Source organism: Mercenaria mercenaria, chromosome 6 (genome assembly GCF_021730395.1).
Source record: "Mercenaria mercenaria strain notata chromosome 6, MADL_Memer_1, whole genome shotgun sequence".
NCBI classification, from domain to species: Eukaryota; Metazoa; Mollusca; class Bivalvia; order Venerida; family Veneridae; genus Mercenaria; species Mercenaria mercenaria.
This window is the reverse complement of record NC_069366.1, coordinates 83963060-84107238: the sequence shown is the minus strand read 5'-3', so window position 1 is coordinate 84107238 and position 144179 is coordinate 83963060. Positions and strand designations below refer to the sequence as shown.

At 34.5% G+C, this 144179-nt stretch overlaps 2 protein-coding genes and 2 long non-coding RNA genes across 7 annotated transcripts; 1 reads left to right on the top strand and 3 right to left on the bottom strand.

Moving 5' to 3' along the window:
- Nucleotides 1-52879: 52879 nt before the first annotated feature.
- LOC128557890 (uncharacterized) lies at nucleotides 52880-71598 on the bottom strand. 3 transcript variants are annotated; one of them, XR_008371471.1, is made up of 5 exons: nucleotides 71460-71598; nucleotides 70719-70881; nucleotides 66327-66467; nucleotides 62279-62316; nucleotides 52880-53169 (listed from the first exon to the last, which is right to left on the bottom strand). It is a non-coding gene; the product is annotated as an uncharacterized LOC128557890 (long non-coding RNA). The 3 variants fall into 3 exon arrangements; XR_008371470.1 differs by lacking the exon at nucleotides 66327-66467; XR_008371472.1 differs by lacking the exon at nucleotides 52880-53169 and having other exon boundaries at nucleotides 60566-62316.
- Nucleotides 71599-71688: 90 nt separating this feature from the next.
- Nucleotides 71689-117389, top strand: LOC123549892 (neuropilin and tolloid-like protein 1). 2 transcript variants are annotated; one of them, XM_053546506.1, is made up of 9 exons: nucleotides 71689-72184; nucleotides 96925-96981; nucleotides 103538-103702; nucleotides 108355-108609; nucleotides 111713-111742; nucleotides 112058-112203; nucleotides 112681-112933; nucleotides 113522-113641; nucleotides 114216-117389. In XM_053546506.1, the coding sequence occupies exons 1-9, from the start codon at nucleotides 72160-72162 to the stop codon at nucleotides 115037-115039; spliced, it is 1875 nt and encodes a 624-aa protein (XP_053402481.1). In that variant the 5' UTR covers nucleotides 71689-72159; the 3' UTR covers nucleotides 115040-117389. The 2 variants fall into 2 exon arrangements, with proteins under 2 accessions (XP_053402481.1, XP_053402482.1); XM_053546507.1 differs by having other exon boundaries at nucleotides 71691-72184; nucleotides 112681-112927.
- A 4578-nt stretch (nucleotides 117390-121967) lies between these two features.
- On the bottom strand, nucleotides 121968-124605 carry LOC128558105 (uncharacterized). The gene is made up of 3 exons (XM_053546942.1): nucleotides 124464-124605; nucleotides 124009-124191; nucleotides 121968-123796 (listed from the first exon to the last, which is right to left on the bottom strand). Exons 1-3 carry the CDS (start codon nucleotides 124603-124605, stop codon nucleotides 121968-121970), a joined length of 2154 nt encoding a protein of 717 aa, XP_053402917.1.
- Nucleotides 124606-135287: 10682 nt separating this feature from the next.
- Nucleotides 135288-140204, bottom strand: LOC123548358 (uncharacterized). Its single transcript, XR_008371469.1, has 2 exons — nucleotides 140090-140204; nucleotides 135288-137267 (listed from the first exon to the last, which is right to left on the bottom strand). It is a non-coding gene; the product is annotated as an uncharacterized LOC123548358 (long non-coding RNA).
- Between the last annotated feature and the right edge of the window lie 3975 nt (nucleotides 140205-144179).

Sequence of the window (144179 nt, the reverse complement as noted above, 5' to 3'; positions counted from 1 at the left end):
CAACAGGAAAAGCCACGTTCAAGGAACCGCCCATACAGCTCTTCGCATGGAAATTTGGGTATGAGAAATTATATATACGAATTGACTGAAAACACAAGCGAATGTAATAATAACAGGGAAGTAACAATTAGAAACAAGAAAATAATAAGAAGGAGCACAGTAGGGTACTGCACTATCCAGAACGACCAGTGGCAAAAACACCACTGTGCAGTTTACACTCGTTTACTGGCATCAGACCTCACTCTTTAACCCTTGCAATGTTCCTAGTATATCGTATGACAGAGTAAATAAAATCACTCCACGTACGTAAGAGTAACCACAAGAACAAATTGGAAAACAACAAAATATGCTTATGTAAAGATATCATTAATAAAACCCATGGAAACGTGAATATATGTACGCGAAGACTTTGCAGAAGTCAAGGCACGAATTAAAACACTATTACGGATACGACAAAGCAGGACAGGAGACAAAAATTAAACCATTCCTGTTCCAGACGGAGGATTAAATTGCTAGTTGCCATGGAGTCCCTACACGTGTGGCGTAGTTGTACAATCAAACATCAAAGCGTAGTGTCGGACTGTAAACGGGCTGAACACTATACATGCAGATTGTCTATGAACAATACGGTCATAGTCTCTTGGAATAAAACGTGACGGTCTTTCCAGGAGTTGATAGATCATTCCAAGTGAGTGAGTTGGGTTTTACGGCGAATCGACACAAAATGGTCATATATCGCCGAGGGAGATCATTCCAAAGTTCACAGCCAAAAAGCGCTTTAGGTATCGCAACAGTCTCGTATAAATGTTTTGTGTGATAGGATGAAGACCATTTCCATGCGCGCCACAATTAGATAAACTAAATAATGTTTTCCGTAATTTGTCCCAGGCATTTTAATATATACTAGTATATTTGTTGCACACTATCCCTAGATGAGTGTAAGTTTCCGTCTCATTGACTTGATCGGGACCTAGGCTCCATTTACGTGAAGTGTTTTGAAAGGAGGCATGTGTCTCGTTAAAAAGAATAACATTACTTTTTCTAACATTATATTGATAACGTTCTTTCTTCGAGTAATGATAACATAATTATGTTCATAACATTATCTAGTCACGATTTACTATAAGATATTTGTACCATATCATCGGCATGCGAAGGGCAGCCATATCTCGTTCCATACAACGTCATTGAATTTTGTGAATTGTCAATGTTGTCTAATAGACTGTCGATGAATACTATAAAGAGCAGAGGGCTGATGCACTGACATTGTCTTGTTCCTTGGAGAATTGGGGAAAAAATGGAAATATGTCCCTGTGAACGTACGCAACTGAAAACGTCATCAAACATGTTCAGGATTACTTTAAAGATGCAGTCATTTATGCCAGTTTTATATAATTTTAACATCAAAATATTGTGGTTCACATGGTCGAACGCCTGCCGAACGTCCAGAAAACACGTGTACAGTTTGCTGTTGTGGTCTCGTGCGTGATTTATACTTTCACGTAACAAAAATGAGGTCATAGTATATGTTTATTTCTTGTTATAAAATCTGTAGAATCTCTAAGGATATATTGGTGCCTTACCAACCATTTCTTCGGGATTCTGTTGATGTTATTACACAAAAAGCATATGCGTTATCCTTGCATTCAAAAATAATTTTATCCTGCAAAGATTAATTGCTCCTATTTTGTTTTCAAGTTTTCCACTATACAATGTATATGAAAAATAGTTGCAGGTCGGACAGACATTATTCAAATAGATACATGTTTCAAAATATATAGAAACCACTGTTTAACATCGTAAACTGTGATTCCTAAATTACGCAAGTGCATTGCTTGAAACTGGAAATAAACATCTATCATTTTTTTGAGCACGAAGTGAAATAAAAACAAAATGCAAATGGAATTAATCATAAAACAGATTAAAAATTTCCTTATTCGTTTGTTATACATTAATACGAAACACTTTGCATGACACAACTCTTCTAAAATAACCTTATCACAGGGGACCCTAAAGTTTAAAAAGAAAGACACTCTTAAATTCCAAGCTTTCCAGCATACTCAAATATGAAAAAATAAGGACAAGCATTGATGTCCTTGATAAAAGACATACTTCAGCTGACTTCTACTTGATAGACTTTATTATCAGATACACGTGAAATTAAGAAATTAAGTTGTTTCAATAACGAAAGCATTTGCAAATTTTTAACCACAATTTCATCGCTAAATGTATGTCATTAGCGTAATGTATATAAAATCAAGTGATATTTCTAGCTGGTATTAACTATCTGGCATTAAGTGGCACCTGCTTCTGTTACAAATACATTGCACAGACATTTTCGTAGTTTACCAAGTTATGTTAAACATATTCTTAAAACAAATTAAAATTTTATTTAGGTTTAAACATTACTACCAGACACTTAGGTAAAAAATCACCGAACGGCAACGTCTTTTTTTTTCCTCTTGACTACATATGTACCACTTTTCCCAAAACCGTCTTCAATTCGCCCATTCATTCATATGTTCATTCTTTCCTTCTTTCTATCATTCGTTTATTTCATCTTTATTCAATCCAGCGTTTCCGTTATCTCATTCTCTCTGTCTTTAATTGATTTTTTCTTTCTTTATTCATTTTTCCATTTGATTCGTCCAAAGTAACTAGCTGCTGCACAGCCTTTTTAATCAAATGTAAATGCGATATTTTTGGATCATGACGTTACAAAACAGGAAAGTAAAATTATGACCGGCTGTAATCAAGAAGCATAATCTGGAAGGGGATGCCGTCATTCAGCGCAAAAAAAAAACTGCGAGTTGTCGGCGATATTCTCCTGTTAATTTTAAATCGCCCTTAGGCCACACCAAATTGATAAGTTGTTCATCGGATTTTTTTCTGAAAAATTTGAGGCGGCGAGCGAAAAAATAATTTAAATACTTTTTTTGGTTTTTGAGAAAATCAGGAGCGAGCGAAGAGCGAAGAAATATATTTGTCTTCATTTGGCTCTCGACTGACTAATAAAAACCTTAAAATAGAATGTATAGCCCTTTTAAATTAAAAAGTAAGTCCCCAGGGATTGTGAAAATCTAACCCGCAGAGGCACAACAAAGCGAACTCGTGAAAAAAGGTAATAACGTTGTCATACAGTACACTGTAATCAAATATCGCATCGAATAATATATTTGTCTTCATTTGGCTCTCGACTGACTAATAAAAACCTTAAAATAGAATGTATAGCCCTTTTAAATTAAAAAGTAAGTCCCCAGGGATTGTGAAAATCTAACCCGCAGAGGCACAACAAAGCGAACTCGTGAAAAAAGGTAATAACATTGTCATACAGTACACTGTAATCAAATATCGCATCGAATATTTACTGCTATGAAAATGTAGCATTCTTAGCTGACTTTACAAAGTTTTTGATACATCAAATATCTATGTGAGTGTTGCTAGATCTATTAAAGCTTCTGATTTGAAACTTAGAATAGTTATTTACTGTCAAAGTCTACACCAGGAGAAACAATACTCTTAAGTCTGAATCTAGACAGAGTTATGCCCCTTTTTAACATAGAATATTTTTAATTAAGTTTTATATAATGACCAATAGCTCTGTACTTTAATAGCTTCTGACTATTATGCCCCTTTTACTGGCAAAGTTCTGATTTAGAAAAGTCGAGCATGATGTCTTATGTACAGCTCTTTTTTCTAACTTTAAACTTTCATAACATATTAAATTTGTTGAAACAAAGTCTCAATTAAAGTCTGAAATGGAGATTAACGTGCATTAACATTAGTCTACTAAATGACTGGAAAATTTGTAAATCAAAACTGTCCTGAAAACAACTCGTAATATAAATTTCTTACCCCACCAACTTTTGTATGCAAATGCTGATCATTTGGACAGGAAAAAAACAGAAAACAGATAAGTGATATGCATCAATAAGTATTTACCCTTACCAAAATAATGTAGATTGATGTTATCAAACAAATAAGTATGTTTTTCTTCATCCAGTTTTCAATGAAATAAACCGATTTTTGGAGTACGTAATTTGGTAAACATTTGAAGAAATTGGCGTAAATGCATAAAGGGGAAATAACTTTAATGCAACTAAATATAAGTATTATGATTTATTATAGAAGATGTGTGCGTAGTATGTATTTATTTTGATTAAAATCCATTTGAGAACAATCTGGGACTGGAAGTATAAGCATTTATACACTTTTACGTCCGTAAAAAGTAGCGCACCAAAAAATTTTGGATTGATTTTTTTTCAATGGGGCGAGCGCAAGCCAAAAACAAAAAAAAAAATATTTTTTTTTGTGTTTCTGAAAATATACGAGCGGCAAATCCGATGAACAACTTTTTAATTTGGTGAGGCCTTACCACTCATCAACATTAATTTCTTCATGGTATTAACCGTCTGGCCTTTGCAGCATAGCAATTGTTCATGACTGTGATTTTTGAGTAAAAGAAAAGCACGTTATCGATATCTTCAAAAAATGAATAGGTATAAGGGCAGATTTCCTGGAGGCAATGACCTCAGCAAACCAGCTAATAGGATGGCATCTGGGACGATCACCATGCCTGCTAAACATGTAAATGGACATAATAAGTATTATTAACAATTTGTTTGGCTAACATGTAAATCTGAGTAGCCGAAATTATTAAAAAAAAACGGGAACGGTCACCCATCCATGCATGTAGATTCAGTTCCAATTTGCGAAAAAATGTATGAGGATATGAGACACTCTCCTTACTTCCACATCATACTATTCAAATATGCATCCACATAAACGCAGTCATTGACAAGATAGATCGCATTGGGGCCATTTTAAAACATTCAATGTTCTGAAATATATACTCAACAATTTTCTGCCACATTAACGTCAGCAGACAGAAACTGATTTTTCTCGCACTGGATTAAAGCGAATTATCAAGTTTACTATCCCTTTTCCCATGTGGAGGAAATAAGTACAATTCAATATATTACACAGGGATATAATGCTAATAAAAATATATCACCCGAATGTTTAGACTTGTGTTCTTATGTTGTTTGAATTCCTGACTTCATATACAAGAAAGTAAAAATATATTGTTACAACATCCTATATTCTGAAAAAAAGTAGGCCTTCGTGGTTGATGGGTAAGGTTACTTACTTCGAAACACTTGACCTTCATGGATGTTGGTTCGAAACCAAGCTTGATGTGTGCCTGAGACGTATTGTACATGTATACATATGTTTAAAGTTCGTTAATAATTATAATCGACAGTTAGAAATACGCGTGAACTCAACCAACTTCCCACATGCAATGCAATGCACGTGTCTAATTACATTTTTCTACTTGAAATAAATTAGATTTAATACGAAAAGCTGAAAAATATTCTCTATCAGGGTGTACCAAAATCTAGTGGCTGCATGGATGCTTAGGTCTGTACATGTATAGACAAATACACAGCACTTCATATCCTTAGGCACCTGACTTCAAAAGAAGCTGAATTTGCAACGAGGGTGGGATGAATGCACCGATGTGCTAGGATTGAGCTTGAAACAATGCCTGGAAGGGCAATACCTCGGATTCACCATCAGAAGCTGGAAAAATCGTCAAATTGACAGTGACATATATAAGGCCAAGACAATGTGTTTAATGTTTAAATATATTATTAAAAAATGTAGTAGTATGCACAGTACTTGATGAATTAGGATGAGTTTAGACCACACTTTGTTTCTACAGTGTAAGTTATTATTCTATGTTTAAAAAATTATACTGAAAAGAGAATGACTGGATAAGTTTGCAGATGAAGTTGTGAAAACACATTAATTCAGGGAGGGCCTTAATTGTCTGCATGTCATCTTGTAGTCTACGAATAGCTGTATGATACCAACATTATCAGAGTGATATGAAGGAAGTTCAAGTGGGACTAAAATGTAGGTCACTAGGTCGTGGATGGTCTATAAGACAAAACACGTACTTCGATTTGTAGCAATGTTTGTGTAAACTCGTGGCCTGACCTTCAAAGGTAAAGACAGCAAGGAAAAAGGAAAAAGGCATACTATTTAATCCATAAACGCAACGTAAGAAAGTTAAAATGGATAATCAGAAAAAGATCAATGTTTACCACATACTTGTCTCCTTCCTCCTGTAAAATTTGAAAATGAAGTATTCCTTGGAACTGACAGGTATTAATAATCAATCCACCATTCCGTTGAACCTGGAATCCATTCAGAAAATAAATACCTGTCGTGTTGTTAACAAAAGATGTGTTTAACATATGTTTATAAAGTATATGTACTTTAATGGTCTGCGTTTAAAGTATCATTGAAATCTACTTCCCTCTTCTCGTGCGTATCACGTATCAGCTTCTTCTTGTTTATATTTGATTATCAAATTTTACTGTATAACATGGATTCTAAAGCTGAGAATAATGACATGCAATTTAACCTGAGCAGAGAGAAATCTACGCACTCAGGTAGTATCCTGCCAATTTAGTAGAAGTGAATTACACATCTTTTAAAACTCATACAATAGGCATATTTGATAACAAATATTCGAATCGGTAGTTTACCAATAAATGGCTACATGGATCGAATCTGTGTACGATCGATTCTAAATACATCGATTTGACAAGCTTGGCATTTGCTGATTGGTTAGTCACATTTTAATCTAAAAATCTGAAAAATAAGATATACATCACTGCGAGTTATTCCATTTCTTCATATGTATATTGTGCGTTTTCTTTCAAATTTCCATAACATGACTCACAAGATTATGACTGCAATATGTCGAATGTTATTGCGCTTTTGAATTCTAACATCGCTATATCTTATAAATCTCTGCTCGGTGCTATAATATTATTGAGTGTCAATGTTTCTCAATTTAAGTTTAAAATCGATGGCAATTTAACCATTATTTTGATCGCATTAGTATAATATTACATACCCAGTGAAAGTTCGGAGTGTCGGCCTTCCAGTGACATTGAAATCGTGAAACTCGGTCCTCTTGCTCAGTAACAGTAGACATTGGTCAAATCACCATGTTCAGGACCACGGGACAGAAAATGATAAGGACATAATGCACATTTCTAGCCACAGACTAGAACAATACATTAGAAAATCTCTATTACATCAAAAGACTGCACTTAGCAGCAGGTTACAGGATCATGTTACAATTTCGTGATTTAAAAGATCAAATTGAACCAAATTAAGGTCTTTATTGTAACTGCACGACTGATACTAGAATCAAAACTTTATAAAATCACTTTCCATTACCTCTCATGAACAGACTCAATCAAACCGAGTCTGCTAATATTTTGCTTGGTTGCATTCTGTGCTTTCAAAGGATCTTCTTATAGGTTGTATTATACATTTGAGCCGTGCCATGAGAAAACCAACATAGTGGGTTTGCGACCAGCAAGGATCCAGACCAGCCTGCGCATCCGCGCAGTCTGGTCAGGATCCATGCTGTTCGCTTTCAAAACCAATTACAATTAGAGAAACCGTTGGCGAACAGCATGGATCCTGACCAGACTGCGCGGATGCGCAGGTTGGTCTGGATCCTTGCTGGTCGCATACCCACTATGTTGGTTTTCTCATGGCACGGCTAAATCTTCACTAAAAACATATTTACGAGTTATAAACTTTGGATATACACCATAATGTATCTCGATTTTACTTTTGTTCTGACGTTGTGATCATTAACCAATCAAAACAAATACCATCGTAAAATGTAAGTCTTGAAGCTGATATTTTACGCATCTTTTGTACTCATTCTGGGAGACGTTCTCTCTGTAAAACAAACAGAAACAGAAAATATATAAGCAAATGAGAAATATAAAGAAAGGGGCGTGAGGGGGTGGGTGCAGATATCAGATACGTTTAGATGTCAGATAAACGTCAGGATTAATATATGGATCATGGATCCGAATGAGTAATATATATATCTAAAATGTACACAGTGGTTTTCATAACACTACGTCCGTTTGTTTCAGCTGCTCTTTCTTCTTGAAGTATTAAGGAAATTCTTACTAAAAAGTCTGATATGAAGCTGATTACACAGATTTAATCATAATCCGGTAATTGTAGACAAAAATTCAAGTCAGTTTGTTTAGCTTGGTTTCAATATGCCAGACAACTTTTTACAAGGAAAATTAATGTAAATTTAGTTATCGAACAACTGTTTTTGTCATAATTTCCGTCATAAAAATCTGCATCTATACATGTATGTGCTTAATACCCCAACAAGATATTGTTTGAATAAAACAAATGAAAATGAATGTCCTTGAATTGCTCCGTAGCTATTGCCCAGTATGCCCGGTAGGAGGCTTTCTGTTTTTGTTATCAATGAACTTCACAACTTGTTTCTTATCACGCGTTTAGATTACCTTATGTTTAAGATAAAATATTTCAGATATTATCCCCTTTCTGTTGTTTTCCATATCATATCTAAAAGCAAGAAACGTAATGATATGAACTTTTAATAATTAGCCTAGAAAAAATCGAGTCAGTGTAAGCTTAAGGAAAAACTCAAAAACAGCTACTCCAGCAATCGTACATCAAATGGTGCAAAGCTATTCTAGCAATCGTATATCAAATGGTGCAAAGCTATTCTAGCAATCGTTATTCTAGCAATCGTATATCAAATGGTGCAAAGCTATTCTAGCAATCGTATATCAAATGGTGTAAAGCGACTTTAGCAATCGTACATCAAATGGTGCAAAGCTATTCTAGCAATCGAATGGTGCAAAGCTACTTAAGCAACCGTACATCAAATGGTGCAAATCTATTCTAGCAATCGTACATCAATAGTGCCAAAGCTACTCTAGCAATCGTATATCAAATGGTGCAAAGATACTCTAGCAATCATCAAATGGTTCAGAGCTACTCAAGCAACCGTACATCAAATGGTGCAAAGCTACTTAAGCAATCGTACATCAAATGGTGCAAAACTACTTCAGCAAATGCATATCAAATTGTGCCAAAGCTACTCTAGCGATCGTAAATCAAATGGTGCAGAACTACTATACTGATCGTACATCAAATGGTGCACAGCTACTCATGCAATCGTACATCAACTGATTCAAGGTTACTCTAGCTATCGTACACCAGAACAGAACAGAACAGAACAGAACAGTAATTTATTGATATAACTTGAACATTAGCAGTTCATCGTTATATATCAAATGGTGCATATTCTAGCAATCGCACGTCATATTGTGCTAAATCTACTCAAGCAATCGTACATCAAATTGTGCAAGCTACTCAAACAATCGTACATCAAATTGTGCAAAGCTATTCTAGCAATCGCAAAGCAAATGGTCATATTCGAGCAAACACACATCATCAGGTGCAAACGTACATCAAATGGTGCAAAAACTATTCAAGCAATCGCACATCAAATAATGTCATCACTGCTTTAGCAAACGCACATCAAGTGTTCCGTTATTATTTAGAGACTAATACAGTTTCGTTTTCAGCGTCATTTTAAGTTACGGATAATAAAAATCAAACACGTAATTTCGAAAGGGCACCGAAAGGGACATCTTGGGCAACCAAAATCATAACTGTATAATGGTTGTTCAAGTTAATTTGTTGTTAATTGGCTCGTATTATGTGGCCATTGTTTGAACACATCTACATTCCCAGACATTTCTGAAAAGCCATCATTTTAATATTAAGACCTGTAAAAGCGATTTGTGACAGCTGACCGTTCAAATTTATTTCAGTACAGGAGATTACTATTCTTACGTCTTTTCCTATTAGAGTTCTGTAGATTAATTGCCTAAAGTGCAAATAAACACCTGTCATCTTCTGTAAACGAAATGTAGAGAAAATCCCATTGAAAAATTCTTTGATTTTCCTGGAGTTAATAATAAAACTCATTACAACATTTCATTAGTCGGTTATTCATTAAATGAAATGCAAAACAGTTGGAGAACGTTATTCCCCTTTGCTAACCTTGCTGGGAGAAACTTTCCTCGGAATGAACTCAGTTTCTTACCAAAATATGTGGGAAAACTCATTTTTTTATTAAACCTCAACAAATAAAGAATCTGAAATATTTTACGTGTTGCAAGTGCTTGAATGATTTGAGGGGTAAAAATGATGATGTAAAAGTCTTTTCTTACAAAATCGTACACATGTACATATAAAATTCAATCTTGCTTATTTTTATAGAGATATTGTTTTTGATGTTTAAATGATATTCAATATATTTTTTCAACAAGTGTTAAATGTTCCAAATTTGTTTGAAGATATTCTGTTATAAATTTGAATAAAATACATCGGTTTTACTAACAGACATTATTACAATTGGCTTATGTTCACGCACTTTCATTTAACATCTTTAAAATTTAAAATGTAAGGCGTCAGGAAGAAAACATTGTTTTCCCCTCCTTTTTCCTAGTTATTTCATAATATGCCATATAATACATTTATTCTCTAAACTGTTCAATAACACCTGTTATTGTGTGCCCACGAAATGTAAGAAAATCTCTCTTCATTCCCTTTCGATATCTGTCGAGAATTAATCATAAAACACAATATAATCTATTTTAAGCCTGTTATTCATTAATAATAACACTTGAAATGCATTAATCGTCTAAGAAGAAATGCAAACGTTCTTGGAGAACGATTTCTTTTATTAAAACCATTTTCTTTCGTTTCATGGTATTTCTGTACATTCACTGAATCTTGCTAAGCCGTGGAAATTTATGGAATGGAATCCGAGTTACAAATATCCGTTTGTAGAGTCTCTGGTAACAGGCATACTTCTGATGAATCAGACAGATTATATCATGATATTATAACAGGCACTAAAGGGAAAAATTTGCAAAGCTGTTTTAATAATTAAGTCACTTTGAAAATGCAAACCGCCATTTAATATTTTAATGCTTGCCATTAGCGAAATATACGAAAAAATGGCATATCTAACTGGAATTAAATGACAACTGTTTCTTTGACAAATACATTGCTTTTATTCGTCTTTTTCGTTCGTTATTTCATTACTTTCTTTTTTTTAATTAAATCGTTCGTTACATTCTGTTTAAATCTGATTTGTTATCTTTATTTTCTTGATTTTTTCTTTAATTATGTGTTAGTCTATATTAAAGTTAAAATACCGGCCAGCGAAGATTACGTAGCGATTTTTATTGGAAGGCCATTTTTCTACAGCAAAGCATAAAACATCCGTTCACGAAGACATTGACTGGATAAATTTACCTGTAAATTGACAGATTCCAACGATAGAGGCGGATATAAAAAAAAATGTTACTTTCGGTTTCAGTGACACAACCGCCATCATTCGGATACGTCCGTGACTACGCTAAAGGAAGTGGGCTAATCGTACGGTCCCGTATGAATAGTGAAATAAACCGCAGGTGGTTATTCGCACGAAAAAGGCTAATTTTATGTCTGCATGCAATATTGTTGTCATCGTATGACACATATGCAGTAAGTGTGAAAAATAAAAATGTCATCTATAGAAGTTCACATCATCGTTTGAGTATCATGTAATATGCTTACTTTTTCTTTCATATTTCGGTTGATAAGACTATAATTAAGTATTGACAATAATAAGTCTTCTCTCTCTCTCTCTCTCCGTGACTATTTGATAAATGACATTGTGTCTGAAATCATTAGTCCTCCACCTCTGATTCATGTGGGGAAGTTGGCAGTTACTTGCGGAGAACAGGTTAGTACTGGTACAGAATCCAGGACCACTGGTTAGGTTAACTGCTCGCCGTTACATGACTGAAATACTGTTGAAAAACGGCGTTAAACCCAAAACAAACAAATCTCTCTCTCTCTCTGTCTCTCTCTCTCTCTCTCTCTCTCTCTCTCACTGAAAGACGCTGCTAAATATCTGAGCGTAAAACTAAGTAAATAAATGTACACAATGTATCTCATTTGGTCAGAATATGTTGATAACATCACATCAAAAGTAAAAAATTCACTTAGATTCATCAGAAGGGGAATAAACAAAAAACAAGAACAAAAAAAAAAAACAGCTTACAACACAATGTCCGCCCACACCTTAAACACTGCTCCTCTATAAAAATGAGACTAACATTTACATGTCTTCACTTGGTATCAGCAGTGTTCCACAAGACTGGGAGACGGCTATCGTTGTCCCTGTATACATAAAGGGCCTACGAAGCCAAGCCAGCAATCACAAACCTATTCTCTTACTTGCAATTGCTTAATTCCAACTGATAAGGCATGTTTTAGTATCCAATATTATAAAATTTGCCTAATTCCTTCCAACATAGCTTCCGCTCAAAACACAGTTGTGAATCTCATTTCTTATTAAATTTTAGTCAAGAATTTTTTATTACCTTGAAGCTAGTAAATAGACAGACCTAACAGTAATGGACTTTATCAAATCGTTTGTCAAAGTCGATCACAATCGTCTGGTCTATTATTATTATTATTATTATACCAGATTTATATAGCGCCCTTTTCATTATCAATTTCACGTTCAAATGCGCTTTACATAGTTCAAATGCAGCCACACAGGACGCATAATTCATCCTCTATTAGTACAGACACAGAGCGATATGACCACAGGGACAGAGTGAGATAAAGCCCCCCCCCCCCCCCCCCCCCCGACAGAGAGATCAGAAATCAGATACCTTTAAATACAGTACGAACACAAAAGGTCTTCAATCAGATATACCACATTTGGTATTAAGGGTACCACAAGGGTATGTCCTTAAGCCTTGCCTTTTCTTAACATGTCCGTCACCTGCCAGGTTCACTAAAAACACCGTAAGACTCGTTGTTGATGATACAGTAGTATATCTAACTATAAATATCATGCATGATTGTGAGACTCTCTTGCAGTACCTCCATAAATTAGAGCTGTGGAAAAAGACCCGGTCAAAGGAGTTGAATTCCGATAATGCGAAGTGATAAGGGTATATAAAAAGAAATAAAAAAACATTACTTTTCGCTATAAGCTACATATCCATGAATTTAAAACTATAAAAATGCTTAATATTTAGGCGAACCAGCAGTGTTAGATCACAAAAAAAGACAAACAAGACCCTAAAATACATGAAAAGAAATGATCAAACAAATGATAAATATACAAATTTAAGAAACTCCGTATAGGACATGTCCAACCATAATTGGAATATTGCTCAACTGTTTGGCATTCAACAATCTCTAACATATGGAATTGAAAGATAAAGAAAGGCTGCCGCCAGATATGTTCAAATCAAGTATGTCTGTAGATGAAGCATCACAGAAATGTTAACTGTACTGGCAAATGTTAAAACAGAGAGAAATTTCACATCCTTGCATCCCTGATTCTTTTATATAAAATCCGTCATTCGTCCATTGTTTCATTTTTTTGTAGATCAGTACCGGCTAGACTCTCAGGACCTTCACTTTTATATTCCCTTCTCTCGCACCCATTATCAAGAGAACTCATTTTCCCCCCAAGAACCATTAGACTCTGAAACAACCTACCACATCATGTTAAATCTAGTGCTACTCTTAAAGAGTTCAGGAGTGTTGAATATTGAATGAATTATATGTGAATATATTTAGAATGTTATAATGCGCATGCTCAGTATCATATAGCCGGTAGTCAGTAAAATTTAGAACTATCAACACGTGTTTGTGTTCTCTTTCTAGCACACAATCTGTGGCTATATTAGATCTATAACATAATAAACACCAAATACAACAAGGAATGGCCTAGATTGTTCAAACCTGAAATATCTGTTTTATCATCTTTTAACCTGTAACTTGTAATATAATAGTGCTGATTTTAATATTGCACACTAATTTGTGTTTTCAATGAAGGCTGGATCTAGGATTAGGAGGCGTGGGCCGTGTTGCATTTTCCAATACTGCTCATGAACAGACTCAATCAAACCGAGTCTGCATTTTTAACTGTTTGTATTGTTCTCGGTGCTTCCGAGGGATCTACTTTTCAGATTATATTAAATTAATCATCGGTGTCGACCAGACAGTCACCTCCCAGTCACAGTCAGTCATTGACATTGGGGACTATCTAGTTCTGGCTAACATAACTTAACTGACACTGTTTTTATTTTCTGATGGTCACATTCATTTAGTTATGGCGAAACCCCATTTTTTAACTAACTAGTATCAAACCGCAACATCTCGCACAGTCTCTCGTGAGAAACTCATGATGTCATGCAACAGTTCAGAGCACGTGGTTATTCTTGAAAATCAGTATCAAAATTTTACCTATTTATGAATTTATATAATCACATAAAATCTATAAAACAACATAAAATTTCTCAGAAAATGTCAATAAATAACGATTCTCTACAGCCTATTGGTTTTCAAAATAAAGAGTACCCTGACCAGGCGACAACTGAATGACGGACAAAATATTGCAGACAGGGATACCAATTTGAAACTTGTGTTCAAATTATGTTACATGGATTATTTATGCCAGATCAAAAGGAAAATTGAATAGAAATATTGTATAGTAAAAGGTGAGTCCATTGCATTTGATAAAATTATAGCACGACAGACTTCTGGAACGAAGGTGTTAGGTGTCAGTACGGGATTCATTTTAGCTCAGAGATCCGTAACAGCATATTATATAAACATCTCTGAGCTGAACTTTTAGCTAGGGACTACTGTGCAGACGTAGACAAATTGATTGTGAAACGTACGGGACCGTAATACTAGCCACGGTAAATGATTGTTCGTACGGGACCGTACAAAGAGCCACACTAATCTATTTTAAGAAACAAAACAACAACATGTTAAGCACATTCGTATCGCATTTTCTGGTAAACTGTCTTTCCTTTTATTTAACAACAGGCTAAATTTTATAGCATTAATGCATTTTTGTAGAAATGGCATCGAAAAGCAAAATATTTGTAAATTTCTGCATCTATCCGCCGTTTTACACAAAATCCTATCACGGCCGACCAGCCATTGTTGTTTTCGACGTATTTAAATTTTTGTCACGTGACACTGTCTTCGTTGGTTTACGGAATTCGGCGAAGCCTGACGAGTGAATTAGTGTAAAGCTGGTCATTAAATATTTCATGGTTTTATATCCATTCGTATCTCAACAATATTTGGCCATCCAAGTCTAACTAACAGGCGAATTTGTTCATTAGACTGTCTTCTACAAATCTACAAAGTTATTTGCTTTATTTTAACGGTGATTTTTACCGGTATTATAACTTTAAATATATTTTTGCAAGTCCTACGAAAGTCATTATACATTTGTTACCCCACCAAAGTATGAAGTCGCCGTATGGCGTATATTTTGTCGGTGTGACTAGAAGCTCAACAGCAACGTCACTAGACACAGTTCTTTGACCTTTATGCATATTTGTTGTGATCAGTTATAACTTAGAAACAGAAAGCTAATTCGTATTTAACTGGATGCAGAAGGTTATAATTCGTATAGCTTCGCATCTGCTAAAAAATTAGAGAACCAGAAAATAGCGAGTTGAGGAAAAGTAATCTTGAGAATGTTCATTGAATAGTAGGACGAACGTATTATACATGCATAGCATATCACCGCATGACGTCGTTTTACGGCGAAAACAAGATAACTACAAAGATGGTCTATTTCTGTCCAGTATTAACTGCTAATAAGTGGATATATATTTTTATAGCACGAACCCAGTTATAAAACAATGGCAGTGAGAAAAGTAAATTGTCTCCAAATTATGTTATTTCGCAAAATTATACTGAATCTACATTGATGGTTGACTATTCCCACTTTTACTGAGATTTGGCATCCAGACAGGTTGTCTTTTAGGAGCCAAGCACTTTATAATTTTGCACAAAATTGCTCATTCGTGGGAACTCTTATACATACAGTCCTTATATGCAAAGACACTTATTCAGATATCTATAAGATATTACATTTACTCATTTTATTTTATTTTTAAATTACCATGCAAAGTAAGCAAATTATATTCTTGCACACCGGACTGGCGTTTCCGGTGATTTTACCCATGCCGGCAAAACCCATCTGGCACCCCCCATGCCAGATGACTCTCGTGCCGTTAATGACAACTAGTGGTTCATGCACTGTTAATGTATCGTTTATGTAAAAATACGAAAAAAGCAGGTACCTTTATAGTTTATCTCCGTTCCTTTTAGTGTATTTCTCGATTCAAAACATAAAGTTACGCTACAAACGATAAAACTAAAGTGGAACTTTGTTATTGTGTGTAACGCAAAACATCACTTCTGCTTACGGACATTAATTTCCCGCGCTCTACTAAAGAAAGAGTGCTACAAAGAAAGTATTTCTACCTGTTATTTGTAAAATACGGTATGCAAGAAAAATAATCTGCTAGAATAAAATGCTAACATGTATACGATATGCAAGAAAAAAAAATCAGTCATGTGCAAGCCTCATTACCGCCCAATGCGCAGGTGCCCTCGAGACGGATATTTCTATCCGATTCGTAAACACATGACAGATATTATTATTCTGTCATTGGTTTGTTTTTGTTATTGTAAGTCATTCTATGTTGCGGATAAAGTATTGAAAGCAAACATTGAGTGGATATTGTCATAAATTTTTCACTGCCTTTTTTATGTGTTTGATACATTTTAACTTCTTACCACAGAAAAAACTGTAATGCATTGTGTGTAATCTGTATATCCAATATCGGCCTTTCATTCATAAACATATTATGCAACACATAAGTTGTAGATTAATCGGATTGGATGTTGCTGGGCGCCGTTGCCATGTCGATGTAGGTTCGAGTACTGCTTGCGGTATTGTTATAGTACTTCAAATGAGGCAAATATGAGTTGAATTATGAACTGCGTTTGAATCAATTTGATATCATTTTTATAGAGTCTGGGTTATTGTCAAAACACTGCGTTTTCACAGAACTTAATTTACACCTGTAATTGTTTTTATAGAAATGCCATAAAATATCCCGATAGAAGAGGATGGATAGATTTTAGTATTGAGTAATGTCTGAAAAATTGAATCATGATGTAACACAGCAATTTCATGTATGATAAGCAAATAAAATGAATGAGGAATCTGTCATAAATTGTATGAAATTGATAGCTTTACATGATACAAATAGTAGGTACCTTCAATTTTTGAATCATCATTTACCTTTTATTTAAACACAAGTTATCACTTTATTTGCTTCCTTGTCATTTATAACATATCTGTCTACACAGATAAAATAATCACTATAGTGTCTTTTCAATGCCTTGTCCACGTTGTTTTATTGTAAGGACAAAAGATATGGTTTTCTAAACCGATTCAAGTTACAGGTTGTGCTTAATTTTATTTGTTTACAATGTTTTGTAGAAAGCAATATCACCAACGAAACTAACTAAATTCCATGTGGGTAATATCAAAAACAAAAGGGATAAATGGGAAGATTTTATATTGCAATCGCTTTCTTTAGATATTGCGGAAATATGTAACAGACGCTGATCACTTAAACTAAAGCTTTAGTTTTTCTTGCAGTTCCTTGTAAATTCCTAGCCTAGCCTTTATATGGAAACAGCAAAGGTCATGAACATACAATATAATGCATGGACATCACGTTTAGTAATCTTCAACGTTGAATGTACCCCCTGTAAGAACTGACAATAAAATACTTCTCTACATTTGACAGAAAGCAGAAAGCCTTTTCATTAACTTTGAATCTTACAGGTATTAATAACCCTTTGACCTTTCGTCTACACCTGGAATCTATAAGAAAACTATCAAGCAGTGAAATCATGGTGCTGATTACAAGATAATGTGTTTCTCATATGTTTATAAGTCTAAATACATTAATGATCGGCAATTAAACACATTGATGAACTAAGTTCCCCACCCCTCATTCTATGCACGTGTCTATATTTTTCTCCTATAATAAAAATCAAATTTACTATTTATGACACTCGAATCCAAATACATCTTGGTCATACTGACAGGCACTCATCTTCTGTACTATGTGACAGAATAATCAAATTTGGAACAAACGTTAATTAGGTGTACCTGAAAATTTTAGTTTTTTGTCGGACTTGACGAAATAAGGTAGTTGCCCCAAAGTACCAAAAACTGTCCAGAAATGTTGACTGGCAAATAGTTGTTTAGTACTAGTAATGACCCTTACCTTAGAATATAGGCATCATGTGTGAAATATTTTACACTATGAAGTCTTTAAAAGCGCAACATAACAAAATGTCCTAAATAAGCCACGTGGTCCATGTTGTATAAAAACACCGAGAGAAGCTATATACGGAACAAAGCTACAGGTGTTCCGTTTATAGCTCCGGTTTTAGCTCACCGGGGAACTATATCCGAAGGGAGCTATATAGGGTGTGACAATCCATACACGAACGAATTCATGCGGACGAATCCCTACACGAACGAAATCCTGCAACGGTGTATGTATAAATGGATGTGTAAATGATATAGCATAAAAATACAGAGACATCGTAAAATGTTTGAAACCATTACATAAATGAACGTAGTGTGGCCTTGGAACGGCCAGAGGCAAAATGACTCTTTTTTAACTTGATGTTCAGTATTTTACTTGCGACAAGAATAGAAAGTTAACTATGTAGGTCAATGGTCGGTGAAAAAAAAAGATACTATGGTCAAATATATTGGGAACAATCTAACAAGCCGGACAGTACGACTTACTGAAACGTTTGAATAGATTGAAAAAAAAATGTTATCTAATGCAGATGTTGATATTTAGTTACAATTGAACTTAACTTCATTTATCAAAGAGAGAGAATAAAGCTGTTACAACCCGGACCGCGTGCAGCGGCGGAAGGCATATGTTAAACTTCAGTGTAATTAGAAAAGACATTTAACTGACCAAATAAAACCGTATCTGACAACGGTCTCTAACCTTAGACCCCGGGATTATTATTGTAATTGCCGAGGGAGAATGAGCAGATCTTTATAACGCTAGCTGGTCATTTATCTGTCTTCGCTTGTAGCGTATTTTCGGGTTATATACCCTACACACAGATACCATCAAATATCTCTATTGTTCCTTTCTCTGACAATTAGGTTCATTAACCATTCAAATATTTAAGATAACGACCATAAACTGATCGTCCTCAAGCTGAGAGTTTATACGCATATTTTGTGTTCTTTATCAAGGTGGTCCTGACAGATGTGTTCTTTGGAGAAAAAACACTTTGAAAATGTACGAGCGTTATACTGTAAAAGAAATCTTGGAAAGGTAAAAAGATGGGGGATTTTAGATTAATAAGAAAAAAAGAATGTTTTCTTGGTTATATTTTCATCTATAGATTTAAACTTCACATAGACTGTAATCATTATTCAAGGCAAACTGATTCAGTTTGTAACACTTATCTAAGATGTACACAACAGCTTCTGGTTCACAACTCTGTTTATGTAAGATAAAACGTAATGAACATCGCTTTCTTGTATATTTAGCCAATACTCTTATCGAAAGTGTGTATTTTGTTTCTATGATAAATACAGTTATTCTTAACTTAACAAAACAAAGAACGTCGGTGCCGTCTAACAAGTTAGAAATATACCCGCTTTTTCATATCTAGTTCGTTTAAAATAATTCACTGCAGAACAACTAAAAATTCATACTAAATAAGTAATCTAATGATGCAAAAGATTCATAGTTCATAAATCTACCTTTGGCTCGGCTCTGCTATAACGTTTCCCCTGCATTTTGTATGTAATAGCTTTGCAAAGTACTCTTTAATCATATATGCGCTTCATTTGATACCGACGGGGAAATATATGAGCTGTCGCACTTTTATCACGTGCTTTAAAACTCCAGAAAACTTACTTACCTGGCATTAATCTTCATTTAAAAATGTTCAGGCAATAAGGCACTGCCTAGAAATGATAAAAGTTCTTGATATTACTTACAATGGTAAACCTTTTCATTATTATGTTTATTTAAAGAATGCTAGATTTCTAAATGACTGTTTTCAAACTATTTTTATTTCAAACAGGGCTTTTAGGGGTGCTCCGTTCTTCCGGGATATATAACCTTACTTTTTGTTCCTTGAACAAATAAGTCAAGTGTTTCGCTTTACATTGCTTTGTGAATACTCTACCCTCATACTTCTGTGTGTCATGTTAACGAATCTGGTAATATAATCGTGCTATGTCCATAATTATGTTCATCTAAACGTTTAACAAACACATTATGAAAAATCTCTGTAAACGTTTAAATCTTGTTGTTCGTTTGTTTGTTTAGGGTCCAAAGCCGTTTTTTAACAGTATTTCAGTTATGTAACGGCAGACAGTTAACCTAATCAGTGCTGGATTCTGTACCAGTACAAACCCGAATAGGGAAAAGAGAAAGTCCTACGTGTTCTCTATTCGTAAATATTTAAATAAGATATGAAAATGATCCGTATATTCAATTCAAAACCATTCATTCGTCTCATATGCTTTATGTAGATGAACAATTTAAAAGTGTTTATTGAAATAAATATGTCCTTATATATTCGAAAAAAAAATCAAAAGAAATATGGAAATGTTCCATATTTGCTATTCATGGAAATTCGTTTGTTTTACTGATATAATGTGTATAAAAATCTAATATTCAGTTTTCCTAAAGTGCATTTTATAGCTATTTTTGTCTAAAAAAATCTTGAAAAAAAACCTCTCATTTTTAGAAAAAAGTGATTTTCATAATATTCATTTAAATGTTAGTGCTGGAAAACGATATCAAAATAATAGATAGGTAACAAGTGTATCACGGTATACCTTGTTTAGATAACATTCAAGCATTCTGGAGGAGAAAAGTCAAAGTTAATTAATGTTCCTTGAAAACGAAGACAACGAGAAACTTTTAATCTCCCTACTTGCTTTTAGAAAACGTTTAATCTGGAAGTAAAGTTTTCATCAGTATCAAAAGTTCAAGACAATCTAAACTGTTTCGAAATAAAACATGGCGACTGAGTGGTGTTACAGAGGAATCTGGTTCCACAGTTATATACTTGCGTTTTAGAAAACAAGTCTAAGAATGAAATCTTGTTTTTAGGTTGCTTTTAAATAATACTACAAAGTAGCCGTCGGATGCTACATTTTGTTAAATTGAACCAGGTATGTTACAACTCATCACTGATTTGAAACGAATAGTTCATGCCGGTCGATTCTTCTATACTTCCAGTAGCCTTGATACATACTGATATACGTGAACCACTTCAAAAATATTTGCAGAAGCAGTTGTGATGAAAATTTAAAGTCCTGGAGTGCCAAAGATTCATATTTCGTAAAAGGTATCTGACTCTTGGTATTGGCTTTTATTCTCACAGTGTGACACCAACAGTTTGATATCACTGAGCTTTCATATGTTCTTCTAAATGTTGATAAGCTTATGTTATAGATAAATGATTTCAAATGCAAAGACAAATTAAAGTGATTTAAGTAAATAAATATTAGTCCAGATATAATTATGTCAGATTTAATAATCGTTAATAAAAGAAACAAGTTTTCAGAACAGCAATTTGTTTACTTATCTCCAAACCTACGCTTGGAAACTAGGACCAGTTACCCGTACCCATTGAGAGTCTATTCCTTGAATTAAGCTATTCTTCTGTATGCTCTTTCTTACAATTGAGTACAGATTTTAATTGATTGTCTCAAATTCTTGAGAACACTACAGGCACTGTATTTGTTTTTTTCAGTGACTTGTATATGCATGAATCATGATATTTTAACGGCTGCTTATGGATAAAATTAATTTCATTTATGACTACGTTTGCTGCATGAACATGTCAGACATTTTCTATTTTTTCTAAATTATGTATTTATTATTTGCATACAAAGACAGACTCCTTTCATCAGTCTAGATGTCCCTGGAATTAATCATAGAATCCATGAAAAACCCTAGTATAAGATTTAGGAAGAACAAAAAGCTCTTTAGTTGTAATAATATTACTGTTCACTAGTAGTATTGTCTTTTGTATATTAGAGACAAGTTTATCTCGTTTAACTTTATCTTCTTTGTTATCATTCTTATACACTCAATTTCTTAAAAGTTAAACAGAATGAATAATTATGCTTTAACAAAATATAAGAACGTTTCTTTTCTCAGTGTCACATCCTTACTCATTTGTGCACAATAAAACGTGTTTATATATAATCTTATTTAGGGTTCGTCATAATTGAATATATTACCCGCTGTTTCACTGTCGGTGAATGCAAATGTCATGATATGTGTAGCAATTTTCATGAACGTCTATAATATCTTGAAATACGATTCAAAGTGGAATTTGTCATGGAGTGGAATAAAAATTCTTAAATATTGGACGTTGGTTTCCAGTGATTTCACCTGGGCTTTAAAAATCCATATTACACACCGGGGTGTTAGACGACTCTCTTGCTATAAATAAACAACGACATACATTTACATTGTATGTAGTACATTTGTGTAGTACTTTTTTCTTTTGTTTTCTACCTAAGACCTGTTTAAATAAATACGTTGATAGCTATCTTTGATCCTTGTAGTATTTTTATCATATAATTTATTTATATCCAGTAGACGTTATTTGGAGAAAGACATATAAGTTGCGAAACAAAATCGGAATCCAACGTTGGTATATGTTTTTGAAAGTCATGACGTCACTCTACTTTACGGACGTTGATAGCCTGTGCTTTGTCTCTGTTTAAAAACAGCGCTATAAAGAAAGGCATACACTAGGAATTATTCTTACTATTATGTGTTGAATATGGCATGCAAAAGGAATATTCCGTCACTGACTAGGTGCGACTGAAATATTCGACCCTTGGGTAACTGTTTACGGTCTCGTTACCGCGTAGACAGATACTCTCCAGCCAGATATTCCCAACTGCATCTACAATCAGTGAATAAATTTTATACAATACTTTGACAGGAATTGATACATTCTCCTAGCATTACTTTAGAAAATGAGCCGTGCCATGAGAAAACCAACATAGTGGGTATGCGACCAGCAAGGATCCAGACCAGCCTGCGCATCCGCGCAGTCTGGTCAGGATCCATGCTGTTCGCTTTCAAAGCCTATTACAATTAGAGAAACCGTTAGCGAACAGCATGGATCCTGACCAGACTGCGCGGATGCGCAGGCTGGTCTGGATCCATGCTGGTCGCACACCCACTATGTTGGTTTTCCCATGGCACGGCTCAAATATTTACGACTCAAATATTTGCGTTGATTACACGAAAATATGTTCTACATGTGTTTAAGTGTATAAACATGAAAAGCCAACATTTAGCTCCTTTCATTTGATTTTATGCAAAGCTCCTGTCTAATTATACTTTTGTCCTGGATTTAAAATAACGTTTGCAATTTCAGTAAAATCATATATAATTTTTTAACGGGGTAAAACAATATGTGCATTTATTCGAAGATTAATGGTTAATGACAGCGGACACAATAGTTTCGTTGTTTTATGCAGTTGTAGCTTTAAACATTAACTTAACTGAGTGCAGCAATTGAGAGCATGTGTTTAATTTCCAGAAAATTAGACAAGACAGTATGATGACCACACCAATCCGTATATGACAAAGGTCTATAACCTAAGACTTCCTCCTCTCTTCATTAATATGAAGAACTTTATAACAGCCGTTTATCTGTCTTCGCTAGTAACGCATTTTCGGCCAAAATTCCATCAAATATCTCTGTTCTTTCCTTTTACTTTAAGGTTCATTAACCAGTCAACTTTTCAAGATTACGGTCGTAAAATAATCCTCGTCAGGTTGAGGGTTTTACTTCTTTTACATTGTGATCTTGACAGACGGGCTTTCTGTGTAAAATGCAAAAGAAATACTTTAATATTATTAATATTCACGAGCAATTAATTTTCGTAGATTTTTGGTTGAGTCAATCCAAGAAATTGAATCCCCGTGAACAAGTGTAAGTCCAGTCTATTCCATGTTGGAAAGTTGCATGTCACGAATTTATACCTCTTGGCCAAAACCACGAAATTCGTGCCCAGGAAATTAAATGATTTCACAGTATACAGTATTAGCAAAAGATGATAAAATATTGAAATAATGGGGGAGTTTATATTTTACATAGTTTTAGATCTTAGACGGATATCTACAATTCATATTCTAGACCACGTGATACAATTTTGTGATAATCATTTTGGATGTCAAGAATGGCTTTCGGTGGAAAACTTCTGTTTGCTTCTGTAACCTTCCATCACGAGTGAATCACTGACAGGCACCTTTTCTTTTCCAATGTTGTTGTTTTTTAATGACTGCGCTACATCCCAAAACTGCTGAAAGCCAATAATGACTTACCTCTATTAACCTTGAATGCGTCACTACGTTACGCATATTGACGTCCTAGAAATAAAAGATATTTTTTCGTACATTGTCATTCAAAATAAACATTAAGGCATTTAGACATTGACCTTCAGTTTTTAAAGTTTGAGATGCAGCCTAGATCAAGAAATGATTAGATCTCTCAATTTCTTATTAATACGGTACATTGTACATCTTTTTATTATGAAATATCTTATCTTAATCAAGACTCTTTTATAACTTTACTCTGTAAGAACAGAGCTATTTACAATACTCTATGTTTACACTAGATGATTTTGTTTGCGTTTAGCATTTCAAAATAAAATATTACTGCAGTGACCAATAAAATCTCATAGTTAATACAAAATGTCTCAAATGTATCATATTCTTATAAAATACACATCATGTGTAATCTAAGACCAGCGTCACGTATCCATCGTCAATGACTAAAAGGGGGTATTTTTCTGCTTTGTCTATATCTTTTACGTGAGTGTAGAGCTTTGAATTCCAAACTACGCAATCAATGTAATTGTTTGATTAACCATCCTTCGAAAACAAGAGGGTCATGATGACCCTGGATCGCTCACCTGAGTAATATGAGCTACATGTCTCAAATGTCAAACTGATGATCTTTAGAAATTTTTTGGAAGATTTTCCTATGTAGAATCAAGTAACACCTGGGCAGGGGCCAATTTTACCCCAGGGGTCATGATTTGAACAAAGTTTGTAAAAGTCTACTAGGTAATGTTACAGATCAAATATCTAAGATCTAGGCCTTCTGGTTTATTTTTAGCAAATTTTAGAAGATTTCTCTATGTACAATCAAGTAACCCCTGGGGCTGGGTCAATTTGACCCTGGGGGTCAAGATTTGAAAATAAAATGTAGAGGTCCACTAGGCAATGCTACATGTCAAATATCTAAGCTCTAGGCCTTCTGGTTTATTTTTAGAAAACTTTGAAGATTTTTCTATGTACAATCAAGTAACCCCATGGGGCGGGGTCATTTTGACCCCGGGGGTCATGATTTGAACAAATTTTGTAGAAGTCTACTAGGCAATGCTACATGTCAAATATCTAAGATCTAGGCCTTCTGGTTTATTTTTAGAATTTTTTTGAAGATTTTCCTATGTAAAATCAAGTGACCCCTGGGGCGGAATCAATTTTGACCAAGGGGGTTATGATTTGAACAAATATTGTAGAGGTCTACTAGGCAATGCTACATATGAAATATCTAAGCTCTAGGCCTTCTGGTTTATTTTTAGAAAAATTTTGAAAATTTTCCTATGTAAAATCAAGTGACCCCAAGTGCGGGGGTCAATTTTGACCCCCAGGTCATGATTTGAGTAACTTTAGTAGAGGTCTACTAGACAATGCAACATATGAAATATCTAAGCTCTAGACCTTCTGGTTTATTTTTAGAAATTTTTTGAAGATTTTCCTATGTAAAATCAAGTGACCCCAAGGTCGGGGTCAATTTTGACCCCGAGGTCATGATTTGAACAATTTTAGTAGAGGTCCACTAGGCAATGCTACATGTCAAATATCTAAGCTCTAGGCTTCTGGTTTTTGAGAAGAAGATTTTCTAAGATTTTCTTATGTAAAATCAAGTGACCCCTTGGGCGGGGTCAATTTTGACCCTGGGGTCATGATTTGAACAAACTTGGTAGAGGTCCACTAGGCAATGCTTCGCACCAAATATCTAAGCTCTAGAGCTTCTGGTTTTTGAGAAGAAGATTTTTAAAGTTTTTCCTTTCGGTTACCATGGCAACCAGAGTTCTGCATGGAATTCAATTCTTTGAGCAATTTTGAAAGGGGACTACCCAAGGATCATTCCTGTGAAGTTTGGTGTAATTCTGCCCAGTGGGTTTCAAGAAGAAGATTTTTTTACAAATTGTTGACGGACGACGCACGACGGACGACGCACGACGGACATCAAGCGGTCACAATAGCTCACCTTGTCACTTCGTGACAGGTGAGCTAAAAAGGCAAAGCAGTGGTGTATATAGTTAACAAAATCAAGGCACGGTTCAGATAAAACCTTTTTTGTGCCTTATCAGTTTTATTTCAGTACTTTCTCTAGCTGATATATTACTATATGCGTACGTCTATTCATAACTAAATGAAATTTACACCTGTCATTTTGTGCATGCGAAGTGTAGAAAAAAGCTCTTTTTACACGTCTTTGAAATCCCTAGTGGTAATCAGAAAGTCTATTACAATAATTTATTAGTTGGATAACATTTGTAGGGCGTAATCTTAGAAGCTAATGCCTGAGGAAACGCAAACTTTCTTGAAGAATGACTGCCTTTGAATTCCGCATATACTCACGCTGTTAATAGATCCTGTGAAGATATTAAAACATGTAATTAGAAATATTGCGCATGCATGCAACTGAAAGTCGTGTTTATAGATTTATTAATGATGCATGGGTAAGTTGAATTACAAATTACTATACATGGATTAAGGAAAGAATAACATCTATTCACAAAGATAAAACTGTAAATTACGGTTACAACATTAAAGTATTTAATGTCTTTTCAGCATTGGTTAAATGCTCTTAATAATCTTCGATGAGCATTGTGTATAATAATAAGTAGTATCATACAATTGCCTTTATAATGCACACGCTTTTCTAACAACTGCGTCACTCAACTATTTCCATACTAAACTGTGGTGTCCAAAATTTCTGAATGCATATTATTTTTATGCATTTCTTTTATTTCCAAACTAATGTTGCCATGGGCAAACATAATAATATATAGGAATTTGTGTTAGGGAGAAAGACAACCTGATCTCATATAAATAGTAATTCTGCATACATTTTCTGCAATTTTGCAAGTATATGGATTCTACTTTTATGAGTGTTTCAAATTGCATGTTATAATAGTAGAAATTGACATCTTTGCCTCTTACTTTAGCTTATTTGAATTTCAGATGCATTTCAAAATTGTTCTAATGACTCACGTACACCTGCAACTGATTGTACTGTTATCGTTTTATTTGTGTATCTGTTTTTCATTTTAACATTTAGATGACTGCAACGTTTTGAAATTACAAATTAGAAAATAAAAGAAATAACATACTCTCGGTGCCCCTCAACGTTGTTTCGTTATATAAAATAATCAATTTGTGTTCCATGAAACATATTTCTGTATAAATTTATTCACATATTATTCGTTGTTTGTCATAATAAACAAAATGATAGCCTACAGTTAAATGCCATTAAAAGCATACATACCTAATAGTTTTCTATATAACTATTTTACCTAGAAAGATATTTATTTCGTGATAGAATATCAAATATCTTTTTAGCCCAGCAAAAGCATCTCTATGACAAAAAAAATATGAAGCTTTTCTTTGCTTGGCTAGGGTTGCTGATATCTTGTAGCAAAGAAGGAAGAATCCAACAAAATTATAGATGAAAACAAGGCAATAATTGTAAAATTTCAATCATGCGTTTTTAACGCGCACTATATTTTTATTGCATCCAAAGTGAAGCCCCTGTTACTTTTTTTTCGAATGGGAAATGAGAACGCTCGCCTCATTGGGCATTCGGAACGAACAAAGCCGAGAGAAATATGATTATGTCCTCTAGAGGAGATTCAGTGAAATTCATTTAATATACAGGTATATAAATATAAAAGTCTTATAGTCATTGAAATAAATGTTTGGAAAACGATATCATACTGTTAGGTAACAAGTATATTATTGCATACTTTTCCAAGATAACGAAAGCAGTCATAATTAATGCTTCTTTGAATAGAAGACAACGAGAAACTGTTAAACTCCCTTCTTGCTTTTACAAAACGTGTTTAATCGGGAGATAAAGTTTTCATCAGTATCAAAGGTGCAAGACTATCTAAACTGTTGCCAAACATAACATGGCGATTGCCTGGTGTAACAGAGATGCTATTGCAGAGGAATTGTAGAAAACAGCTGAAAGGACAAGTCGAAAGATTTCCTGCGGCCAGAAGTTATACAGACCAGAAATTGTTACGGATGCATGTGTGACTACATACAAAGTAACTTATGGGTAAATAGCGTGCTTGTTTTTTATCATACCATAACGCTTTAATGTATGAATTATTACTCCATTCTACATGTTTTACAAGTAGATCTATGAAATATGTATTTCTTAATTCTGAAAGTTATTGTTTTGAGCAAAAATAACTATATTTCCCTTTCATGTATAACATTTAGCTCAACTGGTCACATTCCTTGACTATTGAATGCACAACTAGGTATCAATATTGATCATTGGTAATAGTTTGAATAAATTATATGAAATAATGAATGAGGAATTCAGGTCAGAAGCATTTCTCTATACATGTATATCATATAGAGTGCCAGCTATATTGCGAAAACGGCGTTCCATAAATGCGATAAGTCAATCGCATATCGGTAAAAAAATCAAGTGAAATCAACCTCCGTTGTTGCTTTCAAATATACCTTGTTAATCGGTTAGTGTTTATATAGGAATATTATATTTATATGGAATATACCTGTTGTATTTGAAGTTATATTCAGACACATGAAACTTTAAGATAGTTGTTGTTACTTGCCCGGCAATATTCTTGTCAAATTTTATAATCAACTGTTTAAAAAAACAGAAACAAACTTTCAGAGCAGTACTTACTGTGCCTTATCTTCGAACTATATTCCCGTTTACAGTCTGTGACTTGAAATAATTATACATTTTTCTCTCTAAGATCTTTCTTTCTCTTAAGTGAGTACTTCAAATTCTTGAAAGCAGTACTTACACTGTATCTGCTTTATGCAAGGTAGGTTGCACATGCATTGCACAGGTCAGCGAATCGTGGTAGATAGCTAAAATTAATTTGATTTGTGATAATGTTTATTCTATAATTATGTCAGAAACTTTTCTAAATTGTTCGTTGATTATGTACAAAATGCTCTATAAGCACCTGTCATATTTTGCATACAAAGACTCCTTTTATCAGTCTAAATATCCCAGGAATTAATATTAGAGCACATTGCAATATTTCATTAGTCGGTTATACATAAATATAAAAAAAACTGGGAGGAAACTTTCTTGAAGAAAGAATTCTTTTGAATTCCCATATTTCTTACAAAACAAGTATATGCATGTATTCGATATATCTCGTTTAGATATGAAGAAAAATGAAATTAGAAACGTTTCACTTGCATAAATCGAATTCCTTGGTTAAAATGCAGACATGATTTATTACAAAATATTGCATATGAAATTAAGAGAAAAACAATAGATCTCATATAGACAGGACCAAAAAGATCCCATTTTGTAATAATATTGTAATAGTATTATTGTTCAACATATATTTTCATAATAGGTATATCATACAGATTAACAGGTTTATCACGTGTAGCTGTAATGTGTTTATAGTGCAGTTATATAGTCAAGGAATTCGAGTTATCAAGGTTCAGAGTTCATATGCACAGGATCTGAATCACATAAGCATCTAAAAGATAAACCGTGGTAAACACAAAAAGGTTTCGATTGTTTTCATTCTTACATGATCATGGAAATATTTTTATGATAATTACGCGGGACTTCATTCATCCGAGAAGTGATTTGTCGGACGTCATGTAGTAATTTGACGTCATAATTGGCGTCGTAATACTCTGTTACCGATCCGGACGTCAGTCATTGTTTATCACAGAATATATGGCTCAGTTTTCTTCTTTATTTAACTGGCAATCAAATCGCACCATGTTTGAACTATAGCTTTATCTTCTTTGTTATCATTTCAATAAATTCAGTTTCTTAAACAGTAAAATTAATAAATGTATTTTATCAAAGCTTAGGGGACTCACATTAAGAATTCTACGCCTCAAGTCAGGCTCGAACCTACATCGGTGAGGGCAAGTGATTTGAAGTCAGCGACTTAACCACTCGACCTAGGAGGCCCCCTTCCTCATTACCGCCAAAACAGATGTACTCTCGGGCCGGATATTCTCATCTGCAGTTAAAATCAGTCATTGTGAAAGAATCATTATAGCAAGGTAATGAAAATACTATTTAATGTATGCGTTCAGTCATGTGCTCAACACCTTCTCAATACAATTGAATCTGACATGTATTAATAATCAGTTCTCCTGGTATAATTCTGAAAAAGAAATCCGACTGACAAATCTTGGCGTTGATTACAATAAAAGATGCAAATACATGCGTGAAAGGCTGGCAGTTAAAATATCCGTGAACTTAACTTTTAATGCAAAGCTCGTGTCTGATCATACTGTTATCGACCTATTGATTTGGTGCAGTTCACAACTGACGGGTCACATTTCATCTCTCCTAGTAATGCTGGAACTACCGGCGAGTGGTTATGTGTATGTGGCTTGCGAGCACACGTAGGTAAAATCTCCAGTGAACTGACGAAAACGTTAAAGCATACAAAGAAACAGAGAATCCCATTTTGAATGAGATTAATTATGCCATACTGTACAATATTTATTTCGATTTAAAGATCAGAGCGAATGTGTCATAACAGGGTTTAACAGTATTTTTATTTTTCGTAAGTTGTCAAAGTTTTCTCTCCAATTCCGTAACTAAAGTTTTGTCATTTTGCAGGCATCTTTAAACTAAACCAATCCGTATCTGACAAATGTCTCTAACATAAGACCCTAAGTGCATTATTGTAACCACCCACAATTAATGTGAGTAACTTTTACAACATCAGTCTTAGCCGTTTATCTGTCTTTGCTTGTAACGCATATTAACTCTACATAGATACCATCGAATATCTCTGTTGTTCTTTTCTTTGACTTTCAAGTTCATTAGCAAATCAACTTTTCAAGATTACAGCCATAAAATGGTCATTGTCAAGTTGAGGGTTCACGCATCCCTAATATTCTTTTGCAAAATTGTCTCGAAGGACGGGTTCTCTGTGTAAAAACGCTAAAGATATACTTTGAAATAATTGATATGCATGGACGTTTAATTTTCGTGGCTTCAAGATTGAGTCAATTCAAGAAATTAAATTCCAAAGAACAAGTTTTTACCTCCTATTGATGTTATGTTCAAAAGTTAAAATTCATATCCTGTATAAAATGTTAAAAGACTGAGGGAGTTTAGAGTTTGCGTACTTTTAGGTTTCAAATTGATGCCTATGATTCATTTTCTAGACCAGGTGATCTAATTTGTTATATTTACATAAGATATATACAACTGCTTCCGGTGCACAACTTTAAGTTTGTTTCTGTAACTTTAAAGATAAAATGCCATGAAAAGTGTTTCCACACCAATATCTAGCTTATTTATCCAGTATTCTTAATTAAATTGAACAATTCCCTTTTAACATGGTGACTCACAAATCAGAATTATACTCGCAAGCACCGTTTTTTATCCAGTATTTTCTAAATAACTGTCTGCATAACATTTCAAAATTGCTGAAAAAAATTTACATTTATTATTGAAGTAAATATCTGATATTTTTATCTTTACGGGTATGAGAAACACTTTTTTAAACAAATTTAAATTAATCGGAAATTTTCAACACGGGCATAGCTCCCAACCACAGCAAAATACGACCATAAATTTTGTTAAGAGAGATGGACCAATGGTCAATATTTTGTGTTTCAAAAATGCCAATTTTCTCAAATATCTGTGATTTCAGCATTACTCAGTTACATGTTTTGAACAAAAGTAATTCTGTTTCTAAACATCTAATTTCAGCACTGAAGATAAACATTCTTGTATCAAACAATGTACGTTTTTTTTCAATTATCACCAGTTTGAAATATTTTGAAAATGCATAGGTCATATCAAGCTTAAGTGAACCATCTCGTACAATATGCTTACATAACTTCTGCTCAATAAATTACCGTCAGTGCTCTCAGTAATCTATAATATTAGCTTTGGGGTTACAAAATGTATAATACCAGTTTTGGTGTGAAAACTGCCAAACAAAATGAACAACTTTTCTCATTTTCTCATTTACTACCTTTTTGTTTCCGGAACGTCGCGATATATTACAAAATCAAAGCGCTGATGATGGCTGCTAATCAATGTTTTAATTTTTATACATATATTTGTATCAAATCAGATATATTGAACCGCACCTTAAGAAAACCAACATACTGCGTTTGCGATCAGCATGGATCAAGACCAGCTTGTGTATCTACGTAGTCTGGTCAGGATCCATGCTGTTAGCTTTCAAAGCCTATTGCAACTTGAGAAACCGTTAGCGAACAGCACTGATTATGACCAGACTGTGCGAATCCTCAGCTTGATCTGGGTCCATGCTGGTCACAGATGCACTATGTTGGTTTTCTCATGGTGCGACTCAAAGGAATTTAGCTGAAGTGAACAGAACAGAATAGGTGGTCAAATCTGTTATCCGACGACTTGCTATAGAGGTTATAACACACTAAATAGTTGTTGTTCTTTATCCTATATAAAATTGACCTATTTCCAATGACCGCAGCACACATCAGGACCCATTTTAATGTCTGTAACTTACATTTTCTTGAAGAATATTGTCAGTGCTAACTAAAAATCAAAAGAAAAGTGGGGGTCATGTTTGATGCAAGACAAATAATTTCAGTCAAACACACAAACTGCAAAATCAGCTAAAAAATGAGACCCCAAATTATACTGGTGGTGTATGATCTACGTTTCCATGAAAAATTTTGTCATGTTGTTATTTCATTATGAAAATGCTACCTATATGTCAAGCATAGATCTGTCATGTGATTTTAGCAAAAAAAATGCAAAGAAAATAAGGAAAATTGCTCTACAGAGCAAAAATTCAGGACTATTTGTATCCGCCATTACGCGACTATCATTTTTTTCGCGCCATTTTTCTATTTAGTGTCTGTATGCCTAGACTGCCGTTTCAAAAAGGCGAGTATTAATATCATCGTTAACTGGCAGTATCAACGCCTGGGGAAATCCATATCACTGCTGATTATCGATTTTCTATAAATAGCCTAATTAACATTTGGTCATCTTTTCGCGTGTTTGAAACGAAAACGAGACAATGTTGACATTCTTAGATCACTAGGGTTGCATTAATATATCTTACAAGCTGATAGCTATGACGAACATTTAAGTTTATTCTGACATATTTGAAAATTGTTACAACTTGCTGGAAAACCTATGGGAGGTACAAACTGATATTGTCTATGGACCGGAAATGTTTGGAAACTTTTCCGTTGAAGTTCCGTTTCTATTTCTACCTGTGGATTATTGCTAGCAGAAGTCATCGTTCTTTATCAAATACAGCCTAACATGTGACACTGCGGTTAGGAAACATGTATGAATTTTCAGTCTAGATTCCAAGGCTAGGTTTCTACCTTTTCTACGTTATAAGCTACGTGAACTCTATGGCAGTACTATGCAATAGGTAATCAATACCATCGCTCCAGTTCACATGACATGAGGTCATCGTTTATTCACGTGACCATAAATTTGCATATTTGTATTCATACACGTGGTTGTTTTAATTAAAACGTTGACTTCAGTTTGTATTGATTTTAGTCGTCGAATTCACATTAAAAATGATATTAAGGCATAGTGTCTTTGGAACATGGTGAGGGTAAGAGTGAGGTTGGGTGCGCACCATAAACCGGTTTAAGCTCCCCAGTGGTGTTTTTGCCACTGACCGTTCCAAGGCGGTGCCCTACTGTGTTCCTTAGTTTGTTAGTTTTGTCCTCTTGTGTAGGCTTTGTGTGTGTGCGCGTGTATGTGTGTGTGTTCCTTAGTTTGTTCGTTTTGTCCTCGTGTGTTGGCTTTGTGTGTGTGCACGTGTATGTGTGTGTGTGTGTTTGTGATGTGCACGTCTGCGTGCTGTAGGTTTCGTTTTGGGGAGGCTGCGATTTTGGTACGTGGCATTCCCTGTTTGATATTTGTCTTTGTATATATATTGTAGCATTGCATATTATGCACGTTGTGTAGATAATTGTTTCCCTGAAAAGCTTGGAACTATTTTTGGTTGTGTTGTTAGGATGGTCTTAAGAACTGACAAGATTTCTCAAACTGAGTATTCTTTTTGACACTGGTGGCAGCAGCCACCAACAATATGAGCCCAAATCTGCTACTTTCTATACAGTCTCGGACAAAATTATCTAAAAAGTGTTTTGCATTTATAATAAAAATATTAAGGTAGTCACCAGTAAAACAAAACTTATATCTTATATGTAACATATTTTCATTTAAACGTATGAAATACACACTGGTAGAAAATCAAATCTCCATTCACGTAAATGATTTTGGTAGGATAACACTACCAAACATTCATTTCTCTATTGTAACGGACATATGTGTCTAATTCCAATGTTTTAGAAGGATGTTCAGATGTGTAAAGGGCAACAAAGCAAAGTAAACTATTCATGTTGAAAGATTATAAAGAAACAAGCGTTTGATGAAAAGGAAGCTGTCATAATTTATATCCCATTTTTTCCTTTTCAAATAGGAAAAATACAATATTGATTTCTTTCCCTATCAGGAAAAAAATAAAAGGAATATGGAAATGCCCTTTATTCGCCTGAAATTCATTTGCTATTTTACAAGTATAATTTAAATAAACACCTCACATGTCAGCGCTTAGAAACGATTTTATAACAAAAACTTAAGGAAACAAGTGTTTCATGGCATATGTGTTTCAAGTTCTGTCGAAGGAAAGTCACACTTAATGCATTAATGTTTCTTGTAAATTAAGAAAACGCCCTCCTTGTTTTAGAAAACTTATTGTGAGATGAAGTTTTCGTCAGTGCTAAAGGTACATTACAATCTCAAATGTTGCAGAAAACATGTCATCTGTGTGGTGTTACAGAGCAGATGCTATCACACCGTTATAAATTTGTTTAAATTATATCAAATAATCTCTTAACCGTTGTTTTTCAAATATCAATCCCCACTCAGATGATTTTGATGTCGTATTCTGTAACTTCTTTTGATAGATTTTATAATTAATATTGTAAACATGTGACATATCTAAATTTAGATGTAGAGACAAAAAGTCATTTTCAGAATCAGTTCAACCTTACATATACAAGAACTTCGAGATTGCATAAAATTAATTTCGTAATCCAAGAACAGTGCCCCGTATCCATAACTTCAAAATGGCATTTTTGTTTGGTCTATGTTTTACATAAGTACATTATTATTTTGTGCATATGAAGTGTAAAAAGAAAACTCGTTATATATGTCTTTGATATCCCTGGAAGTAATCATAAAGTCTATTACAAGATTTCATTTGTGGGTTAAACATGTGTAGGGCGTTAACGTTGCCAGAGGAAACAAAATTCTTCTTGAAGAATGACTTCTTTTGAATTCACGATTTTTCTTATAAACGTCTGCTCACGCTCGTAACAGATCTTGTTAAGATATAAAAACATGTAATTAGAAACACTGCACATGCATGCAGTTGAGTGCCATGATTAAATATCTATCACAAGCCATTACACATGGAATTAAGAAATAATAACATCTATTCACAATGAATGAAAAGGCATTAATGTGCGTTTACAACATTATAGTAAAGTTAAATGTTTGAAATTTTGAACAATATTAAATGGTTTTACAAAATTGCCTCAAAAATGACGCACGTTTTTCGAACAGTTTCGTCACGTAATATACGTGTAGTAAAATTTCTAAATGCATACTGTTATGTTATGTACTTTAGTAGGGATAACGCATGATTTTCGTGTTGTAAGATCTGCAGAATCCCGAGGGATTGGTTGGTGTCCACGTCCGGTAGGGAGAGGGTACCAACGTATATTGAGGGATTCTGAAGATGTTATAACATGAAATGATAATGCACTAACTCTTTTCTAGCATAAAACACTTACAAGCTAATAAATGAATATACTGACCCTCAACGTAATTTAATTTACATGAAATGCATGGGAATGTCTGAGTTGTTGTATCATGTTGACGTCATTTCCTTTTGAACTATTCTTTTTTTGGGCCGTAATACGTTTATGCTTCGCCATGGAACTCGCATGTTTTAACAGCATGTGAGCACAAGAATCTTTCTGTTAACACACGTTTACTCTCCTATTAAAGCATCCCCGAAAAGTGACAAAAGCAGCAGTTTTATACTAGAATTCATTTTAAAGCTAATGTTGCCATACAGGTTACATATTGTTGAGCATTCTGTGCTAGGAGGGAGAAAGATAATAATACGATTTCATATAAATAATGATACAAAACATGATTCTGTATAACTTTTCTGCAGTCTTTCACACATGTAGATTCTTTGTTTATCTGTGTTTCAGGGTGCATGCTTTAGTAGTAAGTTTGACCACTTTGTCTCTCACAACAACACCTAAATATTCAACTGCAATTGCTTGTACGTTACATTGCTTATCGTTATATGTGTTTATCTGTGTAACTTTTATCTATTTCATAATAATGAGAACATTAAAAATATGTATGTTTACAAATAACTGACTGTAGTGCTTGAAATTTACATAAAAACCACTTGCAATAGTTTCGGTGCCATTCAGCGTAGTTTCATTGCAAACATAAAATAATCATTTAGTGTTCCATAAAACAAACTTCTATTTAATTTTGTTGAAATATTCTTCGTAGTTTGTCATAATAAAGTGGTAGCCCAGAGTTTCCTTTTTATATATTTTATCAATTTAACTATCACAACAGTAATCGGATTCAGTGTTGTGTATTTTCTGATCCTTTGGGATCAAGGAGTCAATTCAACAGATGTGTAATAGTTGTTCGCTTATGCCGGTGCTAGGGGGTGTAGGAGGTGTTGTACATTTCATTACCTCTCATGAACAGACTCAATCAAACCGAGTCTGCTATTATTCTGTTGCATTCTATGCTTCCATAGGATCTTTTTACAGATTTTATTAACTGTCGTTAAAACATACATACGTATATGATTTTTTATTTTGACTATTTACCAGTAAAATACATTTTTGTCAGAAAAGAATAATGGTGATTTATTGGCCAATCAAAATGTATCTCTATGTGCTCGCAGAACATGGCTTAAGTCTCTGATATCTCCTATAACAAGGTTTTGAAGAACACTGCAAAGCTATTCGAAAAATATCGCATTTCAGTATCAGAGTACTGACGGAAACAACGCAAAAATTGTAAAATTTAAATTCATTATTTGTCCTTGCTGCTTAGAAATGTTCCGTAGTACATCGTTCTTTACTTGAGAGCTTGCAAATTTGATGGAAAGTAATTCCAAATTTTCTCGTAAATTTTAAGCTCATATGAATGATAATGAATTTATGAATATATAAATATTAATTGTCAATACGGCAGAAATTCTGATATCGTATACTTCATCGCCTGAATTTATCATCGGGCCATTTTTATATGGGGACCACACGCCGCTTTTCATGGAATTGCACACTGTGCATCACAAGGTTCCATGTGCACCGCCGTATGAATACATCTGCGGATGTCTCTTAAATTATTTTCTGGCACTTATAACATGTGTAAATGTTGTGTTCTGCTCAACCCGGTGCTAGAGGACGTGGACAGTAGCTTGCATTTCCGCTACCGGCCAAGAACAGGCTCAATCAAACCGAGCCTGAAACATTTTCGTTTCTGTCGTGTTTGGCTCTTACTTTAGAAGTTTTAAGGTCTGTGTCTCCGCCTTAAAAGGTCAGCCCGTACTTGGGCTCAATTTCGTTCCTAAAATTCCTGGTCCTTTTGAATCACGGGGTCCAATAAAGAATAAAGAATGATTTACGTTATGTTAATATTGTGTGAAAGGCATTTTCCGACCATTTTGAAATACAAAAGGAAGTTTTCAATTCAAGGAAATGAATAGCCTTGGTGGCAGTCAATTTAGTATTACATACTGATTAAATATAAAAAACAAACATGCATGCACATTTCTTTCAAGCTGAGAAATTAAATTATTTCTCCTTCAGCAATAAAATATGATTAAACTAAATGTCGTTTAATATTGAACTCATCAAACGAGTTATGTCGAGCTTGTTATCATTTTTATTCAAAGAGTTTAATAAGTTAAATGTGGAAAGGCACATCTATGATACTCTTTTAATAACATGTTAGCATTAGTTGTTTTAACTATTATAGATCCAGTCAACTGGACCAATGACTGCCATACTTACAACGATGTCAACTTCAAAGTATGCAATGGCCTTATTTCACTCTAACGACGTCAAGCATGTGAAACAGTCGTTTATATCACTCCGTGTGTGTATTTGAAATGAAGTCGTAAAACATAAATAGACAACACAAATAATAAATAGTGCATCGCCTCCTCTTTATGGCCAATAACTAACTGATAGTAGGTTGAAGTACCTAACTACTCAACTCGCCTTTTATGCCACATCTTACTCGTTCATATAATCCATCAACAATGTGTAAAACATCATTATATACAAAACGGCCACTTATGATCACTTAGGACCACTTGGCTAAAGCGTTTCTTCGAAAATTTATCAGCAATCTAAGGTCATAAGCGAAACGCTAAAGCCTGAATGAACATTTTTATAATTAGAAAAGATATTAGGCATTAAAGTCAAGTAGCGTGTTCTCACTGAGTTCCATTTACTCTTTTCTGACCAAAGTATAAGTTTAACTTGTGCCCTGGTGTGTTAAGCAGTCTCAAAATTAACATTTACGGATTGTGCTTTTAAACTGGCCTCCCTCTCAGACTTATAAATGTAAGGTAAGATATTTTCCCATCGTTATTTTTCAGTCTTTATTTCATACAGTGTGTCATTGACGTTTCAAGAGTACATTCCATAAGTATAAAATGGTTCAACAATATTTCAAAAGTGCAGCTATCTTGCACAAAAAAGGACAAACTGCATTTTTATGTCAACTAAGTCTTTAATGTTAGACAGTCGTTTCCTTTAGTTAAGTCGAATAACATTGGCCGAAACGTGAAAGAACTTGTTAACTTGAATGGAAATGGTTCTGTTTCTTTGCAAATACAAAAAAAATGTATTTTTTCTGTTGACAGAACATTTGGGAGACAAGATTTATAACTGACACTATGTTCCTTCTGAGACCAAACGGAAATATGCGTTCAGCATTGTTTGTAAGTTCAGGTTATCCTTACATTGCAGTTGCATTTTTAAAATGACTTCTTGGACTAGCAAAGGCTTACTTGATAATACCATGTCCATTGGTTGTTAAGATCTGTTTGTTCTCTTTGAATAATTTTCCACCAATGCTCAATATTAGTATATTTCATCAGTCGGTTATACATTAACACGAAACACTTGAAGGGCGTTAATCTTAGAAGCTATACTAGCCGGAGGAAACGAAATATTCCTCTTTTGAATTCTTCATATGTTACAAATGTATGCGCATGTTTATAGAGTATAGAGTTATCAAAATATTTCATATGCAAATGGACAAACAACTGATACAGTGGACATGATTGAGGAAAAAACATTAAAACGTAGTCTTATAAAAACTGTACACAAACTCAAAAAATGCTGTATTACATAAATAACAATACTTTTACTTCGAAAACAATGTCAAATTTTATTCTGCAAAGGTTGGTCACCTATAAGTAGCATTAAATTAGGCCCATGTTTCTTTTACATATACTATGCATAAAGATTCGCGTACTTATTTGAGTTCTGGTAAAAGTCTTCTTTTTTTCAAATTTTAATACTAAAGTATCCATGACCTTAATTGCTATCTATCATAGTTCTTTTTTTAATTGTTGTTTTTACGTCACTCACATATGGCTTCCTATTGACTCTTTTGTCTAAACATTTTGTCTAAACAGTGTGCTACGCTCCCCTTTGATTATTATTAGCATTGCGAATAATTACATCGAAACATTAAGTTCGGAATATTTAATAAGCCATGCCTCCAGACGCCCCCTTTTCCCAACTTAAACAGTTGTTTTTTCAAATTTTATATACATTTAATTTTGTCTGTTTATTGTTAAAGCATTCTACTGAAGCAAAATGTTCTCCCCAATATTTTAGTCATTTTGGAACTTTCATCGAATAATCTTGTATCAGATAATTTGGTTCTGTCAGTTCAAGTCGTTCAAGATGGTGGATGTGTACTGTTGTCATGCCAAACTTGTAAACTGATGAGTAGCACCCTAAATTGGTTTTGTTCCTGTGACTAACAAATGTGAATATATCATACAAATATGCAATGACAATGAGGATAGCGGGTATTGTTTTCCTTAATAAACATGCATATGTTTAGTAATTAATAAAAACATTGAGTTAAATGTTTTATGTAGATTTTGAGTTCATGATTTTAACAGTAAACATGGCCATAGTGAGCAATAAACAATAAACAAATGAGTGCATTGACTTATTGTTTTCAAACCCGTCATGTCTGACTCGAAATCTGTTAATTCCGTTAGAAAATTGCCAACTAACGAAAGCTTCGAGATTTGTAACTTAAACATAATCCATGTATTACAGTAAATCAGTACCGTACACAATATTTTATTTGATTTGCACCACATGAATTCAAGACTGAAGAATAAGCTCTCTACCATATCAAAGAGAACGTTTAACAAATTCCCTTCTAAAATCATGTCTGCTTGCTTTCCATCTAATTGCTATAATATTTTACTGCAGCATGCCTACTTGGAAGCATCGAGAAGTTGGCACTGACATCGAAGATCAAAAATCGAAATTAAATTTCTAGCCAGCTTTAAACTTCGAGCCAGGTCGAAGATCGAAATTCAACATTGAATATCAATTTCGTGCTTGCTTTGAACTTCTAGCCAGCTCGAAGATCGAAATTCAAGATAGAATTTCGAGCTGGAGTTGAATTTCGAGCCATCTCGAAGATCGAAATTCAGATTTTCAAAAAGTTGAATATCGAGCTGGGGTTGAATTTCGAGCCAGCTCGAAGATCAGAATTCAAGATAGAATTTCGAGCTGGAGTTAAATTTCGAGCCAGCTCGAAGATCGAAATTCAGATTTTCAAAAAGTTGAATTTCGAGCTGGGATTGAATTTCGAGCCAGCTCGAAGATCGATATTCAGATTTTCAAAAGATTGAATTTCGAGCTGGGGTTGAATTTCGAGCCAGCTCGATGATCGAAATTGAGATTTTCAAAAAGTTGAATTTCGAGCTGGTTATGAATTTCGAGCCAGCTCGATGCTCTACTTGGAGCTAATACTATAAAACACAAGCTTAGACAAGTCCATAAAATCTCCCGATAGGCGGAGATAGCTCAAGAAGGGCTTAACAGGTAATGAGAGGTTTCTAAATAAATGGGATCATTGTGTAACAAGGCGATTCTACTTAAGAAATGAAATGAATGAAAATAGGATTATGGTAATCGCTTGAAATTCAGAAAATTCTGAACATGTTTAATAAACAAAGGAAAGTAGCCGGACTAACACTTTACCGTTTTACAATTTGGTGAACGTTTCTCCTGTTCTTCCGGTATTTATCATATAAATCTTGTTTCCGCATGTCACAGGGCTAAATATATTAGCAATCCCGGCGTAGGTTCTACTCTCTTTATTATTCCGTTACATAAAAAGCCTAAAACATATAATAACATGAAATTAACAATCATGGTAAAATAAAGATAAAATAATACAAAATTGCACAAACATTAATTCACGCGTCGGGTCAAGAAATACAAAATACAATATTAATGAACAAGAGATCTAAATATTTCTTACCACAGCGTCTGGTGAATTAACTGAGGATTATCAGATAAATTCAAAATAATTTGAATTCTACTTTAATGTTTTCCCATCTTACTCGTAAGAGAAGAAAGACTGCACTGAGGGCCGAAGGATTTTGGCGGTGAAAAGTGCAAAGAGGATAAAAAGAACAGACCAATGTATATCTTTCTCTCATTCTATCTCTCATTCAATCATGTAAGACAAACAAGACGATTGGACAAACATGACAAGTGTTCACAAAACTGCACGGACAAACACATGGATGAATTGCCTCGGAAACTTCCGTTAATATCCGTGATATTACGTACATTACCGAGAAGCCCCGATTCAATTAAATAGCAGACGATACAACATAATAAAAACCTGACGGACACTATCGGAATTTTGGCGCATGCGCGAGGGTTAAGTATCATTTTCCCGCTCTGGAAAAGACTTAATGCACGGCGCAAGTTACTATTAAAGATGAAACAGTCTATAAAAATTACGACCCGTGACACGCATATCTAACTCTTCGCCAGCGAGGCAATCTCCTTTTTTCGAAATTCATAGAGGTTGAACTGAATGAAGCATTTTTCTTTCTGGAAAAGTTACCACATAAGACCATCATCATCATCATCATCATCATCAACACCAGCAGCAATAACAACATCGACAGCATGATTAATCTTTATGATCAATTTCAATGTTCTACTATTTACAGAAAACCAATGATGAATATTCAACAGGGAAACCATGTTCAAAACACGCAGCCTCCCCTAACCGCAGTCCAGCACGCGGACGTGCAATCGACCAACATACAGCAAGCACACGAAGAAGAAACGAACAAATAAAGGAGCACAGTGGGGCACTGTCTTGGAACGGCCTAACCTCCCTCTTTCACCATGTTCCAAAGTCGCAATACAGTCACAAAAATGTTCTTGTAAATTTATATAAAAAGCAATCCTTAAGAACCAAAAACGCATGCACTAAATGACTTTGCAGAAGATAAAGCAACGAGGGAAATATCTTTAAGGACCCGACGGAACAGGCCAAACGACAGAAATCAAAACAGTTCAGTCCCGATGGGATTTAGGAACTACCTATCACGGACACAATCAAGGAGGAAAGCGTATCGTCCACCTGTAAAAGGGCTGTACACCAAACAGGCGGTGTGTTTCAAAACAGTTGGGTCATATCCTATTTTACCAAAATTAAAAAGTTGAAAACCACAGGTCGTCCAACACAACATAACAAAAAATGTTGCAAGCTTGGTTTGATCGAACCTGTTCATGGACGGTAATGGGGATGCATGCTACCGTCCACGCCCTCTAGCCCCGGGTTGAGCAGACATTTACTCATGTTATAAGTATTAAGATATAATTTAGAGACATCCGCAGATTTATTCATACGGCGGTGCACATGGAACTTTCAATGATGTACAGATTGCAATTCCATGAAAAGCTGCTATAGTCCCCAGATAAAATAATGGCTTTGTCCTAAACGAGAAAACAATGGACAGAACTTAATAAACTTGAATTTAGAGAGAGATCTGTGGTTATGGAGCATGCATATCACAGAAACTGCCAAAAGACAAATTTGAAAAGCAGACACCATATCCAAGGGGTGGTGAAACAATACCCAAAGCTTTTAAAGCGGGAGTGTTGGAACCGCCCAAGCCGAAATATTCAAGCTGAAAAATTAAACAGTACACTAACACAACATAAATGTCGTGCTGAACGATCTGAAGACTTTATAACTTTACTAAATGCAACTGGAAAATTGCCAGTTCCTACAGGATAACATTCATTAAGCAAACAAAACATAGAGATACATTACAATGTTGGTCTTCAAACGAGCATTAACTTTAGTGTTATCAAAAAAACTAGTACTGACAGGTATGCTAGAAGCTTGTACAGAAAAAATACATTTTTGGATAAAGACTTACGAGGATGTTTGAATGTTGCTGTGTAAATAAAATCTGAAAAGTAGATCCCTCGAAAGCACCGAAAACAAGGCAAACAGTGAAAATTTGCAGACTCGGTTTGATTGAGTCTGTTCATGAGCAGTAATGGAAAATGCAACACTGCCCACGCCCCCTAGCACCGGCTTAAGCAGTATTCAATCTTCCAAATCTAAATGAGTTGAAATCAATGATCCCGAAGGAACAGAAAGTCTAGGTATGGGGTGAACTAAAATTCTTATCTAATTAAGTCCAAGACAATCGTAAATATTGTGAAGAAAACATGGTAATGTCTGTTACAATTGTATATTTCAGACATGAAAATTTAACAAAACATATCCTCCTTGTTGCTAAAAACCAGGAATTAGTTAATAATTAGCTACAATTTACTTGTGTCATATGTTTAAATCGAATGCAGAAAAAAATGAATATGATTTATGTTTTTGTTTCAATCTTGTTCATTATCATTATCAGGAGCTCTGTCATTGTTAAGCTCAATTTGTTCTTGAATTTTGTACTTGACTATCTAAGCAAAGCAATGAAGGTATGGTGTCCCTAATTGTTGACAATTTGAAAGCAAAGGTTCTTCTATTACTTTCAAACATTCAAATTATGTTAAAAACATAACTGAGAATATAATTTATTCATTATAATTATATTATCTGAGTTGTGAAAAGAAAATTGTCAATTTAATATAATTTAAATGAAGTTAATCTGAAAATTGCAGGTAAGATCAGTAGCTGACATTTAAACAGAGACTCGGGCTAGCAAAGGCTATCTTATAAAAACAGTGCGTGCTGTTCTGAGATTTATTGATTTGCTTTGCAATTATTTCCCTAAATGCGAAACCTGATGCTTTCGTGTCTTACGAACTGTAAACATGATAAATGTCAATGAATCATTATATTTTTTGCGTCAGTAGCTATATATATAGTTGAATTAATTTTATTTCAGGACCGGAAATTAAAGTTTTGCTGCATGAAGCATCTCCGGCTGATATTTAGTTGACCCCCCCCCCCCCCAACACACACACACACTCTCTCTCTCTCTCTCTCTCTCTCTCTCGGCGATATATGACCATTTTGTGTCGATTCGCCGTAAAACCTACACTCACTCACTCTCTCTCTCTCCCAAAATATTGCAATATTTGTTTAATCGGTTACACATTAAAACGAAACACTTGTTAGGTGTTTATCATCAACATGTACGCCTTTCTTGTCGGAGAAAATGCATTTCTTTTTTATATATCTCCGTATTTCTTACTAAAGTATGCACATGTTCTAAATATATCTCATTAAGACATGCAAACATAAAGAATTAGAAATATTCCACATGTCTTCTGCAAATGAAGTTCTCGAGTAAAGTTGACAGGTTTTATTACCAAATATTGTACATGTAATTATGAAGAAAGCACTTTATCTTGATCTCTATATGAAAAGATATGATGTGCCTTGGTGTGTACAAGTAGTAAAATGGATGTGCGTAACATTTAATGATGCATTTGTTTTACTAAATAACTTTAAAATGGGCACCTGTTTCTCTTTCAAATATATTGCATGGTAACTCCTGTAGTTCCTTGAAGACTGTTTGAAAGCGTTTAAAGCTTGGTTTTCCCATCATTTAGATGTTAATGACAAAGACACCTTCTCCATATTCGACATTTATCGTTTTTGTTTTATTTTTGTTATATACAAAGTGTGTAAATATTCCCTCTTTCTTTCTGTTTTCATACTTTAATTTTCCTGATTATTTGTTCTACAGAAGCACAGACTTCTCTCGTATCTTTAATCAATTAAAACTCTTACGCCACCTGGGTGATAAACGGTTTTAACTGGATAACGTCGTATGTGTTCCTATGTTCCGGTCATGTTAGTCGCCCAAGATAGTGGATAAGGTATGGAAGTCTTGCCAGCTTTGTGTGGTTCTTAGCGCTTTTTTGTGAGATCCTAAAACCGCTTACAAACACTATGTGAGGCTTCCATGTTAGTTTGACACGTGTGATGTTGTAGTCTGACATAATGTATGTCAAACTTTAATGGTGTAGGAAGACTCCATGTACGCATCCAGTATTATTTCAGACCCAGGGGCTAACTAGGGAAAATGCAAGCCGGTATGCTGCCTTTCTCGCATGACGACACGAGCAGAGTAGAGACCCACCGACCTCTGACAGTGACCTTCACCTTTGGGTTAGGGATACGGGGTTGCCTAAGACAAGTGACTCGAAGTCAACTAGACTATTCAGAAGGTGCAGGAGAACAAGTAAGCCATTTTTCTTTCTAAACTTTCATAGGGCATCATTGAAAGACATATTTATCTTCAATCGATTCTTTCAGTTTTTTACTACAGATCGTCCGAAATGTGTTAGAGAAATATAATACTTACCTAAGAACACTTTTAAAACTTGGACTTACACACCCGGAATACTATGGAGATGTAGTTTATAAAATTCGGAAAATTAAACATAGTCCTCATTTTAATCAGATATTTGTATACGATGTGAAAATCACAAAGCACATTGCATGTTTGGCGATTGATCCTCCTACAGTTAATCGCTACGCTTTCCTATTTGATGGTGCGATGACTTATAAAGTGTAAGACTCCATGATGCTTTTCACCTAAATCCTACATAAAACGGACGGAGGGAGTGGAATTTTGTCTTGCAGCTTTCTTAGTCGTGCCCTTAAAAGTTAGGCTCTTGGTGTCCTGACTTCAGACAAGTTGCTGAGTACATTGGTGTAATTATACCTTAGATTTCCCTTAATTTTATGTTTTACTTCATATGATCTGGTCTTTTTTTCGCTAATGTTAAAGTCTTTCTCAGTGGGGATTTTATTAACATTGTTTTGTCTAATTGTTGAAAATAGGGTAAGTGCGAGGTTGGCATGCCCTAATCGCGCGTTTACCCCCCCCCCCCCCCCCCCGAAGTTACCTTTATAAAGGTTACTGACCGTTCCAAGGCGGTGCCCCTATTTTACACTTGTTCTCTGTCTGTCTTGTATTTTGTGTTGCATATGTTGTCTTGTTTATTGTTAGCGTTTCTTTCCTTTTTCTCCTCACTCCCCCTATCGCCCCCATTATTTCGCCTTGCAATTGCGCTCCCTTGTTTTGGCATCCCCTCCCTCTTTACTACTTAATTTTGGCTACCGGAATCCTAAAGCCGATTGTTGTTTTTCCCTGCTTACATGCGTTACGTGCGTTTGTGTGCTTGTGCGTCTGTGTGTCTTGGGCGGTGCGCTACAGTGTTGTTATATTTTACTTGTCTGTTTATCTATGTTAGTTGTGTGTGTGTTTGTCTTTGGTACATGAATGTCTGCGCTAGTGTGGTTTACGTTGTAGTGTAACTGTGATTAAGAAACGTAGCATTCCCTTTGTATGTTCATTCTTGTTCTTCTTTCCCCTTCAGCCCCCACCTTCTTTCCTACCCCTTACCCCTTCCCCTCCACTCTATCTATATGTTGCATAAAATTAAAATGTAAAATCGGTACTTGTTGGATTTTTAAAGCAACCCGTCTGTAATAATTTTCCGTAACAGCTTCTTTTTGTTAAGGGCCTACTTTGCAAATGCGTGGCTCTGAGGCTGTGTTTATGGTGCTCTGTGCTTCCGAGAAATCTGCCCTTACCTATTATCTTTTAATGTAGTGTATAGTGTGCACTGAATATAATATATTTTGAACAACTGACATCAGATTTTAAACATGTAATGTTTACCAAACCAAAACATATATCTAAACCCCATTTAAAATCATCTATGATTTCTTTCGTCTCGTTGCAGATAGCTTACGAGGAGCTAAATACAAAAAAGAAATCAGCTAACGGAAGTCCATAAAATATCGGAGATACCTCAAGTAGGGCTTATCAGGTATTAAGAGGTGTCTAAAACGGAATCATGATGCAACAATGCGAGTTTAATTAAGAAATGAAATGAAGCGAAATATTGCGAGAGTGTAGTGGTGACGGTCAGAAATTAAGAAAATTCTGAACTTGTTTCAAATGATAGAAGCTCTAAGACCTGACAGATATATATCTCTCCTGGCATTTATGATATAAAGCTTGTTTGGTATTTTTTCGCCAGCGAGCAGATTTGATTCTGAAATTCAAAGGGGCTGAATTAGAGGATACATTATTTTTTCTTCTAAAAATTGCCACGAGATATCATCATTATCATCATCATCACTGCTTTTTATCATTTTCAATATTTTAATATAACCAATCGGCATCGAAACATCAGCGGTTTTAACACAAGATTCCTTGAAATAGCCGATTGCATATTGCAGGGAAATTAAATAAGACATTAAGATGCCCAAAGGCTTCAAGCATGATTTTTTCAATTATTACGAATATTTGTGATTGTTGCTGTGTAAGGTATGGTGTGCACTAGAATTATTATCTAATATCTTGTCACCTACATCATATCAATACAAAGAGCAAAGCTGACCAAGATAAGACGTTGTTATCAAAGCAGAAAATCATTTTGAAAATTACATTATGTGTATACGGTTTAATATATATATTTATACGGTTTTCGTACAATTTCTGTGAATTTTAGTGGTTCTTGTTTGTAATTGTGGGTAGAGCATTTTCAAAATACCAATACCAGTACCATAATATTTTATTACACAAAACATTATTACAATGTTCATAATGTTTATAGTAACATGTTATGACCAGAGAGAAAACATGGAAAGACAAGAAACTATAAAAACCATTTCCTGAAGGGTACTCTTCAAATAATTTTGTTACTTCTGCCATAGCATATCCTGATCATTGGATCTTCTTTAGCATTTTCCCTCGCGTTTGATTGATGCAGTATTATATTTTATTGTAACTCATGCAAATAATGTAATGGTTTCATGCCATGGTATGACGACAAATGAGTTATTTGCCAAAGAAAGGAGGGGTTTTAGTTTTCTAACAGTTAAAGATTTTAGATTGATTATCAAATATATTATCTTGTCCATTAAATTGAATTAGCAATATCAATGTTTGCTATACACAGGTGTGTATACTTGCTGTGTATGAATCATTTGATTTTGTCAGGTTTGTCACACGTGTTCAATCTAACTATTATTGTAGCAAATACGTTCTTACACTGACAACATCGGACATTTTAACTCTTTCAAGGGCTACAATTAAAGCTTATTAGAACGATGTTTACATCTCAAATTTCTAATATTGTTGATTGAACAGCATCTCAAAATAAAATGTTTGACAGTCAAATATTTATGACTTTGATGAAACTACTGCGCGTCTGTTCTGTCAATGAAACGAGTACCTTAAATCCGTCACTACGTCCCGTATATCACGGTTTCTATTGAGCTCGGCGCTGCTGTAACTATGCGCTCAATTAAATACCGACGGAGAAAAATGAGAGCTGCCACATTTTTATCATTTGATTTAAAACTTGAGAATTCAGACGCACCTGAAAGAGAAATGAATCGAGGGCTTAAAATTATATAAATAAATGTATACAGTACATCTATTCACAACTGCATGCTTTTTGTCATTGTTTTAAGCAAATCATCGTTTGTATGACGTTCCTATGAGGTTCTTGTTTCACATCAAAGTTGATGTTAACCTATCGGGTGGGACAAACTTTACATAAGGATGTTTTCTTCGTTTGGGTTTTGCTTCATGTGCAAGTCACAAATTCTTGCGATTCAGATTGCCATTTTAGCAATCTGTGGGTGGCATGGGGTGTTTGGCTGGTTCCACAACATGCATATTGTTACGAATTAAAATAGTGACTACCATTCTTTAAACTGACATTTCATACAGTACAAAAAATATTTAGAATAAAAAAGAGAGAATTGACTAGCTATAAGCTTCTTTAGAAATTATCTTTCTTTACATGATGAATTTTTCAACGGTAACAATAAAAATCATCCTCGCACATGTTCTGCTTGCCGGTATTTGGTATGAGACATAATTTTTTCAAACTGTAGTATGCAAATAGATTGGAAAAAGAATTTATTTTTTAATATTAAACTTTTAACATAAACTAAATTCTAAAGTTGTAACGATTTATAAAATAAATTGTGGACATTCAGAACAATAACTAAATTATTATTAGCATGATACGTAGTAACACTCTCTTTGATAACGAGCATTATAGCTTGTCTATGTCTTTGGATAACTGATGTAAACTAATGTTCTACTGCGGCAAAAAATAACGTATTGCTTTACAAAACCTATTCATTCTTGAGATAAAGTTTTCACCAGTAGTTTAATTTCAAAACAATCTTCAATGTTGCGAAACAAACAAGGTGAGAACTGTTCCAGAACTGTCACAGTTCCAGTGCTAATGATCCGTGTTGAGACATGTCTGTCCTGAAAAGAAAACAAACATTTTAAATATTATTATCTTACTGTATCATGTTAGAGTCGTTGTTCTTTATTCAGTGCTATATTTCAAACCCAGCTTGCATATTTATATACGAAGGACTTTATTCTGCCTAGCATTTTCAACACTGAAATATATGAGCAACTATATAGCAACATAAACAATTATTTTTAATCCAGTGGATTAAGAAAACTTACTAACAGAAAATTTATACTTAATATATTTATATGTTCGACAGTCTTGTACAAGAAAGATGGATGAAACATGAAATTTTCAAAGAATTGTTTCTCTAACCCATCGATAAATGATTCCCGTGTGTATTATCTTTGCACTGTTACTGTTCCAGAACACATTTTAAAATATAAATACGAGCGAGCCACTCGGTGCTATGATTTCCATTTGCCAGAGGGTTTCAAACTGTTATCAAACTTGGTTTTCGTTAGTTTGAAAAGTTTGTGTTTTGGATACAAATATTAATAAAATTTATCTCATCCCGGTTGTTTTTGACGTCATACTGAGGACCACGTTTCAAACAATAATAAGCAATGAAATATTCATGTCACATGTTAAGATCGACTGTGTGAAAACGTTCTGTGTATTATAACTTACCTATTTGTTTATATCTAAATGGATTCACAAATTTAACTAAAGCTATTATACTAACATTGACATTTTCTATTATTTTTAAACTTAAAATTAATAGTTATTAGCATGCGTTCATAAGCAAAGACAGGTGAAAGGAGAGAATTTTTCATTTCTTTTGAAAACAGTCTGAAACCTGAATTTAGACCTTTTTTGAAATCAGAAAAAAACTAAATTTACTCCGTGAAAACTATTTCCCGTATTATTCCTGCTGATGTGCAATGAACTCTAAAACAAAATCCCGATGGCAAGTATCTCCCACTTGCATACGCACTAATATAAACTCAGACTGCCTCAACAAATGCACTGTAGTAGTGTTTTATAGCATTTTGTTTGCCCACTTCATGGTATAGTATTCATACTTTAATCCGGCATGGAGATACATGTAAAATGTTATATGAATGCAATATATGTTTAAAACTTTATTCTATATAATACCTGTATTTTTGTCAATGCTAATTAGTAGTGCGTGTTATTTATTGCACCTCGTTACGTCACGATATCATTGTCACCTACATCATATCAATACAAAGAGCAAAGCTGACCAAGATAAGACGTTGTTATCAAAGCAGAAAATCATTTTGAAAATTACATTATGTGTATACGGTTTAATATATATATTTATACGGTTTTCGTACAATTTCTGTGAATTTTAGTGGTTCTTGTTTGTAATTGTGGGTAGAGCATTTTCAAAATACCAATACCAGTACCATAATATTTTATTACACAAAACATTATTACAATGTTCATAATGTTTATAGTAACATGTTATGACCAGAGAGAAAACATGGAAAGACAAGAAACTATAAAAACCATTTCCTGAAGGGTACTCTTCACATAATTTTGTTACTTCTGCCATAGCATATCCTGATCATTGGATCTTCTTTAGCATTCTCCCTCGCGTTTGATTGATGCAGTATTATATTTTATTGTAACTCATGCAAATAATGTAATGGTTTCATGCCATGGTATGACGACAAATGAGTTATTTGCCAAAGAAAGGAGGGGTTTTAGTTTTCTAACAGTTAAAGATTTTAGATTGATTATCAAATATATTATCTTGTCCATTAAATTGAATTAGCAATATCAATATTTGCTATACACAGGTGTGTACACTTGCTGTGTATGAATGATTTGATTTTGTCAGGTTTGTCACACGTGTTCAATCTAACTATTATTGTAGCAAATACGTTCTTACACTGACAACATCGGACATTTTAACTCTTTCAAGGGCTACAATTAAAGCTTATTAGAACGATGTTTACATCTCAAATTTCTAATATTGTTGATTGAACAGCATCTCAAAATAAAATGTTTGACAGTCAAATATTTATGACTTTGATGAAACTACTGCGCGTCTGTTCTGTCAAGAAACGAGTACCTTAAATCCGTCACTACGTCCCGTATATCACGGTTTCTATTGAGCTCGGCGCTGCTGTAACTATGCGCTCAATTAAATACCGACGGAGAAAAATGAGAGCTGCCACATTTTTATCATTTGATTTAAAACTTGAGATTCAGACGCACCTGAAAGAGAAATGAATCGAGGGCTTAAAATTATATAAATAAATGTATACAGTACATCTATTCACAACTGCATGCTTTTTGTCATTGTTTTAAGCAAATCATCGTTTGTATGACGTTCCTATGAGGTTCTTGTTTCACATCCAAGTTGATGTTAACCTATCGGGTGGGACAAACTTTACATAAGGATGTTTTCTTCGTTTGGGTTTTGCTTCATGTGCAAGTCACAAATTCTTGCGATTCAGATTGCCATTTTAGCAATCTGTGGGTGGCATGGGGTGTTTGGCTGGTTCCACAACATGCATATTGTTACGAATTAAAATAGTGACTACCATTCTTTAAACTGACATTTCATACAGTACAAAAAATATTTAGAATTAAAAAGAGAGAATTGACTAGCTATAAGCTTCTTTAGAAATTATCTCCCTTTACATGATGCATTTTCAACGGTAACAATAAAAATCATCCTCGCACATGTTCTGCTTGCCGGTATTTGGTATAAGACATAATTTTTTCAAACTGTAGTATACAAATAGATTGGAAAAAGAATTTATTTTTTAATATTAAACTTTTAACATAAACTAAATTCTAAAGTTGTAACGATTTATAAAATAAATTGTGGACATTCAGAACATTAACTAAATTATTATTAGCATGATGCGTAGTAACACTCTCTTTGATAACGAGCATTATAGCTTGTCTATGTCTTTGGATAACTGATGTAAACTAATGTTCTACTGCGGCAAAAAATAACGTATTGCTTTACAAAACCTATTCATTCTTGAGATAAAGTTTTCACCAGTAGTTTAATTTCAAAACAATCTTCAATGTTGCGAAACAAACAAGGTGAGAACTGTTCCAGAACTGTCACAGTTCCAGTGCTAATGATCCGTGTTGAGACATGTCTGTCCTGAAAAGAAAACAAACATTTTAAATATTATTATCTTACTGTATCATGTTAGAGTCGTTGTTCTTTATTCAGTGCTATATTTCAAACCCAGCTTGCATATTTATATACGAAGGACTTTATTCTGCCTAGCATTTTCAACACTGAAATATATGAGCAACTATATAGCAACATAAACAATTATTTTTAATCCAGTGGATTAAGAAAACTTACTAACAGAAAATTTATACTTAATATATTATATGTTCGACAGTCTTGTACAAGAAAGATGGATGAAACATGAAATTTTCAAAGAATTGTTTCTCTAACCCATCGATAAATGATTCCCGTGTGTATTATCTTTGCACTGTTACTGTTCCAGAACACATTTTAAAATATAAATACGAGCGAGCCACTCGGTGCTATGATTTCCATTTGCCAGAGGGTTTCAAACTGTTATCAAACTTGGTTTTCGTTAGTTTGAAAAGTTTGTGTTTTGGATACAAAATATTAATAAAATTTATCTCATCCCGGTTGTTTTTGACGTCATACTGAGGACCACGTTTCAAACAATAATAAGCAATGAAATATTCATGTCACATGTTAAGATCGACTGTGTGGAAACTTTCTGTATATTATAACTTACCTATTTGTTTATATCTAAATGGATTCACAAATTTAACTAAAGCTATTATACTAACATTGACATTTTCTATTATTTTTAAACTTAAAATTAATAGTTATTAGCATGCGTTCATAAGCAAAGACAGGTGAAAGGATAGAATTTTTCATTTCTTTTGAAAACAGTCTGAAACCTGAATTTAGACCTTTTTTGAAATCAGAAAAAAACTAAATTTACTCCGTGAAAACTATTTCCCGTATTATTCCTGCTGATGTGCAATGAACTCTGAAACAAAATCCCGATGGCAAGTATCTCCCACTGGCATACGCACTAATATAAACTCAGACTGCCTCAACAAATGCACTGTAGTAGTGTTTTATAGCATTTTGTTTGCCCACTTCATGGTATAGTATTCATACTTTAATCCGGCATGGAGATACTTGTAAAATGTTATATGAATGCACTATATGTTTAAAACTTTATTCTATATAATACCTGTATTTTTGTCAATGCTAATTAGTAGTGCGTGTTATTTATTGCACCTCGTTACGTCACGATATCATGAAATTGCGCAAAATATACGAATTTAATTTATTAGTACACTGTGGCAATTTTTCAGTCAGTTATTAACAACATGGATTCAGTACCTAGCTTCTCAACTTGGCTTAAATGTCATATGTTATCAGTTTGTGTAAACTATTAACACTGTGTAAAATATCATTATTTACAAGAACGGCCACTTGGGAACACTTGGCCGGAACATTTCCTCAGAAATTAACTGCAATCTAAGGTCGTTAGCGAAATATGAAGACTACATACTGTGAACATCATTGTAATTAGAAAAACAAATTTTGCACTTAAACCATGTCCCACTTTCTTACAGACAGGTTTCCCTGCTCTTTTTCATACGAAGACTTTTTTCCTGGTACGGAGACCAGTTTCAGAAATTAACCTGGCGTTTAGTGAATTTCTAGATTGTTTTATCAGAAAAGGCAATACACTTAATTATTGCTATTAGCCATATTTTTAACTACATTTTGCATGATTATACTTTCATGTTCCAAAGCAATTAAATGTCAACAAGGTTCTACAAAGGCATTGCAAAAAGTATCACATTTATTATTATTATTACTATTTTTATTATTATTGTTGTTACTATTGTTTTGATTTTGATTCCAGATAATCAAGAGTTGTTTTGTTCCAAGTAGGCAGTGGTTTACTCTCGGAGATTAACAATTTTGTTGAAAGAAATTTTAGCGACACGGCCTATAGCTAAGCCTATATCTATTAACCCTTACCTTGCTAAATTTCTAAAATGGACTGGCCCATCTTTCAATTTGGACAGTACCACTGACTGTTAAAAGGGGTGCTGACCAAAAAGATACTGACTGAATGGCGAACAGTGCAGATCATGATCAGTCTGCACGTCCGTGCAGACTGATCATGATCTACACTGGTCGCAAAGGCAGAATCAATCGCGTCCAGCATGATAAGGGTTAAATGAGAGTCCGAAAAGAGAAAGATAGTTAATTGTCATTTAGACTTGAGTAAAAAGAGCTCAGGACAATATTTTCGTATTAGCAAAGGCATATGTAAGCACACAAAAAAAAATGTAACATGTAAATCACTCATTATAATTCTGCTACACGTTGCATCATGTTTTACTCTCTCAGAATTTCGTTGAATATTACTTAACACTTGTTAAGGGTAGAACTCTCCTGTTGCTGATATTTCTGGAATTAATAATAAAACCGATTATAAGATTCCATTCGTCGATTTTCTTTTAATACAAAACACTTGCAGCGTGTTAATCCGCCAGGTCTGGAAGAATAATTGCTTTACAAACCAAAAGTATGCTAATCTTGTCAACACATGAAAAAGTAATAAATTTCGCAAGGACTTGCGAATTATGGAGGTTTATAACAAATATTGGTCATGAAAATAAGTAAATACACCACAGAAAACAATTCCAGAATTGTAATAACAATATGTTGACTGTTGAAGCAATATTAATGTTTTTTCTGCAAGAATTAACTGCATCGTATGGACTAAATATATACTAGTATTATGTGTGTAATGTGTATAAAATAAAATGGAATTAATAATTTGTATCGGAACGGTCATCTGTTTCTCTTTCAAATTCATTGCATAATAACTCCCAATAGATGGCCGGGCTATATCTAACGGTCATCTTTTACAAAGCTATAAAATCCGCATCAACTGTATTTAACTTTACTTAATATATATATTAAGTTTGCATATAGAACTACATATATAATTAAATGTGATGCAGTAATAGTTGATAACTGTTAATAGTTAACAACCAGAGATTTAGCGGTAATACACATTTATACTGTGTTTTTCTATACATATATACAATGTGTACTATTTCAAACCTAATGCATAGTACTATTAATACACATAAACTTGTTAAGTTCATAATTACATTATCTATATGAAGTTCAAATATGAAATTTGGGTCTAATATACATGTACATTTATTCGTTTTTTCTTCATTTTTATTTTCATTATTTTGTCTTTCTTTATTACTAAGCTCAGATTGCGCTATTGGATATTCACCCTTTTAGCTGTTGCTGCTGTCCTGTTGTCTTTTACAGCAAATGTAAGTCTTCCTTTTCTTTCCCTTTCTTTTTAAGTTTTTCTTTAAATATTTACTGTACTCTACTTTGATCATGGTAGCCTTGCAAATAATCACATCAAATCATAAACTTTCGAACATTTCACTAGCAAAGGCTCCAGACGCCCATTTTTAACATTTTGAGCAGTGCTTTTTCTTCACGGATATTTAGTTTGCCTGTTTATTATTAAAATGTTCTATCATAAATTTAACCATACTAAACCATTCGTTACCCATTTACGACACTTTTCACTCCCTCTAGCTGGCTTACGATACGTCGGTCGTTCTACTCGGGTGCATGTCCGGATAGGGTACATGGGGTCAAAGCTGTGAAATAAGCTTATGCGTATGTTCCTTAGTCCACCCCGCAGCCAAGCCCGCTATCTCTTTCTGTCATCAGGTCAGGAAAAATCAGATTTTTATATTGCAAATGAAGAAAATAATAACAAGTTTAAAGAAATGTCAGTAATAATTCTGCAGAGCTTTTCAGCTATTTCGCAGACATATGCGAGTCTTCGTTTATTTGTGTTCATGTTTTATTGTGAGTACATTTACACTCCGCCAGGTGTAAATTATCATTTAGATGCATGATCTTGTAGAAATTGACAACTTTATCTTTATTTACCGTTTATACGTTCATGATATGGCTGAAACATAATAATTTGGTTTTATTTCGTAATATTTCATCCTATTAAAACCATGATTGCACGTTTCTAATCAATCATTTTACCATTTTTGTAAATATTGCAAATGAATATTGTACGTTATAATCGACCTGACAGGGCGGGGTTTCGCGACGGTCCACTTCATTATTGTGCAGGATATGTAGTATATTCGGCAACCTGATTTCTTATTCAGTGGCCAGCTACCTTACATCGTAACCAATGTAGCGTTGAATTTTAGTCGTTGGTTACGGAATTAAACAATTATATTGCTCTACCTGTTTTGCTCTTATTTTTTAGATTACCATTACTTGCATTAGTCAGAGATTAACTCCGCCCCGCCAGGTCAAATAAAACGCACAATACTTCCCTGGTATCTGGAACAACTGATACGTATTAGACCTTCCTACTGGTATGGTCTTTATCATTATTTTTTTCTGCAGACTCAGAAATAAAATACTTGACGGAAAGAAACTCCTCAACTTCTAGTTAATTTAGAGTCTTACAGGTATTGATAGTCAATTCATCTTTTCTGAAAATCGGGTATCCATTAGAAGAACAATGTCTGCCTGTTAAACTAGGGTTGAGTACTACAAGATAGGTTTTACATATTTTTGTTAGTGCGTAAACATTAATGGACGGGAATAAAAATAGAATATTGACTACCATCAACTCATGGATTCCGCGAGTCTCATGGAATTATATTTATAGGAGCATATTTATAAAGAGTACATTCTAAATCATGCACTGATGCGAATGCGCAGGTCACACTTACTACTACCAAGGTTTAGGTTACCAAAAAAAAAAAAAATGAAGGATATACTATTCTTGTAAGGACTGGCGTTTCCGGCGACTTTACCCATGCCAATAAAACCCAGAAAGAGTACTACAAAGAAAGCGTTTCGTTTTGCTTCTTTTTATTTTATAATTAATAAAACTCGGTATTCAATCATGTAATCTACTACTGGTTTACGTGCAGCTTTCGGGTAACTATTACCCTCAAACTAGAAATTTCTATATGCACAAGCCAACGACATATTATGATATTAGAAAGTATCCCAGTAGTTATACTTAACCCGGCCAAATTGACTTTTGATTTTAAACATCCTCTGTATATTAAAAGTCGTAAAAAGACATACAAAAAGGATCAATGTTGTTTATCATACTTTTTGTCTGAGAACATGTATTTCAGAAAAGAGGTCTTCTTAGGCCGGTGCTAGGTGTGGAAGGGTGCGTAATGGTGTCGAATATTTCATTTATTGCAGTCAGAACGATGTTCACATGCTTATTTTCGTGTTTCTAAAATTACTAATTGCACAGCATCCCAATTTTCTTAAAACCATGGATTTATTGCTTTGGTAGAGCTTTAAGAATGAGAGGAGAACCTAAAATCCGTCAATACGTCAATATATCACGGTCTATATTGAGCTCAACGCTGCTGTAACTATACGCTCCATTGCATACCGATTGAGAAAAATTAGAACTGTCATACTTTTATCCTGTGATTTAGAACTTGAGAAAAAAGATTAATTTCAAATAAATCTTAATTTTGAAACATAAATCGACGGCTGCAAGCTGTAACTAGAACTTATGGAATCTGCTAAGTATAGACGGTACATCAATTCATCTCTGTATTGCTCTTTCAGTCTTTGGGTTTGTCTGGCTTTGTTGTGTTTTCTTCAACAGAACTAAGACAACTTTAATTTTATGAAGTAGTATGCGGTATTTTTCCACCATATGTTTGTCTTGGTCCACAAAAACTACCAGCACCGGACAATGTTTGATAAAGTTATTTTTTCGTATATAGTGGTATAGTGTTTAACGGGCTCTTGTGCAAAGCTGTGACAAAGTAACTTCAAGACAGAATGAAAAACGGGGAACTTACATTTTCATTTAGTTTTTCCATAATAAGACTGGGATGTCATTGGCTTGTCATTCTAACATTCTTTTGGAGCTTTGGGGTACTTTGCTCTATTTCCTGTGCTCCATATATTTTTATGAGTGCCTATTTAAAGTTGTGTTATACATGGAAATAATAATTTAAAAAACGAAATCAAACAAAAAATACACACACAAAAATTTTGGAGGTGCTTACATGTTCGCTACTTTTCTTACAAAATCAAATTATAACTTGAAAATGTTCCATTTAAATGAATTGTTGACCAGGAGAACTCGTATCATGAATAAAATTATTACCATAGTAAGCGAAATCTAAACGCCCTCTTGGTAAACATACATTCGTGCTTGATTAGGTCTTCAGTACATTTATTCTCTTTGCAAGTTAAGACAACGGTGAACTTTACAAACTACTTGTTTGTTTCTACAAAACGTGTTTCTTATTGAGATAAAGTTAGGTCGGTTACAGAGGCGCTACGGACCCAGTGCTATAAAATTTTGTTTCGAGACAGAATTTTCATTGATTAATTTGCATGTTTAACCTGTTAACAAATCAACAGGTGATAACCAGAGACAAGAAATAAATGATAAATAACTGCTAATCTTCAGAAAATAGCCATAGATTTTGAATTTTCTAATATTGTGAACATAGAATAAAATCCCTTCATTTCACGAAATGAATTTATGATTTTCGGGTTATCCTTTCTCACGTACTCAAGCGTCGGCGATTTTTCTCTCTCCCAACATAATATGTACGCACTTAATTCAGACTGTTTCGATAAAAACAATAGCCTATCGAGTGCTCATCTGCGGTGCAGTCTGCGTGCTGAAAGATTAGATTGTTTTTTTTTTTCTGACTATTTATGTAATGGTAGTAACTTTGATTGATACTGGTTTATTTATCAGCTAGAAGTAGTACCATATATATAGTTTACGTGACTATTAAAATGTTATTTGTGTGTATACTATGTATACGTTACAACGATGTTCGTATGTACAAGTTGAAATAAATTATATGTTCTGTTCTGTTCTGCTGAAATAAAATCTCAGTGCACAAATATATTCATTATGCTATGTATGGCTTGCTTTCTATTCAACTCTCCTGTTATGTTACATATTACCACTTCTTTTTAACAATTACCGGTGTGTAAAACATCATTACATATGAAGCGTACCTGCAGGAAGGCTTATATAATTTACGTAATATTGGGACAGGTCACCTCAAGCATGTAATTGGTCACTAGTGTTTGATATCATCTTCGGGGAAAATATACAAAGTCAAATTTCTTATATACATTTTACTCTCATATATACATATATATTTATATTATACAGATATTTACAAAATTTACAGTATGATCAGCTCAACAGATATGACACATATGTTACTTTAAAATTCATTGTCCTTTGCTAAAATTCCACTGCTGGTGTTTAGTTAATCGAACAGTTTTATAAAATCAGTATCAAAGTCTTTAAACACTAAAATTAATTCATGTCAAGTTAAACATTATTATTCACATTTCAACACTTTCCTTTAACACAAATCTCATCCAGAAACACAGCTCCAGAAAATCACTAATGTTACTAAACTTTTAGTACTTGGCCCCCGGTGCACGACACTTGGTCGAAAGACACTTGGTCGAATATGACACTTCGTCGAAGATGAAACATGGCCGAATCCGACACTTAGCCGAATCCGACACTTGGTCTAATTTTCATATGAAGTACGACACTTGGTCGAAATTGTTACGTTTGACAAAGGCCTTTATGATGAAAATTGATTGTATTATCGGCTTACGTTTACCGTTTACTCAATGGGTAAATAACCATAATTGATTAGAAACGTGTTATTTGGTGAACAAAGTTCTTATTAATTGGACCGGAGAAGCCTACGGGTAAGTATAATTATAATTTTAGTTTCAGTATATTTGTTATGATATGTTATTGTAAAGTGTAAAGTGTAAAAGCAAACAAGTAATGGAGGAAAAGCCTGAATATTTTCTTAGTTTACGGCTTGGCCCCGTTATCACATCAAGAAATACAACTTCAAGTAACACCGTGTAAGAAAAGTACTAAGTTGTTAAAACTTTAAGTACTTAAATACTTTAACACTCCAAGTAACACAAAATAAGAAAATCATTAAGTTGTTAAAACTTTAAGTACTAAGACACTTTAACACTTCAAGTAACACAATATAAGAAAATCACTAAGTTGCTAAAACTTTTGGTACTCAGTCACTTTAACACTTCAAGTAACACAATATAAGAAAATCACTAAGTTGCTAAAACTTTAAGTACTTAGACACTTTAACACTTCAAGTAACACAATATAAGAAAATCACTAAGTTGCTAAAACTTTAGGTACTCAGTCACTTTAACACTTCAAGTAACACGATATAAGAAAATCACTAAGTTGCTAAAACTTTTGGTACTCAGTCACTTTAACACTTCAAGTAACACAATATAAGAAAATCACTAAGATGCTGAAACTTTTGGTACTCAGTCACTTTAACACTTCAAGTAACACGATATAAGAAAACCACTAAGTTGCGTAAACTTTTGGTACTCAGTCACTTTAACACTTCAAGTAACACAATATAAGAAAATCACTAAGTTGCTAAAACTTTAGGTACTTAGATAAGATTCACTTAATTTACTATATCCCCTAACACCATGGTAATCATGTATACCAGAGTGGCTTATCAGACCTAAACAATACACTAAGTTATAAAACTTGATCCACTGAGCAAACAGGTTAAAGAAGAAAATTACACACCTCTTCCATGTTCTCACAACAGAATATAAACACTGTCAAGTATTTAGGTCCTTTGTAAATTCAAGAACTAAAATAATAAAAACCTTAAACTTTTAACTCTAAGAAATAATTATATATAAAAAAAATACAGGTTAAAATGAACACAATTTATTTATTTGTAAATGCTCGATCCTTCTGTGTGTCTTAGAACTGAAATCTCCCCTTTATCTATCACGTAATAGAAACTGACCAATGGTCAGCCAGGACAATCTATTTTTAGTATACAGGTACCTACATCCCCTACAGTAATAAAGATAAGAGAGAGAGTCTGCTGTTTACATAAACATGTTGTATCACCAAGGTTTAAATCAATACATGCCTTGATATCTTTTAAATTTCACATAAAAATTATTGAAAATATACTGTAAAAAACATATAAAAGACACAAACTGTTATGTAATACCCACATCAATATTTACAAGAACGTTACACATATATGAAACGGCTATTTGGCTCTACTTGACTCAAGTGCTTCTCCAAAAATTATTAGCAATCACATACCATCAGCGTTGTGAGAAGGGCCACTTACTGCAAGCATCCTGCAATTAGAAAAACAAATTGTGCATTTAAACTGTGTACCATTTTCGCACCCACACAGACTTGGTTTCATTCTTTAAATTCTGGGAAATTTAGGATGCTTTGCAAATAACGAAAAGGAAAAGATTCTGTGTTTAAAAATTCTGAAATCAAGGCACTCTATTAATTTTGCTTATTCAAAGTAGACAGGGTAATCTTTAAAAAAACATTTGAAATAAAGTTTTTGAGACACTTTCTATAAAAGAAAACTATGATTGAAATCATATTTAGTCTGAGAAAAAAAGAGAGATTACCTCGGTATCGTTTTCAGTCAGACAAAACTTGAAGGTAAGACAAGTTCTTTTCATTATAAAACAAGCTTAGAAAAAGATTATCCCTTTCAAATAAAGTGTAGGCTTAGGGAGCATGTATTGCGGGAGCATGTATTGCAAATGAAATACGAGTCTTAATTCTTATGTATACATAATGAACATTCTGGCTTGTCTATGTCTTCTGTAAATTAATATTCCTTGGAAGTTAAGGTACAACCTACCTGGTTGTTGTTTGTTACCAAACATCTATTTTTCAGATAAAGTTTACATCAGTTGTTATGTTTTAAACAATCCTAAATTGTGCGTAGAAAAACATAGCGAGGTCTGCTACATAGGCGCTAAAGTTCCAGTACTACAAAACTTCTTTGGAGAGCCATGCTAGCATGCAACAGTTTCAGTCAAATTGTTTTTTCAGAAATATATTCTCGCCCCGGACCTACTTTAAAACGCAATCAAGGACGACCTAAAGTGTGCTGCATTGCAGTCGTTTCCCATCATTAAAGCTATCTTATCTTATCTAAAAAGAATGTAAAAGGGTCTTTTCAAAACACAACTTTTATTTTTTATATAAATTTGAACTTCAATGAAACATACAAGTTAAATCAATGATACGATCACATCTATGACCCTGAATCCGATTAATCAGGTATTACAATGTATGCTTAGTTTAATTTCAGAAAATAAAAAAAAAAACTTTTGACAGCGATTTACAAAAAAAAAAATAATCACAAATCAACAGACGAAGTTGTCAAACATTTGCCTTTATTCAGTCATATTTATAAAAAAAATCTATCTATACGCACTGTGCACCAAGAAATTGCTCCAAAATGCATCTAAAAATGCTCCGTGATATGTATTCTGATATCTGTTTCCAGGAGGTTTTCAGATATATTTTTATTTTGTTTCCGTATATTTTGATTAGCTTATGGTTTAGTTTAAAGATGTAAAACATCATATGCTCCTTGATGCTACTGGTTATGATTTCAAAAGCACGTAATAATTAATTATAATAATAATAATAAGAAGAAGAAGAAGAAGAAGAAGAAGAAGAAGAAGGAGAAGAAGAAGAAGAAGAAGAACAACAACAACAACAGCAATAACAACAATGATAATTAGCCACGAAATACCAGAGCCAGATATTTAAATAAAATTAATTTTCACAGAAAATTTTTACCTGGTTTATAGTTCCTTGTCTATTTAAATCTAAGTGTTGACAAGAAACGTAAATTGCGCCTAGGTATTTTTTTTACTCAATACTTTTTGTTAGATATTTTTCTTCTTCTTTTGAGTAACCACCTATTAATAGTGAGCGTGCATGTGCTAAGAAGGACCAAATTTCATTGAAAGTAACGAATAAAATCAGCACCCATGAATTTGCACAAGAATCGTCTACGTGCAGTCTCCCACTTAACTGCGACGTTCTCAATTATCTCATTATTCATATTATAATAATACGTACTAGATTCATATTGTTTCATCAGATGCAATAAAATCGTTTGTACCATTCCACGTGTGGTGAAATGTGCAGGGCCAAATGTGCATAGCGTAATAAATGTAATAAACTGCACGCTCTCGCTATGGTCAATCATTAACACATTGTTAGGTACTCAACTCGCCTTTAATGTCACATGTTTCCAGTTCATGTAAATCATAAACAGTGTATAAAGCATACACAGTTACGAGAATGGCCACTTGGGACCACTTGACTCAAGAGTTCCTCAGACATTATCAGCAATCTGAGGCTATCAGCAAAATGCGAAGGCCACATGCGGTGAACATCATTATAATTAGAAAAACAAATTTGCATCAAAACCTGGCCATACTTTCTGACAGTCACAATTTCCAGTTCTTTTTCTGAAAAAAAAAACAACAACATATGTCCTGGTGAGGACACCAGTTTCAGAATTCAACCTGGCATTTGATGAATTTCCAGACTGTGCTCAAAAGCAACCATTCATAACTCAGGCTTGTTATCTAATTATTGCTATTTTTATGCCCCCGAAGGGAGGCATATAGTTTTTGAACCGTCAGTCTGCCGGTCTGTCAGTCTGTCGGTCTGTCCGCATTTTTCGTGTCCGGTCCATATCTTTGTCATCGATGGATGGATTTTCAAATAACTTGGCATGAATGTGTACCACAGTAAGACGACGTGTCGCGCGCAAGACCCAGGTCCGTAGCTCAAAGGTCAAGGTCACACTTAGACATTAAAGGTTATTGCATTGATGGGCGTGTCCGGTCCATATCTTTGTCATCGATGGATGGATTTTCAAATAACTTGGCATGAATGTGTATCACAGTAAGACGACGTGTCGCGCGCAAGACCCAGGTTCGTACCTCAAAGGTCAAGGTCACACTTAGACATTAAGTGATAGTGCATTGATGGGCGTGTCCGGTCCATATCTTTGTCATCGATACATGGATTTTCAAATAACTTGGCATGAATGTGTACCACAGTAAGACGACGTGTCATGCGCAAGACCCAGGTCCGTAGCTCAAAGGTCAAGGTCACACTTAGATGTTAAAGGTCTTTTTTCATGATAGTGCATTGATGGGCGTGTCCGGTCCATATCTTTGTCATTCATGTATGGATTTTAAAATAACTAAGCATAAATGTGTGACACAGTAAGACGACGTGTCGCGCGCAAGACCCAGCTCCGTAGGTCAAAGGTCCTAAACTCGAACATCGGCCATAACTATTCATTTAAAGTGCCATCGGGGGCATGTGTCATCCTATGGAGACAGCTCTTGTTTATCTTTGAACTGACAATTAGTTGTTCATGATTATACTATAACATGTTCCAATACTATAAAAAAAAGCCTCGTCGATATATGACCTTTTCGTGTAGATTCGCCGTAAAACCCAACTCACTCAATATAAAAAACCTTAGCAACTTTTGTCAAGACTGTTGTGTAAGTGCATTTCAAAATGTATCGCAATGAATTTATATTGGCTTCGATTCTACGCTTAAACTTTCAAATAAGTCGCTCTTGCGTTGTTGTCAAATAATAAAGAATTATTCTATTACCTTCGAATTGTGTTGAAAGATACATAAATAACTTCTCGGGCTAAGAAAGGTTAACTAATAAGTACTCTTAATAATGAGCCGTGCCATGAGAAAACCAACATAGTGGGTATGCGACCAGCATGGATCCAGACCAGCCTGCGCATCCGCGCAGTCTGGTCAGGCTCCATGCTGTTCGCTTTTAAAGTCTATTGGAATTGGAGAAACTATTAGCGAACAGCATGGATCCTGACCAGACTGCGCGGATGCGCAGGCTGGTCTGGATCCATGCTGGTCGCATACCCACTATGTTGGTTTTCCCATGGCACGGCTCATATATCTTTGCTAATACAAAAGTAGTGTGACTGGCATATTACTTATAAATCTCAAAATGCATCAATTTCTTGTTAAATGATATTTCCAGTAACAGTTTTCTCTTTTGTTTGACAAAGATTTGATTATTGATTAATAAAGTAGACAGTTTTATTGAATCGATTGTTTTCGATTGCCTCCCTTTGTGACTTTACCCTTAATGTGCAGTTTTAAAAGTTGTACTTTTCTAATCATGTAATTATGTATTACATCTGTCTGGACAGCTGTTTCCTCTGTTATTAAAATGAAATCTAAAGCCTTATGGAGCTGAATGCGAAAACAGTAAAACTTCACGAAAAGTTAACTTGGTACATGTAAATGACTCACTGTATATTTTTCCGTCGTTAAAATTAATTTCATTTCAGTACAGGAGATACAGATGTTTGCTGTACGTTGTGTATTACTCTAAAAATCTCTATAAACACCTGTCAAGGGTAAAAACTCTCCTTTTATTCTTCTTTGATGCCCCTGCAATTAATTATAAATTCATTAGTCGGTTATTCATTAATGTAAAACACTTGTACGGGTGTTAATCCTCTTAGCTAATCTTGCCGACTCTAGCAGAATGACTTTTGTTCAATTTACAGTTTTTCTGCCAAAAGCCTGCGAGTCTTGATAACACAAGAAAAAACGAAATTAGATTAAATGCCTATCATAGATTATATCACACGAAACCAAATAAATATTTAAGGAAATTGCACTCCATATAATACAATATCATTTTATTGCATTAAACATATTACAATGCTTATGACACAATACATTTTAAACATAAGCAGATGAAAACATATCCAAAAGAGATAGAAAAGGACATTCGTAGATTCATATTTCTACTTATAACAGTGAACCATTGATTTTATATATACATATTTCTTACTCTATTCGTTTTTAAAACAACAAAAAATAATTATAATTATGCAATTCGGATTTTATTTGCAAAGAAGATGAATTTAGCTAATTGATTTATTGACTTTTTAGATTTACAATTCATAATCGAATCGAACTTATTCAAAGTTGGCCATCGGCAGTAATAGGGTTTAAGGTATTTTTTTCTAAGTTCGCGGTAGTTGGGACACACTAGCAAGAAATGATATTCATTTTCTAATGTATTCATACTACAAGATTTACAAATACGTTGATTGCGTTCAGTGTTATCATAGCGACCTGTTTCAATAAATAAGTTGTGCGAGGATGTTCTAAATTTCGACAGTGCAATTTTGTATTTATTTTCCGATATACAATTTAAATACTGTTCAGTTTCAAAGTTGTGTTAAAAGATACAGTATGATTGCAGGCGGGCCGAGTTATTAATATCAGTGTACCAACGTTGTAAGTATACATCAAAAATACGCTGTTTAATAACTTGAAATGGAATATCTATACTAAATTGATGATTCCAAATGTAATTTAATCCATGTGTATGTACATGTAGTATTGTTTTTACCTGACTAGCCCAGTTTTTACCTCTATAGTCTATACCGTTGTCAACGTCTGACTTAAGGAACATATATGTTTGTTTAACTATTGAATTATCGGGATGCTTTAGGATTTTAATCCAATATTTTATAATGTTGATTTTTCTAACAGATAGTGGCATACGTCCAAGCTCACCATATAGAGCGGATAGATTTGTAGAGCGTTTTACGCATAATACTCGACGCAAAAATTTAGTATGAACTAATTCAATATCTGTTGCTTCGTGCATTCCCCATATTTCAGAGCCGTAGTGGAGGATTGAACCTACAAGACTGTCAAACAAATAAAGTATCTGTTTAACTGGTAATTCGATGTTATTTAGAATTGAGAACAGGCTATATAAAGCCCGCGACGCATGTTGTGCAATACATTTTTGACTGCGGTACCAATTACCATTTTTAAATAATGTGATACCAAGGTATTTAAAGGATGTTACGGTTTCCACTGGGGTGTTATAAATATAAAAGTTATGATAGGTGTGTCGGCCTTTCTCGAATATCATTGCCTGAGTTTTTGATACATTTATTTTTAATCCCCATCTCTGACAATAGTTTACAAGATCGTCAAGTATCGATTGGAGGGTCTCTGGTGATTTTGCGAAAAGCACTTGATCGTCAGCATAAAGTAACAAGAAATATTGAAGTTCATTTACAGTAAAAATATCTGCCATATTTGAGTTAATATGCTGAGAAATGTCGTTTACGAAAAACATAAAGAGGAGAGGGGAACTCGGGTCCCCTTCCTTGTTTTAACCCGATATTTGAGGTGAAAAAGTCGGACGTCTGGGAATTGAACCGTACACAAGACCTAACAACCGTGTACATTGATTTCAAGGCTTGTACTAACTTTCCGCTGACGTTTTCTTTCAACAGTTTTTGAAAAAGGAATGATCTATCTATTTTATCAAAGCACTGCATGTAATCGATAAAGATACAGTATAGTTTTTGTCCCGAAGCCAGAACCTTGCTTATCACTGAATGCAGAATAAAAATACAGTCTATTATTGATTTACCTTTTTGAAAACCAAATTGCCTTTTATCAAGTTTTTCATACTTATTGGACCATTTTGTTAACCTATTTAAAAGTAACTGAGAGTATATTTTGGCAAGAACGTTAATTAAGGTGATACCGCGATAATTTTTTGCGTCGTTTATATCTCCTTTTTTGAAGATCGGTGTGATGATACCGTGTCCCCAGGAAGTAGGGTATTCGCCACTACTCAACAGCCTATTGTAAAGTGTAATCAAGAAAGGTGAGATTAAATCGTAACTTGCCTTAAATATTTCGCTTGTTGTCTAAGCCGGGCATTTTATTATTATTTTGTGTAAAAACCGCTGTCCGTACTTCCGCATCTGTAAATGCGCAATCTAAATCTTGGTCAATTTGGTCATTGTTTAATTCCGGGCCTGCATTTTCGGTGTCTGAGTGCTCATTACCAAACATCGATTTAAAATGATCAAAAAGGCTGCTTATGTTAAGATTATCAGCCTTGAGTGAATTACTTTTCAAGGACTTTTTTATTTTCTTCCAGAACAATCGAGGTTGGGATTTTGCCAAATTACCTATTTTTTGCCCTTCTTTCAATTTGTATTTATGCTGCGATTTTTTCTTAGTCCTATTATACTTTGTTCTTGCTTGAGTAAATAATATCCTATTATTGTCATTTTTGTTTCTATTAAAATTATTTCTTGCTCTTTTAAAATTCAGTTTTGCAGATTGACAATTATTGTCGAACCATTTCTTATTCGGCTTTCTCGGCGTTTTGGATTTATGGGAATGAAAGTCAGTATTTTTTCCAAAAGATGCAAAAGCGCAGTCATGTAACACACTAGTGAACCTGTCTACCACGTGATCAATTGGTGACGTTGATATACTGTCTGTTAAGTTACTTATAATATCCCGATTGTTTGTAAGCTGTAATCGGAAAAACGGAACTTTCTCACTGTCCCAAATTATTTTTCTGTTTTGATATTCTGTGTTAATATCTGAATCCGAATTACAATAAAGCGGCTCCGGTGCAGACATTGAAAGGCTAAACAATATCGGGGCGTGATCCGAGTACTCGTTGAACTCCTCAATTTCGAAATATGAAATAGTATCGAAGTCTAAATATAATAATACAGACAATAGGTTTACAGTGGAAACAAACTTATGTATACTATGTGTAAAATGTATATAAAGTTTTATGAAATGTCATTAAAGATTACTGTAGCTAGCTCACGCCTGATATAAAAGTTTCCATTTTTGACATTTTATGATCAATTTTGCCTTGTTCTCAAATTAACCCTGGCATATTTATCCTTAAGTGTGTATCTTCCTATTCTTTCTGTTTTTCTTTTATTCTTAATATTTTTTCTTAAACAAACTCCGCGCTCTACTTTGATCGTAATAGGCTAACGAATAATAACATCAAAACATAAACTTTAGAAAATTTCATCAGAAACAACCCAAACTCCAGACACCCATTTTTAACATTTTAAACAGTTCTTTTTCAAACTTTATGGTTATTTAATTTGCCAGATTATTTCTAAAAAGTTCTACAGAAGCATAAAGATCACTCGTATGTTTTAGCAACTTTAAAACATTCAAACCCAATTACGCCGCCTGGGTGGATAAGAGTTTAATCGGATAACCTCGGCCATTGAAAGCCGTTCATGATGGCGGATAAAGGATGTCATGCCAAATTTAAGTGGTTCTTGTCATAAATTTGTCATTAGCACTTTGCTTGATATCCACAAATCCGCTTAAAACAATGTGTGATGCTTCTAAGACCTTCCACATACGTGAAGATACAATTTAAAATGCAGATTGTATTATTTACAATGATTATCGGATATTGGTGATATGTATATATTATAATTATTAAGTAATAAATAAGCAATTGATTTAAAATGATGATTCTTGATCAGAAGTGGAGAACGAGTCAAACCGACATGGTGCAGCTAATATGACAGTATTCCAGATTTGAATGGTAGGGAAAAAAGCAAAGTGTTCCATCGTGAATTAGTTAAGGGTCGGGTGAGTATCTGGGTAAATCACCGACCATCCGCAAGCCAGCTAGATGGCATCCTGACATGACGACACGAACAGAACTTGAACCCACAGAGGTGAGAGACAAGTGATTAGATCCACGTGGATACGGAGACCCTTTGAAATCGAGTACGTCACTGATTAACTTTCGTTGTAATTTAAAAAAAATAACATCGAAATATGAAATAAAAGTCTGAAGAACAAAATGCTTACCATACCACAACGAAAACATAAAACATCCCATTTAAAATCATCTCTGATTTTTTCGTCTCATCACCATTATTTTTACTGCAGAGGTAAGTACCTACAGAAGTCCATAAAATCTCCCGTTATGCGGAGACAGCTCAAGTAGAGCTTATCAGGTATTGAGAGGTGCCTGAAAAAGTAAAGTCGCAATATAACAAAGCGATTTTGATTAAGATAGGTAATAATGTGAAGTAAGATACTACAAGAGGCAAGTTGAGATCCGCTATTATTTTTTGTGTGTACAACAAAACGGGCGAAGGGTTGAGGCTTCCGTGACTAAATGAAATAATCTTTTTCGTTGAAGTTTTGACCAATATTTTTCTCTAGATATCCTGGTATTATATTAATCATGCGGCCGCACTGACCCAATTGAAAGTAAGAAAGAGAGAAAGCTTCCGCAAGTAGGAAAGCTCGACCCTGGCTCGAAACATTAAGCTGGAAAAAGTAGAATTTGCATTAAATATTTTAATAAACATGGCAATTTAGATGACTGTCTTAGAATTTTTTATCTGGCGAGTTTCCAGTTTGACCTGCTCACACCAGTCAATTTTTTGCTGCAATGACACATAAACACCTGTGTGTATTTATAAACCTGGGCTAATTATCATGTTAAAAATCAAACTTTTCTGCGTAATTCATGATGCTTTTAACTGAACTTCTAAGAGAAATGGCTTATCAGTTAAGTTCTGATAACCAGAATTAATTTACCTGGAAGTAATAATCATTCGAAGTAATCCTATAACTACGCCATTCTTTTGTTTAATATGATATAGATCAAAACTCATTAGGCAGTACATATGTGCATACATTAATCACATCGTTCCCCGTAGATTAACCAAACCGCCTTGCTCGTATCCAGTATCAAGCGTTTATACTAATCAAGCGTTCCTCTACCCAGAGTAAAGCTTGAATGAATTATATTCCACTCTGCTTCGCCAGTCGCGGCAAGCACACACACCTTATATTTCTTACGTTTTGTGATTTCCTGACAGCTGAAGAACTACTGTTCTTTGGATATCTGTTGACAAAATTGATACACTATTTTTAGTGGTTTTAATAATTCAAACAACAAGAATCTTAATTATGAATGAATATAAATTTTGACATTTCAAGTGATTTTGATGTAGTGTGTGTTTAATTTAAAGGAGTATTAACTTAGATAGCTCTGTTTCTTTATGATTTAATTTTTGTGATTCTGATAGTTGTATGAATTTATTCAGACATGGAATATAGTGCATTGTATTTTATGGGCTGCTTGTGCACATGTTTGTAGGATTTGTTGAACAATATTTTATCTGAAATTAAAAACATTTTAGACGTGAATTCTACGAAACAAGGATTTATATATTTCCATATCTAGTGTTTTGTTAGAAGCATTCAAAAACCCATTCCAGTAAAATTAAGAAAAATGGATTTATTAACAAGTACGAAAGGTACGTATCCCGGAGATCTTAGTATACGATTTATATGATGATGATTTACAGAAAAAAATGATGACAATTTTATTTTAAACAGTTAATATGTTATTTTTGCATTTATGTTTTTGTGTGGCTTTCTTTTTCTTTTCATTTCGACGGGTGTTTAATAATTTCAATCGTAATATTCCCAGCATGTCATAATTTGTAAAAATTATAAAAAGTATTCATTTATGGTTACTGTTTGTTATTTCAACGTATATCTGTATATTTATTTTGGAGGCGAAATCTTACTTTGTACAACATATGTAAACAGCGTATTGATATCTCGACAAGATCGTATGATTAATCAATTTACTTATATTTTTTGCAAATTTGTATTTGAAATAAATATCAAACATTTATTTATTTATTTGATCCAACATATATACACTTTCATACCCACTTTTATGTCTGTCCAATTTTTTAAATTTTGTTTGCTGTAGTTCGGACAATCAGCCACAATCAACTTAAAAAATGTCACTATAGTTGCAAAATTCAAATTCTAAAAGCATGCACAAATTAATGAGGAATTAACTAACCTTAGAAGTATAGTATTTGACGATAGCGTATTTAACAGTGCTGTTAGTATTTAGAGTACTTTTAGCATTGGTGTAAGCAATAGTACTTTAGAAATGGTGGTGTGCAAAAAATTTTATATGAGATATTTTAAAACCATGTAAGTTCACATACAAAGAGCGCGCCCTTCCCCGACAAAAAATAAATACTTTGTATTTTAAGTTTGTTTTTGCTTGCAATATGATAGGTATGGGACACGAGATGTTTGGCGGTAAAGCGTTGTCATTTCCACATGCATTACATCTGTCTTTTAGAGAACCACGAGCTAGTCTTGGAACAATAAAACTTAATCAACGCATGCCTTTGTCATATCAGCGTGGAAAATCTATATTTGATCTCTACGACTAATTTCGTTTGCAAGATAACATCAAAGTCTTTACACCTCCGGTGCCATAATGATTGAGATAAGATTACGTAACTTACCGATTAGTCACGTAATGAGCCGAACCAGACACCGAAGCATAACGAATTCTCCGTAATTGACCGGATATTATCTTAGTGACCACATGGTGCGGTAATTGTTGTCAGTTCTCGTGTGGAAATAATTAAGCGTCTAATTATGTACAACAATGTTTCTATTTTTTTCTTTGTGATTTTGAACAAAAAGTCTAGAGAAAATAGTGCAAGTGTATTTTATACTAAAGCGAGGATGCTTTTTTGTGCGCTGTTTCAATTTTCGTCTGCGTGATCGACTTTACGGCGATGCCACTTTTTGCCTTTCTATTATGCATTGTAGAACAAAACAATCATAGAGAAAAAAATCTCTCGCTGCCATACATGCCGTAGGCTTCACCCTCCCCTAGCTTACATTTTGAAAAAAAAGACCATATAAAAATAGATCAATAATTTATATAAGAATTGAAATATTACCGGAGATTAATTTTTGAATTTTTGCTGCGACAATGTCAAAAGAAAGGCTAAAAACCCTGCATGCAGTAATATCATTTTAAGCAGCGTATCAAATTCAATATTTACATAATACATGCATGTGTACGTAAATGGTTATATGAAAAAATGCGACATTTGAAAGTATTGTATGTCATGTAAAATTTAATGTTTTTGTTTATCATATCATTCAAGTTGTAATCGTTGAGTATGATGACATAAGTTTTTATATTTTTAACATGTTTAAGTCCTGTATTTGCATTTAATCAACCGCTGCATATCATCTGCAATGGAATAACCCATATAAACATAAAAGCAAAACAAAAGCAAACAAACAACAACAACAACAAGTAAATGCTTCAGCCAAAAAAAAAAAGATGACGAGCCCATATGTAGATATACAGTGCATACTGGTGATTCAAAATCACACGAGGTCATCCAAAAGAACAACCTTTCCATGAAAGCATGTCAACATATCAGTCTTTTGATCTGATAGAGAAGACATGCATATCTTGAAATTGTGAAGGGTATCAAAATAGATGTGTCTGCTCGAATAAAATCAAAACAAGGTTTTTCAACTTTGAAGTGATTGAAACAAGTTTTATGCAGACACCCCGTTGATATGTTTTGAAACATATGCACCAAAAACGAATTTTAGAATCCTTGCGGTACGATAAAGTAAGATAGAAGTGCGAAAAAAACACTATTGCCCGCCTTGATGATTTCAAGAACTTGAAAGAGTCTCTTGAATGTGTAGAAAGTGCTCTTCAAGTTTGCCGCTCGGTTGTTTATTGTTATTTTTTTTGTTGTTTTGCAGACAAAATAAGTGTGATTTTTATGAGACTCTTACATTTTTGGAGTCTGGGTCGTTATGTCAAGTTTCTGACAAACTCGTTATGTCTTCAGTTTTTGAATTTGCAGTGAATGAAATAACTTGAAATATATCATAAAATCGTATAAATACGTCTGTGGGAAAATTTCAAAAAACATTCATTGGTCTTTTTATTTTTCTACTTAAAATCTATTGTGCTGAATAAAAAGAAGTATATCTGGAAACTCTCAAAACTTTTTATCCCGAATTAACAAGAGATTTATTTTGATTATTTTCCCATTCTTTGGACAGAAATAGTATAATTCATTATTTTGCCTTGAGAAAGTCCTTTGATTTAGTGTTTTCAAACAAATACGTTGTATCAACCATCATAAAATCATTCTTAAAACGAACGTGAAACCTGTGCAATATCTATGCCGAAATCAGTTCGAAAATTTAGAGTTGCACATGTGTCAAAAGAGCCGATATTTTATTCCATTGCAAGCAAAAAAACATGTAATACTATACACAGTAAAAATAACGGTAGTATCCACAAAAAAGGCGGACATAAATCAAAAGTTTAATATCCTCTTTGTTTTACATACGTCAGTCATCATGCTATACTTTTTACATATCATTGACCCCTAAACACCTATTGAAATAATCATGTCTATCAATGATTCGACCGTATGCACCCCAGGTAAGCTGATAAGCCTATTTCTGGTTGAATGACAAACGTCGAGCATGCACCTGTACAAAACGCACGTGCTTATAAATATATCAGGAGATGCCAAGATAAGTTCCATTTCATCAATATACCCTGATAAGAAAGCTGAAATAAACACAAACTTTACTAACATTTTAATTTACGTTTCTTTTTGCTAAGAAAACGACGGCTTTCGCCAAAATAAATTACGTCTTTCCTATGCAATCTTTCAAAGAATTTCCCGCATACAATGTTTATATTGCTGTGAAAAGTATATGAGCCATGCCATGGGAAAACCAACATGGTGGCTTTGCGACCAGCATGGATCCAGACCAGCCTGCGCATCTGCGCAGTCTGGTCAGGATCCATGCTGTTCGCTAACAGTTTCTCCAATTCCAATAGGCTTTAAAAGCGAACAGCATGGAGCCTGACAAGACTGCGCGGATGTGCAGGCTGATCTGGATCCATGCTGGTCGCATACCCACTATGTTGGTTTTCCCATGGCACGGCTCATATCATTTTAATAGCTTTAAAAACGTTTATTTCATATGCCATATTCTATTTTCAAGTTCCCGAATATATCAATATGAAAGTCTAAATCTATTAGCAGTGCTGTGCTTATGGCCTTTCTTAATCAAATGAACAAAAGAGGCGTACATTTACATTATTCCCAGATTTATACGACAATTAGTGCGCATTTTCGTTGCATTTTCCGTTCACTCATAAATCTTGATAAAGAACCCCTTATAAATGACATACTTTACATGCCTTTGGCCTGGACCTTCCAGTCCTAAGTGCTTCTTTGGCAGCGTAGAATAAAACCCGTCTCTCAATACTGCAAAATATGCAGCGCTGACACACGCCGTTATGAATGTGTACGGAACATAAACAACTTCTTGCTGCTATGTTTATGAGCCCAGTTTGCATATTCAAAGCTCATAAAACGTATGAATATACCTAAACACTTCAAATCATTGACCCACTCAGTGCTCATTAATCATCGCATTATCTCGAGCTAAACGCAGAATTGATTGCATTGGGCAGTTTTTGATCTACTCCGCTATCTACCCTGTCCATAAACAATATTTTTCTTCAAAACCTGCTTGACAGTTTACAGATAACAGACCGAAATCTGGAAATGTGCACTAAATGATACGATGTATTTAGATTAAATCTGGAATATATATGTTTTTAATAGAATTTAAAACATTTTATACCCGACCCCGCGTTCTGCTGCACGTCTGAAGAGTAAATTTCGATTTATTCAGCCGAAATCTTATTAGCAGTCACAAAATCCGTACAATCTACCTCAATTTTGATACATGAATTTATAAAAAAAAGCGTTTTACGGTATCAGTTACATAATAAAATCATAACCAAATCAATGGTGAGTTACGGAGATGTGGTCCAATGATTTTTTGGTAATATTTTCACAGATTTTAAATGTACAGTAATATTGTTCATGTAGAGACCTCCAGATTAGCTTGAAGTTGCAAAATAACTTTGACAAATTCAGACAACCAAAGCACACCAACATTGAATCTCACAAGTAAACATGTTACTCACATCTTTGTTTAGACTAAAGTTCATGCCACGCAGATCCTCGTGTAACCACAGATATTTTTGTTGGCATACACTTATTTGTGGAATGGAATGAGATACTTATTCCATTCCATTCCATTCCATTCCATTCATTTTGGTAATGTCCCAGAATATTTAATTGGAATCATGCAAGTCAAGGGCAAACTAGCGTACTTAAGAGTATGATGCAGTCTTGACAAGTAGTCTGAAGCTGTGGGATCTAATCTTGTCATACTATTTTTCGTGTCCTCACCTACACAGTACTCTGTATAAGTTCAAATTGAATTGAAAATGTCTGGCTTTGGATCCAAATGAGTTGTGGTTTGTGTTTTGGAGTTTAACGCCCTGATTCAACTTTTTTTCATTTATATCAATACGATTAGTTTAGTGACATACCGTTTCTGGGCAAGCTACCGCAGTTTACCAGTACTTGGTGCACAATTTCCTATACGAAGTAACAATTTCCCTTATTGGAACAGAGGTAGGGGGTGAAGAAACTCCCTGACTAAATGCCATGGGAAATGCTCCCCCCCCCCCCCCCCCCCCCCCGCCAGGAGGGACCAGCGCTCCAAATGAACATCAGAATAAATAGCTTGGCCCTATTTTTTAATGTTTCAAAGCATAACAAATAATCCATTCTGATATCACTCATCCCTATTCCACCCCCACCCCCACATCAAATAAAATCAGACCCAAAAAAGAATCTAATAACCTAATGACCTTGTTATTTCTGGCAAAACAACAATAATATAGCCATCTGAATAATTTCAAATATAACAATAAGACAATAACTGTGAGATAAATTTCTGCAAGAGATATCCCTTGAGATTGTCCAACAGTTTAATGAACCAATTCTACCTAAAGTTGAACTTTGGTTTGTCAATCTGTTACCAATGGTAATGAGATTTGACCTAAAGATGTAAACAAATCAGTATATTTTGGAATGGAATGGAATGGAAGGAGATAGTGAAATGGAATGGAATGGAATAAGTATCTCATTCCATTCCACAAATAAGTGTATGCCATTTTTGTTCCGCCTTTGACAATAATAATTTACAGTAAACGCTGTTACAACATGATTAAGGCCGAGGTGGATGATACGTTCGTTTCATTGTTTATCTTTCTTTATAATTGCAGAGTTTGTTTAAAGGTTAAGAAAACGAATACATTTTGTATGACAAGTTTGACAAGTTTATTTTAAATGTTCCTTTAGGCCAACAAACATGGAAATGTGGAGACAATTATTTAAACGGAGAATTTGTTAACATTCAGTTTTCTACACATAATGCATTCTAATATTACAGCATTAGAATTGCAAATATTTATACATAAAATATCTATAATCATACCTGTATTGACATATGACAAATGATTTATCATTTTACACGTGTAATTTATGTCCAAAGCGTGTACAGCTTGTTATCTAAATACAACAAAATTTGAATAATTAATAAAATGTTGTAGTATTGCTTTTTACATATATTAAGAAGCAACATTTAAGCTGTCTTCCATACGTTTGCGTCTACCTTTTTGTATTCTACCATAGACAAAGAAACAAATTTTACGTTTCATCCGGCCTTATATTGTTTCATTAGTTTCCATGTTACATGCTGGAAACATGTAGAGATATATCTCTAACTGGAGATCAAGACCTCTGATTCCACTTGAGCCACGATACCACACATCACGGTGAACCATCAATCTGAGGAAATTGTATAAGACAACCTAATGAACCGACATTTATTGAATTGAAAGTTAAGATTGTGTCAATATGGTAATCTATGACTCCTGTTCAGTATTTGATGGCTGCACACCTGGCGATCGGCGATACTGTTACCTCGTCTACATGATAAATTAATGATTTACCGCCTTCAGGGAAAGCTATCGTCTGCCGTTTTCATGATTTTCACTCTAATCGCTGAAATCGAATACATCTTTAAATGCCCGCTTAATATTTTCATTTCTAAATTTCTAAATAAATCTCCACTTTATTACAGTGTAATACGACATTTTCATGAAAATTGCTGTTGGTATACCTTTTGATAGTTTTTATGGAATTACTCAGAACTTTTTTGCACTCGTCTGCTTCTACCATTGTGACTGTTACTCGGTTCTTTCTGACTAAATCATCTGAATATTTAATCTTACTGATAACAGTTCCATGTTGCACTTGTAGAATATATCAAAGCATACGAAAAACTTTATGGAACGCCCTTAGGGACATGAAAGAATTATTGCAATGTCAGATATAAACTTGTTACCTACATTACAGCTCAAAATAATCTCTGAAACAAGTTCGTTAAAGGTATTCATACCAGATTATTTGGCGAAAAAAACAACAACACGAACGTAATTTGAAGCGATTCTAAAAACAAAAATTCTCTTTTGTTTCTTTTTTTTCAAAATCATATCAATGAAAATTTGAAAAGAAGTCCATGTTCACACCTTCAGTTTTTATTATTTATACGGTTCTGACTCAATTTGAAGAGATTATCAAATTCTACTAATATCTTAGTAGGTTCGTTGTTATGGCAATCGTTTCGACTAACTGCATGTAAGGTGAACTAGAGCTATGAATTGTTTACTCGATTCCTACATCTGAGCACCTGGTGTAAACAATCCTATTTATTTTAGAACCAGCGTGAGTTAAGAATTTCAAATGGTATTTGTATTAATATGATAAACCATTACTATGTATAAACAAGAAAAGGAAAAACTACATCAGAATAAAATGGAAATGATTATGAAATATCCTATTATTATTTATTATATGAGCCGTGCCATGAGAAAACCAACATAGTGGGTGTGCGACCAGCATGGATCCAGACCAGCCTGCGCATCCGCGCAGTCTGGTCAGGATCCATGTTGTTCGCTAACAGTTTCTCCAATTCCAATAGGCTTTAAAAGCGAACAGCATGGAGCCTGACAAGACTGCGCGGATGCGCAGGCTGGTCTGGATCCATGCTGGTCGCACACCCACTATGTTGGTTTTCTCATGGCACGGCTCATATAACTATTATGCTATTTAGTATATCTTGTTCTGCCAACGAACGCCAATTAACATAAAAGTTTCGTGTATTTTTGGAGCAGTGGTTATGGAGAAAAGGTTCTTTTGATATATGAATCCTTCTGTGTTTTTATGAGAAGGTTTATCTTGTAACAATAATGATATAGAAGATGAGCATCACTTTTTTATATTTCAATTGTTTGCATATGTATTTCGTTTGCTCATCTACTTCAAACGTTACTATCATTTGGAACCATATGTGCTAGAATTTCAAAAACGCCAAACCCAGATTGATGAAATCACAACTTTAAAGGGGAAGGGGTGACCGCCAGAAATTCATAATTTTGTGGTTAAGTTATTTCGTATTTTCAATACATTGAATTTGTGTAAAATCATGAATGTATATAAGAAAAGCATAAGCCGTCGGAAATTCGTGATATTATTTTGTCCATCATCTTTATAATTCTATTGCCTCTGTTTAACATTCATTTTGCATATTATCTTATATAAACACTTGCAGTACATGGCTGTTGTAAGTGTATAAAATTCTGAAATGAATAAATATATTATATACAAACAGCAAACACAGCACAACAAAAATGTGTCTTCTCGGGCAACAGTAGGAGTATTCGACCAGCTGATTTCGCATTTTCGATTTTTGATAAAGTACTTGATAAAGGAAAAAAGTGTAGCTTCTTTCCAGATGTCCTTTATGCAGTGACTTTCCCGAAATAATAAATGGGTCGATCTGTCTCTCGTCTGTACCGCATACAGACCGGTAATAGTCGGTATCCTCACCATACGCTTTGTTCATGGGAGATAACACATGAGGCTGTTCATTTTTTGTAAATTTATGCCTCTTTCCTTTTAAAATAGAACAAATAAGAGGTACAACATTATTTAAAAGATAAAAGATATCTTTTAGACGCTCAAAATTTCGACCAGACGTTCCTGCTTTGGAACAGTTTTCTTTTCATATAGAAAATACTTCAACGAAAAGTTATTCACCTGTGTGAATCTAACTCTCGTGCAATAAATGGTATGTTTTATTAGCCTGCTCCTAATAATGACCGCTTCAAATGGGTCATGCACTATTAGAATAGATAAGAATACGGAGCCAATTATTTGGTAATTGTTTTATTGGATACTGGTCAGTTTTGTGTGGTCAAGATTGGCTTTGATCTACCGCACCTGTTCGCAAAGCGTTAGAATATCAGGACTGTAACAGCTGTTGTTTCTGTAGATATAAATAATGAGGTGGCGGATTCAGATGACATAACAGAGGTTTAAGAGGGAGAAATGAAGACTGAAAAGTTTGGAATGCGTAAAGCGTTTGAAGAACTCCCAGAAGAATATACAGGAAATAAACGGGTTACATACTTCAGTTGAACATCATTTAGGCAAAAACAAAATGCCGATTGATCTGGAAAGACGGTACTGATGGAAATACATTAGGAGTTCGAAAATGTGTAAAAAACTGAAGGTCAAAGGTAGAAAAATTATAAATGTACAGACTGTGACATAATGTGTCAGTGCCGCATGCTGTGTTTTATAGCACTGTGAATGTGAATAACTCTTTAATCTATTCTAATTTCTGAAAAGACAGTCAGATCTCAGACGAACATTTGCTGAGATGATAAATATAATAAATACAAATTATGCCACAAAATTTCAGAAAGTTAAAAAAGAAGATCTGGTTGGTAGCTATACTAAGAGTTCCAATCACAAACTCATGGTCTACAGGTCTGAAGATTTGGATATTTGTATAATACATCGAGAAACTTCTACGAATAGTTAAGTTGCTTTAACTCCGTGTACTAACGTTTTCATCATTTCGGCCGCTCGCGATAGCTCTTCAGTACAACAGATGCAGTTTTTAACTCGAGTCCTTGGTGCACATGCTGTTTTTAACTCTTTTTCTCTATTTTAACAAGTTATATTCAAGAAATCCGTATTCATGATGTGTACGAATTCAGATAAACTATTTTTTGTTTAGAACTATACCTCAATTTTGATAGATTTCTCCAGGTCATGAAATAATGCATCATAATCATTTTGAATTCATCGTGTTTCAGTCAGTTTCTTTATTGTGAGGCTTCCCGTTAAGTTTTTTTTCTGGATAGTTCGTTTAGCAATCTATCAAGCTGTTATGGACGTTTTATATCTAAATATTTTCCCATCCTTTACGATGTTTGTTTTTAAACCAAAGTTTATGATTTATAGGCGATCTGTTTCCACTCCACAGTATATGAACTACCATCTGACACTTTTTTTGTAATGCACGTTTATTTCGTGGTGCACCACAATGAAGTCTCCAGCTGCTGGTGTGCTCTTTGATACCTTCCAGAATAAAAATATCAGCACAGGGTGTCTTTAGTCTGTTATTTTATGTATATGGAGCGAGGTTAAAGAATGCAATCAGTGCACTACGCACTTACTTCACTACGCACTTACTTCAAAGATCTGTACTGAAGATAAACCTATCTTCGGTAAACTGTTTACGTTTCTTATTCAACTGACTTTCTTTAAAGGGGCACAGATTGGTTAATGAATAAGGGAATTATTTCAATATTTCACACAAAAGCTATATTTCGTTAAATTTTAGTTAAGTAAGTTAAGTATCAACGTATTAATTAATTGTCATTGCATGCTAATCGATTTTTCGAAACATTGAAAGTTTGAATTATTGGTTGAATCAAAGCAACGCGTTAGTGTACAATGGTGTATGAAGAAACTATATGAGCCGCGCCATGAGAAAACCAACATAGTGCATTTGCGACCAGCATGGATCCAGACTAGCCTGTGCATCCGCGCAGTCTGGTCAGGATCAATGCTGTTCGCTTTCAAAGCCTATTGCAATTAGAGAAACCGTAAGCGAACAACATGGATCCTGACCAGACTGCGCGGATGCGCAGGCTGGTCTAGATCCATGCTGGTCGCAAATGCACTATGTTGGTTTTCTCATGGTGCGGCTCAATTATCATGAATCAGAGTATGTTGATATTTTATATGTATGGTAAGTGCTTCTGTTTCTCATCACATTTTATGCGTGTTTTTATGCACATTTTACGTACTACATGAGTGTTTTCGTAAATAAAGACAGCCAAAAGTAAGTGCTGAATCAGTCAACTTCAGTTTAAATTAAAGTTATAGTTACTTGATAATGAACGCACTTTCCATATGTCGAAGCTTTAGAAAATAATATAGAAGTATGCCCCTTTAAAGTTGAAATAGCGAAAAAAATGTTCACTCCACCTGTGAGAAACCAAATGAATCATAGTTTATACTTGTCTCATCTTGTTGATAGAATATTATTTTGTTTTCTGAAAATATGGCATGAGTTGACTTTAACACGTTTTTTGATATGATTATTTTCACCAAAGAGATGAAATACTTAGTTACGTAGTTAATGAAAAGAAACTACGGATGTTTGTGTTGGCAAACCTGTGGATCAGTAGCTACAGGGTTAGTTACAGAATAAATATTTCTCGTCTAATTTACTTATCACTCATCTATCGTAAATGAATCGCTAGAATGAGAAGTAGTCCTGACAGTATAACTAACTGAGAAACAAGGTTCTGTCATCTGGCCAAGTTTCCTTGTAATCATGAAAGACCTATCTAATTACCGTGATGCCGGTTGAAATGACTGTACATGGATATTCTTTGGGGTGGTTTTCGGTGGTTTTGGGTAGTATATAAGAAAGGACTACTGTGTGTAATATAATCGGAGTCAATTTCATGACAGTCGATTTTCATGCTATTGACTGAGATTTAAATTTGATAGCAGTTTTACAGAAAAGTGCGTTTAGCTTGTAAAATAGTATCATAAGAGCAAGGCGAACAGATTCCAGTGTAATACATTGGGTTTGGAGATCAATTTGAAATTCTTTTATAAGATTCCTGAGACAGGAACCATTACAACAATTGTTAATACTGTATGTTAACATAATTGCATTTCCGTTTGACAAGATAATATGGTCAGTAGACAAGACAGTATAACAAACAGACAAAATAACACAGCTTTAACCAAGTTAATACTGTATGTAAACATAATGAAACTAGAGCTGATCACATCAGACAGTCCCGGCGTTCCATAATTAAATGTGCAACATTCCTTATGCCCCCTTCCAACCCCCCCCCCCCCCCCCCCCCCCCCACTCACCCCTAGCACCAGCATAAACGAATTTCTAACACGACCAAACCGAATGTGCTCACCAATTCCAAAGGATTAGAATATGTAACTGAGTTGTAGATGTTTTGTATGTTTTCTGAAAAATAATCATAATTAATATCAAACTTGTATTAAACACGTACCGTTTTAAAGAGAACCTGATCTGAATAGTTCCGAATGATGAATGCTAAATAATATTTGTTTTAATGACTTATTTATCAGTTCAATTGCTTTGAACCTAGAATTTACATGTAAAACAAGTGTTTCAGTTGTTAACTACTTCATATTAATGGGCAGTTAAAAATTATATTGTTCTTATATAGTTTTTTTTTTTTTCAAAAATTCTCTTCACATTTATTGTTAACGAAATTACATATAAAATCCTTATCATGATTTACGACCGTTATGCCTGAAATTGTTCTGTTTTCCTTCATTTCGTAAAAGAGTAGAGCAAACAGTTGCAGATAATAAATATAACACTTAAAGTTTGGTGTGTATATTTCGTGACGAACTTTTTTTCTGTTCATTTTTTTTTTTTTTTTTTTTTTGATAAATAGTTATCAGACATATATTCAATCAATATTCTTAATCGTGCATTTACAATGCTGGAATGGGTGACTTAAGAGATATTTAATGACAAAATTGCGACTGATATTATTTCGCTTGGTTGCGTTTCGTAGCATGCTTCCAAAAAATGTTCTTACAAATTTTATTTACTATCTGAACATAAGCTTTTACGTGACTTGTTGCTTCACAGATCGTCTCATCGTTGTTCTCATGCTGATTTTTTTGGATGGTAGAGTCCATCCAGTTATTCTGTATGATAAATTTGATTTAGCAAATCAAAACTGCTTTGTTATATCTCTACTACATGTGGAGCTTCAGAGATGTTAAAGTACACGTGTACCCTATATTTGAGCAAACATAATTACATGTATATTGAAATTAGTTCTTTTCCTATATACTCTTAGTAGAAATCAAAAGAAAATTCGAACAATTCACTTGCTTCAAACGAAGAAATCATAATACATTGCATGGTGAAGCGTGGTTTTGAAAACGAATTTTATCCCTGGTCGTATACGATATTCACAGACTGACATTTCCTTGAGACACACCTTTTCGCTAAGAAAACGCAAAGTCTTATCAGTATGCACCAGACAATAGAATTTGTTTGTACGCATCTTCCTAATATGTTTTAATTTTACGAGCTGTGGAAGAATTTCTACTTTACATGAACGATAAGATTAATCTTTTATACACTAAGCCCCATTTAATACCTGTTAAACCCGTCAACACTTTGAACTATGTTCCCTCATTTTTCATCCACCTCTGATAATTCCTGAGATTTCCAAGGATGATAACGACACTTCATTCGTTAGCAGCTAATATTTTTTCCCCTGCTGGAACAATGAAATATATTGTTGCGGCAGAGAAACTAAGGGTTGAATGACTCGAGAGGCGCCGAAACCAACATCTTACTACAGGATCTATATCATTCAAATTTTACATAATGAATACAAAATACGGGTCAAATTTTATACCAGATTGACTGCTTTTATTATTAAACATCATATAGACATGATAGATGTAAGGAAAATCTTGCGCCTGACTAACGTCACCCCGACACAGTTATAGGTCATATGGCGATTTTCTAGCTTTTGATGTTGCTAGAAGACCCCCAGGTGCTTTTCCGTGCATCATTTCATCATGGATGAGCACCTGGGTAGAACAACTGGCCTTCCATTAGCCAGCTGGATGGTTTCCTCACATGAATAATTCAACCCCTCGGGCGAGGCTGGAACTTCATGGGTGGGGGACAAGTTATTCGAAGTCAGCGATCTGTTACGTGCCTGGTTCGTAGCAAAATTCTTCGCGGTTTTGTTGTCTAAAGTTTTATAATAAATCATTTTGAAGAAATGTGTTTTAAAATTTATTCAGATAGCAGTTTCTGGGATGTATCAATAGTCATATCCTTATGCAAATATCTATTTAGATTTTTATTATTATTTTGTATATTCTTGTCATATAACATGTAATGGCGACTGCACCAGAAGTATTGTAACTGAAAACAGCAAGATGGTATTTTTGTTAGCATAGGCTATCAGTACATTTCATAAAAGTGAATGCATTTCTGATGCATTATAAATGGAACAGGATGATTAAGATGGTGAGTGAGATTAAATTAATGAAAATAGCACTTTTAAAAACGTAAAGAAATGTGTGTCAAAGTAATTAGCTCTTGAACCTTACATACATGTTTTAATCCTATGGATCTAGTCTAATATCAAGTCATTTTTCTGCAAATAAAATCTAGCGTTATCTTATTATATTTTAATGTGCGTTAGAAAATGTATAAAAAAACATAACAACTACACAAAGACTCAAAGAAGGGTAAAGAAACCGCCTCGACTCCAGTTAGCGGGTCTTTCAGTTAACTATATTTTTACTGTCAGCAGTAATATAAAAAAAAAGAACTCCAGTCATTTATATGAATTACAAGCATAAAATACTAGATACTAGCTTTGATAAAATAATTTAGATAAAATACAATGAGCGTTCAAAATAGTTCATATGAATTTATATGAGAGTCGCTTCTTGACGTATTAAATTGCATTCAGCAATAGTAAATATACAAAGCACGGTTTAAGCTTTAGCCTGCTGTGGGCAAGTGGTTCTGCCTTTGCGACCAGTGCAGACCAAGATCAGCTTGCACGCTTGTGCAGGCTGATCATGATCTGCACTGTTCGCTATTCAGTCAGTAAATTTTCATTGAACTACCCTTCAAATAATAAATGGTACTGCCCAACTTGAATGATGGACAAGTCCATTATAGAAATTTAGCAGAGTAAGGGTTAATGAAATGCAATCTAATTACTTTGATAATAATTCTATAAATGTTACGTTTTCCGTGCATCATTTTTCGTGCATTTATGAAAAAAAAGATGTTAAACTTCGATTCTAACGTGTGATCGAGCAACAGCATGTAAATTGCTAGACTGGCTCCCGTCCCTATGTTTGTTCTTATTTACATATATCAGTTTTCTTCATTAAGAGGGAAGTAACTCCAGAGGGTTGTTTCTACATTGACATTTTTTATTGCCCCTGGCTCCAAACGTATGGTTCAGCCATCAGATAAAATTGTGCTATTTTAGAGGCTTAAAATTTTCTAACAAAATGTTTCCTGTATTTATATAAAAAATAACCATGCAGCCAGGGAGCCAGGCTAGTAAATTGCTTGCAACATTTAATCAAATAACTGAGGCAGCGATTGAAACGTCAAAAATAATGAAGAAAATTATTGTATTCTTTATACATTAAAATTGAAATATATGTTATGCTATCAAACCTTGAAAATATGGTGCAAGTGATTCATTTAACCCCAAGACATCAGGCAAACATGTATATTTATAATAGCTGGATTTCAAATAACCCATATACCGACGTAAATAGGACTCTGGAGTCGTTTTCGTTTTTTTTTCCCTCTCTGCGCTGGAAGTTCGCAACTAATAGACTTGTCTAACATTGTAATTAGCTCTGCTAATACTCTACACAGCAGATAAGAGGTTCCCCACAGGGAAGGCGGAGGGTTTGAGACATTCTTATTACCATAGTCATGCCGATACCCCGCTGCGGGCCTCAACAGCTGTTTGTGATGTATATCACCGAGATGCACTTAAATTTGCATTAAACTTTTATAATTTCGTCAATTTAAATGATAAGTAAACTTTGATTTATAGAAGACACTCATGGCTTTCATAAACAATTTTAGAGATGTAAAAGTGCCAAAAGATCAAAATCAGTACTAAACGAAAATAGAACTAACATATTTCAGTTTCGAGTAATCGTATAGCACCGTCGGATATATCGACACAAATAATATAATAAATTTTATCACAACATTGAGAAACCGCACTTATATACAACAACTAGAAGAATCGTTTATCAACAAAAAACCTTATGAAAAAGTTTGGCTTGAATTACAGCCCGTGCCACTCATTATAACCTAACATGTACCCTCATTAATTAAAACAATGATAAAGAGGATTGTTACACTCATTACAATAATTACAAAGGTAAGAGGGATATAAAGAGAAGAAACGAGAAACCTGTACAACGCGAAGTATAATGCACAATGAAAGAAGAATTGTCTCTTGACACCACTTTTGACGTTTAATGGGACTTGATGAAGAAAGAACACTTGAATGGCCTTTCTAGCAATCTCACACATTGTCTACAAAATTGAAATTATGCACTGTGGTATTTCTTTCAGGGAAATGTTACTCAAATATTATAAACTATAGTCAAAATAAATGCTTTATGTACAATGAACTGAACAACCGAGCAAATGAAAGCCGGGTACCAGTTTTAACCCTTACCTTGCTAAATTTCTATTATGGACTTGTCCATCTTTCAATTTGAACAGTACCATTAACTGTTAAAAAGAGTGCTTACAAAATCGATACTGACTGAATGGCGAACAGTGCAGATCTTGATCAGACTGCATGGGTGTGCAGGCTGATCATGATTCACACTGGTCATAAAGGCAGAATCAATTGTGTCCAGCATGATAAGGGTGAAACTGGTTGCCATCTTGAAAATACCCAATGTCAAGACTGGTTTCAATACCTTAGCGGGTTCGATGGACCACCAACAAAGACCCCATTACCATAATTAGGATTTTCGGCTAGTGCACATGCACCTTAATTACGGTACATGGTTTGTATCAATTTTAATGGAGTAATTAGTTTTGTCTACTAAACAGTTATACTACAATCTGTTTTGTGAAAGCACATTTTTTTCGGTGAAATGGTTCGTGAAGAAAAGTGCTATAACCGAGCTAATAATAAATAATGTAGTGAACAAGCTGTTCTCCTTTGGGCACGTGACGCAGTTGCGTGCAAGTGTTTTCTCTCTACGCAGTAGAATTGCTATTAAAGAGGGCAACAGTTGGGAAGCTCTAAATGCCATCTAAACATTTATATAGAATTAACACAAAAAACAATGTTCCTTTGAATAAACATTTTATTCTAGATAGGGTCAGCTCTGTGACTGGTTTTCTCAGCTTCACTAGATGTTGCTGTAATATTGTGTCCGTCTAACAACATTGAAACTTTTCCTGAAAGAAAAAAATTCTCTCTAGGCACATCTAAATAGTTACCTAGAAATAGATCAGAGATAATGCAAACATTTTCATGGAGTGCTATTATAGAGGCTTTTATGGCGGGAATATTTATTTTTAAATGACTCTAATGGCTACTGTTATTTTACAATTGTGCATCTGTAATAAATCACGAGTTTTATTTCTAACGTACATAATGCCACAGAGTCTAGAATGTTTGATATGTCTATTGTTCGATATGTCTATTAGTAGATTTATTTATTTATGTGGCAGAACTATTCAAACTTTCTCGGCCCATTGTTTGCTCATTGCATCAAATACTTCTTTCATCTATATTTCTCGCTAGGTATAAATTTATGATACTGATTTCAACTAATGGTTAGGCTATGTGAATTGAACATGATCAGAACAGAGAGAGAGAGAGAGAGAGAGAGAGAGAGAGAACACCCAAGAATAAGTGCACTTTTTCAATTTTTGTATTTAAACAAAATGCACGTGCATTCGTCGCCAATTACAAGCCATTCAAAGTAAACACGGTAAAAGAATGAAACATAAAATGAGATCGTCCAAGGCGTTTAGCAAATTACAATTACACAATTTCAGGGCAAATGTAAATGATTTTGGCTGTATTGTATATATAGCAGCACAGTTATTCCGAATCCGGATGTCGTTGTGGGTTCGAATATCAGTAGGAGTGGAATTAGAAACTCAGAAATAAGTACTGACTGGAAGTGTAGGAAGTAACCAAGCGTCGTTTTCATATGTTTCTTTTTATTCAATATTAAACATAATTGAGCCGCGCAGTCTGGTCAGGATCCATGCTGTTCGCTTTCAAACCCTATTGCAATTAGAGAAGCGGATGCGCAGGCTGGTCTGGATCCATGCTGGTCGCAAATGCACTATGTTGGTTTTCACATGGTGCGGCTCAATTATTAACAATCAAACACATAAAGCTGATGTTTCCAAACTGTCACTTCTCTGTAGCGAAATCGAATACTTCATCTAATAGTATGTCTATATGTTTTTGTTGGTGCACCATACAGTAACTCAACAAGAATGTTGCAATGACTTTGAATAATTGTTCTGTAGTCTAATAGGCTGAGATACCGACAGGTTGTCGAAAAGTAAATTCAGCAATCGTAGCCAAATGTATACTGGGGCCTCACCGCCGGATCATGTACCTTAATCTGTATGATAAATTGGTGCACTTTTGTTGCACACCTCTCAATCAAGAAGGCAGAAAAATGAACCTTCTCTGGAGCCCATTAGTATTTCCTTAATGAAATTATTTATGTCGTAAAGTAACTCTTGATTAACGTGTAATGGAATTATGATTAAGTAATCAACTGACAGAACAAACATTTAATGCAGTTATGCAATTTCATAAGTAAACAAGCATTTCATCATCAACCTGAGATTCTTCGATACCACCATCATATCCGCTGTTTTTCATTTGCCGATATAGTATGAGTAATAATAGGTGTACGATTACCAAAATAATAAAACAATGGCTTAATCATATCCACGGAAGAGCAGGTTGTTGTCAAAACAAAAAGCCATGTGTGTGAAATGAAGACATTCTGCCATATGTTCTAGAGGATGGCGTTTCAAAAGCATAGTGTAACATGTGTAACAGAGACTCCTACACATGTCATTGTTTATGCCATATTTTTGAGAGCATGTTATGCAGGGTTACACCACAAAGTGGTACTGCCACATTTTTGGTACACGGTACCCTTGCGGTCGAGTTTTGGTCGAACTAAAATGCGTTGAAAGGGTGCATTCGATTTGTCAAGAAACATTTTTGGTATATCCTATTCAGTGCAATTAATGACTAACTTAGACCATTTATTTTCAACATTTTACTTGTGTTTTGGCACACCTTGGCACGTTATGTTTACTTGTTTTTGTTTCAGTCATTGACCGTCCGATAGCTATCTAACTTTTTCACATAATTATACTGACAAAACTAGACTTACATGACAGAACGTGTACACTGGCAAAATGCAACTCAGTGTCCATCTTGGTCAGTTCGGATAAGTTTAGAGTTTTACGCCCCCCCCCCCCCCCCTCCCACACAAAATATGACATACTGAAGAACAACGACAATTGAGCGGTCAGAAAAGCTCAAGGCAACTATTAAGTAACCAGGTAATCTTGTTCATACTACAACATGTTCAAACACCTCCCAGTTCTGTTTTATATGAGCTTCAGTGTATCAGATATACCGTTTTACGTTACGTGTGCTACGTACGTATGTAACGTATTTTTGTAGCGACTGCCGCAACGCATTAGAATGTATTCGTACCGCTTGTTGGTGTAACAGTGCAATTAGCCTATTATGACCATGTTATTTGGCTAAGGACGGTTGTATTGGACTGAAGGCCTATATACATGTATTGTCAAATTGTAGGTTAAATTGAACGAAAAGAAGGCTAAAAGTGACGATGATTGATTAATAGTTTTATTTTAATAATTCATGTAATAGACATGTTTTCGCAAACGGCCGAGGCCAGTCGGACTGATTTTGCCATTCTTTTTGTTAGCTCTGAGTATATCCGAAGATGTACACGCTTTCGCTTTCGCAGTCATCGCACTAACCAAATTTCATTAATAACTTGAAGAAGCCCGGTGTATTAACTTGATATTTTGTGTAAAAGTGTATGAAAGACAAATTATTGCTGTAGATTACTGTACTGACATATCATGACGCATTTAGATCACTTTTTAAGCCATACAAAAGATCCCATTATTTCTGGAGCATTTCCCGTATACATATGCAAAATGTATCCACATTTGCAGACCCAGCGTGTCATATAATAAATAAATAAATAAAGCAGCAGATAAGTTTCATTACCACGGGTACTAAACAGTGCCTGCGGTACTGACTGTGCCGACGAGGATTGAAGGCACTTCGCTTCCTGTACCGCAGGTACTTCGTCAATGTTTGCAAAACGAGCAAGATCGGTGAGTGATTTTTGTCATTTTGTTACTCAAGAAGATTTTTTTCAAAAATCGGGAAATGTAGCGGGGTGTAGATGTATCTTATCTACATATCCATGCTAAAATTTGTGGCAAATGAACAATTTCCTAGAAACGTAAGGACAAATAAGTTGAGAATGAAACGTGATTTTTTCACATCAGTGACTGTTTAGACTCGATTTCTTTTCGCTGACCCAAACGATGTCGTCTCTGCCGTCGTAAATTATATTTATAAATGACATGTAAGTTGCTAAAACATAAAATGTGTCCAGAAAATTTTGAATTTGTACGTTATGCCAATTTTGGAAAAGTGCCGCAGGCATATTTACGATGCCGCAGCCCCTTCGAGGTGCCGCAGGCACTTGGAAAAGTTTCATAAATTTGGCCCATAACTAACCAAATCTCAAATAAATCGCATTCGTACGACTATATTTTATATTCACAAATATAAAAAGTTTAGCAATCGGTTTATCATCGCGGGTAATCTTAAACTATAGTACGCGATTGTTCTGGTCAGTTGAAGCAAACTGTATTTCCAAAACATTATGCTTTTTGAAAATTGCCTTCTCTGCCCGTCCTATGCTGCTCGATATGTTTTTTTTTTTTTAAGTTTTGTTTGCAGGGAATAAAATAGGTTTTTACGTACATGTAAAAACTATTAAAATTCTCCCGTTTGATCGTTTATGAGCTATACTTATTAAGTTCTCCTTTTTTCTGAAAACATTTTTAAAATAATTTTTTTTTTGTAGGCCTAGATACACTTAATATTTCCAGGAAACGTTAGGCTATTAAAATAATTACAGAAAATTTCAAACATCGATATAGTTTCTGATTTTATACCGTAATAACTGTCTAGCTAGTAAATGTCAGCTGTCCACAATGGGCTCTTACACAAATGGTATCGAGATTATAATGTGAATCATCGCAATAATATTTACAGGAAACTTTTGACTATTGAGACTCTTATTAGAAAACTTCGCTTTATCACGATAATTTCTTGAAGTATCGTGACAGCTACCTACCTATCTCGTGGCAGAGGTTATAATGCAGTAATTTAGTCAAAAATGTGCTTCCGTGGTGTGGGTGTAGTCGAAAGAAGTCCCTAATAAATAGATCTTAAGTTTTCTATTTTTTCGCGCATTTTCGCATAAATCGGGAGCCAAAATGGGCATCATTCTACTCGTGAATGAATTTTACATAAAATAGGACACTTTTCATGCTAATAGTCGCTTGTTTTCGAGTTGTTTTACTTGAAAACGAAAGTAGGGTTTTTATTCTGCGGACCGCTTTCTGAAATGCGCCAATATGAGGGTACCTGACTTCAGTTGACTTGCATTCCACTGCATACTATTCAACACCCCTTTTTCTTTTCGTTTTCTTGAAGGAAATGTTGTTTCTCTGTTCTTCCATTTGTCTGTTTGTCTAGTTTCGGCCAAATATATGTCCCGATACTTTTTGAAAGTGCCTGCGGCACCTCGAAGGGGCTGCGGCATCGTAAATATGCCTGCGGCACTTTTCCAAAATTGGCATAACGTACAAATTCAAAATTTTCTGGACACATTTTATGTTTTAGCAACTTACATGTCATTTATAAATATAATTTACGACGGCAGAGACGACATCGTTTGGGTCAGCGAAAAGAAATCGAGTCTAAACAGTCACTGATGTGAAAAAATCACGTTTCATTCTCAACTTATTTGTCCTTACGTTTCTAGGAAATTGTTCATTTGCCACACATTTTAGCATGGATATGTAGATAAGATACATCTACACCCCGCTACATTCCCCGATTTTTGAAAAAATACTCCATGCAGTAACAAAATGACAAAAATGACAAAAATCACTCACCGATCTCGTTCGTTTGACGAAGTACCTGCGGTACAGGAAGCGAAGTGCCTTCAATCTTCGTCGGCACAGTCAGTACCGCAGGCACTGTTTAGTACCCGTGATTACGTTGTCATGTTTTTACATATGCTTTTAACAAATAGCATGCTCCTGGTTTTATTCCAGCACATTGAAAGCTTGAATGAAGGATCCAAATCCGTAAACAGTTGTAGTCTTAATTTATCATCAGATAACCATTACGCAAAATTTATGTAAACGTGTTTTTTTTTCGCACCGTCATACTTGCAGTATGTAATGTATATATAGCAAACAAATACAATATGTTCAACCTACAACGCAACTGGTGAAATTACTAATTTGCTTTGTTAGTGAAATTACTAATTTAATTTGTTAGTGAAATTACTAATTTAATTTGTTGGTCACACCGATACATTTTCGGTAACATTGTGATTTTTCAAGTTTGTTTGAGAATGAAGATCCCTGATGGCAAACTAGAGCACAGACGAGCTTCTAGGTTCCGCCGTTCTGCAGTCTGATTTGGATTTCAATCTATCTTTACTGCATCGCACGTTCGAGTATTTCATGCATTTGTTTAGAAACCACAGCATAATGGAGCAAGTCATTCAAGGTCACCGATCTTTACCGCTCGGCCACGGAAGTCCCGGACTCACACAGGGCTATCGACTTGATTGCCTTTTTTTCTAAATATCTAGTTTTGCACTTTGTCCTCCGCATCAAAATTCGTTCTAATTACCGAGTATCAACCTGCATTTGTATGGGTTGATGTGAAAAGGGACATTATCATATAAATTTTGAATAGCTTCAGGAGCTGGCTTCAATGAACAAAACACAGACTACATTGGGCCACACAAGCTGAATTTGTTTCAAAACACTATATTTGTTACAAATAATCTGGACCAGCCATATGTCCAACACTGAACTAATCATCTAATTAAGGCTAAATCCACAATTTCTACCAGAGCCACTTTGTTGTCAAAACATTTTGCCATGTGTTACATGATTTGAGCCACCTTGCTCTCGCCATATGTTTGTAGAGAAATATTTACGTACATGTGCCCGGTAAACACAAGCGTTCTCTGTCGATGATTGTTTGTAATTGAGCTTTCACATTGTATTCATAACTAGCATCTACGCGCCTACTGTCGCTTCCAATTTGTCTTCATTTAGGGCCTTTTTTCCTGCTGTCTAATTTCTGCCTACGTGTGTCTGAATAGTGGAATTTATATTATTCAGCTCTTTTAACATATAACATAAGTGACTCACTGAAAAGTATATGTTATAAAAGCAAGACGTTCTTGTCCTGTCAGTTTCATTTTTGTTCCTGTTGTTTTTTTCTCCACTTTTCTGCCTTTCTTGTTTAATTCTTAGAGTGCTTGAAGAAGTATATACCTGTGGGTGGGGAATATTGTAATTAGATAAAAGTATGCATGAGGTAACTTGTCTACTTCTTGTCGTCAATTAAAGAAGACAAGTTTTGTCATTGCAACCTAATTGCATTGAATCATAAGCAGGTATTTTTATGTTTTTAAATTCACTGACGTGCACTTTGGTACAAATTGATTAGATAATTGTATACCAGTGGGTGGGGAACATGCAATTAAATAAAAGTAAGATAACATGTCTCCAGGTTTTGTCATCAATTAAAGAAGACATGTTTTGGCATTACAATCTAAATGCACCGAATTATATGCAGGCACTATCATAGTCATTCCTTCAAGCACCTGAGCACTGTTCGCCGAAAATTGTATCCAGTCTAACTAACATGACTAAAGCAATGTAGTACAAATGTATTATTTTTTCTTTCTCATAATTGATTTACCTACCACAGTCAAAATAGTTGGCGTTCGTATTTTTTATTTCATGCAGAATAAAAGTACCCGTATATTATACAAAGACAGCATCTGTTACTTTTCTTTCTACACGTATTTGTTAGAGAATATGAGTTAGGTGAAAGTGCTTGAAATTACAGCGTATTATTATGTTTTTCAGAGGTTAACGTTGAATGTGACGTTACGTGGGTAAAATTGGTAAACGGTTAATTTCATTGAAAAGATATGAATAGAAAAAACATGTTTGCAATACTCTGATCGGTGTTCAAGGTGACCGATATTTCGGCTTTACACAAACAAGAACTCTCTATTAATCGTCTTATTGAACTTCATGGTTTTTATCCAGAACGCTGAAAATATACATAAAGACATTAGAGACTTAAAAAAATTTTCCCTCCAGTTATTGTTACTGTTGTAAACTTTGTATTCAACTAGTTAACGAGAAATAAAAGTCAAATAAAATTACATTAAACGTGTTTAAGTTGTATCAAATTAGCGGAGGTATTTAGACTGGTTGTAATTGGTAGCACGTGCTTTGGTCATGTTTATGTCTTTCTTCTTGTTTACGACCTGTGTTGATGGGATTTTTTCTTATTGATTTTTTGAACATTCACAAGACCCAAGGGTCACTACGTGGACAGAAAGTGAATGAACATGCCACTTTTTATTTGTGTTCTATTATATGTTTGAATAAGTCTTCCCTTCATTTAGGCCTTTATAAGATCTGAAGAAGAACTTCCGGTAAGACTTGTTTTTCTGGAGGGGCTCTCTAGGGAAAAGTCGCGTTTCACGTGCAGAGGGTGAACTCAGAATGATTCAAATTTAGTTTTACACCACCTCTTCCCGTGACTGATGTTCTACATACAATCATCAAAAAAGAAGTTTAACATTGAAATTGAAAGAATTAATATTTGCAAGGAAAAATTAAAAAACTTAGTTACGTTCTGCAAATACAAAATATTTAAAAGGTATGATGAGATATCATTTTATTATAAATCCGAAATAAATACAACTGTTAAGTCAGTTGCGAGCAATCTTTGCTAATTTTAATAACAAAAAATGCCAATTGCCAAAATAGCTATCGCAGAAGGAATTGTTTTCATATAGAAATTAACATTGCAGACATTCTTTTGACTATTTTTTTTTCAGAGTTACTTATATATTTTTGTTGTATTTTTCAGCATTCCAGTGTCTGTCGGCGCTTATAGCATTACTCCAATTAGCAGCCGCATCAAAATGTAAGTTTTTTACAGTTATACTATTTCGGTATTCTGCTCCTTTTACGTAAAAAGAATCCTCATACAAAAACGTGCCACTCTAAATGTCCAGCCAGTCATAAAGGTTGGAATCAGATGCAATAAAGAATGATATTTACCAAAAAAAAAAAAATAAAGAATTGTTAGAAAGAACTAGAATTTGATGGGACAATACATACAATTTTTAGCATACGAATGTACAGATAGTCGCCATCAGACATTCATCACAAAACGCTATCCCTCTCTTCCAACATTTGCTACGTAGCCGAACTCTGTTGGTATACATTATGAAGTGTTTGGTAATTTTGTTGCAAAAACTCTCGTTTTCCGTCGATATCACTCGAATATTTCCTACACGACTTCAAATTTTGTCGAATGATAACATGAAAATGAGGAACTTGAAAATATATTATAATATTTACGAATTTCTTTAGAAATTGATAGAAAAAACTCTCGTTCTTCTTCAGTTTATTTCGCTGTAGTGACTAGTAGCTCTATATAGAAGATTTGTAATTGTGTCTGATTGTATCGGTACCATGTGCTTGAAAAATATTGCGCGAAAATCGTGCATTACATCTTTAATGACTTGATGTATCTGCTACATTTATTTTCGATGGTGTTTGATTATTTAGATAATGCCAGCCCTGCTGTTTAATAGTCAAGATCCATAACTTTGATACTACGTGTTTAGAAAGATCATCTTCGTGGTTTTGTTGGTGATGAAACTTTGATAGGAAGTTTGCGCTCGCTCTCAGGTGCGAATGGTTTTCTGTTATGGTGTTTATAGATGCAGATTTTCACGAAATTATATACAAATAACTGCATTTATCGTCTGTGTATTATCGGAAATCGTAAACCATGGGACGTACTTCCTGATTCTAGATGTTTTTACTCGTCGTGCTTGATTTTTACACGCACGTGCCACTGCGTTCGTTTTGTTTGAGTAGAAGTGAATAAGCCTTTGTGTAGTTTTTTAATCTTTTTATTCACTCCGGGCAGAAATTGCGTCATGAAATTTCAATTTTGTGTTATCTTTAACTTTCTGAATGAGCTAAGCCTCCATCTGAAAGGAAATGATAAGTAGATATTGAATGAAATTTTGTTTAATGTCCCATTTTTTTTACTAAAAGCCATCTGGGTGTAGTCTAAAAATAACTTCCTGTCGTATTCATAAAAATTATTTTAATATACTTTACAATCACGCTTCCATTTGTGTTTTGTTTTATATTGTTAATTGTATATTCTTTCAAATAGCAATATACGAAAAAGCAAAACAGTTTTGTCTTTAATAGCAGACTATACGTTCCTTCATGTTTTGTTCTCTGTACCAGAATGTTTATAGGACCACCTTTGACTAGTTTACAAACGAAAACATTCACTATTCAACTTTCGCATTATTTTGTCGAAATATAAAGTATTCTGATGTTTCGTCACAAGAACAACTTCAGCATTTTTGCCACACATCAAAACTGATAGTCTGGCTACCGACTAGATAATCTTTGTTTTAGAAAAAATAATTCTGTTATATATTCTGACTTCATGATTCAGTCTTGGCTCTGATTATTTGTGCTTTGAGAAGAAAAGGGACATAATTATACAAAATTTGAATAGCCGCAAGAGTTATCTCCTGTGAACAAAAAAAAAACAGGATCTGAACTGAGTACAAGTTACGTTCTGTAGTTATGCTGTTCTGTATTATAAACTAAATATAGTGTGGTTTTAATAGCTTTCAAGTATGCTAGCTTACATAATACTTCCTATGAACCCTAGTAAAAAAAAATCAGTTATGGTAATAGAATATGTTAACATACAACATACCGTGCCTTCCTTCATGTTCGTTGAAAATTTGAAATGTAATAATGTTATTTCTGTTTGTTTTATTTACCATTTTATCAGCATCACGGGTACTAAACAGTGCCTGCGGTACTGACTGTGCCGACGAGGATTGAAGGCACTTCGCTTCCTGTACCGCAGGTACTTCGTCAATGTTTACAAAACGAGCGAGATCGGTGAGTGATTTTTGTCATTTTGTTACTGCATGGAGTATTTTTTCAAAAATCGGGGAATGTAGCGGGGTGTAGATGTATCTTATCTACATATCCATGCTAAAATTTGTGGCAAATGATCAATTTCCTAGAAACGTAAGGACAAATAAGTTGAGAATGAAACGTGATTTTTTCACATCAGTGACTGTTTAGACTCGATTTCTTTTCGCTGACCCAAACGATGTCGTCTCTGCCGTCGTAAATTGTATTTATAAATGACATGTGATCTGCTAAAACATAAAATGTGTCCAGAAAATTCCGAATTTGAACGTTATGCCACTTTTGGAAAAGTGCCGCAGGCATTTTGACGATGCCGCAGCCCCTTCGAGGTGCCGCAGGCACTTTCAGAAAGTATCGGGACATAAATTTGGCCGAAACTAGACAGATGGAAGAACAGAGAAACAACATTTCCTTCAAGAAAACGAAAAGAAAAAGGGGTGTTGAATAGTATGCAGTGGAATGCAAGTCAACTGAAGTCAGGTACCTTCATATTGCCGCATTTCAGAAAGCGGTCCGCAGAATAAAAACCCTATGCTGCTCGATATGTTGTTGTTTTTTTTTTTTTCAAAGTTTTGTTTGCAGGGAATAAAATAGGGTTTTACGTACATGTAAAAACTATTAAAATTCTCCCGTTTGATCGTTTATGAGCTATACTTATTAAATTCTCATTTTTTCTGAAAACATTTTTAAAATATTTTTTTTTTTGTAGATATACTTAATATTTCCAGGAAACGTTAGGCTATTAAAATAACTACAGAAAATTTCAAACATCGATATAGTTTCTGATTTTATACCGTAATAACTGTCTAGCTAGTAAATGTCAGCTGTCCACAATGGGCTCTTACACAAATGGTATCGAGATTATAATGTGGATCATCGCAATAATATTTACAGGAAACTTCTGACTATTGAGACTCTTATTAGAAAACTTCGCTTTATCATGATAATTTCTTGAAGTATCCTGACAGCTACCTACCTATCTCGTGGCAGAGGTTATAATGCAGTAATCTGGTCAAAAATGTGCTTCCGTGGTGTAGGTGTAGTCGAAAGAAGTCCCTAATAAATAGATCTTAAGTTTTCTATTTTTCGCGCATTTTCGCATAAATCGGGAGCCAAATGGGCATCATTCCACTCGTGGAATTAATTTTACATAAAATAGGGCACTTTTCATGCTAATATTCGCTTGTTTTCGAGTTGTTTTACGTGAAAATGAAAGTAGGGTTTTTATTCTGCGGACCGCTTTCTGAAATGCGACAATATGAGGGTACCTGACTTCAGTTGACTTGCATTCCACTGCATACTATTCCACACCCGTTTTTCTTTTCGTTTTCTTGAAGGAAATGTTGTTTCTCTGTTCTTCCATTTGTCTGTTTGTCTAGTTTCGGCCAAATTTATGTTCCGATACTTTTTGAAAGTGCCTGCGGCACCTCGAAGGGGCTGCGGCATCGTCAAAATGCCTGCGGCACTTTTCCAAAAGTGGCATAACGTTCAAATTCGGAATTTTCTGGACACATTTTATGTTTTAGCAGATCACATGTCATTTATAAATACAATTTACGACGGCAGAGACGACATCGTTTGGGTCAGCGAAAAGAAATCGAGTCTAAACAGTCACTGATGTGAAAAAATCACGTTTCATTCTCAACTTATTTGTCCTTACGTTTCTAGGAAATTGATCATTTGCCACAAATTTTAGCATGGATATGTAGATAAGATACATCTACACCCCGCTACATTCCCCGATTTTTGAAAAAATACTCCATGCAGTAACAAAATGACAAAAATCACTCACCGATCTCGCTCGTTTTGTAAACATTGACGAAGTACCTGCGGTACAGGAAGCGAAGTGCCTTCAATCCTCGTCGGCACAGTCAGTACCGCAGGCACTGTTTAGTACCCGTGCAGCATGCTATAGAAGTCATTTTACATTTTTTTTTTAATCTGAGCCGCACCATGAAAAAACCAACATAGTGCATTTGCGACCAGCATGGATCCATACCAGCCTGTGCATCCGCAGTTTGCTAACGGTTTCTCTAATTGCAATAGGCTTTGAAAGCGAACAGCATGGATCCTGACCAGACTGCGCGGATGCAAATGCACTATGTTGGTTTTCTCATGGTGCGGCTCAATTATATTCTTTATGTTTTGCTTTTGATTTTTTTTACAATGTGAATTCTAAAAAACACAGACCGCTTAATTTTCTATGTGTGAAATAGATTTTCATGTCTGGAACTATTTTGTTTTGACAGAAATTTGGCGTAGTAATTTTACAGTATTTTTTACAATAATAATTACTAGAAATTTATAGTCATGCAGGTTAATCTTTTTCCAATCAGTTTTATTATACGTCTTTAGCTTGCCAGTAAACACACATAAATCTAAATTGTGGGAGTATGCTTGGCATAAAACATGCTTACTTTAGTATCAATTTATTGTATGTTACCGTTGAAACATGTGCTGAGAAAACCGAATTTTGTGTTTAAAATTGACGTTTGGCCAAAAGATATACTTCGTTTAGCACGTGTTAATCTTCCAATTTCTCTGTCTGGATCAGTGAAATTTTGCTACTGCAGACAGGTGGTTCTTCTGATAACTGTACAAGACAAAAAACAAAGATGATAAATCTACAAAATTTCATTCATACATTTAAAATATTTTCTTGGCAGTTTTATCAATGTCAGCAATAATTTCAAATTTTGCCACGATTTGTGTTAACGTCGATTTGTATATGACAGGGCCAAAGAGAAATGTTTTTCCAGTGTATTATTATACAAAACAAGTGGAATATATCCATCTGAACATTTGTGGACACACTACTTTCCGCCAGGTTCTTTCAAAAATGAGTGACCCTGTTTCCGTTCACAAGTTATTCAACTCACTGGCAGTCTTTTTTTGTTGAAATATACTGTATTCATGTACTGAACAAAGAGGCAAAGAGGAGATAAGAATTGCCGTCTGCCATCTTTGACACAAATTTGATGTAGAGGATGAATTATATGTTTTGTTTATGGACATTTACTAAAAAAAAAGATTTTTTGTACGGTTTGCTTTATACGTAATATGCAACTTTTAAGTGAATTGCTGTTGCGCCGACTGTCAAAATTAAATTTACTAGCAGAGCGTAAATTCATTGATGCCATTGTGCACGTGCCTTGATGTCAACTATTTTCAAAAATAATTATATTGATTATATCTAAAGCCGCATTTTGGATGAATGATGATTATGCTTTAAAGAACTGTGAACTAATATGTATTTTGGATGCATTTTGGGCAAGGCTTAGATTAAAATAATGTTGTCTGTGGTAAAGTAATATTTATCTTTATATAAAATAAGATACGCTTCCTTATAAATTTTGTAATGTATTTTTACAATGATTGCAAGTGATAATTTGGCAGCGTTCGAGCTAATTTATATGTCAAGTTTTAAATATAGGTCTAAAGATGTCTGAAGGCTTCGAAATACCTGATATTTTTCCTGACTGAGGCAATTATAGATATCAAATGATTGTATATGATAATAAACTGAATTTCTAGTACTTCCAGTTATCAGCGAAAATTTTAAGTTGTTTGGAATATTACTGGTAATTATGATACGAAAACTATTTGGCAGCAGTCGGTATACTGGTATCAAAGTTTATTATTTTCAGAGGGGAGAAGTGTAATGTATTTAGTATTACATGCCATTTTATGGTATTTTTCTGTTATTTTTCTTTCGCAGTGCTCTTCGTTCGTCCGTATATTACACTTTGGTTTAATTCAGCAACCTAAAATTCTTAGAGGTAATCAAATTTCTATGGACAATATATTGAATTAAATGTAAAATGATTTAAAAAGTTGAAAATAGAAGGTTATCTGTAGAATTTCGAGGACAGATATGAAAATAATGACAGAAACATTTTTATATGATTTTCATGAAGCATCCTTCTAGTTATTTCCATTGACAGTAGATTATTTTGTTGGATTCCCAAACTATTTAATGATAAATTTTAAAATATAAACACATTTGACTTTTTAATAGCCCTATGTATCACTTTTATTTAATTTCTAAGAAACATGGACATTCATGTCTGCAGTTGGTTTGAAAGTCTTCAGTATTTAGTTGAAAAGTAACCAAATTAACATGCAGAAATTTGGTTTTGTTCTATACTATTTGTCCGAAGGAGCACCATATACCTACCTTCCTTCACAATTAAGATTTGAATATTTGAAAGTCATCATATGACGTGATAGACACCGGAGCTATTTTACGACTGAAAGAAGTTATGTAAACGAAAATTCGGGATTGCTATATCCACCTGCCGGGGGACTAAGGGAAGCAATCGAACTATATTACTTGCTATAGTTAAATGATTATTTGTCATTAATAGAAGCAGATTTTGTTTAGCTTTAGGTGTAAAAATCATTATTTCTTATGTTGGAATCGATGTCGCAAAAGATGATAATTTACACTCGTAAAAAAATGTTATAAACTACTGTCGTCTGCTTTTTTTCAGTGGGTCCTTCATTACTGACAGTTGAACCTCCTCCCATGGTCAACGATTATATAAATCCTGCCTGCTACAACTTTACGCATGGAAACTACCATAACATGGAATTCTACAGTCCTGGATACCCGAAACAGTACCCGAACAAAATAGACTGTGTCATGTATCTTCAAGGTATGTATAAACCGACTTCCGGTATCCACCAACCTACTTCCGGTTTACATGTTTTCTGAGTTTATATTACATGAACTTAATTTCTACTTTGAAATTATTAGGATAAAACTGAGTTAACAAAAGCGTGCCGTAACAATGAACAGTATAATAATTATTGCGTATTTATAAAATATCGAATAAACATTAATCGTTTAAAGTAATAACCTGGACAATAATAATGCTGATTCAAAGACTAAGTTGTTATCCAGTCAAAACGAATGCTATATTACTGCATAACTTCAATAACAGATGGTGCTAAGGGTAAAAATGCCACATTCCATCACACTTGCATATTTGTCTTACTGTGAAATCGTTTACTATGTAATTTACTTACGGTGCCATATATCTTGATATTGCAAAATTTGCTACGTGTTTGAAAATTAAGATGAGCATCATTTTGTTTGCTTTATTGCACCGTTGGCGTCTTACGATATTTTGTTTTATCTTTTTAACTGCTTTTCAGGCTATGATATAACGACTTATTTATTCTTTATGTATCAATAAAATCGTACTTCAATCTTCTATATATAACACAAAATATTTCAAACTTTGCCACAAGTGATATTCTCCGTTTACATTTTCCTACGCTGATATCGTGCGGTAGGGTAATTTCACTGTTCTGAATTCGAGTACGCACAGTTTAACTGGCACACAAATGATAAATACAATAGTTAGCATATTAAGTGTACATAATATAGTTTTTTTTATGCCCGAAGGGAGGCATATAAGTTTTCAACTGTCCGTCCGTTCGTTAGTTTGTTCGTTCGTTCGTCACAATGTTAACTTTTTGCATGAAGGCAATTTACTCGCGAACCACTGCACCCAGGACCTTCAAACTTTACATGCTGATAGTACTCATTGAGTACACGACCCTTACTGACTTTGGGGTCACCAGGCCCCATGTTCACAAAACATTTTCAGTCTCAGCTGAGTTTGATAATGAAACTTTATTTGTCACTTATATCTAAATAGCATGTTTAAAACTAAATTTTATGTTAATAACTATTTTTAAGTGGCTATTCAGTATTGATGGTCAGTCTCAGTTGGAAATTAATCTTGAAGTTTTAGTAAAATTGATATTAAAATTTCAAACTCAAACTCAGCTGAGACCGAAAAATGTTTTGTGAACACGGGGCCAGATCAAAGGTTAAGGTCACAGGTGCCAAACGTTAACTTTTTGCATGAAGGCACTTTACTCACGAATCACTGCACCCAGGATCTTCAAACTTCACATGCTGATAGTACTCATTGAGTACATGACCCCTACTGACTTTGGGATCACCAGGTCAAAGGTCAAGGTCACAGGGGCCAATGTTAACTTTTTACATGAATGCACCTTACTCGTGAACCACTGCACCAGGACCTTCAAACTTCACATGCTGATAGTACTCATTGAGTACACGACCCCTACTGACTCTGGGGTCACCAGGTCAAAGGTCAAGGTCACAAGGGCCAATGTTAACTTTTTGCATGAAGGCACTTTACTCGCGAACCATTGCACCCAGGACCTTTAAACTTCACATGCTAACAGTACTTATTGTGTACACGACCCCTTTTGACTTTGGGGTCACCAGGTTTAAGCTTTACTTTCAAAACTTTATGTCATGTGAAGCAGCTTAAAATGCAGTCTGTTGTACATCGTCTCGATATAATTCAGCCGCGGCCAATGTAATTTTTTCTCCATCAAGAACCTGTCTCACAATTTTGACAGTTTACATAAATTCTGTTTATACTTATTAGTACATCAACGATTAAATAAGATACATGCTCTGGAATAACTGCCATAATATTCTCAAATATCTGTGTAATAATGATAATTATGCGTCGATATGAGTGTGTAAAGGTTTCTAACATGATGTAAACGGTATCTGTAGAGAACAGTCAGATAAAGTAAATATGAAAATAATACTACAAATGTGTTAATAATTAGCCTGGTACAAATACGTTACAGATACAACTTTACACATCCATCGAAGTAAAAACAGCAATGCATATCAAATATAAACGTTTTTTTTTTGTTGTTGTTGTTTTTTTACATCTGAGAGAATGAACACCGCTTGATGATAATACTCTAAATAGAGCGTCCTCTGGCAAAAAAATGAAGAAACATTCCCGTTTATATATCTCTCAGTAATCTCTCTTGTTTATCAAAGGTAAACGACAGTTTCAATTATTTATATCAAGAAAATTGGTACGTTTATATATTTCTTGTAATTACGATACTATCGTTTTCTCTAGAGTTGAAAGCCAAACGATGACGTCGGTGGGAGAGGGAATGGTATATCGCACGATCTTCTCGTGCATTTTTCAAACTAAGAGAATGTTCATGTAATGCTCTTGTACGCACCACACACATTGTTACCAAAAGCTGACATACATTTGTAGCTAGGACGTCAGTTTTTCAAATGTCAGAATAAACTTAAACTATAGACACAAATAATTTAACCTCTGTAGAGTCCTCTAACTAAGTACCAACAGTTTTGTTAACATCTTTATAAAGTTTATAAAATCAATTATTTTATCTCAACAGAGTCTTAACTAAAATCGTCGTACCTCTGTAGGAAACTAGTGAGCTAATTGATACAAATTATTTTATTTTTACATCTATAGTCTTTACAAAATAATCCAAACACCTACGCAGTGATCTCCCTTGCCATTACGCTCTCGTTGATCACATCAGCGTAGCGGCAAGGGAGATCACTGCGTAGGAGTTTGAAAATACTCATATATTCATTCATTGAGTCTTGGATTATTATTCATTCATTGAGGCTTGGATTATTATTCATTCATTGAGTCTTGGATTACCACAAAAGATTTTTTTCTGTAGAGCCTGTACACAAATAATTTTACCCACTCAGTGTAAGGAATGTTGAAACGCCTTTGGGGTTGTTGAAAAAGAAAGAAGAGCTGTCGTCAGGAAGACAGCTCTAGTTGCTGAAAGAAGCTCCAGCTGAATGTGGTACAGAAGGAACGCCAGTAGTTGGAAGCCAACCACCAATGGGTAATGTTTGGCCAACATTACTGCCCTACCATCTCGAGCCTGTCCTGGAATGAAAAGGGCGAAACAGGTGTTGACAGATGGTTCCCAGCTGAGGACATTGGTGGCAGCAGCACAGACGCTGTATGAAATACATTACGAAACAATCATGTTTATCGTTATAGAATCTTGGCTTACCAGTACAGAATTTGTTTTGAAATAAATTGTTGCATCGCTATATACTAAAGAGTCTTGACACTAAACCATTTTACCCCAATAAAATCACAGTGTTATCTTTTGATTTTATAGTGCAGTGGGTATAGACGATTACCTAAGTATCTGTTAATGTTTTTTACCTGTGACTGAACTCTCAAATATAGTTGTTGTTTTTTTTGTTTCAACCCAATATGCCGAAAACAAAGAGTTTAATAGGTTATAAAATAGTGTAATACATTAATATAATAATATTAATACGTTGTATTTTAGTTTTACCAGAAGCCTAACAAAATGTGTTTCAGAGTCCATAAACATCACATAACCCAAAAATCATTTAAACGTTTATACAGATATCTATACAACTGTTATAACCTTGGCCGAATCATGAAACAAAACATTTTAAAGGATATACGGATAATTTCATACAAATCTTATTACCACAAAACAAATGTCAGACAAATGATTTATTGTTTGTTTATAAAGGGTTTTATACAACTTTTATAACCTCAGTAGCATCTTTAAGCTAACACAAATCATTTGCACCTATTGAGCATGTCGAGTGGTGAAAGCGAATGAGGCCCTCTAGTGCATCTTTATATCATGCACATCGCTCCTGTGAACTTGATTCAGTTATTTCTTTATTTTTTTACTTTGAAACAATGGTTTATATCACACCAAATGTTTTGTGTGATTGGATAACTAATGAATTGTGTTAAATAGCAAACAATTTATGTCTGTCTGTTTCCTTTGCTGCTTTCTGCCAGTACCAATACAAAAGGCGACAAAAGCGTCATAACTTGTGTATGAAAAGAATATTCCAATTTCCCTTAATTTGGAGGCGGAGATTTTGTAGACTAAGAAATGAACTTGGACCCTTTGATGTTACGCCTCTGGCTTGTTTCAATCATTACATTAAATTACGGCCTTACTTTCGATGTAGTCTGGATTTCGTTAATGTTTTATATCATCCATTGATGAAATTATGGTCTGTCAAAAGCTCTGCAAAAATCGTAGTGGAAAAAAATGACTGCAAGCATTGTTTGATTATAATTAACGGCAAGGTAAAAAACGAACGGAAGAATAATGTTCATATGGTCTCCATCTACTGCTTGTGTTCGTAAAGAAATGATGCAATTATAGGCATTTAGACGCCACATGCTGTGATAACTGTAAAAGTAAAAAGAAATTGTTATCGTTGATTTATTTTTGATTTCTGTGGAGATACCTTGAATTTGTGTTTGAAACAGTGTTTTGGCAGTTTGGCAGTCATTTTGATTTAAATATAAAGTGTGTCATTCTTTTATGCAAGCGTTCTTTAAGTATTAGGTAAAATATCATCACATCTACTTGTAAAGGCCATCCACCAGCAAGGATTGTGGATTAAACCAGTTCACATAGATTTAGTAAATTTTTTTTTCAGCACCACATGGATTCAACATCATGATGTATTTTATGGACAAATTCTCAGTTGAGGAATCAGAGGGTTGCAAGTTTGACTTCATCGAACTCCGTGACGGACCGTTTGGCTATTCCAAATTTATCGCAAGGTTTTGCGGAGAAGGCTTTCCGGTCACAATCCATACGGAGTCACGGTTCCTGTGGGCAAGATTTGCATCCGATGATCTCGTGCAGTTTGATGGTTTTCGAGCCGTTTATGAATACAAGATTGACGAAGGTAAAGACTTGAAAACTTGCCGACACAGTTAATTCAGTTTCAGTGTCCCGTGTTTATGAGTGTTATAAAGCATGGCTGTAAACAATATTGAAAAGTTATAAATTAGACAAAACCCAGAATATAAACAAGATGAACTCTTAAAAAGCGCTTGAAATGCATCAAAATGGCTAGACACTAAGTTTCCAAAATTTCACTTCGTTACCGTCAAGATGTCACTTTTAGTTCTAAGATCTCTTAAATCTCAGAAACGAAATTCGAATTGATTTTGAAGTATGAGTTCTTTTTCATACCATTCTGTTGATAACACTCTTATTTCCCGCTTGCAAAACAGAATTTTCTGACGTTTGCAATTAAAATAGTTCAGTTTATCACTTCATAAAAACAGAATGTGAAAAAACATTTAGTCAAGTTACCTGGAACTAAAAAAAAAGATTAAGAAAAAACTGCTCAGAACTGGTTCAGATTACCTGCGTATTCTTTGAAGTGCGCTAAAGGTGTTCAGGTATAGGAGTAGAATAAACCGCTGGGGCATCAAAGCACTAAATAGCAGGCCTTCTTTTGAGTAATGACAAACTGCTATAGTAAACACCGTGGTCCTTTTCAAATACATTAACAAGAAATGTCGTCAGTACTGAATAAAAATCGCAAGAAATGTATTTTCCAGCTCAACAATAAAATCAAGGGAAAATATCAAACATTAAAGTGGTGGTGTATGACCTAAGTTATCATTGCGATAATTATGTTTACAGATGAAATTGCTATCAAACTGTCCTGCAAAGACCAGCAATTTATTGAAATGAAAAAAAAAGTAAAAATGCTTTAAAGGGCAAAAATACTGAGAACTATTTGAATTCAGTTAATTTAGTGTCTGGATACCTACAAGACGAATGTGGAGTTAATTTCAGTTGAAAAAATGATCAAACATATCAGAATATTCGTTCGAACAGATCTGCAGGTGAGATTAAAACAAAGTTGTAAAGATGCCACCAAGCTAATATAACGTTGCAGCGTCTTTCTGAAGCGACGCTTTCAACAAGTGTTAATCTATATGACTTTAGTTTATGCGAAGGCTTATCAGTTACGCAATATAACACTTAATTTACTGCCTCCCAAAAGATAGAACACATTAAGAAATGGTTTCTTTATTACCAGTACGTAGCCGGTTCGTAGAAAATGATTCATTTCTTAATTTAAAATACATTTAAAAAGAATGTTTATTCCCAAAAATAATATGTAAATTATTTTCAGGGACATTTTATGTCTAACGAAATATTCATAAAATATTTTTATGACAGTATAAAGTATTCTCGGAACAAAAGCACAAACACGCTAAACAGCCGGTCTTCTTTGTTCTGTATGAATTATTTTTCAATGCCTGCAGTTCCAAACCAAAGGTACACAGTGATATATCAGAATAGATGGATGACCCGGCGTCCATTGTCTTTATAAAGTCAGCATACACTATCTATGTACTGTATATTTAAACAAAACAGATACGTTTGCGTAAATTTCCAATACATGCATGTAACATAATATTTGAAGTCTTTTTTAATAACCGTTACTGTATTTAAGAGGCCTGGGATTTTTCAAGATTGTTTTTAAATCCAGGGTTTACTTTTTATCATTAAAACGCTGCCTTTACAGCTGCATTGAAAAAAAATCAGATTTCATTTATTTCATTTTCCGGTTGTTTACTCCTATCCAAAATCTATTGTAGGGTGGTACACTCGTTTTAGATTATTTGCACCCTCTCATAACAAAATAACTGCATTCCTTCATTTTTTTTGCAACTCCAGCAAAAAACATGTTCGTAGAGTTAAGTAAACAAAGTTAAAAAGAGAACGATATTTTTCATGAGAGGGAAGTGAAAACCAGAACATTATAAGATATGATTGTAATTACTGAAAGTGATGAAAGAGAACTACCACAGAAAGATAGCCCGATAGTCTGTATATTGACAACACTAATTTGATTATACAAGTGCTAATGGATGAGTCCGGATGAGTCAAATATGCAAGAAGCACGTGCTTTGAAAGAAACACTTCATATTCAATCATAGCTTACGTGCACAGATCGTAAATGCGTTTAATTATTTATTAAATACATTTCTGTTTTTCAATTTATATTGGTAATAGACTATAACTTTTCACTAATGGCGTTTCGGTTTCACTGCCTGCATGATAACAGTACATATTCGACCGTTTCATTTCAGTTTTCACACGAAGAGTCGTACACATAAGAAGTTTTACTAATCGAGAAATCTTCAGTTTGAACAAAAGTAAAATTTTGGCATACCATTTCCTATCATTTATAAACCCAATCGGATAAAGAGAAAGAGCGTCAAATATGTTAACGGCTCACATACCGTTATAGCATATACAATTTATTTAAAGAAAATAACAAAAATAAGCTATTTAGAATTCCAAACAGCATGCATTTCTCAATACTTTGGATACTGATACGTAAAAGCATTAAAAGAATTTGCAGGTACTCGAAATTCCAAACGAAAACAGCCACAAGTGGTGATAGATTCAAGAACGCCTACTAATTTGGCATGCGGTCTGCTTTTCATTAAATATTCCAAATTAATTGATATCCAACGTCACAGTAAATAATATATCCGAAATTTCTAAGTTGTTTGAGTCCAAAGTTCCAGATACTTTCAGATTTTTTTACCAGATGCTTATTCAATTAATAGGTTATCATGATTGTTAACCGATTCTGTCATCACATTAACCCAGTGTTTATTTCTCTCTTCTTACCTTTAATCTATGATGGAGACACATTCATCAAGAGGCCCTCCCTGCTGTAATTGCTTCCGCGGCAGCTTGTCCAGAACACCTACAAATCTTTATCCGGGTGCTTTTTGTATGTGCTCTCATACAGGCGCCTGAATTTTCAGTCGGCCAATTATTCATTCTTTCTTTGTTTAAAAAATCAATATCGTCATGGAGAATATAACATCTTTGGGAAGACGGCGTGGACCAGAGACTTTGACTATTTAATTGAGACAATTTAAATGACGAAATAAATGAAATTATTAAATTATTAAACGCCCATGTTGATAGTTAAATAATTCTTATTATTTCTTTTTCTATTTCAGACTATAACCCAATGTCACACTCGGAAAAAGGTATTGTCATATGTTTTACTACATTACACATAGCTTTCGTATTACAGATATAAGATCATATATGACTCAGTATACAATTATATAATGCATAATCTATATTCTATAAGCAATACTCTTATACATGTATTTTGGTAAATTCATTTTATCTGCAAGTTATATCGAAATTCAACTTGCCAAGAACGTCTATTAATGCAATATTAAGATTTTGAAAATATGGATAAATTATTATTGACTAACATGGTAAAGAAACACGTATTTTAATAACCGATTTTGGACAAATAAATCTAAAGCACATACTTTATGGAATATTTTCAGTTTGCCGCATATACATGGATAACATGGCCCAGGATGGGGAACTAAACTCTAAGGTGTTCCCATTGGCTGATACGTCACGTAGGGATTATCCAATTGAAGAGCCCGTGGATTGCACGTGGGAAATGCTGGCTGACAGAGGGCACAGGGTAAGAATTTATGTTAAATACTTTATAAAAATAATTATTTAACAATAGCTTTTTGTACAAAGTTGATATGCTGCCGACAACAGTTGAATTTCAAGGAAGAAGAAATAATTGTTTTAAAGAGATTTTCGTCTGTTTTGTCTGTCTGTCTATCTATCCGTCCGTTCGTCTGTCACAATAACTTACAGTAAGTTATAACTATTTTCCTCCAATATAAAATGACGCTTCTGTTATCAACGTTGTCTTCTTTAACAAAATGAATACCGGGAAAATGTCAGGCTTTCTTTCACAGATAATCCGGAATACTAAGCATTCTTAGAAAATTAGAGACACACAATACGTTTATACTTCTCTTGTTTAATTCCTTAAGTAACCTCCATTTCAACATAAACAGAATTCAATAACAAGTTTTTTTCACTTAATTGGCCATATTTTCATTTTCCGTAAGTTTGTCCACGATCACAAATTGTACAATTCTAGATTCTACTCAGCGAAATCAAGCTACACATGTTACGTGAAGGTCAGTGCAACCGCAACAGAATCGAACTCTATGACCGCACGAGCTCTGAGGAGGACCGTACCGGGGTTTATTGCTCTGGTCCCGTGCAGGACTACAGATCGGAATCGAATCGTGTATACCTCAGGATATTGGGAAGCAGATTGTCAGAGAAACCTGTTATATTTGGACGATATACTGTTTATAAACCAGCAAGAACGAAATCCAACGGTATAGGTATTTGTAGCTAAACCCCTGCTAATTTTCTGTAATGAACTTGTCCATCTTTCGGTTTGAACAGAATCATTAACTGTTAAAAGGGTTTTTTTACCAAAAGAGATACTGACTGAATGGTGAACAGCGCAGATCTAGATCAGACTGAACGGATGTTCAGGCTGATTATGATTTACACTGGTCGTAAAGGCAGAATCATTTGTGTCCAGCATGATAAGAGTTATGAATTGTTGAGTACATTCCATTATAACATATAAGGGTTTGCCGTCTTTACACTAAATCTACAAAAAACCTATGATGCATAACAGTGAATAAATCTAAATGCATTTCTAGTAAATATTTAATATTGAGCGTCACAATAGGTTTTAGACATCTAGCTGATTTGTAACTTTCCCAAAGACGTGATAATGATCATTTACAAATTATGTTCATTTTTTTTTTACTTGGAACTAATAGTTAAAGGTCGAAAAATGTATATAAGGGATACTCTTGGTGTGTACATGTACGTAGGTATATTTGTATAAATCTGCCATATTCTCTGTTTCTAAATGACATATGGTAAACTTACTAGGTTGTTATTGATAATTTCAGAGCCCTGTGATTCCAATGAATTTCATTGTGACGGTATGTGTCTCAGTCAAGCCCTTGTGTGCAATGGACATAAAAACTGTCCAGACAGTGGCGATGACGAGAAAGGATGTGAAACTGACGGTATGGTATATCATTTTACGACAACAGATAAATAACTTTTGCTTAAAAGTATTTTGAGACTTTCCTTAAGTACTTCCACAGTTGAATACCTGAATATGGTTTAAGGGTTATTCACTTTATTTTGTACTGAATAAGCATCACAATAGTTGTTTTTTTCCTTTCCGTGACTATTTACAATATGGTGCTTGAGGGGCTGCTTATTCGTAAACTCTACTCACTATCGGAGTTCAGCTCCCGGGTAGGGTAGCGGCTGTCACGCTCATATCAATTATTTCCACCTATAAAGTAACTGACCAGTCACGGTAAAGTAAAACTGCTGTTGCCCTGCTCATCCTGCACAAGCGCTACAAGACAACTTGGATGATTATAAAACATGTATAGTACAGTAGAGGAACTGCCACACCATGTATCTGACAGATCTTTCACCGTAATGTTCCTGTTACTTTTATAAAACTAGTTTTAAACATAGAAGCTTGGTAATAATTCCATATCTGAAAAAGCTTCACAATTAGTTTATGGAGACTATTTCGTTTATGACTTTTATAATGAATTGTTCACCTGTTCAAATTTCCAGGAGCATCCAGTTCCGATTCTCAACCTATTCCGTTGATGATTTTGATCCTCGCCGGTGTTGGAGGACTTATTCTCGTAATCATCATCATCGGGATCTGTGCTACCTGCCGGTATAGACGTAGTCAGAGGAACAAGAGGAAGTCGGGCCTTCAGAGACAGGACAGCCAGAAACGCAATGCTCTAGAAATGGCTGTGAGTGACAGCACTAACACCGCCCACCTGCTAGCGAAACAGAACAATCAGGGTAGCTATTACTCGTTGCCCAGACCGGCTGGGCAAGCTACCATGATGCAGCACCGGGGTAGTTTCTCAAGCAAGGTGCCTTCTGAAGGAGAGTTTGGTGATCATATGTCAGATTCGAGCACTTACAAGAAGTTTCTACAGTTAGAACAAAATCTCGACGATGACTCGAGCCGATGTCCGTCTCCGTACAGTCCGGGCTTTACAACTATTATAGAGCAACACCCGCTTCCTCCTGGAATGACCCCTGACCTTGGCTGGAATTACCAAGGCGATGCCTCAGTTCCGAGTCTTGCAGAGAATTTGTCCAAGTTACAACAGTATACTAGTTTTAGTAGCAGTTTGCCGAAGACAATCCCTACACAAACAGGAGAAAATCCGAATACCGGAATGACGATGGAATTTAGATATGATCCTTCGCCAACTGTATATCCGGCTTCTAAATTTAGAATCAAGTCCCCGGATCTTAACTACGGCTGGAACCCAGATAATAAAACCGGAAGTCCGCCCGTTAAATCTCTCACATTCAAAAATCAGGACGCTGACGTAGCACCTGACCTTACACGAGAAATAGAAACCACGTGATAAGGATGGCTAAAAAGGTTAATCAAAAGTAAGAGTTAAAGTGTTCGAAAACTTCGTGTAGGGATCAAATCATCTGTCAGACATCAATGAACACTAAGTTGCAATAGCTGGTATCGCACCACCAAATCATTAACATCACGTGACATGTCTGTGATAATTAAAACACCTGTAGAAATGAAATGTCAGTTATCTCAGGTGAAAAATGTACTGCTTCAAAAAAGAGCATTTAAGTCCGAGATTTGAAGCGCGAAGTTCAGATAATTTATTGATAACAAATTGGTTCGTACGGAACTTTGAAGCAATAGATTAACGAACGTGACACGGAGAAAGGATTTGTCGTGCAATGCACGGTTGATGTGAATTTGATTCAAAAGAGTTTGGCGATATATGCCTGGATTAAACGTATTACTAACAGAAACGGAGACTAAGTAATGAAGAATGAATTCGTATGCTTTCACAAAGTGAAAAAAACAATACATGTAGTCCGTATTTGAACGAAGGCCAGTTGCAATTTGAACAGTTTTCAAAGGAAATGCCTTATTACTGCTAGATATCTAAATGTTACTAATTTTATCAGTTTAGCTGTTGTTTATACACCCAGATGAATGTGAATGTAAATGTCATATTTGTATTAGATACTAGAAGTAATAAAAGTGGTATTACTGACAATTTTAAAGTGGAATTGGCGGATATGTGGATGAAGTATGTCTTGCATTGTTTTTTTTCTGAATGTACCGCTGTCAATGTCTTTGAGTGCAATAATTTGTCAAATTTTCACTGGAAAACGACGTCTAATTTTTAAGAATTTTTTTCACATAACTTTAGCAGAAATGATACATCTATTTACTCTAGTTGACACAAGAGTAATAAACACAAATTAGTAGATATGCATTTTAACAAGAAGTGTGTCGTTTTTTTATGCCCCCGAAGGGAGGCATATAGTTTTTGAACTGTCTGTCCGTCTGTCAGTCTGTCGGTCTGTCAGTCTGTCAGTCTGTCCGCAATTTTCGTGTCCGGTCCATATCTTTGTCATCGATGGATGGATTTTCAAATAACTTGGCATGAATGTGTACCACAGTAAGACGACGTGTCGCGCGCAAGACCCAGGTCCGTAGCTCAAAGGTCAAGGTCACACTTAGACATTAAAGGATAGTGCATTGATGGGCGTGTCCGGTCCATATCTTTGTCATCGATGGATGGATTTTCAAATAACTTGGCATGAATGTGTACCACAGTAAGACGACGTGTCGCGCGCAAGACCCAGGTCCGTAGCTCAAAGGTCAAGGTCACACTTAGACATTAAAGGATAGTGCATTGATGGGCGTGTCCGGTCCATATCTTTGTCAACCATGGATGGATTTTCAAATAACTTGGCATGAATGTGTACCACAGTAAGACGACGTGTCGCGCGCAAGACCCAGGTCCGTAGCTCAAAGGTCAAGGTCACACTTAGACATTAAAGGATAGTGCATTGATGGGCGTGTCCGGTCCATATCTTTGTCAACCATGGATGGATTTTCAAATAACTTGGCATGAATGTGTACCACAGTAAGACGACGTGTCGCGCGCAAGACCCAGGTCCGTAGCTCAAAGGTCAAGGTCACACTTAGACGTTAAAGGTCATTTTTCATGATAGTGCATTGATGGGCGTGTCCGGTCCATATCTTTGTCATTCATGCATGGATTTTAAAATAACTACGCATGAATGTGTGGCACAGTAAGACGACGTGTCGCGCGCAAGACCCAGCTCCGTAGGTCAAAGGTCCTAAACTCTAACATCGGCCATAACTACTCATTCAAAGTGCCATCGGGGGCATCTGTCATCCTATGGAGACAGCTCTTGTTTTTCAATGTAAAGTGAGTCTTGATATTTCTCTGATGGTGTTTCTTCTCTTCAGAATCCCTTTTCAATATGTTAAAAATTTGCGTTTTAAATCTGAAACTCTCTTTTCAATGAAAATTTCTGTACGTTTAGTGCACTGAATACATGTACATGTTTGATATATGTGCCGTGTCATGGGAAAACCAACATAGTGGCTTTGCGACCAGCATGGATCCAGACCAGCATGCGCATCCGCGCAGTCTGGTCAAGATCCATGCTGTTCGCTAATGGTTTCTCTAGTTCCAATAGACTTTGAAAGCGAACAGCATGGATCCTGACCAGACTGCGCGGATGCGCTGGCTGGTCTGGATCCATGCTGGCCGCAAAGCCACTATGTTGGTTTTCTCATGGCGCGGCTCAGTAATGTGTATCTTTGTAAATTGTACATATGTAGCAACTGTAGAATATTAACATTATATTTTTAATGTTTTTTTTTTGTATATTGTGTTATAAATCGATACAACAATATCCTAGTTATGCTTGTATATTCAAACATCCTAATGACGAATTTATGCAAAGGAATCGTCCAAGTATTAGGACAGCATTATTCTTGAATGCCAGACAGGACTTTCCTGTGTGCCGGTGCCGATGTGTAAAATGGAAATATCTGGCTCTCGGGTAACTGTTTTGGCGGTAACTCGGCAGAACCTCGTTACTGTCTAAACAGTTCCCTCGATCCGGATATTTCCATCCGCACCTTCAACCAATGAAAGATTCTTATAACATACATACTTGATGAATAGGTTACTACTCATTGGATGATTAAAAAGATCGAAATTCTACAACTTATGCTTTTGAAATATTTGTCATTATAACTTACTATGAAAAACAACAAAGTGACCGCTAAGACAGATACGGGCGCTCATAATGATGTCGCTTAATGCTAAACTGTGTGGCTCCTTGTATGATATAACTGAACGGGATTCATTCCATTAGAAATTCTTTGAACACTGTGTCCTAACTTGCAACTAACATGACTATGCACTGTAAAATCAGAATACATGACAGAGGCTAGACTAGCAACTAGACTGATGATAAAAAAAAATTGTCCCAAATTTTCAGATTTTTGTAATTTTTGACAATAGCCAGCCTAATTTAGCGATATTCGCAGGGAAGTGATTGTGTTATTATGACATTGGACACGGGATATAGACTGGCTAAAATCACAGTTTTAAAAATAAAAATTAAAAAAAGATAAATCATACTCTAAGAGCTAGTCTAGGCAGAGGCTTTATCTGCTGATGCATCCATCACAGACATTTAATAGAACAATGCATAAAAATCCTTATTGTCGACATTACAAACACTTTATAGAACAATGCATAAAAAATCCTATTGTCGATGCATCCATCACAAACGCTTAATAGAACAATGCATAAAATCCCTATTGTCGATGCATCCATCACAAACGCTTAATAGAACAATGCATAAAAATCCCTATTGTCGATGCATCCATCACGAACACCTTGCAGTGCCACTGAATATGATTATGTATGTAGTCCTTTGCGAGATTTAGGTATTCAAAGTTTTTAATATTCATCCTTGTTCCACTTTCCCCTTTACATCCCCACCCTAACTCTACCCCCTACCCCTTCCTCAACCTTTTTCTATATTTTGCATAAAATTAAAATGTACTTGTTTGATTTGCTTCTTTTTGTTATGAGCCTACTTTGCAAATACGTGTCTCTATGGCTGTGTTTGTGGTGCTCTGTGCTTCCGAGAAATCAACCCTTACCTTTTAGTATCTTAGAGGCATACAAGGCCATAAAGGTGGCATAACTGCTTATCCTAAAAAGCTATCACTGTGAATAATATAAATGTGCAACCAATTTTCAAGAAGAACCTCTGGATACATAGACTGGCATCAGTCGTTAGAGCCCTTTAAAATAAATATCTCTGCCATAAAGCGTTTTCTGAAAAAAGACAAAAAACATTTTACAACATCTCTTTTCTCTGACTCTAACGACCGGACAAATGCAGTCTGAACTCGGCAGAATTCTGCCTAGCTAATAGTCACCATAAAATCGGAAATCATTACAAATTTGTTGAGATGAGCCTAGAGAGAATAGGGTTTTCTGTGAAAATATCTGTATCAGTATGAAGAAAGAATAAGCCTTTTTTTAACAGAATACTTCCTCTCAACAAGCTTTGTAAGTCTAAGCTAGCAAACTTGCTCTGGTTGAGTCTGCTCCTTTGAGGTTCTGAAAAATGTAACATCTCTCAGGCCCCTAGCAGCGGTTTTAGCGAAACTCCTCTATAAAAGCAAATTGAATAGACCCCATGATTCCAAAGGACCAGAAATACTAACCAAGCAATCTGGAATAGAAACTATGTAAACCCAACACCAATTTTGCTTTGGAACCTGGTATACGTCAGTTCTCACTTTTTGTAAATGAACTGATAATAAACAATCGTGAAATTGTCGTATAATTGGAGACAACAAGGTGTAAAATGCAGTCAAGAGCAGATTAGGATGAAACTTCGTTCCAAATGGAGATGGGTGTAATTAAAAAAGAAAAACACGCTTTAAACTTAAACCTAGAATGAAGATTAAGTTGTCTACGAAATTTTTAGGAAAATGGAGAAGCCGATGCTCTGAATGATGTCATATAGAACTAATGGTGAGTTTGAAAGCATTCTATCGAGTAGTTGGTAAGAAACCAGATTTACTTATAATTGTTATGCGAAAAAGGGACATGGTTTTTGTAATATGTACGTCACAGTTATGAAACCCGACTCATGCTCACATGGGCACAGGCATCGACGCTGACGGAATTGTTGAGAACAATTTATTGTATGATCTCTATTAAATATTCACGCTAAAATTGTTGTTGTGCGCAGCTTCAACTGAACCTCAGAGGCCATTCAAACTCTACGAGAAAAGTAAATTACACTCTACGAGACCGTTTTCTACACATACGCTGCTGAAAATAAATCGTTGTAGACATTAAAATAAACTAGTTAAAGATACTTGTTATCGCCTGGCACCGCAAATAATCTCAACTTAAAAATTATAAAATCACAGAAATCAACGGAGGCTGGAGGCACAGAGTAACCTTCGATGTTCTTGTATAAATGATTGATGTCAGAAGTCGATTTGCACCAAAAACATCAAAAGAAATTTCTTTTTAATTGAATTAAACATGATAAACTCGAAGACTCTAGACTGTATTTTTACGTGCTACATTTATCACATTGATGTATGTAAATAGGAGCAGCAGCTGTTCCGCTTACAACTATAATTACAACTATTTTCCTTTTTTAACTTTTATTTTCGCTATCAATTCACTTTACAACATGGCTGACTTAAAACATGGTTATATTTCACGCAAGTACAGAAATTACAGTAAAGTAATTACCGAAAAGAGCAAAAATCCCGTGCTCGGCCTCTTAGGCGCGTGAACCCTAAATTACTACTTGAAAACTTAACTAATTCTTCAGAACATACTCCCCCACCTTGATAAGTTTGATTCAATCTAACTTATCAATAACATTTGACTACAGAAAATTATTTTATACAAAAATGAACATTTTTGAAAAATAACAATTTTGACAAAACTACAAGAAAATATCTAAAGCTACACACTTTTAATATACTTCATATTTACACTGATAACTAGAATATTTCACTTTACTCTTTATCATCAGGTAGAACCATTTCAGCTTCTTTTTCTTGTAAAATTATATAGTAAATAAAGCTTAGGACAATTTGGTTGTTTCAGTTCAGACTTTGGACAATAATATCAATCCAGTCAACACCAATAATTATTCTTTCAGTTACATGTATACAAACTTCTAGCATTCAAAAAAAAAATCTTACAATGCTCAACATATAACCAACAATTACGAAACACCTAAAATTTGAAACCTATACATTTCAACTATTTACTATAATACTAATCGCTAGAAAACTTTACATAAATTTACTCTAGCAACAATTGTCATGTTAACATAATTTATTGAATAAAATATTGAGCACTATATTTTTTTTACGCTATTCATGTGTACCGTTTATGACTAGTATTTTTGTTAATTAAACAATTCTTGACAATCTGCGTACTTACTAATGTACTGATGTTCTATCTATTAATTTGTCTTATGAAAAATATTTGTAATATGTGATTTTCAGATTATATTCTCCCACAACTGTTTTACATAGTTACATACATGTACATTCTCAATAAACATTAAACAATTAAGTTCATGACATAGTAAACTTTAAACAGTTCATTTTCACACAAAAAATGTTAATAACTAATAAAAAATGTACAATCTCCTAGAGACAATATTTTCTTCTAGAGTCTTGTTTGTTTTACAATCTTCTTCATCAGATTATACAATTCCTGAAATAAGAAAAATGTTTGTCCTTGTGCCCAATCTTTATCTTAATTTACTGATTTTTAAAATTACTGCTTCTGAGGGATTATTATGCCCTCCACTTACAATTAGCCACTGATATGAGGGATTATTATGCCCTCCACACGCGAATTATGAGTAACTGTAAACATTTTCTGCTTTAGTACGCGTTAATATTATTTAATCATCAGCATTTATTTCTAATGGGCACAATTTTGTTATTGGTCGCACAAATTCTTTGCCATTCATTAAAACATTTGCTGCGCGCACATGTCCATCGCGACTTGTATGCACATGCGTAATACGCCCTACTGGCCACTGTGCTCGCGGTAAATCATTAGACGTAACAATCACGACATCGTTACCTTTCAGGTCTGGATTAATTCTATGCCATTTTTTTTATGTTCGTAGACTGGGTAACCACTCATGTAACCATCTATTCCAGAAGTGTCGAACTAACTCCTGTATTCTACGCCATCGCTTTCTAGGACTGAATTCTGTAGTATCCACACTTTCAGGAGCAAACTTTCCCCCGATTTGTCCATGCAGAAAATGGTTTGGTGTAAGCGGTATACAGTCTGCTGGATTACTAGTTTGATATGTAAGTGGTCTTGAATCGATCAAGCCTTCAGCTCCAGCAAATGCCGTCATAAGCTCTTTGTCATTAACTGAAGCATTTTGTAATATTGCTTATGTTGCACGTTTAGCACTTTTGATCATTATTTCGTGTACACCTCCCCAATGAGGAGCAAAGGGTGGAATAAATTGCCACTGTATTCCTTTATTTGCTGTGTTTTCTATAATTTTATCCTGATCAAGACACTGCAATAACTGTTTTAATTCTTTGTCAGCACGAACAAAATTTGATCCATTGTCTGATAACATAGTTTTTGGTAATCCCCGACGACTAACCATCCGGTAAAACGCATTAAGAAAAGAATCTACATCCATTCCAAATGCAATCTCTAAGTGTACAGCTCTTGTACTCAAACAAGTGAATAAACAAAGGTATCTTTTTTCTCGACGTTTTCCACGGCCTTGAACAGTTACAAATGGTCCCGCATAATCTACTGCTACATGAACAAATGCTCTTAATGGCATATTGTGACGGATATTTGGAAGTGGCGCCATAATCTGTTCTTTTGGTCTTGCTTTGCGAAGTTTACACTTTGTACATTTGTTTTCTACAGCACGAATTACCTCCCTTGCAGATGTTGATAACACGGAAAGTGTGTAGTTTGTACCACTATGTCCTGAATCTTCATGAAAGTGACGAACAATTAGTTCAGTAATCCAATCATGTCGAGGTAGTATCACTGGATATCGACAGCCATACGATAACATTTCAGCATATTTTAAGCGTCCATCACTTCTGATTACTCCTTCACCGTCAATTTTTGGATTCAATTTTATCAATTTGCTATCTTTTGGTAGTTCTTTTTGCTTAAATAAACATGTAAATTCTTCCTTATAATGAGACCTTTGAGCTTTTATTATTAATTTTACCTCTGCATCATGTATTTCATTCGCACCCAGTTGTCCTTCAATTCTTGCTGTTTTTGTACGTTTACAATTTTCCACGAAACGCATAACCCAAGCATATACCCGTACTAATTTTGTCCAACTGGAATATCGTTTCGGATCAAGCCGCCATTCTTTATTGTATGTTTGTACATCTGCGCTCTGTGTGTGCATTGTTTGTACTTCAAACTGCATTTTTTTTTTTGACTTTTTTATTTCACTGTTCTCATGTGAAAATTCAACTTTACTTTTTGGCCATTCGCATTCATTTTTCTTCAGAAATTCAGGTGCGTTCCACCACAATTCGTTCGTTTCTAAATAAGATATTGAACATCCTCTACTTAAAATGTCAGCCGGATTTTGTTTTCCTTGTACATGTCGCCATTGTATAGGATTTGAATGATACTGAATCTCTCCGATTCTATTAGCAACAAATGGTTTGAAAATTGTGCTTCTATTTCGTATCCAATGTAAAACATTCATACTATCTGTCCAAAATGTGCAATTGTTAATACAAATGTTCAGTGCAGCACAAATTGACAATGTAAGTATCAAGCACAGAACAGCTGCCAAAAGCTCTAATCTAGGAATACTTATCGTCTTCACCAGCGCTACTCTACTTTTTGCTGCAACGAGTCTAACCGAAATGTTATTGTCAGAATCTTCACAGCGAGCATACACTACTGAACCGTAAGCTTTTTCTGATGCATCACCGAATGCATGTAATGTTACTCTTTTTAGCTGAACATAGCTTTCATGTCTTATACATCTTGGTATTTTGATTTGTTTAAGTTCTTTCAATTCAGATAACCACCTCAAAAATGTTTTATTCATTTCATTTGGAACAATTTCATCCCAATTTAATCCCGCTAACCATAATTCCTGCATTAGAATCTTTGCTCGCACGATATATGGTGCAACAAAACCATGTGGATCAAATATAGTCGCTATTTTTCTTAGAATTGTTCTCTTTGTCAATGTTGTATAGTTATCCGACTCTTGCACATTGAAAATAAAACAATCTTCATTAGCTAACCATGTTACACCAAGTGTTTTTACAGTTGGCAAGTCATTTTTGTCCAGTTCAACTTTAGAAGCTCTATGCTCAGTAGGGATTTTTCTAGTACGTCAGCCGAATTTGACAGCCATTTTCTTGCATACATGTTTGCTTTCGCCCAAAGTTCTGATAGCTGATAATACAATTCAATACCTTCTTCTACGGTAGACACAGAATCCATACTATCATCCATGTATGTTGAACTAAAGACCGTTTCTGCAGCACGTGGATATTCTTCTTTATGTAATTCAGCATTATGTCTAGAAACATATTGGGCTAGAAATGGTGATGCATTAACTCCAAACACCAGTGTTTTGAATTCATACCGAATTGGTACTGAAGAATTCCAAAGAAACCTGTGATATGATCTGTCAATAGTGTTAATTTCTACACGTAAGTACACCTCTTCAATATCACACATAATTGCTATGGGCTGACTTCTAAATCTCAACAATACATCAAATAATTCATTCTGCATCTTTGGTCCCTGATATATCGCCTCATTTAGACTTAATCCCTCTGTTTTTGCTGCTGCATCGAAAACAATACGGACTTTAGTTGTCTCTCGATCCAGTTTAACTACCGAAAATGTGGTAAATACCACTCACTGTCATTGAAATTTTCATTCGGGTTAACTTCCGTTATATAACCTTTATTTAGATAGGTCTGTAGTGTGGTTTCATATGCTTCTTTCACAACTGGATCTTTCTCTATTTTCTTTTCTGTGTTTCTTAATCTCTGTAATGCCATTTTATAGTTATTTTTCAGAGACGGCTTTTTGTCATTCCATGGAATGGATACTTGATAATGTCCTTCACTACATGTTATCGTAGATTTTACTTGTTTCACAATGGATTCGTTTTCGACTGACATGGTACTTCCTTTTTGTGAAATGTGTTCTATTTCCCAGAATTTTTCTATCGATTTTTCGATATTTACATCTTTTTGCCAAAAAAGATGTATGATAATTTCTACTTTCATTTTCAACAGAATTTTCAATGGATCCAACACAAGTCCAGCCTCAGGGAGTAAGACAAGCTGTTGGTTCACCGGGTTCCCCTCTGACTTCGTGTAACGAGTAATGTAAATCTGAATAATCTACCCCAATCAATAAATCTATTGTATTTTTTCTCTTACACACTGGAAATTGTATACCATTTAGATGTTTAAACTGTCCAGATTGTTTATTCCAGTCTACTGTTCTGAGATTTCCTGTTACACAAGTTGTTGTTGTAGCCTCCATTCCCATTTTCACTTGACCATTCAAGCCTTCAATATGAAATTTCACAGGTGCAGTTTCAAAAGTTTCTTTTCTACCATTCATAACATTTACCGTTATCAACTGTGCATTAGATACTATGTCTAATCCTAATTCTGCAGCTACATCTGCATTAATGTATGATTTTGAACTGCCATCGTCCAACAGTGCATTTACAGTCAACTGTTTACTTCCATTTTTCACTATTACTGGAACTGTGCGAAGTGAAATCCGATTTGATACTGAGAAACGATTGTCGTTATCATGAGCCTGATGTTGAACATGATGACTTGTCGCATTTTCATTTGTAGGTACATTTTGTTGATTCATTTCATCTTTGTGTAACGACAAACTGTTATCCGCATTTTGATAATTCATTTCTTCATTATGTAACAACCTATTATGGTTCTTTTTACAACCTTGAATTCCGCAAACTTTCATTCTATTACATGTACTACCAGCATGTCCGTTTCCTAAACAACGAAAACACAACTTCAGATCTTTAACTTTTTCCCAACGCTGTGATGGCGGTAATTGTTTGAATATGTAACAGTTCCAAACATCATGATTATCAAAACAGACTTTACAGACCTTTTGGCTTCCTTGACCTTTTTTGTTATTTACAAAGTGAGTAGCTACTTGTGGTCTTGAAGGCTTCCACTTGTCTCCAGAAAGTCCATGAACAGTTTCGGCAGCAGCAACATAGTATTTAGCCTCCTGATTGAACCACTTTCTTTGTGTTTGAACGGATTCATCTTCTTTAGATTCATAAATCCACCGATTATACCTTGTAAGCATTGTTTCAGGCAATTTTTTCAGAAGTCGCAAATACAGTGCTCCATCTCCCAAATCTTCTTCCTTTTCTGCTTCTATCAAATTAATCACTACAATATCTAACAAGTCCGCAAATTTGTCGATAGTTTTAGCACTCTCCTCTTTCATTACCGGAAATTTGTCTAATTATTCTAGATATGCCATAACTTGCCTTCGTTTACCTCCAAACTTTCTATCTAAACGTTTTTTTGCTGCTTCGTAACTAGCTGCCGAATGCCCTAAATTTTCAATCGACTTCAATGCCTCACCAGATAAATATTGTCTTAACTGCAAGAGCTTATATTCAGCAGTAGACGGTGCACTGTCAATACAAGCATTGAATGCCGCCTTCCAAGATTCATACTTTCTTTTCTCATCTGTGAATACTGGAATTTGTACCCTTTTTAATTGCTGCCACATATCTTTGCCTAAACCTTCGGTTGTAGCACTAGCTGGCAGTGAAGCCTTCGTAGACTTTTTAAACACAGTTTTATGGGTATCACTATAGTCTTTTTCAATTATGTTAATCTCTTCCATAACTTTTCTTTCGTTTTCTAAATCATTTACTTCTCTGTAAGATGAACACAATTTGTGCATAGTCCCTAAAGCAACTTCATTTGCATCATCTAAATAGTCCTGATATTTTCAAATTTCTTTTTTGTCCAACTCTTCATCGATATCAACGTCTAAACACCGTAAAAGTTTGTTTTTTGTCTTTGTATATATTGATTTATGTTTAGACTTTAACAATTTCAAGTCCGCAATTCTTTGCAAAACCACTTGTTTTTCTTCTTCGCTGAGCTCCACAGCCATTTTACACTTTAGAGTCAATTTACTGTTTATATGTATTAAGTCCTATTATCATAACCTCGCTCTGCTACCATTTTGTTCCGCTTACAACTATAATTACAACTATTTTCCTTTTTTAACTTTTATTTTCGCTATCAATTCACTTTACAACAGGGCTGACTTAAAACATGGTTACATTTCACGCAAGTACAGAAATTACAGTAAAGTAATTACCGAAAAGAGCAAAAATTCCCGTGCTCGGCCTCTTAGGCGCCTGAACCCTAAATTACTACTTGAAAACTTAACTAATTCTTCAGAACAGCAGCCTAGAAAATGACTTGCGTAGAACTTACCTTGATAAAACAGTCATTTTGTAAAGAAAGTTTCCAGAGCATGTATTTTTCAGAATAATTCAAAACTTGAATGTAAATCTAATGTCTACATGACACTAAAAAATCAAGTTCATAAACCCTTTAAATTTTGTACTGTTAACACCATAAAATATTGGAATTTTCATGTAATTAAAGGGAGGTAATCCCATTGTAGAATTACAATATTATCTTACAGTATGGTCTTTCTTATCGTTAGACATCTAGCGATGCGATACAGTGGAAATAAAACATGGCTTAAAAATGATGCGACCATTTGTAAACAATTTATAATTCTTGTTGAAGCATTGCACCTCAAAATGGTAGCAACGCATTTTGGTAGTCACTACAAAAATTCGGCCGAGTTTTGGAAGTCACTACCAAAATGCGTTACACTCAACGCAATTTGGTAGTTACAACAATGTAGTACCAAAATGCGTTGGGTACGTACATATCCGACGCAAAACGGTATTAATAATAATCTCATGATTTACAAAAAGAATAGTTTGAGACGAATGGGCAATATTCCGGCTGATCATCGAACTTGCCCGAGATGTTAACATTCTGACCCCAAGTTTATTGAACATTGGATAAGAACTGCTCAAGTTAGAGAACGACTTTTGGAGCCAATATCTGTTATAGTTATGTTTGTGACTTGTAAATGCACGGTACCAGTCGTCCATACGTGCTTGGCATAAGGCAATATGAAAGGAAAGAGCTTTGCTTCTTGGCAGTCAGTTTCTCACATATTGAATGATGAAAAATATGTTTAAAGTTTCAAAGCCATCTTATTGAAGAAAGTGATCATAAACAAAAACGGTAAGACAAAAAAGAAAATAGAAAATATAAGATAAAAATGGCAATAATTCTGATAACATACAAGAGTGAGTTGTGGTTCTTAACACACTAACTAATCTAACGATACTATGAGCGTGTGCAAAGTTTCAAAGCAACAACTCTTACAGTAGTAAAGAAAACTTGGAAAACAAGCAATTCCAATTTTTGAAGTACATTACGAGCTATAATTCTGACAACATGCAAGTCAGAGTTAAAGGTCTTTGCCTATGTACTTGCCGAAGGATGATTAACAATTGTACAAAGCGTTAAAGTTATAACTCTTATAGAATTGAAATATTTAAAACGTGGGACTAAACACAAATCTTAAACAAGGAAATGCCAATTTTAAAAACTAATTCGGACAAATTACATGCAAGAGATACGGTTTTGGATAATGTACTAACCTTATAATTATAAAAAAAAGGACTTCGGACACTTTCTATATGAATTTGCCTACTCCAAGAGTGAAAAATAAACCACTGAGAAATAAGTATTTAATTACATATTCCATCAAAATACATATTTGAGATAATTTCTTAAAGTCAAATTTTTCAATATTTGTTTCATAAAATGGTAATTTTTGCTCTAAATGGAATTACGTACCCTGTTATATACATATAAAAGCTATTTTGCTTTAAACAACATTGTTCCCCCCGATGCATCAAAACCATATTTGGCCAGCATATATAGATATTAATTATACACATTTTCTGTGACTATTGTGTTGATGCAAGGGGTGGAGCAGTACTTTTAAACAAAAAATATAACTACAGGGTGTTCCCAAATGTAAAGTAACCAATACTTTTTATATTCATTTTTAATAATTTGATAGTCGCATATTTTTACATCTGTTTGTAACTCAAATACTATACAAATGTTTGAAAGGGCACATTTAGGCTTGTTATACATGTATAGTAGTGAGAGAGGCAAATACTGTGTGAATTCATTATTATTCATTGAGTTAAATTTTCATCGGCTTATCCTGGTTGTTTGCTGCAGTACATTGGCAAATTTGTGCTGTAAAATACTAGCAACACACCAGGTAATCTTCTGCATGTCCTCCTCGCAACGCGCACGCCACTAGCAATAAAGATATAATTTGTTTTCCATTTTGTTTTTATTATTTTTTGTATTTTTTATATATTTTTCATTTCTTTATTTCTTCATCTTCTTCTGTGCATTTATACATTGTATTTATTTCTTTTAGACACATGCTAAATGTCGCACACATTCATTACTTCATGTTCTTCCTTCTGTGAAAACTGAATTGAAGATTGTTCTTAGTGGCGGACTAGGCCTGAACACAACAAAAAGGAGGCAATATGTGCACAGCAGTTAATCTGATCCTGACTATAGTCTATCCAACAAAAATAACGCTTGGCATTGATATGCCTGTGATGCATAGGTCAAGAACAGTAGCTTCTTGGCAGGTCATATCAGTGACGGTTTCACATTCAGTGTGATGCCACGAAAGTGATGTGTCAAGTCGCTTTCCATGCAGATGGTATATACAAATACGGCTAGACGCGTAAACGAACTAATCGGTCCAGCTGAGTTTCAGGTGGAATTTTTATGCAGCGACCTGCTTCTACTTTAGCCCTACAAATGACACATTTATGTTTTGTCCACAACTTCAGCCTTGAATAGACAACATTATCTATAGATGGGTTGTTGTCAGACTTATCCCGATTTAACTTTTTCCGATCCAGCTTCCTTAGGCAAGCCTCAGAAAGAAATGTCATTTCGGATACATTTTTATTACATGTTTAAGCGAAATGAGCCGTGCCATGTGAAAAACAACATAGTGGCTTTGTGACCAGCATGGATCCAGACCAGCCTGTGCATCTGCGCAGTCTGGTCAGGATCCATGCTGTTCGCTTTCAAAGCCTATTGGAATTAGACAAACCGTTAGCGAACAGCATGGATCCTGACTAGTCTGCGCAGATGCGCAGGCTGGTCTGGATCAATGCTGGTCGCAATTGCACTATGTTGGTTTTCACATGGTGCGGCTCAAATATTATCTGTGCCACTGGTACTTATCCCAAGCAAGAACCCACCCTACGGCCTTGATAAGATTACTGCCTTTCTTAGTATTATGGTTATACAGCACACAAATATCTGCCATCACTTATAACAGAGCTATACAGACATGTACATGTACTTAAATAACTACCTGAACCACTGTAATAAAACTGACCGGTCACTTATACATGTATACCAATTCACACATGTAATGCATCAAAAACTTTACATTACGAACAGTGTATAGATAAATCAAGTACAGGTTGTTTACAAAAATATCGTTCTCTTTTTTATTTATTTATAGGATTTTAATCTTAAAATGTTATTTTTTCCTTAAATAAACAGATTTTGTCTCCTTGTTCGGCTGGAATTCATATATTTAAAACTCCCGTAAAGTGATGACATTATATTTTTACGGAAATTAAACATTTTATTTTTTCAAGAAAATATACCTCGGCCCAGATAAAATAAGAAAAACATTTTGATAGGAACAGGTACAAATCAGTTTCTGCTGTAATAAATTAACTAATACATTGATTTATCATTGACTCGAAACTATTTGGGTATTGTTTAAATACTTAATGAGAAATTTGCCTTTAAAATGTAGGCTAGAAGCATATGATAGTGTCCGAAGTCCTTGCAATGGTTCATAGATAATTCTCTTATAGTATTCAAGTAAAGTGGACATAAAAGAATATCAAAGAAAATTCAACTTCTAACTATAAAAGGCCAAAAAAATAATTCCAAAAAAAAAAAATGAAAGCAAGAGTCATGGTTCTTGGCCAACATACTCACCTGGTGATAAACATTTAAGTTAGCAAAGTTTCAAAGCTAATGGTTTCAACTTACGTACACTTAAACAAAAATGTAAAAAGAAATGCAGTTTTTCAAAGCATAGAATAATTCTGACAAAAAACATATGACAGGTAGGTTTCTTGGCCTAATTACTCACCTCATGATGATAATGAAGAGTGTAAAGTAACAAAGCTATATATTTTTTTAGAAAAGTTGACATGAACAAAAAATTTAAACGACGTCGACACAACAAAAATCAGACCAGCTTAAACGTATTAAATATACAGACAGTTCTCGATCGATCGCACTACGTTAACAATGAATAAAACTGAAACATACTGGGTAATGTTGAAGCTGTTCTATGGTGGCATATTTCTGTATACGATAACTCGAAAAGTTTCACGAAAGTATATCGAGTTTTCGCGAAAAACAGGAAAGTTTTTGCGAAAAAATAAAAACTTTTCGGGAAAATAAAACTTATCTGGTTATCGTATGCAGAAATATGCCACCATAATCTATGAAACTGGGAGCTTTTATGTTCACCAGGCAGGGTCTGAGTGGCTGAAATGGCTAATGTCACTGTCTTCCTCAAATTATCTGCTCTTCATACAGCTGGTTCTATTCCTACCCGGGCCGTCGTGTGAAGAAGCCACCCAGCTAGCTCGCGGAAGATCCGTGATTTTATCTCGCCTTTCCGTGTATGAAATAATGTGGTATCTTTTTCCTCAGTACTGGAAAGTCGCTATATGACCTTGACCGGCCAATATGGACAAACCGACCTAACAAGTTAAGATTCCATTTTTACGCATGAAGTTAAGAGTATCTGACAATGACTGAATTTCAACAAATCGATAGACTGTTTCCCATCAGTTGCAACAGCAGCTTTCCATATAGAACGACTTTACAAAAATTTTGACAAATGGTACACAGAAAAAGATTCGTGTCAAAATGACGTTCCAACGTAGTGAGCTATACGAAATATAAATAGAGTCTATAAATGCATAAACAATTTACAATGATACGTATCTTCAAGTCAAGAACCTTTAACTAACAAAATTTGTAATATAACAATATATCACATTCCTTGCAAACTCATAAAAATATCTTTCTAAAAGTCAATGTAAGTCAATTCATGTCTGTTGTAATGTGCGGTATTTTTGTTAAAAACAGTACAATATATAATTATAGGCCATTCCATATGAAAACCTGTATAAATGACAAAAAAATCAAAACTGAGATGACAAAATATTCACAAAGAACATTCTTTTACATTTCAAATCTGAAAAATTTGAAGTAATTATGAAAGTATCGAGAAATGCTAAATTGTAATTCTGTCAATATGTTACACAAATTCAGGATTCACTTAAAATCACAAGCACTCCGCTAAACACGATTTTACCGTATATAATTTCACATGGTACGGTCTTCCAATGTTAGTTTAATAATGCGAAGCCGTTATATATTCGAGAATACGCAATAAAAAGTGTTCCATGATGGCCTGACGTTCTATTGTCACGATTTGTTGAACGTAAAATGATACTACACACTAATTGCCAAAACGCAAGCTAGTGTGGTTTGTTTTTTCCTGGTTCGGTACAGTGAATGTTTGGTGATTTACCCCTCTATAGTAAGCCGCTCTGCTTTCCCTTCCCATTTGATGGTGCGATGATTACTATACGTCATGTACAATGTATGAAGTTTCGCGATGTTTTCCTCAAAAATCCTTTTTGTCCATACGGGATTATTCTTAAGTATTTTGTCTTGTATTTGACAGAATAAAATTTGTAAAGCTCATATTCAACTTCGAGCAGATTCAGTTCAAAGTTAAAATGGGCAAAATATTAAAAATCTTTATACTATGATAATCCAATATAATAGTTACCAGAATGTCTTAAAAGTCTGGAGCGAGCTTCAGATTTCTTAAACATTGAGTGCCTAATGGTGTACAATATCATTTAACTTGTACATTTTTTTTTACTTCATCACATTATCACTGTCGAAGCTAAACAAAATGTGATTATATTGATCATGAAAATAACATAAATATAAAAGTGAAAGAACCCCTCGGGTCAGTTCCTACCAGACCTTTTAGAGTTGTTAGAGATTTGTAGTCTGAGTAGCACTGGCTCTGAATTCGGAGTGAACTGGGTCGTTTGACCTTTAATTCTGTTCTATCCAAGATTATAAATGTATTCGGAAAGTCAGACTTGAACTTTTCCGACATGTGTTTCAATTAGATTTTCCCTGTCAGGCCATATAGGCACTGACCCAAATCTATAGTACATATACTTCACCTCTGCACGGAAAATTGCGCCTGCATCTTGAGGTGAAATTTCAAACGGATAATGATGCGCTTACACTTTAGGTATAACTAGCCTAGTCCAAATAATAGGACGTTTTGGGACCGCGTGATAACTTTTGACTGTTGCTGTCCCGTTAGAGGGATGACAACTATAAAATAACAGATCATAAAATAAGTCATACTGATAAGCCAAATAAGTAAGGCTAAACTAGCCCTTCTCCCTCAGCCTAAAAAGAATCTACATCACTGACGCCTTTCTGCGTACATGTTGATCAAGGTAACTGAGAAACTAAAGAGTTAGGGCACGAATAATGTGGACATTTTTGTTCATATTTTTGCTGTTTGAACATTTTGGCAGTTTCTCTTCACAGGTTCCCGTTATGTAAATGCCCAAAAGCTAGATTTATTCATACCTTTGTACAGACAAACATGAGGTAGTTTTTGGCGATTACCGAGATTTATGCCGAATAGAATAACGCTAACAAAATATGTGAAAATATCAGTTGGAAGCATAGAACGCAACCAAGCAACGTAATAGCAGACTCGGTTTGACTGAGGTAATTCATGTGCAACATTCTCACGCCCACTAGCACCGGCTAGAAAGAAAATATAAAAGCACCGAGTATTTTAACTTAGCCATGTTTTGACTTCAAAACTGATAAAATATTTTTGTTCGGCGTTAGCGTAGCAAAATAATACTTAGTAATTTAAGGTTAATTTTGATTTTAGTCAGTAAATCACACTGAGTTATTTCTCGTTTAGCTTTTTTTGGTGTTTGTTTAAGCTTCCGCGGAAACTCTATTATCTAAAACAAATAACAAATGCTGTTTTATTGAACATCACTCATGTCCATCTAAAATAAAATCATTGAGAGATTTTGAAAACAATACTTTTGGTGACGGAAAAATCACATTTTTGTTGTTAACAAATGTGTTCTTCCAGAATCTAATTAAAAAAGCCAAGTAATGCGAACAGTTATTGGTTCAAGCCCTGCTCGGGTCGTCATGTGAAGAAGCCTTCAAGGAGAACCGTGGTTTTACTCGGTAGCCCACCTTTGCCGGAACTAATGCTCGGGAGAGGTCTTCCTCTACCAATTAAAATCGGCTGTGACTAAAAACAGATCTGGTGCGCCTGTGATATATTACAGACTCCGGTTTATACAGGATTCAAGCAATTAAAACGAAAAGTATGTTAAATGTATATATCTTGTAACCATGGTGATACTAATCCTAGCCTTTAGTCAGTATATCAAACATATTATACACTACATGCGTGCGGACATGCAAAAATTTGCGTATTTTGCAGTGCGCTCAAATTGATAATCACTTACGGGCATGCGCAGAACGGCTGCACCAGATCTGTAATGAGAAACATCGATTAAAATCTTGAAGGTTGATATTTGACCTAGATTAAAAAAAAAATAAAAAAGCCTATTCATAATATGTACAGTCTAAAATTGAAACTGCAGACAAAATAATATCCTGTTAAAATGCGTAACCAATATCTCCAGTAGACGTTGTCAAAGCAAAATGAAAAATAAAGTTATACAGCGAAAACATATTGTAGAAGAGAACAAACAATTATGGATAAATATATTTACTTAAAGCGGTTACACATAAACTATTCTAACTGTTTGCACACAAAAGAACAAAAATATTAATAAACAAGGAGATATTTTATGGATGATGCAAAACTTACATATGAAGAATACAATGTTAAGCTTCATAGTAAACAGAATTAAATATAAACATGAACAAGGGATATAAAAAGAGAGTTTTCAAAGCTTTCTAATCTAAATCAGATACCTTAGAAGCATAGTGCATAGCCAATTCGGTTTGACTGTTTATAAGAGGTAATGTAATATGCAAAACCACACCAGCACACGAATTTAGCATTGTATGAACCGCTGTCAATGATAACAAATTATGACATAATAACAACACTGGGTCAAGGTATGGATCGATTTCGTATGGCCGCCACACGACAAGACAGTTAATCCAGTAAGAAGGTACTTAATATCAATAAAATGTACATTAAAGTATGGTTGGTGGTTGATAGCTTAAATTTGCAAGCCCTCGGATTTCATGATCCTTCTTACGCCGCAGGCTTTTTATGTGATTTGGAAAATCACGATTGTCCAACTTGTATGAATAAAAATTCTATTATTAGAGTATTTGACTGTCACCTATATGTTTTCTATTTTCTATTGTTTAAGTTACGGGTTATGAAATAAACACAGATGACATAATATATTTTCAAATAGTAATGATTTTCTTCAAGTCTGATCAATGAACATACACATCTACTTTAACCTTTTGCCTGCTGCCTGCTGCCAGCAAGTGATTCTGCCTTTGCAACCAGTGCAGACCAGGATCATCATGGTCTGCACTGTTCGCTATTCAGTCAGTAAATTTTCAGTAAACACCCCTTGAAATAATAAATGGTACTGCCCGAATTGAAAGATGAACCAGTCCATCTTAGAAATTTAGCAGGGTAAAGGTTAAGCATTTGGATGAATTATACAGCTATAGATAGTAACTTAAAAAAAAAAACTATAAGAGACTATTGGTAAAACATGTAATACGATCATATATCCAACCGATTTTTTTTTTAAAAATAAAGACTAAAAATAGTCTCGCTCATCTTAAAATAAAACCTGCAATAAGACAATTGTTAAAAGTAGTGATGTCCTTGTTGTATGGGAATCACAATCTCTAATTAAATCGGTCAGAATTTGTTGAGCATGAATACTCAAGCGCACAATAAGAAATGTCAGGAAAATAATTGAAACACAACGCATTATACGCGTACACAATGTTCAAATGTGATACTTGAACTTGCTGCAAGGCATAAATTCTAACTGCATCTAAATTTGAAAAAAAAGTGTAAAAATGATATAAATTTTGTGAAATTTCAAACAAAATTAGATGATATCATTAATTTTCATATATTTCATTTTCTTTTACAAGTACAATGTGTCGAATTTACAAACGAACGGATGTCGTTATAAGGCAAGAAAACTATGAGAAATGAACATATGATGTAGAAAGAAATCAGTCAGCTGTATTTTAGTAAGGGGATGTTTAAAGGCATACACCATTTCTGTTTTCATCTTTATCTACGAGTTCTGTCAGCTCTTTAATAAGTTCTTCATCTTCGATGAAATAACTTTTACCCGTGTACTTGTCACTGAAGAGTATAAAGTAAATCATTCTATTTATTTTATGACCTTTTAAACATAAAAAATGTCTCGAATTAAAAAAACGAGTTAATTTCGTTAGACGGCAAAAAACTCATAAAAAAAACAAACTGTTCTATATCTTGTCATATCTTAGACACAAATTTAAATTTGGTTTGATACTAAAACATATATCATTGTAAGTCTTTGTATCCTCATATATGATATAAGCAAATCAGTCGTGTGTATTTTGTAATATTTCTTAAAATTGGTAGAGATCGTAATAAAATGATATTATTGCATTACTCGTTTGTGTTGAAATTGCAAGTATTTATATCAACATATATGTCTTAATGTGTGGGAAATCTCATAAATGTAATATTTGAAATATGAAAGGTATGCCAAAACGTCGTGGGGGCATTAGAAATTCAAGCAGTATATAACTCTAACATAATATTATTCGTATGGTTTTACCATCTACCTATGCTTTTCTTATGCTTAACTATACCATTTAGGTAGCTATTTGCAAGTACTCCCGTTTTGCGACATGATCAAACACAGCTTTTGCAAACTGCTGACAATTACTATGGAGAAAGTTATACTCTTTGTTCAGCTCATTCTCTTTATACAGCCAGTTTATCAAATCAAAAACGCTCAGTCTCCCTTTGTCAGACTTGACCTTCTTAATTCCAGACACCCGATTCGATTGTCTGTACCTATTTCGCACAGCGTTGAAGATTTTGCTTCTTTGGATTGTAATTCCCGACGAGTTCTTTTCAATAGACCACCACCAATTATGTGTTTCAAATACTATGAACATATGATGTAGAAAGAAATCAGTCAGCTGTATTTCAGTAAGGGGATGTTTATAGGCATACAGCATTTCTATGTTTTCATCTGTGTCTACAAGTTTTGTCAGTTTTTCAATAAGTTCGTCATCTTCGATGAAATAGCTTTTACCCGTGTCTTCATTAGCCTCTGGGTCGAAGTAAATCTTGTATGTCCAATCATCCCCTAATTTAGCTTTACCGCCACTAGCCATTTATGCTCCTACAATGAAATAGCAAATTATAAGGAAATCAGATATATTTAATCATTTGTTATTTTCTCCTTGTATGTTCTTCTTGTACATATATATTATAAGTCCTAACATTTTTATTTTAAGTTTGAAGAAGAAAACAATAATTACATGTAAAAAGCCTGTTTGAAAGAAAATACAGTTTACCGTACAGATGAAACGGTACTTTTTCTTCAAAATGAAGTATCTGAGAGTATAACGCAAAATTCTTGTACAGTCTTCAACAGTGTACTAGTATAGTACACGATATATTCACACTCAGACACATAACAAGGTAAAAATGTAGACAATGAGAACCAAAATAAAAAACGGTGAAGGAGTACAGTCAGATTACGTCTTGGGGCAATTAATGACAAAAATATCTATTGCCAATTTAAGCTGTTCAATAATAATTCACACACGCACTGTTAACCCAAACAGTGTTCCAAAGAAGTTAACTTGTCACGTGCGATAACACTGTTTTGAGATTTACAGCCAGCTATGTGTAAATGATTGATGTTAACATCAGATTTTGTAAGAATATTCATTAAAAAAATAGTTCTACAATGTATGTATACCAGAAATTATGTGACAGGCATCTTAAATATCTGATATATTTGGTAGAAAAACAACGTAAAACTCTTATCACGTAGGAACTTTTCATATAACCTATCCATGGTGGGAGAACCTACGTGGCTTTTGGGTACAATCGACAGCAGACAACAACAATAGTAACTGAGTCACCGCTTCAGGCAGGTTTTTAGCACATAAATCTCTTAATACAGGAAGGATTTTCTCAAACAAAGTGCATAAACTCAGGCATAGAAAGCTAGGTAAGCGAGTCAGTTATCAAAATCTTTGCCAAACTGATTCTGTCGAAGGGAAAAAAGTCGCCCTGCTATTGGTACTCAAATATACTCTCATTTACATGTATGATATATTCATGTGTTAGGGGCTCAAACTAGGTCGAAAATCTTCCAGACATGGTCAAAATAGTGAAATATTCTAAGTTTGAATTCTTCCCGGTCACCTTCTATGACCTCTCCTCAAAATTAAGGTCTGTCAAGGTACCAAATCTTGGTTAGTCTCATAATTACGCTTTCATTTAGGTATGTCTATATTTCATTGACATATGGGCTCAAACTAGGTCGGAAACCTTCCAGACTTAAGCATGGTTTAAACACCTGAGGTCTTCCTCCAACATAAAAGCTGAGAAGTCGCCTGTGTCGGTGCGACGTTACACCCAACACAATCAATAAATAAAGAAATATTGTTTAAATAGAGATATTTTCTATGAACAAACGCTGCCATATGACCTTGTAGGTGCTTCCCTATGACTACACCAGGTACCTAATCTTGGCCAGGACCTATATATCAACGTAAACAATTGTAGTTAGTAACTCGAAATTTCAAGATAAGTAACTCGAAATTTCGCGATAGTAACTCGAAATTTCGACTTAATAACCCGAAATCTCAACATAGTAACTCGAAATTTCGACTTAATAACTCGAAATCTCAACATAGTAACTCGAAATTTCGACTTAATAACTCGAAATTTCGAGATAAGTAACTCGAAATTTCGACTTAGTAACTCGAAATTTCAACTTAATAACTCGAAATTTCGAGTTAGTAACTAGAAATTTCGAGTTAATAAATGACATACACCTGGCACTAATGCTCTTCCGTAGGTATCAGTAAATTTGATAATAAAATTTGAATATGAATGTTATGTGAAATTGCTGATTTATTTTCAATTTAAAAACATATTAAGAAAAGTAAAAACACCATGATCTATACCCTTTGAAACAGATGTTGTTTTCAATAAGAATACCATTTCAAAATTCTAACACTGAAGTTGAGGGTGCCGATAGAAACTTTTGTTGAAGGGGGTTCCCGTGCCGGGTGCAGAGAGTCAAGAGGGATCCTGTGAGGCAAAATTGCACTGACTGAGAGGGATCCCGTGCATCAACGAAATCGAAAGTAGAGAGTTTTTAAGGAAACATGATGAAAATATCTATATAAAGTGTGTTTACAAGTAAGGTGGGATCAACGACTTCACATCTAAGGTACCAGATATTTGCTATATTTAAGAAAGTCGTATTTAAGTTTCATAAACATCGCACTATGTTCATCCAAGCCAGTACCCTCCGTCTACATTACATCTTCGTTTGGACTTGTGTGAACTAATAAAACAAATGTAACGATAAAAAAGCAATGGTATATAGCTACGTCATTCCGTGGGCCATATGTTTTTATGCACAAAAATGTTAGGACAAAACATTTGATTTTCCGAGCTGACTGACGTTGGAGTTCATTGTTTAGCACAGAGAGTGTCCTGTGCGCGAACAGAGAGGGATCTCTGTTTCTCTCATTTTTCACAGAGAGGGATCTGATAGGGATCTTCACCATCAAAGTCGTCATAATTACGAGCTATAATTGTGTCTTGCGACATTTTGCCTATTATATGCACAAATGATGTATTTATCTAATTATATGTGTATATATTGACAATAAAATTTGTTTAAATTACACACATACTTGAATGTTAGCTTAGATTATACTTCTTTAATTAGCTCGATTGTGATGAAAGCTTAAAGCTTTTTGAACCACTCTCGAGTACTGGTGTCATATGAGAAGTCATAGTTGTGACCCCAGTGGACCACGAACAAACCTTCCCTGGGTTGGGAGGCCGACACACCTTGAAAACTAGACTAGACTAGACCAGCGCTTCCATTTATGATTGTTAATTTAAACAAACAGTTATCTTTTACTCGAACTAATCGTATTTTGAAAATAAATGTTTATTAAATCTTACCTTTGAATTTCAAGTAGTTTCTTTTTGTTAGACGAGAAAGTAAATGATTTTGTGGAAACCGAAACTACCGATTACGTAATACGTCTGCACTGCGCAGGTAAAATGTGTATTCTAGCTTAATGCGGGAGTAAATGATTAAGTGGGAATTGCAAAATTACCAGTTACGCTACATAATCTGTACTTACATTCTGGTGAGAATTTGTTACTTGAAGTAAACCTTTTGGCATTTGTTATGTTGTTGCTCATGTGCATTTGATAATAAACATTTTAAAGCCGTTCATTACATGTTCATATCATATGGTTTTTAAAGCCATTACATAAAATACACTAATGTAATAAAGCTTTGCCGTCAACATCTCACTATATTTTCAGATGATTTTCCGCAAATAAAAAGTAATTGAACGTGAAATACATTATATACCTATCACACTAACTTGTCAAATATATCTTATAAAAAACGTTTATACTCAAGAAAAATAATTAAATATGAGGTATTCCGAATCACCATACTTTTTCTGTTCTGTTCTAAACCAAACTGGCTGTTTATCTGTCGCTTCGATTCTCTTTCATCATAAATATTCTCAAGTACTATGACCATATTTATTTTAAAATGTATTGAACTCATGCCATCAGTTATCAGTGCCTGAGCCTAACATAACATGAGCAACATTTAGCTATATACAAGCTACATATACAGTCTGGAATTCACAGTAGCATACAAAAGGATCCATAACCGCTCACAAACATAACTCAAATATTATATTTTCTTATTACTATATTACCGGTCTAGTCATGCTTCCAACCCATATCATTGAAAAAACATGATATTTTGTACAAGTCTTAATTATTTACCGTACCGTGGAAGACGAAGCAACATGTTCTTGACTTCTGTAATGTGTGGTTGTTTAAAATTAAACAAGACAGCAGTGTAGTGATTAAGATGTTTAAGATGGCCTTGTAATCAAGATAATCTTAAAAGAGATTCATTCATTCCAGCCAGTAGTTAGCATAGCCAGTTCGTTTACGGTGATGACTCGGTTGTTGGAGAATATGAGTTCTGATCACATCCACTTAAGTCGGAATGGTATAAGCGCTCTCATTAAAATCATCAACAAGTAAGTAAACATTACTAAAAAGCCGCCAGCAATGCAACGACATACATATGGCTACGAGGAAGCATCAATATGGAGGTAAAGATAAACCTTATCACTAAACCCGTCACTCAGACGTAATGCTAGGAGAACAGACCCGTAACCTACGACAGAATCAACCTATGCATAGCAACCAAACCATGCACCAGTACCAGAGTAGGCGGTGCAAACAATACCAGCGTCCCCCAGGAAGCATGAGTCAACCTCGAGATACCCGGGGAAAATCAGCTGCGACGTGTATATTGTACCCAATCTTAGGATTTTGTACACTGCAAAATCATACCAGTGAGTGTGGTAGGCCCACATGGGACAAAAATAACTCGCGTTATGACTATTAAAGTCCAGAAATGCGACAGAAAACAGGATGGAGAGGCAACAATCGTCCGTCACATATATGTTGCACCGGAAACAATAGGACAAAGACGACAAACACTCTTACTGCGTCAAAACTAATGACATTTACGAACATTTATCTCAGTTGTGCTCAAGCTGTAATAATGTAAGATGTACTTCTGATATTACACAGGGTAACGATATATGCGCAGTTTAGAAAAAAAATAATAAATAAATATTTATCGAATGATGTATAACTTTTTACTATTATTTCAATGGTCACAATTATTACATTTGTTTACAATAATTATTATGTTTTTATTACTTTATTCACATCTAAATGTATTTATTCACAGTCTTATATTTACATGAAGCAATATCACAGTCGGATCGATATACTTGAGAACGACGAAACGACGAGTTCTAATTCAAACAGTACTGTAAAATAATAGTTCTGAGTGTTTGAACGACTTCATTCAAACACTACTGCTTCAACTTAACAATAATTTGAACTCTATTCACCATGCTGATATACAGCTTGCAATCATTTTCCCCGTGAAAATAATTGTGCAAATGCGAGAGGTGATGATAGTAGTATTGATAAAAAAAACGTTTTGTTATAAAAGTAGTAAATCTAAATAATATTATACAACCTATCCTTTATAAACTGGACGAACTTAGGCAGTATTTTGTAAAACAATGTCCAATAGATATATTAGGACTGATCAGATAAAATAATTGACTGCAATTTACATATTAAAATTAATGGCTACTTCTTTCATTTGGATACAAGTCACTTTATGCAGAAACAACCCATTATTGCTAAACTTTGCATACAGACCTCCGAAAACGACTCAGACATGGACAGATTTGTATGAGTACCAGTTCAATAAAACAGATCATAATAATTATAAAATACATGCACTCGGAGATTTCAACATTAAATATAGCCCTAGTAATAAAATATATACATTCAATAACAAGGGTTGAGAATCATTTATTTTAAAATTTAAACTTACTCAGCTAATTGATACTCCGACAAGGATTGGTAAACAGAGTTCGTCAATCATTGATCACATCTATACCACAAGGAAACATGTTAGTGACATGAGTATGCAGTAGGTGATCACTACCCAGTGTCATTTACGAGATCAAATAAAAGTAATAATTTGAAAAAGAATAGACATAATACAATAATTTATAGATGTTTCAATAAATTAGACATATATTACAGACCTGCCTCAATTTTAACTACCATATTATTTATGATTGTTGACAATCATATTGCTCGATTTATATTTCACACACACACACACACACACACACACATACATGTAAACGCAACCAATCGGGGATGTAAGCTATAAACCTACCAACTGGGAACTTCTTTATTACTGTAGCTACAGTTATCATATTTCTATCAACTCGTATCCTTATGATCTTAAAATTATCCGAGGCTTTAGATTAAAGCTATCTTCAATTGTTAAGCAATGAGATTTTTCACATTCAGAGCGGGGAATTTTGTGTTTAAACCAACTGAGGTGAATGTGTAACAAACCGGGTGTTTGTGTATAGACGAAATGTGGAATTGTGTGTTTCAACAAAACGGGGAGTTAGTGTAAAGACTAAATGAGGTACGAGTGTATAACTAACCGGGTACGTGTGTAAAGTTGAAACGAGGAACTAGCTATTAAAATGGTGAATGCGGAAGCTCCTGTTACATATCATATATATGAGAAAAGACAACCGAGGGACTTAATTTGATTTGATGGGTTTTACGCCATTTTAAACACTATTTCAGTTATGTCAGGTGGGCAGTTTATTCAACAATCGTTCCTGGAAAGATCAAGTACTAGTACACAAGCTGTCATCTTTCTTACATAAAGAGACCTGGTCGGTAGCAAGGACTGAACCCATGCCCCTTAATCATTGAATACTTACGAGTGATTTTAAGTCAGCGATTCTAACCACCCGAAAACAGAGGCGGTCAGACAATAGAGAAAGTTCTATATTCTGTATGTAGGTACATGTAGCACGTCAATCAATCGACATTCAATCAAAAAATTGTCTATGTCAAATGTAAACATTAAAATAACTTTTTTATGACAAGACATAGAACAATCGAAGAAAAAACCCAACTCCTGGTGCAGAGACAAAATAAAGCACAAAACAGTATCTGATTTTATCAGTTGTGTGCTTAAATCACTTTCCATCGCCTACAGCAACCTTTGAACTTCGATATTATAAGATTATTTCACTGGTTGTAGGTGCAGATAGGAATATCCGGCCTCGAGGGTAACTGTTCAGGCGGTAACGAGGCTCTCTGCCGAGTTACCGCCTAAACAGTTACCCGAGAGCCGGATATTTCCATCTGCACCTATAACCAGTGGTAGAATCTTTTTCTTGCATACAAGAAATAATAATAAAAATAAAATCAATTGAACAGCTTTCTTTTTTAGAACTATTTCTTAATGGCAGTGTATTTAAACAAAGCGCGGGAAACCAACGTCCGTAAACAGGAAAAACGTCATGACGTTTCAAAACAAACAATAATGTTTAGTTTCGGTTTTGTTTTACCAGTTGCAGCATAACGTTATGAATTTTTG

Excerpts from the sequence above, each read along its gene's own strand:
- LOC123549892 (XM_053546506.1), top strand. The coding sequence starts at position 72,160 with ATGGATTTATTAACAAGTACGAAAG. Across the intron at positions 112,934-113,521 it reads AACGAAATCCAACGGTATAG|AGCCCTGTGATTCCAATGAA; the intron begins GTATTTGTAGCT and ends TGATAATTTCAG. Across the intron at positions 113,642-114,215 it reads GAAAGGATGTGAAACTGACG|GAGCATCCAGTTCCGATTCT; the intron begins GTATGGTATATC and ends TCAAATTTCCAG.
- LOC128558105 (XM_053546942.1), bottom strand. The coding sequence starts at position 124,605 with ATGGCATTACAGAGATTAAGAAACACAGAAAAGAAAATAGAGAAAGAT. Across the intron at positions 124,192-124,463 it reads GAATGAAAATTTCAATGACA|TACCAATTCGGTATGAATTC; the intron begins GTGAGTGGTATT and ends GGAATTCTTCAG. Across the intron at positions 123,797-124,008 it reads TGTGTCTACCGTAGAAGAAG|AGTCGGATAACTATACAACA; the intron begins GTATTGAATTGT and ends TCAATGTGCAAG.